This window comes from Chelmon rostratus, chromosome 10 (genome assembly GCF_017976325.1).
Source record: "Chelmon rostratus isolate fCheRos1 chromosome 10, fCheRos1.pri, whole genome shotgun sequence".
NCBI lineage: Eukaryota > Metazoa > Chordata > Actinopteri > Chaetodontiformes > Chaetodontidae > Chelmon > Chelmon rostratus.
Window position 1 is genome coordinate 15056739 of NC_055667.1, and position 122971 is coordinate 15179709.

General features: G+C 41.7%; 1 protein-coding gene across 1 annotated transcript; it reads right to left on the reverse strand.

Annotated features, from left to right (window-relative positions):
- Positions 1–37334: 37334 nt before the first annotated feature.
- LOC121613151 (chemokine-like protein TAFA-2) lies at positions 37335–74773 on the reverse strand. The gene is made up of 4 exons (XM_041946439.1): positions 74674–74773; positions 45200–45349; positions 41044–41168; positions 37335–37452 (listed from the first exon to the last, which is right to left on the reverse strand). The coding sequence occupies exons 1-4, from the start codon at positions 74771–74773 to the stop codon at positions 37441–37443; spliced, it is 387 nt and encodes a 128-aa protein (XP_041802373.1). The 3' UTR covers positions 37335–37440.
- Positions 74774–122971: the final 48198 nt, after the last annotated feature.

Consider the following 122971-nt stretch of genomic DNA (forward strand, 5'->3'; position numbering starts at 1 on the left):
ATGAATATAATGCATTAACATAATTTGATTTCAAGTGAAAAGCACAAGTTGCACTGTGATTTGTTGGAATATCACATTTTACTTAGCTGAAAATTACTTGAACATCCACATTTTTCATATAGTCTAAATCCTTTTCCCTTATAACCTTGGATAGTCTTTCCAAATCTGTTCACGACTAAAAAAAACACAGACAAAAAGCTCTGGTCCTGAAGCTCTATATTAGATTTTGTCTCCTTTACTGTCAAGAAACATGTTGTGTCTCATGTCACTGGAGACTTTTTCTGTATTAAAACAAAACCATGATCTGTCCTCAACCTCAGGTGCTTTGACTGCCTAAACATAGTTATATAATGCAGGACTCCGAGTAGATCTTGTATTGCAATATTGGAAAACAAATGAAGTACATTGTCATTGAACACTTTATTTAGACTCAATGTTTCACAATTTTTATGACTTGCCAGATAAGTTAATTAACAACATTTCTTCATTGTGTTAAGCTTCCTTCAAAACATATTTGCTTTTACTTTTATGTCAATGTAATTTTAAGGTGACAGGGTTGGACTGAAAAGACAGAGTGATACACTGTATCTTTACATATCATCAGCTTGAAAATGAGCTGCCTCCCCTTTGTTAATCACAGACACTGGATTTGGCCTGTATACAGACTCTAATAATAACATTATAAACAGAGCAGCATCCTCAAGAACCCCCCACCCCACCAGCTTCACTCCAAGGGCTTAGAAAGAGGAGCCCCCGGGACAAATCTGGATTTAGCACTAACACGACTGCCCCAGGAATATTACGAACACAGGAAGTGCACGCTTGTCTCAATCACATTTATATGCAGAAGGATTTATATTTTCATTGAAGATTATGAAAGATTGTCTGAGCGTCTAAATAACAGGGTCTCAACATCAGTAATCTCCTTTGTGGAGGGATAAAAACAGGAGGAGACTGCTCGTGTTTATGGCCAATAGTTTACGGTAAAGCTTGGCATCATGGACCAGATACTCACACTTTGGGCCTTTGTGAATGAGTTCATAAACGCACATAAACTGTGCATTGCAAGTGGATGCACAGCCAGGGTGTGTAGCTCATTTAAGTTTGCATGCACCCGGGCTGCCAACCGTAAATTAATGAATCAAGTTGAAAATGTCAAAGCAGGTCCCAGATCGCTCTGCCATAGCTCAGCTGTAGAGCTCTGTCAGCACCAGGCGACTAACTGATGCTTAGAAGGCTCACTCACAAAGCAACACACACACACACACACACACACACACACACACACACACACACACACACACGTCTGCCAAGTCTTCCATTTCTCTGTTATAAAAAAGGTCATTCTTGTCTCGTCTCCCCTCTCTCGCTTCAGTGGGTGGTCAGATCTGTGTGCTCCAGCCCCACTATTTATCCAAGAGTCATTACTGCATGTGAGTGTTGGTACATTGTTATTATGTACAGTATGTCTTGCTGTTTACTCCTTCTTGCATATGAATATGTTCTCCTCATCCTGCAACCAGATAGACATTCTGATTTCATATTCATTTTTGTTTTACATCCCACTTTTAGATCCGTCATACCCCACAAAAGTTTAGCCTCTTTTCTGTAGATTGTCAGTATAATGTAAAGTGTGATATGGAGAAACTGACCTTTTCTTTGTACTTGTATTTATACATTTTGCACGTATTGGTCAAAATGGTTATTTCTTATGAATATTATGAATAATATGGATATTATATAGAAAGAAAGAAAATACTTTGCAGTGTGATATGTTTTCTTCTCCCCCTTTAACTGTATGTATATGGTGTACCAGTATAATCACATTTATAATTCTTTCCCAATTTCTTTTCTATGACACACAGGGTTTGTGTGTGTATTTGCTTGATTAATATTATAAGACAACTGTCATTTGAATCTCAATTGAGGACTAGATGGACTGACACTGATATGGACTTGTGCTGATCCTTACTTGATGCCCTGTGGGTGTTTCTTTCTATGTCTCTCTTTTTTCCTGGGAAAACTATTGGGACATTAACCCTTAGGACGAAGCTCGCTACTGATAACATATGAGCTGCATTGTATTATCCCAGGTGACCTGTCTGTTCAGTTCTTCCATGCATTTGGGTTCCACAAAAACAAAAATGATAAAAGAATAACAGATAGTCATTATTAATCAGTAGGGGTATGAATTCATGTATGTGTATGGTAAAAAAAAAAAAAAAGGAATCACGCAGCTGCATAAAGGGCAAAAGGGTACTAATCATCTTCACACTCTTCTTTTCATCACCACCTCTTCTTTCTTTGCCTTTCATCACCGACTTCTCCTCTGTGATTGATAAGAAGAGTATAAACAGCATGCCGTGGAGAGCAGCTGATTTCATAAAGAACATCATGTACTGAAATTGTTTGGAGGGTTCACAAAGACACACACATACATGTGCTCAAACCAACACACGACAATCAAAATGTGAAATTGTGTGTGTTCAATAGCATGATATAATTTCCTGCTTCCCACTTTTTGCATTTTCTGACCATGTTTGTGGTAAAATGTGATTCATTAAAGGCATTAAGATCTTACAGGAGCACAGGATATTTTTATTCTCCTAGCAACATCACTGCAACCAGAACAGCTTTCCGGCTCTTTAGTCCATACGGTACTGATGCCATGAACACACATTTCAGAAGTTACTAAAGCACGGGCCAGCGATTTTCTAGTTGCCTTTAAGTGTTTTTTTTTTTTACACATGCTTAGATACAAAATCCCTCCTTAAATGTTCCAGACATGTATCGTATATGGTTGGATTCTCACTTAGATGCACAGACTCATGCACATCTGTCAGTGGTGATGTAGCTAATGAAGCTTGCAGCAGTTCGTCATTTAGACACACAAGCCACACTCAATTATCTCCAAGACATCTTTCAGAACTGATGCACGGTATATCACTCTTTTCACAGTTTCTCCTATCTCTCTGCATTTGTTTCTTCCCTGTAACCTACCTTCACACAGTCTACAAACACACAAACAAAGTATATAGAAATTTGAAAAATCTACAAAGCGTTGGAGTCCCTTTTTAAAACATCCACAGTGTTGCTTTAATACAGTTCCTAAACACAGTTTATTTACTGGACCATTTTTCATGACCAAAAACTTTTACTGACTTTAGGGAAAGAAGAAAGTGAAGGTGAAAATATTGTACATTATAATTGTCATCCCATAAATTTCCAGTATTTACATGTGGTGAATTTTGAGCCCACCAAAGACATTTCACTTCATGCTAGTATTCATGAGTCAGTCTTCAATTACTAACACTGTGTATAGAGATATGTATGTTAGCTTTGAGTACGGGGGCAATATGTGGGTGGACTATTTGCTCTGCACAGGGTCTCTCTCCCAGTGCAATAGCCTCATATTCCTTGTCTGTAGTTTTTTGACCATACAGAGCAATCAGTGGATGGAATGACTCCCAGTAGATTGAAGTCCATTATATTACAGGAACCAACACCATGATTGGCAACTGATATAGATCATGTTGCTGTCTATTAGTAAGAGATCCAGCTTTCATCTTCTTCATTCCAGTGGTTCCCAGTCTTGGAGCCGTAACCCTCACCAGAGGTTGCTACTGTAGATGAATCTAAGGGTTGCAAACTGATCACTGAGGTTTAAAATGAGGAAAAAAGTAATTTCTGCTACAGAAGACCATGTTTATTTTCAGACTTTTCTCCAGTCACTCTTTGACTGGACTGCTCACAACTTCCAGACATGCAACCTGCAATGAGGGGTCGCAAAGAGATATTTGTTTGATTTTAAACTCAAACAAATACTCAAACTCAATAAAAGGTCGGAAACTGCTGCCTCATGCTATCTGTGTGTTTACTAGATGCGTATGTCAGATCTGCAGTAACATTTTTTATTATTAAGTTATTTGATTACTTTTAAAGCTTTGTTTATGCTATTTTCGCTTCCAATGTAATTTGATAATTGACTGTTGTTTTGAAACCAATTGCTGCCACGATAATGCTAGAAATCCTGAAGATGTTATACAAATTTTGCAGACTGTCTAATCCATTTCCTTTTGCTATGTGTGGAAGGGTGCAGTATGTGCTGCATTTGTCTGAACCGATGTAAGAAACTGGCAAAACCATTACAAGTATCAAGTCAGTTCTCCCACATATAACTGATGTGGAGGGCAAGTGAACAGTATGTTTTGTCACCTTTCTTCGCTGCCGACCTCAGGGCCAGATGCTGTTTGAATACTTCCTGTCAAGTGTGGTCTGTCTGTCATGCACATACTGTACATATTCTAGCTTCTGCTTTACTTCGTATGCGTCCCAGGGCTATGACTCAGCAGTGTGTAACCCAGTGCCTGACAGTGGGGGAATTCAGTATGACTGTACACTGTGCCAGAAGCTTCAGTTTATCATTTTCCTCTTCACTAGTCCCTATAGAATCCACATCAAGCCTAAAGCCACGCTGATAATATTTCAAACTTGAAAAAGTACACAGAGCACAATACAATCTGTGTAGTTAGTGTACCATGGTCGAGGCTTCAGTTACCGCACCGTATCTCCTCTGTCTCTTCAAGTGAAATCAAGCATACATCAAATAAATCAAATAAATTACAATCGAGCAACATTTCCGAAAAGAAAACATGAGTAGACCAAAAACAAGCAGGACTTGTTTTGACAGTTTGATTGAAAGGAGGCATGACTGGGTTGGCACGCAGTTTGAACTTCTCTAAGCCTGAAGGAGATGGGATCATCAGGTACAGGAGCATCCAAACAGATGGCTGACATGTGCATAGGAGCAATGTCGTGTTCACCTGCTCCTGACTGTTGACATCATCTGTTATTGATCAGATAAATGAAAATGGGACCAAATTCTCTCTGGTTTCTGCATCTAATATTGTTGTTCCGTGTTTCATTACTTATTGTTGAATTAGTGGGAAAATACCTGAAGATGTTACTAACTTATTTTGGAATACTGACTTGACTGAGTGTTGCTGGTTCACTCCTAATTTACACTGTCAGCATTTTGGTTCTCTCCACAGAAGATAGCATTCATGTTGTTTGTCTTAATGACTAAGCATATTTGCAGAGGTGGCAATGGTTCCTTTAATTTTAAGGAAGAAGGAAGCCTGATGCATTTCCTTAAATACATCTTTTTAACGGTGAAACAGACCTTTTAAAATCCTTTCAGACTTCTGGCTGATAACAGGGCGCTTAGAGGCTGACCCAATAAAGAATTAGTTATCTAAGGCCAGCAGATGACTTGCAGTAACAATGCTGATGACTGGGAGAAACAATTACACACACATACAGTACATACACGCACACTTGCACACAGCAGGGTCTAAAGAAAATACTGTGGTTGTACTCTGTGTTAGAAAAGAAGTTCTCAAAACACATTAACGTTTTACATTTTGGGCATTTAGCTGGGGCTGCTATCATGACTCACTTGAGACAAACACAGAGACTAGAAGCTGTGTGCTGGATGAACTTGGGTCGTGCAGCTTGATTTAGCACCATTATGCTGAACCAAAATGTTGTTAGTTTTTTCACCTTGTCCTCTAAACCCCTGCCTTTAATGATCTCATAAGTCATGCAATAGATTTTTACTGTAGTATCTTTTATGTACGTATGTTTGCATGGGTGTGTGTGTGTGTGTGTGTATGTTTCCACCACCATGCTGATGTCCACTGCTCTTATGAGGCTTTTGAGTTACACCCTTTAATAAGAAGGCGTTGTGGGAATTTTTGGTGTCTTGGCTCCTCTCCAGAATTATAAGCCCATCTCAGAGGTTGTGCAGTGATAAAGATGTCAGCTGAATATTACCCACCCACGGAGAATTTACTCCATTTTATAAGTGTGTGTGTGTGTGTGTGTGTGTGTGTGTGTGTGTGTGTCTGTTTGTGTTTGCTCAGCCCTCTGGCTCGGTCATGACATTTACGTTGGGTATATTATTGCCACATGAAGGCTTGTTGACTGACAGACGTTAATTGCACCAACATTTTTTTAACCTTCTCTCTGGTTTACAGCATTCGAGAGATGTCTGTGCTCAGCTAATACACAGGAGTTTTTCTCCCAATGCAGGCACATCTGAACAGGCACAGATGCACTAATGCGCCCTCAGTGACCCACATTCTTACCCCACATTTTTGCCATTCTGCTTCAGAGACTTCATCTCTCAGTTGGGAGAAATTCCAGGTTTAACACCCTTGTTCCTCCTCGATGTCTGGACTGTTCAATATTGGTAAAACTGTCAATGATGGATGCTCACCACATAAAAGCGGCGTGTGTTTGTGTGTGGTCCCAGAGATGAAGTCTTTTATGGGCAGCATAGTAGGGTGGTATATGTAGTTTGTTAACTGCAGACTGAGTCTCTCCACTGCATGTGGATCAGACTAGCAGTTACACTAATAGCATGTGGTAGATGAATATGCAATTAACAGTCTTGAAAGAGTGGACATACATTTAGAGTTATCTTTTATTCATTTAGTTATTGTTGCAGAAGTTCTTAAGGCCAACTTGGGTGTATAGTGCCTCTCCTCTCCTCCGTGGTTTTCAAACTTTTTCTGCCATGGCCCCCTTCTGAAGTTGAAAAAAAAGACAACTGCTTTAACCCCCCCTCCCCAAGCCCAGATGAGGACAAAATATCACTAGGAGTTTTGTTTGGTCTCCTCTCCACTATAGCACTCTGTGTACTGTGACTTGCACTTTACCAGTCAAAAGGAAAAATAGGAACAATCGTCATTGCAATTTAACACAGACACGTGTTGCCTGTGATAGATTTTGCACGCTGCCAGTCCACAGCTGTCTGGGGTTGGGCTATGCTCCATGTGGCTGACCCTCCTCTGAATACAGATTCCTAATGGGAGAGAAAGAGACAAATAGAAAGAAAGTAAAGGAGAGAAGTCTTCCTCGTCTTCCCCTGAGAAACTCCACTCATACACTGTTCTCCTTGGAATGCCTTGGGGGACGCTGGGAGCTGGAGGCACTTGAGTTGCTTGACTGTAGTTCTTTAGCTAAATTGAGCTTCAGCTGAATTCCCCGTGGATTAGCCCGAAACAGCAGCCAGCCTGACTGGCAGCTCACAATCGTCCGCCCGCTGTCACTTCAATGCCCACAGTATAATATAGCAAAGTCCACCATAGCTTTCACTGCAGCAGTGAGACATTAATAATGGGTCATCAGCCTTCTAACACCTAATAGTGTTGACATGAAGATGGACTTTGACCAAAATCTTTCCTGACAGCGTGTCTAAATATGTGAGAGATGGTACGAGAGAGAGAGAGAGAGAGAGAGAGGGAGGGAAGAGGGCGATGCTATTAAATTGTTTCACAGACCTTTTTACTGAGAGAAAAGGTGGAAGATCAGGCTGTTTTTTTAGAGTGAGCTCAGAGGCTTTGCTTATTGCAGGGGTGTGCAATTTGATGTATCATACAGAGGATCGATTGTCATTTTCTGTATGGCTGTATAAGCTTCTTTTCTTATCAAATAGTTCTGAAGCACACAAATACCCATGCATAAACCTGAACATATTCTACATATTCTAAAAATCCCTCTCTTTGACACATTGAAGACTGAAACTTTTCATCTACATCTAATTTTGGACAAAGTTTACTCTGCAGTTGATGAAGTAAGACAACAGCTGGAAGACAACAGGGAAATCAGGTTACCATGACATCACAATCTGTTTAGTGCCTTGTGCCATAGCATCTTATAAACTGTTGTTATAAATTAGTAGACAACTGAAGCAAAAAATTATGCATTGTCACAACAGCAGCATTGGAGGATGTCTTGACATCTAACAAATACTTAACTTATTCACCAATTTTAATTATATTCTAACCATATTTAGTAGGCTTGATATTTTAATTGTCACTGTGGACTCCTGTCATTAGAGAGACAACAGCAGCGTAGAAATGCATACTGTTGACGTATGTCACCTGTCATATATGCCTCCCACTTCACAAAGTTGGATCCCTCTCCCGCAATATTCCAAGTTTGCACCAATCCATGGGCAAGTCCCTAACTACATGCTAATATATGCTAATCCACTCCGAATTTACATGCTACTTTTAGCCAATGAGCTCAGCTAGAACAAAAGGCTGGAGGTAACCTTTCTGTTGTCAGCCAGCCACTGCAGCACAGGATAAAATTCTCTTCAGAGAAGAAGATGTGCACACATTCAGCCTTCAAACAGCTCCCACTGTGCGTGCTTGATTTTCCACCACACCCTCAACACGTAGAAAAGTGAGAAAATCCTCAGTGAGACTTCAGAGCAGGCAAAGATTGAGTAGTATCCGGTTTTAATCTCTGTGCTTTTCAATGGCACTTAAGCTAATGAAACAATCCGCAATTTCTCTTTTCTGGGAATCTCCCAAAGAGGGACTGTTTTCCCCTCCACATTGAATATGGTCATATTCACCAAAGCATGTGTTCTTGCACCACTGGAGTTTTCTTTTCCCCCTGTCTTTGAGTGGAAGGCTGAGTGTGAAAAGCCTGGTTAACCTCAGTCAGGGCCTTGGGGGATACTCGAGTGCTGTATGCTACATGTCAGAGGCTTAATGATGGCTCACAGTCAACTCCAGCTCAGCTCAGCCTCCACAGTGTGAATGTGCACGGACTGCATGTGCACGTGGGCTCACACGTGTTTGTGTGTGTGTGTGATCTGAATGTGCCTCTCTGTGTGTTTCTAAGATCAAGGGTTAACTACATAGGCCATAATGTCAAAGGCAGGTCTTTGGTAGGTGAAAACACTGCCAGCTCCACTCAGCAGTTACCATGGAGACAGCACTGCTAATTCCTGACTGCCACTGACTTTGTTATCAATGTTATCTACATTGATTTGGTCCCCTTTGCAAATTGCTCATCAATTGAAAGGCATTTTAAATTTAAAGGCATCACACATATCAGTTCTGATCTTCAGCCTTATAACACAACAGAGAATCATTTGGATCAGTTCAAAGTTTCAGATTCAAGCTTACATTTAAAATCTGAATTACTTCTTATTGCCACCAGCACTTGGTTAACATTCTTAGTAGCGACTGGTACTGGTACAGTTATAGTGAGGGTTAACTGGTATGGCAAATATTGACAAGCGTCTTTCACACAGGCAGGTACACTTTTTATTATTCTTGTTTTGTGATTGCTGATAGAGCAGAAAAACAATAACAGTGCATAACTTACTCTGATAAGTAAGATAAAATAAAAATATAACTATACTAGTATGCAAGTTAATGTTCCTGTGCGTACACACACATATGCATGCACAAAGCCCTGAGGAAAGTTTCAGATAGAGAAAGGGCATGGCTAATATTTTAGATTCTTTTTCTCTCATACCAAAAGTACTGAGATTCTTACAAATACTAGACAAGAAACTCATTAAAAGTGGACATTGAAAGTGGCAAGCTTTTAAATTGAGCAGACCAGAAAAGCTATCAAAACCACCAAAATATTTTCTTATCTAAATTGAAGCACTCAAAGCTCAGCAAGACATACTTTTAGATATTTGAGCTGTGAAATGACAAACTCAGCATCTTTCATCTGATATTTAATTTGATTTGTAAGCTGTTTCTTTACTCAGATCTCTAATTTCTATCAAAGGACAAGAACTGAATAAAAGGGATACTTCTGATGCTTTGAGGACACATCTCTTCTGTAGAGAAAATCTTTGGATGGTTTTGCAGGCTTTGTGCTGTTTGTACAATTGCCTTGTCATATCACACTGACAGGCAGTAGCAAGTACTTTGTTAATGATGGCAAGTGGCTAAATACTTCTCAGTTAATAAACTGATTAGAGACAGTTTCTAGCATGCCACATGTATTTGAATGGTAATTAAAAACAGGATGAGTCATCAGACATCATAAGTGCATTGTAACTGCCTTGACTGTTGATGTTGCAGTATAGCAAATATATTTTGACAGAAAAGTAATGCCTGTAACAAATGATCTGTTTTCATCAATGCAATGTCTGCATTTGTATGGTTGAGTGAGCATTCTCAGCACTTGGTTAAGGTTAGGGAAAGATTGGGATCCTCTTTGAATACTGAGAAATGATGTGTTTGCTTTATTACGTGTTACCAAAATCAAGATCTCTCCCTAACTGTCACCTAGGAGCACACAGTGTGAGGAAGAGGGACATGTAAAGAATGGGAAGCTGTGCAAAAGTCGACCCGAACACATGCAGTGATTGGCTCTATGAGATAATGGAATGCGTGGTAAGAGGAGAGGTATTGCAAGTATTTGGTCATAAACCAAAGTACCGCATCAGGATTCTAATGTCATTGCAATGCATTCAGCAGTTGTCCAGAAATTTAACTAAAGACCAATATCAACTTGCTGGTGGTGCAAAAGGAAAGATCATTGGATCACCAAAGTCAGTAGGCTTCATCCACTGGGGACCGTAACTGTCTTAAAAAAATTAATGGCAGTTCAGATTGTATAATTGTTGCTAATATTTTCAGCCTTTACCAAAGTGGAACCAACAGCCCGACAGGCTGTCAGACTGACAGACCGACATTCCCTCCCTAGAGCCATGCTGCTGTAAAGGCTACTTAAAATGTATTAATGAAAGGCAGCTTAGGAGTTAACTTGAGATTTATTCAGTAGATCCCTGAAGTTCAGGCTGTTTTATGTCCAGTAAAGTGGAGCAATGGCACTGCCTGCAGTTAACACAGACCTGAAAGACTTGACTAATGGGCACAAAGAAGTGTTCATATGTATTTGTGGGTATGAGTGGATGTGTATATCAGCCTGGCAGTGGTTTTCTACGGCAAGAATCTCCAGGGCCAAATATCTGTAAAACTCTCTGGGGCCCCACCATTGCATTGAGAAACGCACTCTCAAACACGCACACAACCATTACACAACAGCCAACAAACAATTCTATTTGCCTTCCCCCAGACACAGCTTCCTTCGCTGCAGCATTAAAGGGGAGAGATTATTTCCTCTATTTCCAGGGAAATGGATTTTATATCAGTTGTGTGTTTGTAAATCAGACCTCCATTTCCAAGAAAGCAGGGGGTATTACTCTTATCTCCTTGACTGTATTTGTAAAAGCTCAACAATATAGGTTACAACTTCTCAGATTTCCTACCTGCCTGCCTTGGGAACATGCTTTTCCTGTTACAGCTGGTATATCTCCAATGGAATGAATCAATTAAAGTGCAAAGGCAGAATAAAGAAACATGAACATGCCATGTTTCCTGCTACTTTTGAAAATAGATATTTTTTTTAACGTTGTTCGAGGATCTATCATGATTGGTTATCATTCTCTTTGAATCCAATCTTCCAACAGTCAGTAAGGAATACAGTATATCATTTGCATTTAGACAGATACTTGCAGATGGACAGATACAGTTACTGGAGGAAATTCAGATCAATCTGTTGACTGCTCTTACTGAATTAAGTTCAATTTTGCATGCCTTCACATGTCGCAGAAAGTTTCAAAATGCTGATGCCACTTTGCTGATAATATGGAAGCTGTGGACCGCTCAACTTGTACTTATCCCGATTCCTACCCACGCACACCCAATGGGGCACAGTAAAGTCGGACCCAACCACCCTTAAGTTTTTTTCTTGGTTCGCCATAGATTTGTAAGATACCGCACTGACAAGAGGGGAGAGGAAAATGCAGAGAGAGAGCAATTGCAGATGGAAATCAATGAAGATGATGAAGACTGAGGTAGTCTGATTGAAATCTGCAGGGCTTAAGTCATTTATGAGATCTGCAAAACCAAATATGATTACCCATACCTCCTTGGACCTCTTTCCCCACCCCTCCTACTTCTTCTCTCTTTTCATTCTTCACTGGATCTGTCACTCAGCCCTGAAATATTCATGCCCGGCTCTGAAAAATGAATGCATCTGCCGAAAAGAGCAGAAGTTGAAGAGAGAGAAGTTAGTCGTTTCGCAAGATACTCTCTCATGATGAAAGTGACAGAAGGCTTTGAGTCAGGCCGTTGCTTCAGGAAATGTGGATGACGTGACGGTTCTTGGTGGCAGCGGTGTGTGAATGTGTGTGTATGTTTGCGTGTCTGAGCGCTCGCTGAATGTACATGCAAACGTGTCACGTTTGCATGTGATGATGTGAGAAAAACATCATTATGCGTTGTTAAGTGAAGTAGACTCAAAGAACATTTAAGTCAATAGGGAGAATCACAGCTTTCTCCTAAGAAAGTGAATGGATGGATGGATGATTTCAGAAGATTTGCTGAGTTTGTGTAACTACCACATAAATAATGGAGAGATTAGTCCTGCCATATTTGACCTAAGGATTCAACTGGTTGATGAGACTGACAAGTTCAGTACACACATGATACACACACGACAAGAGGGTGGACAGGGTGAATTCAGATGGATCAGTGCATTGTACATAGTAAAAATGGACCTTCATCAGGGTCTCTCTACTACTAATACTACTACTATTTCTCTCTCTCTCTCTCTCTCTCTCTCTCTCTCTCTCCCTGATCTTTCTATTTAATTGGCTGCAGAGTTTCTCGGCTCTCAGTCTCCACAAAGTACATTTTGTATTGATCCTCTTTCCTTGGCTTCACAGACTCTGCTTCCCATAGTTATCCCATCTACTGCTGGTGTCTCTATCAGTTGGCCTCACACACACACACACACACACACACACACACACACACCATGGAGAACACAAACACTTAAATAGCGCCTTTTTATGAAGTCTTATGTTAAAGCTTTGGGAAATTAAATTGAGCAGAATGTGTCACAGACAATCCTGTTGGTCTTTTCTTTTAGTCTTTGGGTTTTCTGAATCAATCAGCTTTGCAATTATGAAATCCATTGTATAATCAAATGTTAAAATAAACAAAAATCGCACATTCACTTCTTTTTTCATTTCTGAAACAGACACAAACTAAATCCACAGAGTTCATCCAATCTTTAAGTTTCATTTTATTGTATAATTTAGCGAGTTGGTGTACAACTAGTGTCACCCCTTACTATAAATTTTAGCAGGCAAATAAATGGAATGGCACCCCACTAGTCTGGCCTACAAGCTCATCAGTCACCATCAACAGACAGGTAACATGACTACGACAGGTGCATGTTATGAAAACAAATTGAAAATGACTTTCCCAATTAATACAAGGTAATTCAATTTGAAATCAAAGAAAACCTCAATGCTGTGAAGTTAAACATAAAAAAGACTTCTACTCCACAAAACTACTGTTTTATTTAAAGGTAACTTTTGTTCGTGGTTCTTGGAGACATAAAAAAAATTGGTGAAAAATGTAGCCTATCTGCTCCCAAAAAATTCTGTGTATTTCTTACTGAAAATTGAACATCGAGCTTTGAAAGTGGGGTGTGATGTACATGTATAGGTTTGACTCAAAGCTTTCCAAACCACTTCACTACCCCTGATCTCCCTTGTTCTTGGAGCTGCAACTGAACGCCATGAAAATGCAATTTCAGCCCCTTTTATATAATCCATAATACAATTGTCTGAAAATTACATTTCTGAGGCTAGACTTTAAAAGAATTGATAGATTTTGGCACCATCAGTGTAGTATCCCAGAGTAGTACAACCAGGTGACAGACCTAAATTTAGTGAATTAGTGAAGAAAGTGGTTATCCAGTGACCTCAGCAGGAAATATAACAGACTGCTATTCACTGAAGGACCCCTGCTAACGCGGTAACAGTGTTATAAAAAGCATTCGCTACAGCTAGTCTCTTACCATCCCAAATCACTTAACCCTGGATGCCCACTGACATCAGACGTGATAAGCACACCGGAGCAAAGCTTTGATGCTCTTTGGTTTTCCTAGAGGTTTGTCAGTCCTGTCAGAGTCACATAACTGGGTGGGGTTACTCATGAATAATACACACCAGCAAGGTTGTACACAGCACACAGTTGTACTGACACATAGCAGACTTGTGTACCAACATAGTTACAACATCAACACGTCTGGAACAAGATGTCAGGGTTGATATTCATGCTGTTTCACGCACATACACTGAAACACACATGCAGTTGCACAAGGTGTCCCACAGGTAGCTAATGCAGAATAACATTGTTTCCAGCACGCTGGGCTATTAATCATGGATGAACTCCTGCATCACTGACAAATCAGCCTAATCTCACAGGGGAGGGTGTGAGTGTACTGTATATACACAGGCACATGCACATACACACCTAGACACACACACACAGATACACAGGAGTGTGCGCAGACAGGCACACGCTCATACACACATGCATTTTATCAGTCTAATCTCGTAGGAAAGAGCATGCTCTGACTGGCAAACAGAGACTTAATGCAGAGCAGGGGGCCCTCCTCCCCTCTCCCTCCTCCTGTCTCAATCTTAACTTATCTGTCTCTCTCATGTCCTTCTCCTCCCCTCCCGTCTTCTCTCTCTCCTTTTCTCTCTTGTATCTTTTTGTGGAAAACAAGAAAACAACATCTGCACACAGTCTGCAGACAGGCTGGTGAACCACAGCCAGAAGATTGATGGTCTCAGCGACAATCCCTGGATTTTTCCTGACTTTTTATCAAATAGCACACATTTCTCGCACCTAGTGTAATAACTATCAAAAAAACATGTGCTTCTTCATTCAGCACACACACATGAACACGCACAAATGCACTGACATTTAATGACTAAGCAGACTAATGGCCTGAGGAACACGCTGGAGGAGAGGCTACACTGCAGCAGAGCAGTGAAATATCCACTATGCAGGTGTCTGACTATGCAGTTTGAGTATGTGTTTATGAGCGTGTGCATGGTCAAGAGAAGGAGAACAAATGAGAGAGAGAAGCCTGCACAGAGAAGACATGTTTCGCTAAATAAATAAAATGGTGCAGGCTGAACAAGTCAAATTCAGAATGAAGGGGGAGCGGGTGTGAAAAGTTAGGCTGAAAGGGTTGATGCAAAGTGCTCAAGGGCAAAATTATTTGCATTCATGTTAGCTGTGCGCAATAATATGTGGACATATTGCACACTGGTGTGGATGGAAACACTTGTACATGTGTACCTACATAATGGCATTCATGAATCACAAACAGCCCTTTGACTTCCAAAGCCTCCTTCAGCTGTGTCTCAAACACGTGCATATCTCACAGCCCTGTTGGAGCACACAATGACATCCTGTCCCTTAACGCCCACCTCTGTTTCATTCCCTTTTCCCTTGGCCCTCTGACTGGCTGCTTTGTACCCCGACAGATATACAGCTCCTGGCTGCCCTACAGGCCTCTGGGGAAATGAGATACAAATGCCACAGAATCTGCGGTATCACTGCTCAAAACCAGTGCTGTAGCCTCTGGCAAAAACACAGCAGCCAGGACAGCGACACCGCAATGGTTGGGATAAAACAACAAACCAAGATGATTTGAAGCACACAGCAGAGTTGAATGTCATACATGTAGTCTAGCTCTCTCATTTAACCTGGTACAACGTATTTAACTTCCTCTGGCCTCGAGACTAATCTGCATGTTTATTTCTTGGGTGCAATTAAGGGGTTAAGCTTCAAAGCGTTGTACCAGTCATTATGAATGCAGGGCATGTATTCTTTTCACTGCTTGTCATGTAGTGTAAATAGGCTTTTAATCTCTGATCCAAACATGGAGTACACATGAATGTTCTTACATCACTGTATATCTAGCACAGTGTATCTATGTGTCCTTTAATTTGCCTGGCTAATGCAGCACTCTAGCATAGTGATAAGAGAGTGTAATCTTCTTAGGTGTGGCGAAAGCTTAATCAATATTAACATATTCCTCAGCTCCCTCACCATTGAATAATTGATATCCCCACACAGTCTTGCTGAGAATGAAATAAGATGTAGGAGTATTAAAATAACTTCCCCGAGATAAAAGAAAATTGATTAAAAAAAGATGGCTGAAAATTAAAGAGAAGGAAAGGGAGCCTAAGGGATTCGACTTTGCATACAAATGAAGAAGAGGGGTTGGGGGGGTGGAGAAAAAAGGAACTTTAGGGAAGTTATGAGTCCATTTATCTAACTCTAGTCATTGCACACTCGGCCGGCTGGGTTTTTACCGAACCAATCAAAGCGGTTAATCTGAGGGATCCACTGTAGCCTCACCAATCCCTGACCTCCTTGTAAAACATGTAGTTATTAATCAATGGTTGCTCATCTGTAATTTCCGCATGATTACCTCTTCATTAAAACTTGCAGCAGCGACATCTCCGAGTTCACCTGACAGGCTGCCTCTCTGTTCCCAACTCTAACATCCTAAGCATTCATCAGGCCTAACAGACCGCGCCTGCAGGCTCAGGCCGACCTGGGCAGTCGTTTTCCCAGCAAGAATGATAATTAGAATGAATTGAAGTTTTTAAAACTTATTTCCACAAGGTCCTCTAGTTCAACTGCTGTATTTAAAGATTAAAGTTATGCCAGCTAGCCACAAATTGCCAAATTACTTAAAAGTAAAAGAAAAAAAAAATAACAATGCATTTAAGTCCCTGGCCCCGGGGACTATAAGCTCATCCTCCTACTGCTGCAGGGATGACACAGGGAGGGATTTTCAGCATGGATGCAGTTAGAGGATCAGGGTTAAGAGGAATCATGCATTTGGACCACCTCAGTGCTATCAGATCTCTGCTGACTCCTCACCTACCACTCCCAGGGCTTTAGCACAGATCACAAGTTGCGAGGGAAAAGGCAGAAAGATGCTTGTAAGTTTGTGTTTGTGTGTGCCTGTGTCTGTGTTTCTGTGCAAGTTTGTGTGAGAGGCAGAAAGAAGGACAGGAACTTGTGCAGCTGTCAGTAGACAGGGACAAATCCAGCCCATCTCAAGGTTGCTGCACACACATAGACGACATATGAAGGATAAATGTTTGTGAAGTGTTGAGCGGCACGTCTGACAGCTGTGTTCAATCAGTGAGAGAAGAACTGATGGGTGAAAATGAGATGTCAACAAGATGAGGATGAGGCCAATATGAGACAAAGATAAAGGCAGCAAGCACACATGTATACAGTACTATGTAATATGAATACACAAGAAGTAAACAGGACTTTCCTGTGTCTTCTCTATAGAAAATAATTATATGTCGGATATGATTGATTTGAGATTGAAATTAAATGAGTAGGTGCGGATAGTATAAGAGTTGGTTGTCTGTCTCTTGAGCATGTATGTTTGTGCGTGTGTGTGAAAGTGGTCTTTCATTCATTCAGCACTGTATCAGATACCCTCCATCTCCATTGACAGGCAGCTGACGTGCAGTGAGGTGAGATAGCTGCTCCGATCAATGTCTTCGATCTACACACACACTGACAGTTACTAGCACACTCCTAGACCTATCCTTCATGATTAACTTTTTTTTTAACACACAAATGAAAAATTACAATTAAACTCGTACTGTCGATCCTCGTCCCATCATCTTAAACTGAATCAACCACCTGTCACAATTAATGTTTGGAGGATTCACTCTAATCACATCCTTTTGTTGTTGAAAAAGCTATGGCAGGTAGCCATAATGATAACTTATGACAATGCAATTAAAAAGGACTAAAAACCTTTCCACAGCCTGTTTTATTGTTATTCTTTTAATAGCAGGCATTAAGATGTTGAATTCATGGGGAGAAAATGGCAAACTGCAGCCGTTTGTGCCTCCATCTCATGCTTCTGACTAATCAAACTGGAGCCCGTTAACTGTCTGTTCTAATTACACTGCATCGATGCACAGACTGGCTTTACTATCTGCCTGTCTGAGGGTCTGGTTGTGCTATGTTATGAGGAGAGGGCTACGATATGGAATGGACTGACAATTTTTGTCAGCCTCCCTTTGTGTGAATTATGGGTAAATGTGTGAATTTTGTGTCTGACGTGAGCAAAATCTCCCCGTCCCTTTCTCACTCCCTCTCTGTCCTGTCCCTTTTCACTTTCTGTTCTATTTCCTTTCTCTTTTTTTCGCTCTGCCTCTGTGCCCTGGGCCCCTGTCAGCTGAAACAAATAGCTGTGTCTCAAACAACCAGGGCGCTGGGCAGGTGTCAGTCAGGCTGCAGAGCGCGGAGATTGATCATGGTTGGGTACAAAGTCAATACAAACTAAAATAACATGCTCTCTCAACCAGTACTATATGTGCATGTAATGTTCATGCAGTGCATTGGTTGTATGCTTTTCTATCCATTGGCTTTTTTGTCCACTATTACAGTCACTTTGGATTCTGCAATGACATTTTGCAGTGATTGATTCTGAATGGAAGTATCCACACTCTATAAACTATATATATTGCATCTCATCCCAGTTCATTAAAGGCATAGTGTGTCCACCAATGATTCTACCACGTTTTCTTGATCATGTCCTGTGCATGATCAAGAACCTTGTCTATTACCTGCATTTTGAGTGGATGGAGGTACACATTTTACATTTTGTAATATAAAGCCAACCTAGATAAAGTACCAATGGAATAGGTTTTTGATTTATAATTCAGGGTCTGATTTTTCCTGTTGATGTTGAAGCTGCAACACCAGATGATGTAGTGTACATGATAACGGCATATCATGCTAGTAGCGTTACACTTCTATAACACTGTCGGACTCACAATGAATATCAATTGAACAGAACAAGAGATATTCTCTTTCTTGTCTATTTCATGCATTCTTCTTTCTTTTCAAAGTCTGCCACTCATATTACCCACAATGCAACTCAACTGCAGACAGGTGGGAAGGTTCACCTTGTTTCATCACTGAAAAGTCAGTTCAAACTTTATTAACCATGCACAAAAGCACAAATCACAATTTGCCTTAGAGGGCTTTACAAACTGCACTGGGTACAACTACCTCTGTCCTTGATTTAGCTCAGAAAAAACACCCAAAAAAAATACCTTTAACATGGGATAAAATGGAAGAAAGTCCACTGGAAGAGCCACAGACGAGGGATCGCTGTGGGGACAGACGTGTAATAGTTCTCGCATGTGCAGAACAGACCTACAAAATCAAAGTATATGCCAATTATCATGACAAAAAAGAAAGACAGAAAGAAATAGAGACTCAACTTAAAGAAAGAAGAAGAGAAATTCACACAGCTTGGAGGATAGTGAAAACAGAATCAAAACAGAGGGTTATTAGATGTGACATGTACAGAATAGATCAGCAAAAAAAAAACACAATACGTACGTAAGTTTTGGTGACAAAAATACAGATTTATTTAGATATTTAGATACAATTTGGAGAGAGGAAGGAAAAGGAGAAGTTGTATCTCCTGGAGGATGATTAGCCATGGCAAAACATCTGGATGAAACACAGACAGAACGGGACTGAAAGAAGTTCCCAAACTGCCAACGGTCCAGCAGACAGAAGCCTGAGTGAAAAAAGACGAAGAGGAGAAAACTAGAAGGAGTCATGTAGCCTGGCAGCTTGTGAGAAGCAGGAACAAAAACAACAGAAGTTAGATAAATGCAGCGTTTATCAGAAGTTTGTTTCTTGATTTCTTGTTGACAGGACAAACATGGACTATAAATACGAGGGTTAAGAGATTCATTGAGACTGGAGCCGACCCAGCGAAAGGATCGAGGCGAGGCCTGAACTAATGGATAAGAATAAGCGCTAATTGAAAGTTATGGAGAAGAAATGAGTTTTACCTTTGGATTTAAATGCCTCAACCGAGCCAGATTGTCTGATGCCAGCAGGGAGCTTATTTCAGAGGAAGGGGGCACGATAGGAAAAGACCCTGCAGCCAGCTGACTTCTTCTCAACTCTGGGGACAGACAGGAGCCCTGTATTCTGAGAGCGTAATGCATGAGATTGGATATAAGGTTTAATGAGGTCAGACAGGTTTGAAGGGGTGAGCCCATTTACAATTTTGTAAGTCATCAGCAGCACCATAAAGTCTGATCTGACATGAACAGGGAGCCAGTGAAGTGAAGCTAAAATTGGTGTTAAACCATCAAATTTTCTGGTTTTAGTGACGAGTCTAGCTGCAGCATTCTGAACCATTTGAATACATTTAGTGCTAACACACTGCAGACCGCAAAACATGAACATAATACGCAATAATCATGTCTGGATGAAACAAAGGCATGAATTAAGATCTCTGTATGAGCTATGGACAGGGAGTACCTAATTTTAGCTATGTCATATAGGTTAAAAAAAAGGTGATCTAGGTGATTTCTTTACCGCGCTGATCGTAGGAAAGGGTAAGATCAAAATTCTTAGCTGTTAAACAAGCAAACTGGGCCAAACAGATATGTGAGTTTCCTTGGAAACTTCCGAAAACTTCCCCTCATGAGGTTCCTATGGCTACAGCCCACAAGAATGGTGTCAGCTAATGTTGTTCCTGTCAATGTGTGAATCAGACCCCGTTTACAGCCAAACGCTGGTCTGATTCGCTCTGCCTTCTGGCCTCACAACTAGAGCAGCATTCGGTCAGCCATCTTTACTCTCACAGTTTCACGTTCTCACTATCTCGTAGTCCTCTGTGTTTTGTGCAGCTTGACTGAAGCATACAGCATTGACGATGGGAGACTTCTGATCACTACAGTATGATTTAATCTTAAACCACAAGTTATTTTTTTCAGTTAATCAATCAGTTAATTGTTTCTTTGTAAAGTGTTCCAGATCAAAACTCTTTCATTCCAGATGATTAAAAAAAAAAAATGCACACACTGCAGGATAGACCTTAACTCGGGACATCACTGTTTCACTGTGTGCCTAATGTTGAGATTTCCTGCACATGGCAAGCAAAACTTTCACTTACGTTATAAGGCGCATGTACACACTCCCACATGTAGACACACATATAAAATGTCAAAAATTGTGAATAATGAGCATGAGCTCTATAGATCTAACATAATCTGTACAGAAAAAAGATTGTAATATTTATTTTACATATCACCCAGCCCTGTATACACGATGTTACTCCCTGCCTCACAAGTCACTAAACGAGGCCAACTTATCTCTCACCAACAGTTGTTTACACACCACATACACATACACATACACACTCACACAAAAACATACACGCACACAAGGTGAGTGAAAATGTTAAAGAGAAAACAGCACAGGAATGCTGGATGTTGCAGGTCCTCTCTTGCTTACAGATGTCCAGCCCACGTTGCAGCTATTTTCGACTGCCTGTCTTCTGCTCTTTTTAGTTGACATGCATTGGAGCTGACTTCTTCCATTTACATTCAGGAAAACATGGAAAGAGAACCTCATCTGGCCCATCTGAGTGAGCGAGAGAGGCAGACAGGAAGACAGACAGAGCAGGAAATGTTTGAAAGCACAGGAAACACCACTGAAAACTATTTCCATCGTTAGACCCCACACCATCATCTCCAGCGTCACTCACTGCCCTCCCCACGCACACACTAAAACATTTATACTGCCATGCCTGTCTGCTGATGGTTCTGCCTGTGAATTATTTACTAGTGGAAATGTAGGAACAATCTAAATGAAGAGAAGGGAACTCTATTGGAGAGGAAATTGTGCTTTTTTTCGTATGAGATAAATGCTTTTCAGTTGATGCGGTCAGATTCTGTTGTTCTGTTGTGTTGTCATCTGTTTCGTTTGGTATTGTATTCTCAAAGCTCGCTGTCTGCAGCTGTCTGCAATTACCACAATGTTAATGACTTCTCCTCTGTGAGTAACATATCGAAATCCTATCTTTAAATTTGTAGCTTCAGTAAGTATGTGTCTGCTTCATGTGCTGTTTGTATCACTAACACAGTCTGAGGCAATACGAGGCAAATGTTGTCTGTTAACTGTTAACATCTGGCCAATTAACACTGGTGTACATTAAAAAAGTAAGAGATGTATAGATTTTCACACCTCAGTAGATGACTTTTAAGTCTTGTTATTTGATTTTAGAGCAAGAGAACTGCCAGAAATATTTCAAACAAAGCCTGTCCTTGTTATTATGAAAGATGGTATAGCGAAAATGTACTTTTCTTGAAGGAAAGAAGCCTAAATATCACAGGAAGGTTTACACAGTTAGCTGTTGGGGGAAAGTTGTTTATCAGTCAAAATAAGATGCAGAGAAAGGCAAATCTAAACACAGTGTTTGAATTGATAATAACATAGTGGGAGCCTGATGTTCTTCTTATATTATTCACCATAGTACTGCAAGATCCCTTTCTACCCCATGTGAGAGCCCAAATAATAAAATCATGGCAATAGTGTTAGACAAACACGAAGCGGAAAGCCTTTGGAGTAAAAAAACTTACTTAAATTCTACATTAGGTAGGATGCAGCATAGGTACAGGCGATTGGTTACATTTAGTAATTCGATTGGTACTTAACTTGAAATTTGCAATCGGTGAAATTTTTGGATGGAGATATATACTGTACCTATAGGAAAACATCCTTGCAAGACATCGCACTTTTGAGGCAAAAGCCAAGTTGCTTACTGCACATTCCAGATGAAGAAAAAAGAAAAAACAGTTTGCTCACACTGCAAGATAAATATTGGCTGGGGACATCACTGTTGTGTGCCTGATGATGAGATTCCCTGCACATAGCAAAAAAAAAAAAAAAAATCTCTCACACTGTATTGCAGGTGTGCACACTCCCACAGTAACACACACACACACACGCAGCTCTCCATCCTTTGAAGTGCTGCATCACTAGACTGTAATGGAATTCTATAGCTGACTGCTGACTGGAGGCTTTGGAGGGGGATGGATGGAGAAATGGATGGATGTAGAGAGAAATGAAAGGAGAGGTGGGTGGAAAGGTGGGAAAAATTGATTGAAGGAAAAATGGTGGACTGTTTTTGTGTTCATGCGTTTGAAGAATTGCGCCCCTGCTTGCACAGGGTTTTGCATGCCTGTGTGTGTGTGTGTGTGTGTGTGTACTCCAAGGATAGTCTCATAGCCAGACCTTTGTTTTAGAGACGTTCTGGAAATTTCATTTGGTATAGGGAAAAAACACTCTGGCTTGTTTGTATTTCTTTAACCAATCACAATTGTCTTGGGCGAGTGCATTGACCCTTGCAAGGTAGTGTTATAGGGGTATTTGTTTTGGTGGAACATTTGCACATGGGCAGTAAGCCCTGGTTTTAAAATGGCTAAATCCCAGCAAAAGAACCAAGCAGGGCTACTTTATTGCACAATCCAAATCTTCCAAAATGGCCATTTTCAGGGTGTCTAGCGCGGAGGTTGTTGTTGTTATTGTTTCATGTATCGATGCCTACTTTGAACAATAACACCAAGATAGTGGAAAGGAAGCTACCTACTTCCCAAGAATCAGACTGCTCCTAGGATGATGCATTAGATATTATGTGTGACACGCCGAGGTACAAAGGTTCATTTTCTTCTAATGCCTGTTTTAAAAACCCCACCTCGCTCACAGCTTCAAAAAGGCTCCCCGGGGTGAGGATGTAAGTGTATGCAACACCTCCCACCCATCCTTTCCTTCCTCCTTTTCAACCTGCATTTTAGCAGGGGACAAGAGGGTACTGTAAATTACCTTTTGATTCATCCCCTTTAATTATGCAAATCGACTTCATTATCTGCAGTGACTCTAAAGTGTTGTGGAATGTATTCATTAGTCTTCGTGTACAGCTGTGAGAGTGTTCATTGAGGGGTACTCAAGTGTGTACAATTTTGCATGCTCCCTTTTTTACAGGTGCAAGTGCACGATATATTCAACATGGTGTGTGTGGATGTGTTTGTGTGCACCTGTCTGTGTACAATGTCAACTTTCTTGCTCAGACTTAACTCTTTAAGTCACAGTAAAACAAAAGTAATAATGTTTTTAGGTTCCCTATTGTGACGTATTTATGAGTTTAAATGAATCTTGTGGGTGGGGTGTTATTACAGTGCAATACAGAGCTGTAGCGATCATTGAGCTAGCAGTCCACCCACACATCCCTGCTTGATAGTACAGTAGGAGGAGGTTGGAAACTGAGTAGATTTGACCTCAACCACATTTTTCGGAAATGTAAACAAAGTTTCAACTGAGATCCAAACACAAGCTTCTGACCCATGCTATTGCCCGTATGTAACTACACCATCATTCAACATTAGAAAGGAGAAAACACAAGGCGTCCAAGCTGGTCATTCACAGATGTTGCGGCCTCTGCAGTGTCTCTGCTGCTGTTACTCTTTTGTGCATGTTGGCCTTGGTGTAACCTACAACATAAACCGGCCATGTGTGTAAGCAGCGACGCAATGCAGAACCTCCATTCTATCTGTGTCCTTTCTTATTTCACTCCATGAATGTGGTGCGTTCGCTCAGTCACAAACACAGACCTGTTCTTTGGTTGAGCATATGTTTAGAACAGAAACTCTCCAGAGTTTTGGTTTCAGCACAGACTGTATGTGACTGTAATAATGCAAAAGAGGTCATTAACTTAATAAACAGTGTCTGTAAACAACAGCACAAAGATGCAGTTTCCCTCCTCCTTTTCTTCTCTCTCTCTCTCTCTCTCTCTCTCAGTTCACTCTGTCTGTCTCTCTAGCTGTTACATCTCTCCCTTTATCCCTCTCCAAATTTAACACAGGGGTCTTTCAGTTTTGGTGATGAGCATTTGAATTTGAGAGAAGTGTCTGAAGTCGAGAGAAGAAAACATCCGCACTATCTCAATAGCTGAATAAACAGCTGATGGCACAGCAAGGGAGCTGAATGGGTTTAATGAGTAGACTATTGCAGTGTGACCCAGATCTAGTTTCTAGACTGTCACTAAGCTGCCTACAAAAACCAAACTGACAATAACAATCATCAACAACAATTCTCATTAATTACAGTGGCGACACTCATGGTCTCCATTCTCAAAATCGACCCAAGCGAACTCCCCTGTGTCTGCTGTGTGTGTGTGTGTGTGACAGAGAGCGCTATCTCTCTCAATCGGCCTCCCTGTCTCCCCATAATCTCCTCTACTTCTCCTCATCCTCCTATCTCTTCCATGTTCTGTAATGCTCTTATTTAACTTGGCATCATCCCACCCTCACATCCTCAGTGCTCTGTTCTAAATGTCAACAACTGAATATTCATCACAACGCTGACACCCCTCCCCTCTGTCTCTCTAAATCTCATCCCAGACAGAGGATTTTTTGTCTCTCTCCCCCCACAGACTGATTAGCAACAGATTTGAATATTACCAATTACCAATATTAGAATAGTAATTTCCTGCAATATTCTGCTTCTCCACCCTCCTAGAATTATTCAAAGAGCTTAGAGCTTTTCCTCCTTGTTCACCTAATTTCAAGGCGTATGGCATATTTTCTCTAACACTATTTTATAATTGCTTGGTCTCAGTTGTTGCAAAGTGTAAAACTACATCTACATTCTCACAATAGATTTAAACACAAAAGACATGCAAAGTGCAGAACCGCACTGAAAATTTGCAAAGGGGGTGAAAAAAAGTGAGCGGTAGGAAAATGCCAATCCCACTATAGTAGTAACCTCATAATTTATCATATTAGCTGACAGAGCAAACCACTGCCCAGCGGGGAATTCAGTGGTGAAATGCTGAGCTATCCTGAGGAGTACAGTAAAAGCACCTGTCAGCCAGAGTCCATCAGAGACACAGAAATATGGGTGACCAAACTTTGACAGCTGGCCATCTGTGGCCCGACACCCTTAATGAAATCCTTTGGTTATGGCCCTTGCGTTATTTTAGAACTAAAATACTTTTTTTACTTCTCAACTGCTTTATGAAAGTTTGTATAGTAGGTGTCACTATCACTATAGGATCCTTCTTTTTCCGTTTGCCAAAGACAAATTCCCAAATAAAAGAAATATGCACCGCTTGTTTGCTGTGAATTGGGAATATATCGTCAGACAACATTTTTGAACAAAACACAAGTCCTTTGAGTCCTACAGTGGTGAAGACTGGAGAGGGTCTGCTCAATGCTTATGAGCAGGGCTTACTTTGTAAATCAGGAGGTCCTGCAACAAAGAGAGGGTGCTGTCCAGTGGGCTCTGGGGGAGAGTAAAAGTCACGGACATCAACACATCAAAATCCTACAGCACGTGGAGTACATGGGACAATACCTATAGGTACTAGCTGTTACAACTAAACAAAATTAACTAGAAAGGACATCACAAAAAACAGCATTATTTATTTACATGTATTGATAACAGCATTCACAATAATCCCTCAAATTCAGCAGGGAGATGTGTGAAGAAGGAGCTGTCTATGCTTTGCAGCTGTCTCATTGACAGTCCCTTCACTTCCCTGTCATTTAGTTTCTGTCTGTCTTGGTACAGTCAGTTTTATTTACAACTGCGAGAAGCGTGAGGGCTAAGAAACTGATCTAAGTGACGAGTTCTCTGTGTGTGCCTCTTGATCTCTTCCACTCGGTTTCAGTATTGTGGACAGTGCCACACCTACACAAGCACCTCTTAATTTAGGATACTCATTTCACTATTTCACCGTGTGAGCACCCACTTGCTTGGCTTTGGGGTTAAAACATTACAAAGCATTACACAAAACTTATTTACAGATTTTGATAGTTACAAAGGAGGAGCCAGATCCAATCAAATAGCTGCCGGTCCCGGATTGTGTTCCAGCAGGATCCGGGACAAATTAAAGGATAACTTTCGTTTTTTACAACCTGGACTTTATTTGTAGCATTAAATACGACCATTTAGACGCCCAGACAACTTTGGTGGCATTTGGAGTCGTTTTGAAGAAATTAGCCACAGAAGAGCGGCGCATATATCCGTATAATGCGAGTAATTGGGGCACCCGTGCGTAGCCTCTATAAACGCATAATCTGCGGCGAAACTCGTTCATATTCCAATATTTTGTTATGATATGCTGGCGCTATTCCCCTCTGAGCCCGTGGTGGCATGTTATCAACATCCAGTGTCTCTAGACAACTACTTCTGACGTGGATGACGTCATTTTCGAGCGCCGCGCGCTGCAAGCAACCAGCCACAACACGGCTAACTCTGCGGTGGTCGGCTAGTTTAGCTGTAGTTTGCGACTGTTAATTTTCACAAAATGGATGAATATTTTTCGACTCTGAGGTGGTGGACGATGACTTTGTTTACGATGGACGTCCTTACCGTTTTGAGCCAGAGTACACGGACGAGGAGCTCGTTGAAAGGAGGACGAGGAGGCAGAGAGAGGAACAGCTGGTCAACAACAACAAACGGCTGCGCGTCCACGAGTAGACGGTAACTGGTGGTGTTCTTGTGGACAATGTTCATCGATGACAACAGAGGAGGATATGTTCATCGATGACAACAGAGGAGGAATGCCTCTGTTGCTCAGAGTAGGACTTGCGGCCAGGAGATACGCGTCTGGATGTGTCAATAAATGTCTATACGTGTGTAAGCTACTTACTCAATCGGAAGTTGCCCACTTGGTCCTGCAGGTTTTGGCTGGGTCTTCAAGTTCACTTTAGGGACACAAAAAAACGTCTCCACCACAGCCCGGTTTATCATTGCGCGGAAATCCTCCAGTGTTGTGATACAGACGTTTATTGACACATCCTCCTCTGTTGTCATCGATTAACATATCCTCCTCTGTTGTCATCGATCCACAAGAACACCACCAGTTAACGTCTACTCGTGGACGCGCAGCCGTTTGTTGTTGTTTGACCAGCTGTTCCTCTCTCTGCCTCCGCGTCGTCCTTTCAATGAGCTCCTCGTCCGTGCACTCTGGCTCAAACGGTAAGGACGTCCATCGTAAACAAAGTCATCGTCCACCACCTCAGAGTCGGAAAAATATTCATCCATTTTGTGAAAAATAACAGTCGCAAACTGCAGCTAAACTAGCCGACCGCTGCAGAGTTAGCCGTGTTGTGGCTGGTTGCTTGCAGCGCGCGGCGCTCGAAAATGACGTCATCCATGTCAGAAGTAGTTGTCTAGAGACACTAGATGTTGATAACATGCCACCACGGGCTCAGAGGGGAATAGCGCCAGCATATCATAACAAAATATTGGAATATGAACGAGTTTTGCCGCAGATTATGCGTTTATAGAGGCTACGCACGGGTGCCCCAATTACTCGCATTATACGGATATACGCGCCGCTCTTCTGGGGCTAATTTCTTCAAAACGACTCCAAATGCCACCAAAGTTGTCTGGGCGTCTAAATGGTCGTATTTAATGCTACAAATAAAGTCCAGGTTGTAAAAAACGAAAGTTATCCTTTAAGCCCTGCTTCTGAGTGCTATTAACTGATGAGTGAACGTCACAATACCTCAATTGGTATCAAGCATAAACTGCTCACTCATTACAGAGGGCCCAGGACTATGTTTCCAATCTGGTGTGAAAAGGTTTAAATGGTTATTATCAAGAATGGGTTAATGCAGGTTGTATCATGTAGAACAATTAGTTCACTGTCTGAATCTGATGAGTATGTTTTGGTACTAGCTATTAGTCTAGAATGCGTTCAGCCAGAATCAGTTGAACTCTGCAGGTGGAAGCAAAGCAATCTGAATACCATGCTGTGAATGCTTTGAGCAACTAGTGTGTTTTAACTGAGTGCACAGCTGATTCACCAGCTGCATGGCCTACTTTCATCTCAGTACTATTCAAAAACAGTATTTGTGGATAAAAATCCTCGTGTTGACTAATCCCAATCAAAGCTGTATTCTGCAGGTGTAGATAGAGTTCAAAGCGATGTCTTCATTGTACAGCTCAGGTGACAGTTGCCTTGCTTGACCACAATAAACCAAGTGCGTGGGTTGACTTTGCAGGGCTATGTTTGTGTCTCTGTGGACAGAATGTGTCAACAGCCTGCTAGTAAGTCTAGATGTCATGGAAATGACAAGACCACTCATGCAGATTAGCCGACACACACACACTTTATGCTGCAACTACAGATGAGAGGTCATATTATCTGTTTGAGTCATCAGTACAACCTTAATCACTGTGACTCATATTTAACGCTCATTCAGGAGCGACTCAGGCAATAGAAAGGGAAGCATACACCTCCTTTCATGCTTCCCTTGATGTGAATGGCACATCAGGGTTCAGGTTATCAGCCTTTGTGTGTGTGTGTGTGTGTGTGTGTGGATATCAGGAAGTGTGTTTGAGGAAAGTGACAGGTTCAGACCGCCATGTAAAGAACCCTTTGGGCCTGTGCCGCTTATCAGTCCCACACACACTCTTTCTCTCTTGCATGCAATTCACCTTGCACACACAAAGACACACGCACGCACTCAGCTGAATTATATGTCACGCTGATCTGTTGAGTTCATTTGTAACCTGCTCAGATCTGCTCCGTTCTCAAATTCTCACGACAGAAGCCATATTACTTTTAGGCCATCACTTCGCACTAGCATCACACGACTCCCCCTCTGTTATGTCTGTCTTTCCACTTCCCTGTCTCTTTTCTTGCCATTCTCTCGTGTCTCTATCCATGTGTCAGAATCAGAGGAATCAGACAAGAGAAGGGTTATGGCTGTATGCCTGCATAACACACAAACTGGATGGTGCATTGAATTATAGTGAGTATGAAAAATGTTTCAGGAGTGATATATTTGTTTAAAGGAGACAAGGCATATAGGCTGTGGGACACCTCTTCATTTTCTGGTTTGGGTCTTAATAGGGTTGTCACACCCACAAAGAAAGATGTGTATGCTCACAGAGGAAAAAAATGTACAGCTAAGAGTCACCATTTCTGTCTTTGACAAGCATAGCATAGAGACTATGTTATCGTGCTACGCTTGCCTTTGGTTTGCCAGCGAGTTGTCAATAGCTTTGATTATTTTAGCAGCAGCTTTATGATTTAAAGGTAAAGTGTAGGGTAATGTATTTAGAGATACAGACAATAGCTTTGCTTTGCAGCCTTAGCAGGTACTACATTGGGCAGGTTGCAGCTGTGGCTCAGGAGGATCACTTAAGTGTTGAAGTGTCCTTGGGCAAGGCACTGAATCCTTACCTTGATTGATCCAGATAGTCAGGCCAGTGCCTTGCATGATAGCTCGTCGCCATCTGTATGTGAGTGTGTGTGAATGGGTGAATGAGAAGCAAATTGTAAAACTCTTAATGCATAAATGCAGCGCTGTTTAGTGCCATTGGCATTGACAGCTGTTAGTGTAGCCAAAGTGTTAGTTATAATACTGTAACAGCCACTATCCATCAAGCAAAAACACTCTCTGAAAACATTAAATATTATAGTGGACAGCATTATTTTTTTATTGGAGATGAACAAAATCAACTTTAAAAGTACTCAACAGCCAATTATATATATATATTATTATTTAAATCATTAAAATAAACATCGGTTAGCATAGTTTTTTCCCAGGTACTTGTGTCCCAGTTATGCTCTTTGGTTTCCACAAAAGTTTGGATTCATTGAGTGGCTGTCAAATCCAGAACTCTCTGTGCACATGAACCTAGCCACTGTCACTGGCAATGCCAAGTATGTTAATACTTGCCAACAATGTTTTGCCAAGATCAGCTATGATAGTTAACATTAAGCTAAGCGAACTAAATATCAACTCCAATACTTACTTAAGACATATAATACGTGCTTGATTTCTTTCAACATTGTTAAGAATCCTCAAAGTGGAGATAACGGAAAAAGCAGAGAGGATCATCCTTACAGCTAAAGAAACAGAGAAAATACTGCTTGATTCATGTTGCACAAGGGAACAATTAAGACAGACAGCTGTTGATTTTCTCGTCTGTGTCACCTGGCACTGTGCTGGGTACTGTGAATGGCAACACTGTTGGCACATGATGCATCACACTGGAAATAAATCATCGCGCTTAATATTTATGCTTGTCAACCATGTGAAATTATCAACATATTTATATATAGTAAATGACATGCTTGTCCTTTTAATTGTCTCCAAATGATGCAGATTCTAAGTAATTATAATTAGTAGAACTATAATTATTAAATATTAAATAAAAAAACACAATTATTGTTAATTATAACATAATTTGCCAAGTTATATTTATTTGTGCCAATTAGCTTCATGGACCCATCCCAGCAACACTTCCCAAATCAGCCTCTAAGAAGACACAGAAGAGTTGTGATAAAGATAAGATAAGATTAACTTTATTAGGGTTACAAATTTGGTTAAACCTTTCTGAAGAGAATGCCATACCAGATATAGCACATGGGTAACTAAAAGCATTAATGATAGGTGTGTTTCTTTCAGAGTGCAAGTTAACCAATGCCAGTGAGCCAGTACGTACAATACAAGGGGCCTGGTACTTGTCTGACAGTGTCTGAAGTGAAATACAGCCACCGTTAATGTTATCACAGTATGTTCACCTGTGTTTGACAAGTCAAAATGTCTGCTGTGAGAAAGTTCTATGAATATATATACAAAATTGAACAACAGGATGTGAGGATTAAGTTCAGTATTGATTAATAAATCCAATATAATAAGACAAGTAAATTGAATATACTGTAAGTCAGAGAAAACAGTTGACAATTACTTATAATATATATAATAATAATATTAATCATGTTCTAATAATATTATATTATAATACCATGAGGAGCCAGGGGCCAGAACTAAGATGGACTTGGTGGGGAGTGTGTGGGACTAGGTGGTTGGACAGGGTAGCTCAGACAATGCAGGAAGAAATCTAGAAGAGGCGAGCAACAATGATGTCTGAAAGCACAGGGACCCAAACATGTTTGAAAGGAAGGACCCAGCAGGGCTTCAGTTTCACACAGTTGCATAAATATGATAGGGTGGGTGGTGTCCACCTTATCTTGGGACTAAAAAAAGAAAGGACTTAAGTAGGACATGTACAAATGAGAGCTATAATAGTGAATGTTCCAATGGTGAGAAGACCCCAAGTGCTGAATGTTGTGGCCACTAAGCAAATGTGCTCAACTAAAAACTAGGCAACATAAACCTAGTTAAGAGTGAGCCAAACCTGACCTGGGAAAAGTATGGTCAAATCCGAATCTGTAACATTAGAAATAATGGCTTTTGGGTTAAGAGAAGAAAAATAAAGACCACTCCTGCTAATATCAAAAGAAAGAGTTTACCTCTCTTAACCAACTTCCTGGGAAAAAACTGTTTTTTTCTACGTCTGACAAACGGAAGCTTTGTTTCTGAGAAGCTGAGATGTTCCAGGGCTCGATTTTTAGTTATTAGTGTTGTTACAAATGTCAGATTTTGAATGAGGTTTTCTCACTTCTGGAGCAGAACCTGCAAGTTCTGGTTTCACTTCAGGTCTTCATGAAACATACAGGCATGGCTAAGCATGTCTGTGGATTCAACCCTCGACGTGTCACCTTCCTCTTATCATCATCCGAGTAGTGACGTATCAGCTGCAGCATCTGCTCTTGCATCTGTCATTAGCAGAAACCACTTCATCGTCACCGCTTACCAGAGAGCCTACTGACTAATCTGTGCATCGTCTGGATATTCAGAGTATAATCACAAATGATGAGATTAATGCTTAGCGCCAGTGTTGATCAGAACTGACAGCCAGATAGACTGCACCTGATATGTCACGTCAGCACCACTGTTGAATGTTTTGTTCAACTACGTGAGAATGAGAGCGGGTTGGTATTATGGGAGCTGTGAAAGAATTTCAACAAGCCTCACATGGCTGCCTCATGATTGGATTCACGCACAGCGTGAGAAACACCTTGCAAGCAGTTAACAAGAATACTCAAAAATATTCATCTTCTGATGTCAAAACCCTTTTACACATTTTCTCTCTCTAATTTTAGCAGTCTGTTCCAGCTCAGTTCCTGTTCCTCGCCTCATGTGTATGTGTGAGAATCTGTGTGTGTGTGTTTATTCTCAGTAATCTTTTAATGACATGCACTAACGACGCGTTGAGGCTCAGAAAGAGCCCAGGCCATGAAACACACACACACACACACACACACACACACACACACACACACACACACACACACTTACACACAATGACTGGAGCTCAGTGGAAGGCCACAGCCCCTGAGAGGATCTACTGGGAGATTAGCCAAATCAGAAAAGCGTTTTAGAGAAAGGCAGCTTTAATGCAACACAACACAGATAGTGTGTGTTTGTGTGTGTGTGTGAGTGTCACAGAGTGTACAGATAGCTGTCCACAGCCTCAAACCCAACATTTTGTTTGCAACATCTTCAATCTGAGCCCTTTTGTTTCATCTCCTTCATCATCAGGTTTGCAACAGAGGCGTCCTGCCACAGCGCATCAGCATCAATCACTGGCATTTGCATGCTTACAGTACAGTATGTCTGCTGTTTTGAGTCCATTTACCGCAGCATATTCTGCTTTCAGTGGTTCTATATTTAAACCTACATCAACCTCATCTTACCGTAATGCTTAATATGACAGTGCTTGGCTCTCCTGGGTTCTGACTGAGTAGAATTTCCCATTTACTTGTCAAACTTGATGACTAACACAGGTGGTAGGAATAGGAAATTGAGGAATATGGCAGCCTATATACCCATAACTATACCCATAAGAGAGTAGATATACAATACAATACATAGTGTATTTGACTCAGTTCTTCATAGTGGACACTAATCGTGTTCCTGTCATCACATGTCGAGCTTCCATACTGTTGTCAGTGACTGAGGACTGTTGTACAGTCATGGAATTTGCACCAGATTTCTGTGCATGCTACGTGGTCCAGTTGAAGCGGATGTGAGGAAATTTGTTCTGACAAGGAACCATATTTATTTGATGTAATGTGACCGAGCTGAAGATCTCATGTGGGTGTCTTATTCCATGTCTAGCAGCTACAAAAAAAAAAACGCCTTTTTTTTTTCAAGCCACATGTAGGTACGCGTTACAAACCAAACAATCCTGGGTTTTTAAGGCCAATACAATTTCAATATTTAAAAGTTTGAATAAGTCACGGAAACATATATAAAACTTATCTCCATATTTTTTAAGGATTGTGACCAAGATATGCACTTAGAGGGACATTTTACAGTTGACAATTAAACTTGTCAGTGCTCTCTGGTGGATAAATTATGCAGGATTTCCCACAGAGATTTATAGTGAAAGCGCCCTGCTTTGCGTGAAAGAAAGAGTGCCAGTGTCAGAAGAAATTGTTGCATTTTAATGAAATATAATATAACACTATAATAATATTAGGCTTACCACCTCCGCTGAACCAGTGTCACAGGAGAAGTAATTCCAATACTTTATGAATTACCTCAAAATATCTGCCTGATGTATAGCCTACCTTAATATGATATATAAATGATATGGTTAAAATTGCTGATGATATCAACTGTGCCGATGTATTGGTCAGGTCTGAGTATACAAGTGATGCCCTGTGGAAAGCATCTAAAATTGTATAAAATCTAAACTAATTGTAAACTACATGCCGCCTTGTGTTTGCATCCCTTCATCAACCAGTCAAGTTGCAGCCTACACCCATGTCTGTCTGGACTCATGTAATGTATGTGTTGAGGACTCTGACGACTATATTAACATGTATGATTCCAGTGAATCATTTCCAGTAAGAAACATGCTGTCTTCACTTAGAGACTATTTTTACGGTGTAGAGGAAGCTCAGTATCAGAAAAAATAATGACCTTGTGATGGACTACCAGAGCAATGGGAGGCAGCTTGCCACAGATGTCATCCAGGGAGAGGAAGTGAAGAGGGTGGACTTATACAAATACCTTGGGGTCCAACTCATTAGAAAACTGCACTGGACTAACAATACTGAAGCCCTGTCCGGGAAGGGACAAAGCAGGCTGTTCTTCCTGCGGTTTCTTCCAGTTTGCCCATTGATGTAAACTGTTCCACATCCAAGTCAAGGCTAAGGATAGTCCATGTCACTCGCTGTACAGAAACCCCTTAAGGCAGTTTTTTATTTGACATATAGGAATACGTACATAAATTAAATTGATTGGAGTCGTTTTTGTTAAGCAGTGCCGTTCCTCTGCTATATATTCATTAGTGTGTAAGTTCATTCAGAGAAACCAAAAACAGAGAGAAATCCCTAGTCTGTGTTCACTTGCTTGGCCAATAAAGCAGACTCTGATAGAACACAAAGTTATCCATGACGGTAGACAATGCTTCAAATATAGATGTTGCTGTAAAGAAGCTTCAAATTGTAAAACATGGATGTTTCACATCTTCAAGCCAGCAGCACAGTGTCAAGGTGGACACCCATGATTAGTGTCACCAATTCAGTGTCTGACCAAATGTGAAAAAGGGTCACAATCTTTCAATCTTTTCCTAAGTTATGGTGTTGAATAATGGCCAGAAGAGTGTTTTTGCAGAACATTATGATGCCATAGTGAAGTTGACCTTTGACCTTTTGCCTATAAGATGCCATTTTATCCTATGAGACATTTCTGTGAAAATGTGTCATAATTATGAATTCTTGAGTTATGGTCAAGAATTTGTTTTGTGAGGTCACTTTGACCGTTGACCACAAGATTTCATTCTATTCATCCTTGAGTTCAAGACATTCCCTCGAGATGTTCCTGAGATGTCGTATTCAGGAGAATGGGACCTACGGACGGACGAGCCAAAAACAAAATGCCTCGTGCCCTGGCTGTCGCCGGAGTAGAGGCATAAAAGCAACACAGTTTATCTAAACTGTTGTGTAAGAAAACAGCAACAGGATCGTAAGATTGTTTCTGTTGTATGCCACATAAAAGTCAAACCACCACAGAACAAATGCAGACACAAGGTTGCTGCGGCAACTTGTCACTTTGAGGTTCATTTTATAGGTCACAGAGGAATCCAGTAGTCATAAGATGTGTGCTTGAGGCAGATGAGCTTCAACAACCCAATCTGAAAATACAGCAGAGCAGCGTGGCCATGCACGAAGTATCAGAACACCTGAGATATTAGACCAGTTCATGTGTCACACACCAAATCTTTTCAACACAACAAGGCTCCAAATTGTACATTATTTGAGGCAGAGGCAGGAAGAGAGATGTGTTCACTTAACGATGCCAACAACTGTTTCACATTAGCAGATCAGCCCAAAGCTTCAGCTGTAGCAGTACATTGTATGATGGTAATAGATGTAGCATCACAGCCAATTCACAATCAAGAAAAAAAACCTTTTGATCAAGTGCCACAAAATAGAACCGCAACATCCTGCCTCCAAGATTCAGTAATCTTGTTTTCTGAATCCTGAAATGTACAAATATCCGTTTTCTTCCTAACCTGCTTGGGATTTCTGTGTTGAAAACTCCAACCAAATGTCCAGGTTTCTTCTGAAACATTCTTCATTAGACAGAGGGCAGAAAATGCTACTCTCTGAACTCTAAGCTGCTGATTAATGACCTATGACAGGGGATGAGCGAACGGTATTCCATACTTTTTCTGTCTGTTACAAAACAGTTGTCAGTGTTCAGAGCCGTTTGTTTGAAGCAGAAAATAAATGTGATCAAATCTCAGTTTTAAATTAACAGGAAAGCAATTACTGGTTATTGATGACATTTCTCGGAGCCAACACAATAACACCGGTAGTTACAAATGAATGATTCATGTGCCTTCAAGGTTTCTTGAGAAATGGATTCATACTGATGTTATCAACAATGCTTATAGCTTCATGCATCTACTGTGAAACAATACAGTCATGTGGTTTTATTTTTCATTCCGATTTTCTGTCCCATGTCACTGTGTGGGATGCTGTGAGTGTGTGACCAAATATTAATTTGTAGGGCTGAAACAAAATGCAGAGATTTGTATTTTCTTTTGAAAGGTTTTATTCATTTCATATAATACTGACACATGTACTCAATAGCGGTTAACAGGCGTTTAAAAACACAGATATTAAAACCATTAGAGCGTCAATTTATTTTTAACCCCATTGATTCCATGGACCTTTTTTTTTTACACGTTTACATGTTTCAATATACCGTAACATCTACTTGGTATTAGTCTAACCTCACCCCTGAAAGGATTTTGTTCTTTGTCAAAAAACAAAAGAAAAAAGAAGACTGACAAACTGTCTCCCCATTTTAAAAAATGGCGTGTGGTAAGCCACAAACTATTCAAGGTAAAATATTCTTATGGAGGTAAAATCTGAAAAAAAGAAAAGGTTCGATTTCAGATCTGAGAAACATTTTGACAGCATCAAGTATGTCCTATGTGGCACAGTTAAACTTAAATGTGTCATCCAGACTACATGAGACAGTCATTCTGGATCCACTCCATTTAATTTTTAATTTTTTTTTTTTTTTGTCGTGACGTTTGTAATGAGGGACAGCTGTCTAAAATCCAGACCCCCTTTTATTTCCCGGTATGCGAATGGAACACAACTAAGCCATAGAAGAGAGAAGATGAAGAATACAGATTGTTGTAAAGAAAGTCTTTTTTTGTCATCTAATCCAGTGCTGTTTAGGTCATAGTTCATTTTTTTGAAGTTGCTGTTTGTAGTAGCAGTAAAGGATTGTGGGTGATGCAGTCTTCTGCAGTAAAGGACCAAGGACACTCAGTTGTGTTTAAGGTGATGGAAGACAGTGTCAGAGTCCTGTCTCTTCAGCCACCGTATCCTCAGAATAATGAAACAATTACTGGTTCCTCATAGAAGTCCGTCTGAGTGCGTTTCCTCACCATTGGTAGGTCCATTGTGCCGTGTAAGTAACTCCACCGTCATTTCGTTCTGCTCCTCTTGAGACGGGCAGGACTATCGAGTCACCTGTAACAGGGAGAAAAGAAGTGGGTCACTGAAAATACTTCCTAAAGATGTTAGGATGGAGCATGAAGCAGCGCAAAGCCAGCTCCGGTAGAACATGTCAACAACACAAAGTTTTTAAATGATGCAGCACAGTCCGCTACTTGAAAATAATGGGATGTGATTGTTGTTGGTGGTCCACCGACAAGCATGGTCTCTTCTGGCGAGAGACTAAACAAGACTCAGCTTGAGTCATGGCAGTCAGCCCACAATGCCTCACTCTCAGCGCTTGGCCCACTGCCATGTCATTTCGTCTGTTTGTCGAAACGGCTGCTCTAATCACATGGTCTCTTTATCTCGTCCATCCATCTTTCCATTTTCTTTGCTCGTGGTTTATTTCAAGCTATTAGGAGACATTTTCAACCAGCCAACAACCAGACACAAATTGCTGTATAACTGCCAGCGCTTGGGCATGTAACAGAGCAGACTTTCCAAGACTATTCTTCCTTCACTGCATGCCTTTCTCTGTCATTGTGTTTCCTGGTGGCTTCCCCTCTTACCCCCAACACATAATGTCCCCCCTGTATTTCCTCTTGGGGGAGTCAGTCTTTTGTCAGATCCAGGTGCCAGCTAACAAAGTGTGAAGGCCAGCCATCACCAAGAGAGCTCAGAGGAGCATTTCCTCCAAGCTGGCAGCTGAAACTGTTCTACTGTATCTGCTCTCGATGGCTCCAGGCCACCCTTCCTGGGCCCGCTCCCATTGCCTTCAGGCATCTACTCCTGTGCCTGATCAAAGAGTCTGCAGGCGTTTGTTGTCACGCCAGTTCACTATACAAGCACACCGCTGCATCTCTGAGCCTGCTATGGTTTAAGGTGCTTCAGAGTCCCTTTAGGTGTTCATCCCCCTGCCTGTTTAAATATGCCTGTAGGTGGCAGTTTTTGTGCGCAGTTTGAAAGCGGATTTAGATAGTTAGATCTCGATTTACAAAGAACACAATCAGTGCTCAAGTGTCATCTTTATGGGGCCTTTTTAAGCCCATGCGTGCAACATTTTCTATTGGTTATTCCACAAGCTTTAACTGTCTACACGGGTGGCTGCTCAGATGGCTTCAAGGCAGATGTCCCCTTCACTCCTACATTATACCCACGTTTTATAACACACAGTTCAAATTACGGGAAGTCATTATTTAAATTGTTTGATGTTTGGTTTGTCTTATTCTGTAATAATCTAAAGCGACATCAAATCACATTACTGTGCACAGGCCTTGATTCACTGTTTGTGTTGTTTCTATCAAAGAGAAAAGTGCTTTCAGAATATCTTAGAGAGGTTGATGGTGCTTGCAAACTGCCTCATCTGTTTAGTGTTGATGTAAGGTAGCTATATTGGAAGTGCATTGGTGACACCTTGTCGTTTGTTTGTTAATGAGTGTATGGCAGTCAGCGTGTGCATCTACACAAATGCACAGGCACTTGCCTTGCAGTCTACGACAGCTCAGCAGCTTGGCAGCCCGGCTGTGTCTGTCTGCTCATCCATATGATATTATTTGGCATTGATCGAGCTGTCTTCTATCCCCTCCCTGTCTCCTCCCTCTGCCCTCCTCCTCTCCTCCTTTCCTCTGCTCCCAGCCAGGGATGGATGGAGGCAAGGATGGAGCCAGCCAAACCCTCTTTTGTGTTCCTGCCTGCTCTATGTACCCAGACACAAGCATAAGCTCCTTGTCAGCTGGCCAGTTCCAGTATTCTTGTTTTCAAGTGTTTTCTTTATTCTTTTATCTACCTATCACCTCTGCCTTCAGCCTTTCCTCTCCATTTACCACTTGTTATCTTTTCTTTCTCATCCATCTCCCCTGCCTCTGTCCTTGTTTTTGCTGCTCTCCATGTCTCTCTCTTTCTCTCATCCCCTTTCTCCCTCACTCAATCATCAATTTCAATTTGTGAGCAGGACTTAATGGGACTATAAGAGAACGTTCGATGCCATTGATCTGGATGCCTGTGCATCTTGACCTCGGCGTACCACACCAGAGGAGAAAAAAAATCACTCTTTCATCATCAGGCAAACACATCAGCTAACACGATCACATTTTGTACACACACACAAACTCTCACAAATCATTGATCAAAGACCTGAATGCAAGAGACAGAAAATATTTGCGCACTTTCAAACTACGACAGAGTCAATGATAAAGCGGTCCCTGGCTGAACCTGGTTTGCTTTGATCTCATTCAGGACATTATAAATGTGCACTTTGAGGTTGATAAAACTAAATGCATGAGATCAGATATATGAAGCAACTTCCGAACGGCACTTACATATTCAGAAATTGCATCATCTTCATATCTGATCAACCCTCGCGTGTCTTTCTCTTTAACTGCACCCGTTACATACTCGAAGATCATTCTTTCATTTTCTACACTTCTTTCTTTGGGTCTTTATCTCTCTATGATTCGAGCAGTGAATTTCGAAAGTACAATTACACTTATGAAACCCCAACACAAATCTGGCTTTGGCCAACACAGCAGCGATCTATTTCAGGGTGAGAATAAGAGGAAGGGCTGTTGAGAAGGAAGGAGTGTAACTTGAGGGCGCGAGATCCACTTTGCTAGGTGAGAGGTGAGCAGAGGAAAAAGTAGGGAAGGAATTTTTGATCAGCCCAGCGTATAAGAGACAGTCTCCAAGTGTTTCAGAGAAAGAGAGAGTGGGAAAGAGAGAGGAGACCATGTGTATCTCAAGCTTTTCTCATCCCTCTCTTTTGCCCAAGCAGATGCACTCTCCCTCCTCTGTCCACGCCTTCAATCAATTATTTAGGCAGAAAACAAAAGTCTGCACCCAGCCATGAATAATGGAAGGTGAGAAGGCAGAGAGAAGGATGGAGGTTAGAAACAGAAGCATACAGTGACAAGAGGTGAGTCTCACACAAATTCTCTCCTATGACAGACAGCTAAGAGCCTGCTCAGGTCAAGCCACTGAAGAGAAGCTAACAGGTGCCATTGGGGGCTCAGCAGAAAGATCTATAATATACAGCGCATACACGCACATAAAGATACAGACAAATGGACAGTACATGAGAATCGGGGAAATACCAGGAAAAGAACACATGTACAAACCGCTCATACTGTATTATGGACAAATGGGAGCATAAGAACTATCCAAGGACAGTTACCAGTGTAGTGTATCTGGTGTGGTGAGCTGTTTTTCAATCGAGTCAGATGGCATGCCAGTCAGATGCAGGGAAGCAGGGCAAGTGGGAGTGAAGGGAATTGTGATGTTCTCTCTCCCTCTGTGTGTGTGTGTGTGTGTGTTTTGCCTTGTTCCTGTTGGCCTTGTTTTTCTTCAGAGACTGTTTGATGTTGGATCCAAGACGGGCGTTAGGAGATAGTAAAGAGAGAGAAATTGGGTAAGAAAAAGAGTGATATAGAAGGGAAAAAGAGAAAGATGTAGGGGATAGAGACAAATAAGACAGAAAGGAGAAAGAGAGAGGACAGAGATGTAGCACAATGGAGGTGGAAGTGGGTCACTCGGTGGTGGGTCTGACCGTATGTGCATCTAAGTGCAAAGTTCGTGCGTGAGAGGGGGAACTAGGGCTATTAAAGAGAGATAGATTTTGTGCACACCAACCTTTGTGGTCTTGACTTTGTTGCCTGTGCTGCAGCTCCATCCTGTGAGGTCTGGGAGAACCTTACACTCCTCACCTTCCATGCATGGCTGCATCTGACACCACCACTTCTGGGCTACAATGGAAGCTGGAGGAAGAGACACAAGTACAGCGGATATTTAGTTGGGCAAAGACATGTCTTGATGTTTGTTTGGCGGTGTGTTTTCTTTCAGCGCTTTCATGAGACATGAGTCATGAGACCGTGTATTTGTAAATTTTGACACCGGGCTTTCCCTAGCCAAGTTTCCATCCAAATTTGGTGCAATATTTAAACGAATTTACAGAGAATGTGCAAAAAAAAAAGTGAATTCATGTACGTTTCTACCTGATTTTCATCTGCCTCAGTTTTCATCTCTTCACTGGAGCAAAAGCCTCAGTAGATGCTTAAGTCACATGCTCCATGTACGTCATGATTTATACACGAGGAATCAATGTTTCCATCTCCACCAAGTTTAAACATTTTGTTAATTTTTTTTGTTTGCAATTTCCGGTGCTATGCACAAAACAAAAATGTGCAGAAATGTGGACACAAATGCACTTCCTGAAAGAGTACTTGTCAAAATTAAAGCACGTCAGACAACTCTGCTCTGAAACACCATGCTTCACCAAACATTTTCGGCTACCTTGCCTTAATCAGTGTAGTGTCGGAACTTGTTCCCAGTCTCCTTATATACAGTCCATTAATCGATTACAGAGCACCATAGATACAGAATATAAAAAACAACATTACCCTCATCTTTCTAAAACAGCTTTTACAAAACACAATATTTACTCCTTAGAGGATGCAGACATTTACAGGAGATGTATAAATGATTAGAAATGCAAAAACTGAACCATACCACATCAATTGTTTAACTAAACTTCCCATCCTTCTCCAAAACTTCTTGCTCTTTGACCACAAATATGACGCAATGGGCTCCACATGAGCCTCCAAATGAGGCTTCTTAATAATTTAGAAATCCCAAATTTCTCCCAATGACAGAATAACATTTGACAGTGTGGCAAAAATTTGTTTTTGCCCCATTGTGACACTATACCTATGATTTTCAATATTTTAGTCAACATTGTTACACATTAGTATGAAAATAATTATTGAGATATTGCCAATGTTTCCCACCACTATTGATATTCAGGTGAATATGAAATGGATTTTTTTTCTCTGAAGAAAATAATTTGACAGTCTTTGAACAATAAAGAAAGTCTGCAGAGCATTCTTTTAAATGCAGATTATTACTGTATGTTTGGGGTTCACAGGCAATAAAGTGAATTTGATAAGCACATAAGCGATCATTTACATTTTCCATTCGAGTAGGAAAAAAAGGACATGCACAAGACAGCTGGGATAAGTTGTGATCCTTTAGGATTTAGAGTAGATTTGTTCACAACACACCAAATCAGAAAAGTGAATTGGTGAAGTGCCTTTAGCAAAACACGAAGGAGACGGCTTAGAAAGACCAGCCACATCGAGAACAAGAAGATGATTAAACACCATCTCAAGAAAAAAGTAACAAAAGACTCACCACAGTAAAGTCTATGAAGTGGTTTTATAAATAACCTTCCTGTATTTGTCACTCTAAAGATGTGTTATTTGCCACAGTCATTTACCAGGTATTTAAGTGCTCAACATGTTGGTATTTAAGTAAATGTCACTCCAACGTAGTCACAACATGCTTACTCAAAAAACAGTATTCTACAGCATTATTCCCAGGGGATTACTGAGACTTTTTCTGAGAGAGATACTTTTTCTCTTTAAGGATTTCTTAGTAATCAGATGGTCACCATTTTAGAAAGAGAAATCCCAGTATACAAAGCTTAGGCAGACTTTCATCAAGTCGTGGTTCTGTGGTCCATCAGAAATTGTGTCAGCTCAGTATTGGTGTAATGCCTGCAAGCAGTTCAAGAGTTTTATGGCTAATAAACCTTGTCCAAGTGTCAAATGATAGCCTAATACTACTAATGATAATAATACATGTTAAATAAACACATATTAACCAGAAGATTCAAATTTCTTGTTAATCTTTGACGACCGTTGGTGCCCATACATACTGTTCAACCACCTTGAGTTACAAATGTTGTGGTTTTAGCAATTCAACTGTGAATTCTGAAAGTATGTGAAATAAATTTTTGATTTGTTCACTGTAGATACCAAAGATTTAGGGTTTAAACGTGAACTACAAAGCAAGAAACAAGAGAGCCGCAGAGACTGCAGTTTGTGATTTCATCAAGTGCCACTCTTTATAGCGGCGGGGGGTGCAGTATACTGATTTTGTGAGCATAGGCACAGTAGCCAGAGGGATTTTCTAGGTGTATGGGTACAGCTCAGAATTGTCAGCACTACTGCGAAACAAAAGCTTATTTATGTGTAAATGCCCAAATGGGTCGACAGAATCAGCTTTTTCTTCATTGTCAACAAAGCATCTCCGGAAAGACAACATTTTCTGCAGATTATAGTATTTGCTGTAAAGATTCATGTCAGTAGTGCCTTTATGTTCACATAACATTGACTGAAGAGCTCAATATACAGTAATAGCAGGAGCACCCGAATTCCTCTTCATAGAACATTCTCACCTATTCTGCCTCTCAGTTATGAAGCCATTATGTTATATTACAATTTGTTATATTCCTTTTTTATGTGTATCATTGGAATTATTTGCTTGGTTATGAACCACAGATTGCTTTTACTGTTCAGAATAGTTCAGATTTCTGCTTCTTTTACCTTTACCACTTATTTGGGTAATAGCCAGAGAAGGCATTTCATTATTTTTGAATTGCCTGTGTGCACACTGCAACCTTATGTCGTCCATCATATTTGTAATTCAGCTGAATTCATCACAGAAATATAATTGACAGAGTCAAATTCTAATTTTGTAATTGATCACGCTCCTGAAGTCACCAGCAGGAGATAAAATAATCATGGAGGCTTCGGGTTTGTTCTCATTATGTTCTATGCATTTCTGCGGACACAATGACACCTACAGTATTTTGGTCACCAGAACACAGAATTACTGCGAAGAGGGTATTGACAATTATGTCCTCACTGTCAAATCAAAGTTTACTTTAGACATGCATCAATTTTTGTATAAATTTTCAGAACAGAGCAGAGTGCACATTTAAAATGGGCAGACATGTACAGTATAATGTAATGACACTGTAAATTCATATCTGATTTGTGTATCGAATACGTCTTTACTACATTTTTGAGTGCCACATTTGTGAGGATCACTGTGTCAGGGCCGTCCAGAGAGTCACTTTATTCATTCAGACACTTATTTTGAGAAATTTACTGTTTATAGCAAATGGTTGGACTGTTGGATTTGGATCATCAGCATCAATGTTCATGCTGGGACAACTAAAAACACATCCACCTCCTAAAAACAGATACATGTACACTGGATCTGACTTAAATCAGGAACACCAAGAGATATAGCGCGTAAGAGCGAGGCTAGGGTGGTGGAGAGAGCATATCAAGAGAGAAGTAGTGAAAGGAATTGGGTTATAATGGCCGTGCTGTGCACCTGCATGAATATAATTGGATGTTACTAGTCAGCTGGTAGCCAAACAGCTTAAGACATGAGCAGTGATACATTGGATGACTTTTTAGCCAGCCCCTAGGGACTTTTTTTTACTAAAATGCTGCTGACTGGGTATTGTTTAGCTCACTTCCAGAGTCAGTCATCTCCCATGTGTTTGGTATTTTCAACAACGCTGTGTGGGCACATGTCCTTGCTCGTGAGCCGTCCCCACCACCCACACACAAACACACACACACACTCACACACATGTGAAAGACAACACAATTTGCACACCAATCAGAGAGTAATTTAAGAGCCTGCACTCATATAATCTGGTCGTTACGGTATCTAACCACTGTTCACTTGGTTTAACAGTTTCCATACCAAAATGACTTGATCACAATACTCTTCATCTCTGTTGCTGTTGCAGCGTGTGTTACATGCCAGAAGCGTGACAATTGCCAATCCTGGTTTTGCGATCCAAGACGATGAATCTTTACACTCCTAATAGACACCAGTTCGCTAACGTGAGCTGAACTAATGCTGTGTCATACACAGAAAAAGTATGATCAGCATGAAAACATTGAAAGCAAACAGTGGTACATACCATCAACACAGGAGGGCATGGCTCGGGTGGTGCCAGCAACCTGTCCGGGGAAGCAGGAACATTTGACCGTCTGAGATCTCTCCTCGATCTTGTTCTTGTTGCAGCAGCGATGGGCAGCAATCACCTCACACGTCCCTGCCTTCACATGCACTGTGAAGCAGAGAGACGCAGACAGTGTTGAGTTTATCAGGCTCTCAGTATCAGACATTTTACTCCAACATGTGATCCAATATCAAGCTTTAACAAGTAAGCGAGAAGTGACATTTTAACACATTAAACGTGGTTCCAGACCAATCAATTGCTGCCCAATTCAGTGTTTCAAAACAGTATGGTGTTGTGCTTGCTGACGGCTGAACTCAATCAATCAGAACTTTGTTTGTATCAGGTATGAGGATGTACCTGATACCTGATCCAGAAAAACACCAATATAGGGGGTGGGGGGGGGCTATCCCAGCCGTCTCGGCGAAGGCAGGGGACACCCTGGACAGGTCGCCAGCCTATCACAGGGCTACACATAGAGACAGACAACCAAGCACACCTCTCATTCACACCTAGGGACAATTTAGAGTCATCAATTAACCTCAGCATGTTTTTGTGGGACTGCGGGAGGAAGCCGGAGAACCCAAACTGCACAGGGAGAACATGCAAACTCCACACAGAAAGATCCCAGGCGTCCTTGCCGGGACGCGAACCGGGATCTTCTAGCTGCGAGGCAATGCTGCTACCCAACGAGTCACCGTGCAGCCCCCAACAGAAATAATAACACTTAAATGACAGATCTGTCAAATCACTGCCACAAGACGAGGACAAAATAACCACCAGTTCACTAAATAAAAAAGGGCAACATGAACGTAATGTTAGACTGAATAAAGTGAAATGAAAGGGTAATTCAGTGTGATTTTGAGACTTATCAGATACCATGAGCCAAAAGAGCAGTTACTAATCAGAACTACCAAATTAAGCATTTTAGGAATTCTGATTCCTATTCATGCACCAGTGTGTGCACAAGCACAACCAAGCACACGTGCAAAAATACATACTCGCCTTATAGACACTCTCACATAGAGACTCAAATCTGAAAGTCCCAGCTTTTACTGCATGGCTGCTGAGCCACAGCTGCTCCTTCACTAAGAGGATCTGTATAGAAAATGCACGTTAAGTATCTTGTAGCCCTTCTGCAATACATGGGGAATAAAATGGTAACTCTGTAATTGAAAGAGAGGAAAAACAACCAATGTTTGTATTAGAATACACTGATTTGGTTGTACAGTATAGCGTCCCAAGTGAGTATTAGCTGCAATACTAATGATGGGTGGATGTGGGAAGTCCCTTCAGTTCTGCTATAGCTACCACTTTGTGTGCACATCTATGCACACAAACACACTTCAATCAGCCAGCCGCGTGGTTAATTAACAACAAGTCCACCCTTAGCATAGAAGTCCCTTGAGTCAGCTGACAGAGAGAGGGAACAAAGAAATCACTCCACATTGAAGATTTGTGATGTCAACACATGGTCCTTTCATACCAGCCTTTCATCAAATACATTAAAATGTCAAGGACAAACAATAAGCCTTGTCAGGATCACTGTGTGCAAGAATGTGCGTGCCTGTTTTGACTATCTACGTGTTGTACCTACAGTGTATACTGTTCATGTCTTCAGGTGCATGAGCGCACATGTGCATATACGTATGTATGTGTTGTCGCATGGTTGTGTAAGTCAAAGTGTGTGCGTTTTGGCTTTTCACGCAGTCGTTGGAAGTTTCTGCTATTTCCATTACAAAAGAGTCCGCCCACAATACAACAAAGGGTGCACACTGCATGGCAATGAAAACTAAAGCAGCAAACAATGACTCTGCTCCGTCTAAAGAGTATTTAAAAGTGAGGCAAGCTCAACTGAAAAAGAGAGTATGAATATGTTTAACAGACTAACAGAGATTTGAAAAGTTCTTAATTTGCTCCGTTAATGAGAAAAAGACAAAGCAGCAATCCTGCAAAGCCCAGTCCAATTAATATCTCTGTGAAAAGCACATTCTAATATCTTACCCGCTCTGTGTGTGTCCCTCATCTTTCTTTCATGTCCTCTGGTTTCCCTTTTTGCTTCACTAGCAGTGAGGCCAAAGGATAGTGATGCTGCTTGATTGATCTGTCCATCTGTCTGTCCACCAGTCCAACACTTTGGTCCACAGAAAGATATCTCATCAACAGATTGCCACAAACTCTGCTGTCAATATTTATTGCCCCTAGAGAATGATTCCCAGTTTCGGTGATCCTCTGGCCTTTGGTTTATCATCACCATCAGACAGAGAGTTCCATTTGTATACAAGAAATATCCGCATGTAGTCTGAGCTGTCCTCCACCAGCCTCAGGTCAAATCGTTAGCTAGTCATAGTATTGTATTTCCTGGCTGTAATGCTGCGTGATTAGTTCTGGGCATTAATGCTCCCGAGAGGACGATCTTTTCTCACTCTCCGACTTTGGTGACCCTTCAACCTTTTCTCTACCCCCACTATCAGGCCACGCTTTTATGACTTTTAATCAAACCAGGCCAAAATATCCAGTTTGTACACAAGACATTTAATTGCCAGTTTGCCATGGAGTTTCTTGATTTTTTCCCCCCAGCAGTGGAGAGATTATATTGACTGTGCTGAAACTGTGGCTTCCTTGTGCCAGTCTTAAACCAGAATTTCTACTTGCAGAAAGATATTTGATATTATTATTAAATTAAAGATATTTAATTTAATAGCATTTATGCTTCCCCAGAGGAAGAACCTTTTTGAATTTGGAGATTTCTTGAGTAGGTCACTATATCCGAATCAACTGTGTCATTTATTCCATCCAACACTTTCACACCCTGGGCCAAAATGATTATTGCAGCCTCTGGAGATTGCTGGTGGGCTTTAGAGCTTTAGTTTTGTTTGATACTAACACCTTTCATTTTGCCTCTTGGCCCTTCTCTCCATGCACCACCCTAATTGGCTTGCTTTTTTTTTTTCTTACGGGCTTGACACGCCTGTTGGCACATACACAGCTCAGGAAAATCAACACACACAGTGTAAACACCTTAACCCAACCCCCCACAGACACACACACCTCCTGGCCCATTTTTAGGCTCAGCACCTGCAGTAGTAATTGACTCAGCATTAGTAAGAGCGATGGTGCACTAATCCGAGGATAGAGTAGTAGCAAGGAGGGGGGATGAGGATTTTACTGGAGCAATGTAAAAGTTCATTGAGGCTTGATTACACACATTAACATTAATAGATGGCAGTAAATTTCTTCAACAAAAATAAATAAGAGCAGGAGTCATATGAAGGTGATTATTTTAGCAGTGCTTGATACACAGATGTCTACAACAGGCTGTCTTTTTATTTTACGCATCCTCTAATTTGCAGCTAAACAGTTAATTAAGTTAAGTTAATTTGACAACTTTTAAAACTGCTGTCAGACGGCAGTAATAGTTTTAAAGTCACTGGCTACCAAAAGCACTGTCTATGTGATGTAGTTGCTCAGACAAACAGAAATGAGGCCATGGGAAACCGAGCGCCAGAACCCCACTGACCAGAATAGTTAGACTATTATAATTGCTTTGATTGCTGGTGTTGGTGGTTTTCACAGTGGTGGTCGTCCACTCTGGTTGTGGTTTTAATCCTTCCAAATCAACCTTTGAAAAATTTTGATTTGAGATGGAAAAAGTAAACAGGGTGAAGACAGAAAACAGGGCCCTGATGTTTGCTCGTCTCTTTCGTTGGCAATCACTCACCTCCTCCATCATTCTCACTTACAGAGACAGTGGAAAAAGAAGAAAGCTTTCACCAGCGTCACGCCTTAGTCAGGATGTGACACACAGTATGTCTGAAGTTCTCGCAGTGAGACCCTGCTGATGTTGGTGATACTGTTGTAAAACACCCAAACACATACATGTTGCTGCTGCTATTGCTGCTTAGTTTGGTGGACAGGCTTTATATATGTATATATATATATATATATATATCAGATGATTTTTATATATGCCTCAGAGATTCAGCATATAAAAAATGACTCCATAGAGCAAAACTGGATTTAGGTTTAAAATACATGAAGTACTCACAGAGAAACAGCACTACAAAGGAATATGTGCGTACAGTGCTTAGTGTGCGCTCGAGCCGTGTAATACAGCTCAAGGTGTCAACAGTTTGATGGTGTGTGTGTATGTGTGTGTGTGTGTGTGTGTGTGTGTGTGTGTGATAACATTAAATTACACTAAAAACCTTGGTGAGAACGCAGCCCTCTTTCTGTTTCATAAATGACGCCTACCTTTCTTTGCAATCTCTCTTTCCCACTTCATCTATCCATTTCTGCTGTCCTCCCATCTCCTCCTCTTTCACCTCCTCCTCCTCCTCATCTTCTTCAACTATCTTAACCTGTCCTACTGCTATTTCATAAATGACCCCTCCTTTTCTCAATCTCTCTTAGCCACTCTAGCACCCCATTTTTCTTTTGCTCTCCTTTGCTCTTAGCTTTGCACAGCAAACTCAGCAGGGCAGCAAACCATTATCCTCAATCACGGGCCCTAAATCTGAGAATTTTTTACACTTTCTATAATGTGTTCTCCCTCTCTCACCCTGTCTCTTTCTCTCCCTGTCCATGTCTCTCTCCCTCTTGAAGCCCCTCCCATCTCTCTCCATGGCATGAGGACTTGTTATCCCTGGCTCTCTTAACACAGCAGTGGCTGTTAACCCCATTTAGTAAGGATGACGTGCTACTGACAGACTAACAAATGGACAGATTGCCCTGACTCTGAACAAGCAGGAGCGTATGTGTGTGTGCACGTGCGTGTGTGCTTGCCTATATGCCTGCATGTGTGTGTGTGGTTTTGCAGACACACACAAAGCACTGAGATAGCTCTCTTAGTCCCAGCGGGGTACTTCTTTCAAATGTCATTCCTCTCTCTCTCTCTCTCTCTCTCTCTGTCTCTGTCTCTCTCTCTCTTTCTCTCAGTCTCAGTCTCACACTCACACACACACACACACACACACACACACACAAATACAGTGTATACAGTATTAAGAACCAGCAGAAATACAAAAGTAATAATGCAACAAAAAATGGACCAAATCTACTTTCGGTGACCAGTGTGAATACGTAATTAGTTCAGGGTTCAGGGTCGTTTCACATCTGTCAAATGTCCCAATTGCACCAGCATTTATCACATTGAATTACACAATCAAATCAGGGGGAAACTCACTGAGAGGAAGCAAGTCCATGTAGTGCTAGAGGCAAACTTGTGGATTTGGCCATTTGTGAACCATCTTTAGCGCTAACCTTTGAGGAAGTGGAGTGAACATGGGACATCAGAGATAGTAAGAAATCCAAATACTTTTCTTTTCTTTCTTCTTTTTTTTGTATGTTAGGCCCATAAGAACAGCACTGGGTGATTTTGCCAAGGTGATCTCAATCCATTTATCTATTTGATTCAGTATTCAGCCACAAAGAGTCACATTGAAATGTTGCTTTGTGTGATTCATGTTTATGGCAGGTTAGCCGAAGACATATGAAAATGCCAATGTGTTATGGGTGCGCATTGCAGGAAGGTGGAGAAACTTTCTCATCATATTTGCTACGTGAGCAGCTCTCATTAGAGTAAATGAGCCACCACATTTGTACTTCTCGTCATTTGATTCATTCCCGTGTTGAGTGTAGAAATATATCTGAAATTACTGCTATGGAAACAAAAGCAGCTATTGTGGATGTGGCAGTGTCATTGAATTTTAGATGATGAGTGAAATCCGCACTGATTATATGTCTTGACAGTTTCCAAGGAGTGCAGTTCAAAGTGGCCCTTTTTTAAAAACAGAAACCGTCTCGCTAGACGCATATTCAATGACAAGAGTGTGTGTTGGCAAAGCAGGAGCTGATGGTCCCTCATCAGGTCTGATTGAAACAAAGGCTTGATATATGAATGGAGAGGCTTACCAGTCAGGTAAACACGCCCTCTGGTTTTTGTTTGTTTTTGTTGTGTAGGTGCTGGTTACACAATAATCTGATTACCCATTTGTACTTGTGCAGTAGAGAAATACAAATGTTTTTGACCGCATTTCAAATGTACTAAGTAAATCAGTTTTGTTGTTCAGGTATTTTTAAGTTATACATTACCTTTTTGTTTCCTTGCTTTTTGGATGAGTAGAAATATACAAATATATAAACAAATATAGACATTTTAAAAAGTGACCTGACCTAACCCAAAATAACCGACACAGTTCAAATGATGCTCCAGATTACTAAATGTATCCATGGTGGACATAGATGCACTTTATAAATCACATATTTAGTATCTCTAAATATTGAAGTATTTTCCCAAGGCCCATAGTGTTGTCTTCACAAAGAGCATATTTTTAAATGAAAATGAGCACAGAATGCTTGCCAAGTTAATTAGATTACAATGTACGTTTCTCAGTGCATGAGCGTGTGCCCATCAGTGCATGTACATCCATGCATTTGTGTTAATAATTAGATTACATTGGCCTCTGAGATGGCACCATTCGCTATGAATCGTAAACACAGAGCAAATTAAAATTCTCTTTAAGAGCCTGCCAAGAAAATTAGCATTGAGAGAAAGGGAGGCATGCTTACTCGACCACTACTGTCGTCTCTTTCCTCAACCCTGCTTTCTATTCTCTCCCATGTCTGAATGTTTTGTGCATGATGTCTACAATACCATCTCCCCTCTCTTCTCATCTGCTGCCACGTCATTTCTACCTAATCATTTGAAGGTTAGAAAACGGTACATAACTAGCACAACAGACACTAATTTTTTTGAGAAACAGATAAAGATATGCAAGATAGAAGCAGACGAACTTTTGATTTCTTGTTTCCTCAATGATTTCCTATTGGACATGAACTAATATCACTGTGCTGTCTCTCTCTGCTCATAGTGTGTGTGTATGTGTGTGTGTGTGTGTGTGTGTGTGTGCATGACTAGACTGATCAATGGCAACCCCCTGAGGAGCTTGACTCCCCTCACACACTAATGTCCCTCCCTGTTATCATAACCCTTGAGACCGGCAGGGGAAAAGGAAGAAGGAAGAGCAGCATGAAATTCGTGCAGGGCCATGGCACACGTGTGCAAATTTAAAATCATGGTGTATTCCAAGTACTACAACTAAGAATGGACTGAGCAATATGTTTAAAAATAACACCTTTTTAATCTTGGGAAATATGCAGGTCATTATGTTTTTTGCACTTGGCTTTACAAAAGGAACAATTCAAATAATATTTTTGACTAACTAGCATTTTATAAATATTTTTTTGACAGAATGAAAACTGCAAATTTAGATACAAACTCTATTTTCCACATAGCCCGGAGAACAAGGCAGAATGGTATGAAATCAAGTTCTGGCTTAAATTTTTGCAAACATTTGTACAAGCAAACAGCTTGTACAAACGACCAACAACGGAAGCACTCAAAATTAGAACACAAAGCAGGAGTTGATCTTTGTTCTAAAAATTGTCGTAATGTTCCCTTGTTCCCAACAACAAGCACAAGCACAGCGCAACACAATGCCATTAAAAGTCTGCTGTGCAGCATTTCAAGATTCAAGATTCTTTATTGTCATTGAGCATGACATGTCAATGAAATAGGAAATGGGATATACTGGCAGAAATGGAATATAATAGTAATTATCATGTTTTCATTAGCGTATAATCACCGTAAAATAAGAATCATGTTTTCGTTACCTCAGAATGAGCGCTTTATATACAGAGGAAGCGGGTCTTCTTCCACAGAGTTTACCATGTTGCGCCACCATGTTTCTACAGTAGCTGAGAGCAGACAAACCAAACACCGCCTTTTGCGGTGCAATAAACTGTACGCACTGGACCTTTAACAACCACGAAACAGAGACACAACCGGCAGAGTCCCAGAAACACACCAAAGTTGCATCACATGCATGATCTTCCATGTTTTGTCCAATCAAATAAACACGAAAGCACAACATGTGCTAATAGTGAGCTCAGTTTAGTCAGCCTTTAATTTGTTGTAATGCCAGTGTTGGGTGTACTTGAAGTAAATGTCTTGGTGGTCAGCAGTACTATACTGACTTCCTGTCACAAATAACATTAATCGTCACTCGCAGCTCTGTTTTTGGTCTCAACCAACTTCTGCGGAACGCATCTGTATCTGTACCTGCCCAATGCTCCACCAGTTCGAGTTAAAAAAAGAGTTAAAATAATTGGATTATTGAACAAAATGATTTATTTAGTATCTGCAACAAAACTGTCACAAAGAAGTAAGAACCTGTGCAGATATGTGGATGAAACCTGCAGTAACTAAATAATGTGATATCTACCATTTGTGTGTACTGATAGAATTGAGGAGGTCAATCAAATTAAAACATCCGCAGCAAAACTTGTTGTCGCTTAGAGAAATACCACATTAACGACAGACTGCGGGCTAGGAACGAACGTTCACACACGCCGTCCTGTCACACACCACCCCTCAGTTCAGCATCCCTGAGCGAGTGAGTGAGTGAGTGAGTGAGTGACCACAATTGGAAAGTGTTTGCTCACAGCGGCAGTTCCTGCTCACGATGTGACAAAAATAAAGAGTAAAAGAGAGAGGTAGAAACACTGGGATCTGGCTCATCGAATTTAGTTGTGAAAGGAAAAACAAAATACTGCGGAGGACCACACAGAGGGGATCATCCCTGTCAGAAAATATACCTTGCCAAAAATCTCCCAAACCATTAATACACACTCGTTAGTCTGCACAGAAAACAAAAACAGCCCCATTATCAAATGCTCGTAACATCTCTTCCTGATTGTATTCATGTCTCCCTTCATTTCTGTCGTGCAACTGGCTCTCTTTCATCCTAACAAGGTGACAATTGTGTCATTAAGGATGTGACGAGCTGCCTGCTGAACCTCTCTATCTGTAACATGCCCCCCCCCCACCGCCACCACCACCACCATCTACCCACACACCCGTCCCTGTACTAATCATCCTCACTAATATGAGAACAGCTTGTGCCACATTTTCTCCTGCTTTCCAAAAACCACGCCTCTTTCTCCGTCACTGATCTCCATGCAGTTTTAATGCAGCACAGAGAAGGGAATTATCTCCCCACGCCACCACCACAGTCCTCCTGCTACATCATACAAGATATTAGCTCCTGCGACACGGCTGGCCTGGTGACACATGTCGTGTCCTGACATAGTGGTAGCCCCCGCCACCACCATCGCTACCACCCCACAGCAGACAATTTGTACTAATTTGTGCTTCAGGCGAGATATTAGGGCGGTGGATTGGGTATAAATTGTTAATATGCTCAGATGTATTAACATAGCATTACCACTCAGCCATTAACCTGTGGCGGCACGTGAGTGTGTCTGTGTGGATGCATGAGGCCGTCATGTTTTAAACCCTGTGTTAATTGTTAACTGCTGACTGGAGGTGACTTTTCACAAGCCCCTGGGAAATGTCCAGGTCTCCTTACTCATCTGTATTTCTGCCTCCCTCTTTCCCTCCCTCCTTCCTTCCCCCTCCCACTCTCTCTGAAGTTCGAAACCTATCCAGTGCACGGGAGTATTTGCATCGTTTTTCCCCTCCTACAGCGTTTTCTCATGTGCATTGTTGGGGGGGAGCACAGAGCCATGCCAGCCCCTTTTCATTTCTCTGACTGGTGTCTCTCTCTTTTTGCTTCTCTGCCTCTCTGCCTCTGTCTCTGTGTCATTCTGGCAGACCAGTATAGAGACAGAAACACAATGATTGTGTTCAGTCCAAACACCCCCCTCCTCCACTTTTCTCCTCTGTCAGTCAGTGAACAGAGTGAAGGGGAGAGATCTGTAGCACAGCAGCCATGTTGATGATGATTTTATTCTGTCTGAATTCTCTTCCTGTCAAAGGAGTAAGGGCGGACACTCGTAAACGTCAAACTCTGCCTATTTCACTTGAACAGGTTGCCATGTGTTTGTGTGCACGAGCGTGTGTGTGAGAGAGAGTTATGGTTGTTGTTTATGTCACTCCGTTGTAGTGGTGTCATTTCACAGATCTAGATAAATGGCTTGTCATCGCCCTGTTTTCTCTCTGTGAAAGACTGGACAGTCCCATATGTTACACTACACACCACCAGTCAGCTCGGAGCTCCCGACGCTTCTGTCAGCCTCAGACCTTGTTGGTCTGATGTTAGCTTTTTTGCTTTTTTGGAACTGAAGATTTACTACTGACGAGGACGTTAAAGATTAAGGAGTTCTACATTTTTGAATTGGAAATAGTTTTTAGATGATAATGATTTTAACAGAAAAATTGCATGCATGATGTTTGTACTGTGGCTAATGTATGAAACAATACATGTGAGGCGATTTCTTTGTCTGTGGGCGTGGGCACACAGGATGAAAGATGATGATACACTGGTGCAGACTGTAAAAAAAGGATGACGTCAAAGTCATTTTGTTGCAATCCACCAACATGCAGGCAAATTTCACTGGACATATGCTTGCAGGCCTACAGATGAATAATAATTCATTATGAATAATGAAATGGTCTGCCTCAGCCTCCTGACAACAGATGTAAGTCTTACTGGTCACGGCGTAGTTGTACGCACAGTCTGATCACCATGAGGGCTCCATGTCACAAGCACTTCAAACTGAAACTGTAGAGTTTGTTTTGCACCAGTTGGAAATCTTTATAGTTTTCTTTTTTTTTTTTTTTTTTTTAGTTTGTTTTTGTTTTACTTTTGATGGAATAGAGCATTTCAGAGGAAGGTATCACATTAGGTAGCACCATCCAAATTTCTTGCGATTTTGTCCTGTCCTTATGTTTGGAGCATGTCCACAACTTATTCTACTTAAATAGGAAATAATTTCTGCCACAAGAGGTCTCTCAAAGAAAACAATGAAAATGAAAGACGTAGTTTGATGATGTCATGAAGAGGTGTGGGATCCTGGGAGTTGCTTGCTTCATTGTTAAACAACCATCATTGCCGATGAAAATATTATTTAAAAAATATCGATTTAATATAGGAAAATGTATATTTCTTATAAATAAAGATTTGGTCATGTTTGCTAATTTCCTTCTTCGCTCTCTGAAGTAGGGCCAAACAACAACAGGCTTTTTCAATGTTCTCTTGTCTCTGGGGCACCGCCATCGTCATCCATGAACCAGTGTCATCAAAGGGAAGTACAGGGTATTTCAGCTTGGATTTCTAGTCTCCACCTCTTTGTATCCAGGGGGCGTGCTCTAGATGCTGCTCAAAAACAAATCTTCCTTTCTGTCTCACTTGTTTTGGATATCCACATAAGAAGTGCCAAATTTCTCCTTTAAAAGTGAAATGCTGGAAAAAAACTGGTGGTGCCTGCAGTAAAGGTGCGCTGATGGAAACAGAAGTGGAGTCATTGTACTGCAGAAAATTTTACAGAGGAGAGATTCCTTTGCATGAAGTTGCTGAATCTAATGTTACAAAGGAAGGAGCACAAGCATGTGTTGCACTACAACAAAGCTTTGGGCCACATGGACAGGAGAGTGCTGGAAACATATTTCAGGATACCGAAAATAAACTGGAAAAAACCAACCAAGGCCAGTGGGCCAAAACGGATGCCGGGGCGCAGCGGAAGAGCAATAGCAACTGTATTTTGTGACTAACACAGCAAAATTATGGTAGGAAATCATGCAATAAAACATTTTTATGAGGCCTGTTCAGGACTAGTTTAGCACATACACTGCCCCAGTTTATTATCCAGCGGTGCAGTCAGAGTTTAGCCTAATGTTAGTAGCTCTGAGTGGCTGTAGCAGTTAGAGAAGTTTTCACTTGAGTAACCTAATTCTTTATCTCAGCTGTATGCTTGCAAAACACATAATTTAGTCATTGTCCTAAAAAGAATAATAAACAAGGAAATAATAAACAAGGAAATAATAAACACCCACATTAAATGAAATGTGTCCTGATGCCTCAGGAAAAGCAGCATGATATTCCTTTATTATAGTTTTTCTAATTCACCAGGGATGTTTTACATTGTTCAGTGATTGCATGTCCTTTCAACAGAGACTCTTCTAGACACCCTACATTCATCAAATGTTAGCATTCTTATACATTAGTTAAATCTTTTTGGAGTTTCTTTGGTGTGAAATGTGCTGTATGGTGTAACTAAGCTTGCATTGCAAGTATTGGGTTGATTGTGCAAACAATATTGCCTCACAGCACTATTTTTGTGTGGATCCTACAGTGTGAGACACTTGTCTGGTTTTGCTGGCCTGTGTAATGCAGGTCATTAGAGCATAGTCTCCATCACCTGACACCTGACAGTACCATGGATTCACAGAAACAACAGATGCAGGAGATGAGCTGTGACTTTGAGCTGATTTTACACATTTGTTTACACATTTTTTCAGTTTTTTTTCCAGGAGCAAGATAATTATTCAGCTCACACAATCATTGCAGTGTGCCATAGAAGGATGCTAAATATTTTCCAAAACTTTTGTGAATATATATATATATATATATATATATATATATGTGTGTGTGTGTGTGTGTGTGTTGATTGTAGTTTGTTCTGTTACTGTGAATCTTGAGGAAGGGACGAAACATCATCTGAATAAAAGACAAGCATATGGAGCCAAAGTCTGCAACACCTATTTTCTGTTCTCTGTCACAGTGTCACATTCATCAGCAAGGACATGCTACTGAGTTATCAAAGCAACAGCAAATATTAAGTTTGCGCTTCTTGCTATAGATTCTCTTTGCACACACCTATTGCTGGCATAGATCCATTCTGCACCTGCGGCATTACTTGAACATATTTTGTTATAATAGCTTAGTAATATTAATATAAAAATGTAATATTACATCAGACTACTGTATCACGCTAAGAGGTACTATTTTTTTACTGTAAAATAACTTTTCACACCTCTTACACTCTTTCTCACTAGACATCAGATGTTTGTTTTATGACAGTATCATTATTGCAGTCATTAAAAAAAGTGTACATATTAACACAGAAGTTAGCATCCCAAAAGCACTTAATTTTGTAATCTATCCCTTCTGCTTTTGTTTGCAATAACACTGAAGGAAATTGGCAGTTTAAAAAGCAGACTGGAAATTTGTCAATTAGGATAGTCTAATCTGAATGATTAACAATTATTGCACATTATTGCACTGTCCACCCTCACACCCAGACGTCTGTCTGGCTTTGGAACTGGGTTACTGCAGCTCATTTTGAAGGTTTGGGAAAGTGTTGGCTGGCAGTGCAGGCTAGGGCAGGGCAAGTGATGATGCTGGTGTGATCTGGTCTGGAAACCCTGCTCAAGTCGATCCAGTAGAAGCTCTTCAAAAATATTTGCTCCTTTCCACTGGATAGACAGACCAGTTTTATGACAAGACCATCATTCCGGTGGTGAAAGGACTGATAAACAGTAGTATTGTGCAATGAGGTCCCTTTTCATTTCTGGCCCCAAGACGTTTACACAGTCTCAGAGGACGCTGGCATTAATGCAATTAATTTAGATCTGTCCTTGCACATACACAAGCATCATTGTATGTTCTTAAAACTTTTATTTTTATACCTGTGAGCAGCAACAGAGGAACACAACAAACAACTGAATGCCAATCCTTAATTATGTGGAAACATAGCAATTACTCAGTTTCTTTGACAAAGATGCTTCAAACACCTCCACTGGCCACTGAACATTGATGACTGATCTGATGAGCTCTGTGACTGGTGCGTTAAGCCCATCTCCTCTTAAAGCCTCTCTTCCATCGTGTCAGCACTTTCTCTCTAACTGCATTCATCAGGACAGATCATTACATCCTTCCACTCCCCTCCTTTCTTGCCTCTCTCTGTCTCTCATCCCATCCCTCACAACCAAATAGAAGGGAAACCCTGGTGTGTCTGAGGCTGGCTGGCAGCAGAGCCAGAGGTGGAAAGATGAGAAGAGAGAGGGAGAGGAGAGGAAGGGGAGATGAAGGCAGAGAGAAGGAATGAGAAAAGAGGGAGAGAAAAGGAAAAAAGCACAGCCTGCTCTGACTGTAAATGGTGTAAGAGAAGAGGAGAGTTTGTGCTGGGTGGATGTTTGGTCTCTGTTAGGACTCTGTGGGAAGGAAACTAAAAAACCACCATAACTGGGCTATTAGTACGCAGCAGGATAAAACTTAATCTCGAAGTCTGTCTGCTGCAACTTTCAAAATCACACTGAAAATAGTGAGTCTAGAGAAGCACTTACCGTATGCACACCGCCGTTTTGCACATTTCATTTGTGTATATGTGTTCTGCTTATTGCATGTTCAGCTTTTGATTGAAAAAAAATCTGTGAAGCCCTCTTTTTTTTTTTACATTCAACAGCATACTGTATATTCATTGAGCTGGCCTGGTTACAGTAACATAAGATGTTTTACTGGCTTTATTAGGGGCGCTCTGTCAATTAGTTGTAAGAATTTGAACATTTGGTCCTAATTTTCTTCTTGTTCACATGTTTTGAATGTTAACTTTGTCATCAGTGGTTATGTTGTCGTTACTGTCCAAAAGCATGTGCCTTTCATTACACCCACACAGGTGTTTTCTCTTATTTAGCTTAAATAAACCTCTTCTCAAGGTGCGTCCAGACCAGATTTCGCTCGACGTTCATTTCAGCGACACAGATTTGCTTCTGGTCCCACCACATTCACTTTGCACAGGGTTCAATCTGATTGAACTTTGACACTCAAACTCATGAGGCTCTCAGCCAGTTCAGCCAGTTTGAGAGACTGGGACTGACCTCTCGTTCAAGAAATATTTTTTATTTTCTTAGTTAATGTAACAGCACAGAGATAATACAAGCAGCAGAAAAGGAGAGATGCTGATTGGCTGCAAGGACAGTAACAGTGGTTTATGACAGTAAAACGCTGTATCATCTACAACTTTGTGAAGTGCTGTTGTTAGCCCACTGAAAACACTTTCGTGGGCGTGTGCAGCCTTTAAAAGAGGCAGGACGTGACCCAAGCGGTTTCCCTTTTTGCATATCCCTTTGGCTCTCACAGCCTCACAACACTGGAAGACGGAAGCGTTTTGTTTTTTTGTTAAAGGAAATCACACCAAAGTTGTTGCAGCACAGCCAATATTCTGTATTTGCTTGAGGCAGCTTGTATAATTCACTTCAGACTCACCAGGGGAGATATTAAAGAACTCAGTGGCAGAGTTTCATTTTGAGAAGAGTACAAAAGCTGAAATACAGAAACACTCATTTATTTGTTTCACATTTCACAGTTTCTTAACAACTGAATTTGTATAATTTTTCAGTAAGGTACAATCTGTGAACATTGCCTCAGGAGATCTAAGCAATGCTGTTGGTTGCAATGTGTACATGTTTATCTGTGTGTATGCAAGCAGCTGTTTATCCTCACTTTTCCCCTTGCAACTTCTTTATTTACACATACAAGAGGGTCAGTGTTGTGTTTTTGGTCCTTTGTGAGCTGAACTTAATAGCAAAAATGCTAAACTGTTGCAGGTTTATGATTTCTGTTATAATTTGAAAAGGTGTCTGTAATTTAAATTCCACCACAGAAATTAGTTGATTAATTTTTTTTCCAAATTATCAAGGGGCATTTTCTGATTAATTATGTTACCTTGTATGTGACTGTAATTACATTTTATACACAACTGGCACACAACCCAACTTAAGCCCAAATGTCGCTCAGTAAAGGAGAAATTCATAGTGCTTTAGTATTTCCAGATAGCATTTGTTTGGCTAGCAGAAAAACGATGGAGAATACTTGTTGTTAGAGCTACAGGTTTCTATATGACATGCAGAAAAGGAGATGAGGGAGTTAACTAAAATGCTTTACAATGCAACACAAATTAAAAGACTCAAATTGAGCTATTGAGCTAGAGTCCAAAGGTCATGACTGTTTTGGGAAAAATGCAAACATGAATCATGATCATCTTCCTTGATGATACATCGTACAGTTTAAAGCAGCCCACACAATCCTCAAATGACTGGAATGTACAATATCGTGACCTCTGTGAAAAGAGTAAACACATGCAGGTCATCTCTGAACCATTTCTATGACTGTCTCAAACATGCAAAGTCTTCTATTGATCTCACAGTGAGCGCTGCATGTACTGGCTAAAGCACACTTTGTTGCAAAGATACACAAATGCATGTGCGCACACACATGAAGGCCACACAGAAAATAGCAAAAGTCCAAGAGGAAGCCCAGTTATTTCTGGAACATCTTTCGTGTAGATGAAAAATAAAGGAATTTCTATTAATCTGAGCCAAAATAAGCATAAAACACTCAGTGAGGGATTGAGTGATTTGTGCTTTAATACAGCCCACAGAGTATTTACAGTGGTGTTCTGCTAGGATTAGTTGTGTGAGAGGATTAGTGAAGCTGCATTACTGCTGTTTTATTTAACTCACAACAGCAAAAGACTAAAAATAAAAGCCTCTTACCCACATTTAGGCAACATGAGAGGCCAGGCTGGACAGTTAGACAAACATGTTTGTGTCCTCTTAAAAGTCCTGTGCTGGAAAGTGCTGTGCGTCAACACACACAAACATTTCTCACACGCTCAACTTTCTCGACTTAATCTATAATCTAGTAATCTGCTGAAAGTTGCCATGTGCAGCATATGCTACGTAAGGAAACACTGTGTCATATCTGTTAAGGCGATGATGTCGGTGAGAGTGCAGCATATGCAGATACTGGCAGGATCAACAGAGTGGGAAACTCACAGAGAGAGTAGAGGATTAATGCAAAAAAGACTGGGAGAGCGAGGGAGATGGTGACAGAGAAAGCGAATGAGAGAGAGAGATTTGCAGAGGCAGCACGACCTCTCTCTCTTTCTCTCTCTCTCTCTCCCCCTCTCTCTCTCCCACACTCTCGTTCCTTGCATCAGCATTGATCACAGTACATCAGTAAAGTAAAGAGCACCCCATCCATCAGTGCATGGCTCTGGAGCTGCTGTGAGGAATACTAAAGCTGCTCTCCATAGGGCATGCACACAGAAGCACAATCATATGCGTCCTGTTTACTATATCAACATTAGCATTAGAACAGCCAAAATAGAGGCACTGCTAATCCACTAAAATTGTACTACATTTGAGACCGCACACTGGGGGTGTTCACAATGCTTAACAAAACAGCAAGATTTTCCCCAATCATATGTTTTTTTTGAAGCAATGATGATTGGTGCAAAGTTTACATTGAGCTGTGTGTTTGGTTTTGGTTCTGTTTTACTGTGTTTTTAGCACATGTTCAAACAAGTACTGGTTTATAGAGGATTAATCTTTTCTGTTTCACAAATTTCTCCTGCATTGGTGGCGAGTTGCCAATAATGATGAACCTAATGGAAAACACCGTTGACGGTCTGCTTCTATTGAATGATTTTTTCGGAAAATGGAAACACGATCTTATACAGTATGGCTGCGCACCTTTTCCCTGCCCACATATGAGAAGCTCCTATAGAGGATAAGTATGTTCCATTCATTATTCACATGGCTTCAAGCATGCCAGCTCTACTGGGAAAACTCTGGGAAGAGGCTATTCTACTTCAGATCCAGCCAACAGAAGCCAAGCAACACTTAGGAACCATAAACATGTAACCATAGAAGCTATTGGTAAAGAACATTGTTGCCAGGTTATGATACACAATGTAATGCACTAATCCGTCCAAATCATTCTTGGGTACAAATACACACATGGCTGAGAAAACAAAAGCTTTGGATGGATTTCTGCCTCTCCTGAAAGCCTGTCTCAAATATCTAAATGGTTCAAAAGGTAACATCCAGCCATTTGTTTCCCTGCCAAACATCTGGTCATTTGTAGAATCCCCTGAAACTGCAAATCAGAAACTGTGTACATGCAAAAGGGGAGGGAAACGGGGGCAAGCGGACCCCAAGGAGGCAAAGCAAAATGCTTTGATATGCTTAGAGCTTGACTGTTTGCAAATTGCACAATAACATTCTGGGAGTCATGTATATCAATGGTACTTCTCAACTATACAAACAATAAACTATGACTCACTCAGTGAAATGTATACCTCTACAAATTCTCTTTGTCTTGTGCTCTCTGGTGCTCTGGTTTCCTCTCGCAGTCTGCATTCATTGAGATGAGGTGAATTTGACTATAAAATTGCCTCTAGATGTGAATATATTTACAAAAGGTTACAAAATTAATCAATTTAAGATAAGACATCTTAATGGGGACAGAAGGCAACAACATATCGGTGTCTGACTATTCCAAAGTTCTTCTTTTACTGCATCTAGAGTTTTACTGTCCTGCTCACGTCTCCACATTCAGCAAAGGCTCATACATAGTGAATCTGTTTTTAATCAAAAGAGCTCATTTATTTCACTAGCAATAAAGCTTTGCGGTATTACAACTAGACCAATAAATCAGTCAGGCTGAAATATCGACTGATATCAGGTTAGTGCCGATACATCTGTGTTCATGTCGGCCGGTTTGAAACTAGGATCTAGGTAATTTCCAGTGTCCCCATCACACAGTTTGTCCATCAGGGATCTGTATCGAGGTAGTTTGTTCATGTTTTGTGTTTTTGTGAAAAAAAATTGCTTTTGGCCGTTATATCATTACCAGATTTATTTACACTCCCATGTGTGGATAATATTGGCCTCAAAATCCAGTTTCCAGTATAACCTAGCAGATAACATAGATAATACATAAACAATTTTTACTTTGCTGCTTATTAGAAAGATTTCGGTGTGATCCCTCTCATCTGTATGTTCTTCTGTGGTGGTCAGCTCAGATTGAGCACAACACTGTTGCTTCAATGTATGGTTTTCTGTCTGAGCAGTGTGATTAACCAACAACCTTCAAATCCTAAAGTAAGCTCCTCTGGTCATCCTTGACTCTAATAAAAGGAAATGGTATGTATTGGCCATACATATTTCAGAGCATCTCTCCTCGCTTGCCAAGAGCTTACTTGAAAGAGCGATTCCCATCTCAATGTGACTTTCATGTAAAATAAAGCCAAGAGAATTGCAGACACAAAATTGGAAATTCAAATGCATGTATCCGTAATACTGTGTTTCTATGAATACCAAAGGCGAGTATTGTACAAACACATAAGAACAAAACCACTGCGCCGCCCACCAGGCAAATACTTCTGGAGGACAAATTGGAAATTGAATCATAAACTATAAAGAGCCAAGGTTGAGTTCAGCTGCGGAAGAAAAGACAGACGAGATGGAGGTGGAGAGGAGAAAAGAAAGAACGGCTGCATTAAATAAAAGTTCACTCTTTCTCTCCTGCCCCTGCAGAAATTCACGCTGTGCTACCTGATTGAAATTTCCTGGTTTAATAGCTGTGAAATAAAGTAAAAGTTAGCAAGGGGAGGAAAAGGAGAATATGAAACAGAGGGCAAAAGAGAGGAATGGAGTGGTAGTGGAACAGCGAAGGAGAGGGAGGGAGACTTGAAAACTCAAAGACCAAAAGATACACGGATTTAATGGGAAGTGAATTACTTTATGACTTGTAAAAACTTCAATCAAGGGTAATTAGTCATTACTGCTTTAAATGTGTCTCCCTGTCGTTCTCTTGGCAAAATGCTAATCCACAGGACTGTTTTTACCGTCCTAGTTCCACATAGTGGCTTAGAGTCAATAGAGGCTTTAGTTTTGCTTAAGAAACCATACAGATGCACCAGGCGGGGTCTATGCAGGGTTGGCTGGTGAGCTAACAGGTAACGATTAGCAATAATGAATGCAATGAGAGGGCCCCAATGAGGTAATCTCACCGTGCAGCCAGAGGAATCTTTTCATTTACACCAATTAGTGCAAACACATAGTCAGACGGTGACCACAGAAGCCACGCACATACTGTAAATGCTTTTATTGTTAACTCTGAGGGTTAGACTTTGTGTGTGGGTGCATAGCATGAATCCCTTCCTCCTCATCTTCCTCAGGATCTTTTCTCAGGCTCTCTGTTGTGGTGTTTGTCAATAAAATGTTGTAGTGGCAGGTTTCTGAGTGGGATTCTTTTCTGTACCATTTGACCTATTGGCAGCTTTACAGAAATACCTGTCTCTCAGGACTGTGGTACAGCAGTGCACAAGGACGTCTGTAGGTTACCGTGGTTCACAGTATGGTTTACAGTTTTCCATAAGAGCATTTTGTTCGACAGCAACACATTTTTAGCCATGATATTTGCTCGGCTCCAGGGATGGCTATGTCTGTGAGTCAGCCGAGTGGTCTGATGGTCGGTCCAGCACTGTGGACCAGACTGAAATATAACAACTTCTGTTATTCCTTGACTTTTCCTCTAGTGCCACCATTAGTTTGACATTTTCCTTCTGTAATAAAATGTCTCAACAACTATTAAATGGATTGAAGTGAAGTCTGGTGCAGGCATTCATGTTCCCCTCAGGATGAATTGTAATAAATTGATCCCTTGACTTTTTATCTAGCACCGCCAGAAAATTTCCACTTATCCAATGAAATATCTCAACAGATGGATTGGCATGAAATAAGATTCAGGTTCCCAGATGATGAATTTTTCTAACTCTGTTGATCCTCTGACTTTTCATATAGTGCCATCATCACTTCAAAATACTGACCAAATACCTGCAAAACTAATGACTCTCCCATCAGCCTCAGCCATACTTTGTTTTCGTCAGGAAGGTGGGATTTAAGGGGAATCTAAGGAATCTATGGGAAGAACCCAGATGCAGACTCGTGGGGGCGCTTGGTTCAAAATAAGCGAATTTATTAAACACAAAGATAAAACAAAAACCAAAACTCGGGGAACTATGATAAAGAGTCACACAACTATGAAACAACACAGGGAATGAACACACATGAACAAAAGACACAATGGAGCTGGGGACAAGACTAAGACAACACAATAAACTCTCTCTAACACAAAACGTGGCAGGACTAGCGACAATACAAGGAAACACTCACCGGGAACATGGCACAGACATGAACAAAGACAAACCAAGGGAAAACACTGACATGAAACATAGCACAGACATGAACAAGACAACACAAGGAAAAACACTTACTAAGGGGGCTATGGCCGAGACTAACGCTAGGACTATGACACAGGAACATGGACAACAAGGATTTACAGACCGCAAGGTAGCACAGACATGGACTTGAACAAAGGTAACGCAACAAGAAACACTTACATGAAACACGACAAACACTTACTATGGGGGCTATGGCTAGGACTATGACTGTGACTAACGACAAGGGAATTTACAGACCAGGTAATGCAGACAACGACCCAACAAAGACTGGGGGGAAGACACGGACTTAAATACACAAGGCAGGAACACTAATGACACACAGGTGAAACACATCAGACAATCACACTGGAGGGAAAACACAGGAAGTAAAGCAACACAAAGACACATAACATGAACCTTCAAAATACAACAGGATGTAACAAAAACCAGGCAAAGACAACACACAATGGGAAACTTAACAGAAAACCGACGCGCATGGCACGGGTCATGACAGTTTTTTGTGCTAATAAGCAATGTTAGCATGCTAACACATCAAACTACGGTGAACGAGAGAAACATTTAAGGATGCACGTTATTGGATTTTTGCTGCTATCCGATATGCTGATGTTGTGTAAAGCATTTTGGCCGATTGGCAAAGCCCATACCGATAAATGTATAGATTTTTTTCTACCTAACTGCAGAGAGCATCAAGTCTCTCTTGTAGTGGAATTAACGTAATATTATGCCTACACTTATTGTGATGACCCACTTGTGGATATAAAATACAATGCTTTTTAAAGTGTACACATTCAATGGGCAAAATAAGAAAACTACTGCTGACAGGGTTTTTTTGCTGGTGGCTGTTTCTCTTTGTTCTTCACAAATTTGGCGCAGTTATTGGGATGTCGACTCTTAACACGGCCAATTAAATTTGTATTGTTGAGGGAATGTGATTTGGTTCATCCTGGCATGAGTGACCCTGAGCAATCAATGCAAATAGCAACTTTGCTATGTGTTTTGGACACTTCAAACAAACCTCCACACCACAGTGTCATCTTATCGGCCTGTCATGTCAGGAGGAATGTTCATTTCTAGCTGATACCGATACTTCATTTAAAAACTCTTATCGTCCATACCAGTGATGTGCTACTGTTGTGCATCCCTAAAAATATTGTACATACTGAACTTTAGATGCTGTTGATCATTATCTTTTCTGAAAAAAGAGGGATTCCTGAACAATGAGAAATTTCACATTTCCATTACATGGTGTTACATTCTTAGACTCGTGGACTTGAACGTCAGTATCATCTAGAACCAGTGCCCGTAAACGGTGAAACACACACATGAATGGCAAACCCAGAAGACACATTTACATAGTGAGATATATTCACAGCACACAGCTGGTCCTTAGTAACCCAATCACACCCTCATAGTCCGCTTTTGTTTGTCTGTCGACCTGGTTCTTCAGGCATAGGCCATGAATCACTCTGCCTCCCAGCAGAGTGCATCTCGCTGTCTGGCATCACCTTTCTGCTTTCATAGATATTCATTTTGTGCACTTGGTGGAAAATAACAGCTATAAACACACTTCCCCCCCTGGTCGAAAAGCCATTTTGGTTGCTTTGTGACCCTCTTGTTCAATATTTCAGCAAACAGGCAGTCCACTTGACAGACATTAGAAAATGTATTTCTCATCTCCACATCCCTTGAAAATGCAATGGAATCATGTCTGAGTAGGAATAAACGCAGAAGATTATCCTGTGATAGACTACAAAAGGCCAGAGTGCCTGGAGCCAGTTATCAAATACACTCCTGGCACCTTAATAACTGAATACATCATGGTTAAAACAACACTTGCGTTACCAAGGACACACTGATTGGCGAAGGTTAGAATATGCAAATTTAGTTCCTTGGAATTTGTCAACACCGATTGAAGTGGAGCGAGGGAAAAAAGAAGGGAGAGAGAGCCAGGGGCTATGTAACACCCATAATGATGAACAAATGGACACATCAAAATTAACAGGTATCTTGGTTGCTGTAAGGCAAAGGGATCATGGTGTCCTCAGTGGAAACCAGCATGGCAAAATGTAATTGTAATTTGATAATGTGGAACATTTTGCTAAAGGCACAAAGTTCATTTTTAAGCTTGCTGTGACATGTTCAGACTAAAAAAGGTGTTTAAATTACCTGAAAATGTACCTGTTCTCAATTTCTCATTGAAGGCAATGTCTGTTCATTTTGAACTGCTCTGTTGTGTGTATAGCCATCACTGATGTTGTCATAAGGCAGCAAAAACTCATTTGTAGGGAATAGTAAATGAATATATATTTTTTTTAAATGAGGAATGTTTCCCATATTCACTGCCTTCTGAAGGGCTTCACAGAGTTTATTATACACAAAATGAGATTAAATAGTGTGCAGAACCAGCATGCACAGAGACACTGGGCCTTTTCACACACACACAAACACACACACACACACAGAGCAACATGTGTGCCATCATTCAAATGTCAGAGCCATGAACTGGCAAAAAGCTGAACTTCCCAAAAGAACAGAACAGTTCAAAATGCCTGCAGTTAAAGAGGGAAACACCTCCTACTCAGTACCACAAAAGAGCATATAACAATAATGGTGCCTCTGTATCCCATCCCTATCATCAGACAAGAACACTGATATTCTGCAAACCACCTGTTCATGTTCAGCGTTTCTTTTACATCCTGTGCCAGAGCTTTTACAGTTGTCACTTTCCTCAATATTGTGAAACAGTATCAGGCTACTATTAATAAAAAGGTGAGCATTAATTACGGAAATGCAGTCTCCTGAATCTCAGTGGGACAAGCTACACGCATATCCACCACACTGATTTCTACACCCTTATTTTCCGCTTCACTGCATAAAGAGCAGCTTCCTGCAATAACAGTAAACACTGCATTCATAGTAAATCTTAATGTATAACATGAAAACTATTCTTATTACTATTATTCCCCCAATAATTGGTTAAGATTCAAGATTCAAGAGTCTTTATTGTCATGGAGCATGTCAATGAAATTCATTGCAACCCCCATGCTAGGAACAGATAGTAAGAAAGATAAGAAGATTAGAAAGAATAAAATTAAGATAACTACAATAAAATTAAATAAACATGCAGTAGAAATATTCGTAAAAGCAAATAAAAATATAACAGAATGAAAATATACTAAGGCAATAAAATATACTAAACAATAAACAATAAAATATGGAAGTTTCATTGATTTGGCCTCTCTCTGTCTCTCTCTCTCTCTTCTCTCTCTCTTCCTCTCTCTGTCTCTCTTACATACGAGAACATAAACAAACTCTCACCGTCTCTTGACCAGTGAATCAAAAGTGGTGGGGAACGCTGCAATATTTGTCAGCATGAAAAATTTCACATTTATAATTTCAGCTTGAATTTTTCACAAGCCATATGGAGCTGCATTGCAGACCAAGCATGGAGTGCAGCTTTTGCTGTGGAGCAGCATCTAAGGAGGGCAGACAGCCTGTCTCTGCACATCACATTAAAGAGCCTCTTTGAGTGTGCGTGCATGTAGGTGTGTGTGCATGTGTTTGTGTGTGTCTTTCCCTGTGCATTTACTGCATGCCTGACTTAATGCACATGTCCCTGTGCGCTTGTGTGAGAGTGGTTCGGCTCATGGGTCTTAGCATCCCTGTACATCTTCGCCCTTACGTCCCTGTTTCCCCTTCCTGGCAGACAGAGAGCCTCTCAGGGTAGGTTAAATTCTTCGCAGCCTCTAATCAGTAGCGATGTATTGAGATTGCAGCCTATAGACTGAGAATCAATGACTTGACAGTGTGTGGTGAAGTGATCAGCATAATCACTGTTCCGCTTTACTTCAAAAGCCAAGCCAAGCCATGTCTCCAAGACTATTGGCAAAGCCACTGAGACATTTAACCAAGGCCTAGACTTTGTCTTTAAATAAGATCTCTTCATTGCAGGAGATCATGTAGTCCACTAAGAGTGTTAGAGCTCTGTGGTCTGAGTATAAAGCTTGTAACTTTCACTCAGTTCTGTAGCAATGTGTATAGTAAAGCATGTGAATACGAGAAAAAGACAGGAGGATGGATGGCTTAACAGATGGAGAGGCACCGATGGCAGAGCAGAAGCATCTTTTTCTGTTCTGGCCTGAGAGATAAAAATCTGGAGAATAAAAGGTGAGCAGAAGCTAGGCAGGCAGGCATACACATCCATACACACACATATAAACACACATGCTGAGACTTCCTTTTGCCACCTCTCTGCCCCTTCGACTTTCCTCCTGAGGTTTCCACGGCTGTCTTGTCAGCACATGCATCTTGAGCTAGTGGCAAGAACACGGATACACACATACTCACACAAAAATATGCATTAGGGCTAGGCAAGCCCGTCGACAGGCGGGGGGGGGGCAACCGGGTATGTTGTCCCGGACCTCAGGACCATAGGGGCCCCTGAATGACCCTTAATTTATTTTACTTTACATTCACATATTTCTTTTTAATCAATCATTGCCTGATTAATGAAATATTATTTTCTACTCAACATATACTTACAAACTTTAACATATTAAATATTTCAAATATATATTTTCCTTTTTTCCTTCCTTTTTGCACAACACCCCTATCCCCCGTCTTAGCAGAGAATGGTTTGACCCCGCTCTCTTAAGGCTACGCTACATACGTGCCCTGAAGCGTGAAATTTACGTAAATCTGTCATTGTTATAAACTCTAAACATGGCGAGTCATCATAAATCGGGTGCGCAGAAAAGAATAGAAAATAGAAAAAGAGAGGAAGATCATTGAGGTGAACGAGAAAAAATGATGAAGTTTTTAAAAGGGGGACAAGAAGCCAGAGCATTAGGGCTACAGTTGGCTGTGGACGGTGATGTCGGTAAGTGAACAACAGCCGCTAACACTGAAAGTTTACATTCCCGCGATCACCGTGACCAAAGCCCGATTCAAGTCTGTCACCGGCCGCTTGTAGCCTATTGAGTATGACGAGACATGCTGCAGCAAGTGTGTTGGCAATTTGACCAAAAAATAAAATATTAATTTTTTTTAGGAATTAAAGTGCAACACAATCAAGAAACAACAACAAAAAAAGACATGCACACCTGCAGGATCAAAACATGAAGCAGCTCAACTAAGATGAGCATAGACGTTCCTTTTGATTATCCGTTTCAACACAGACCGAGCATAAAAGTGTGCGCACTAATTAATTTGCTCTTGTTGTTTGTGTTTCTTGACATCATCATGCTGTCTAGCTACTCCCATGGCTTCACCTATTGTAACAACAGATAACACCTGGTCAACAAATACAAACCAAGCTCAGATCTGTCTCTGCTTTCAGTCTATTCCTGTCATTGATTCAGCTGTTGAATGTAGTTGCAGCAACCATCATGCAGAGGGGTAACATGATGACATCAGTCTCTCCCTCAGCCCAGCAATATTACAATCAAATTTTCATACATGCAAGCATGTACGTGTGTGTGCCTGTGTGTCTCTAAAATGTGTGTGCGCAAGAAAAAGAGACAGTGTGTGTGTGTGTGTGTGACGTATGTGTGAGAGCGTCAACCTTGAAGTGACCGAAGGGATTGTATTCAGTAATTATCTGATTACTCGTCTGTTTTTCCCCACTCAGACAACCTGCAACTGGATAACGGTGTAACTCCCTGATTACAACTTACTCCACAATCAATCACCCATTAACAGGAGCACACAGACGGTACACATGCCCACACACACACACACACACTCATACGACCGTGTCAAGCTGCAACACTAGCCCCACCATTACTGCCACTTTTTCAGAGGATAGTATGATAAAATAACTATGACAGAATGTTCAGCAACACAAAGCCGCAACCACTAAACTTGTATCTTATCTTGTGACTTTGCTATTCATCTCTCTCGCCTGCCGTTCTCAGCGTTTCTGTTGCTTTGCGCAGACCTCAGCACTTCACTGAAAGCCCAATGATGCTCGACAATAAGAGAGCATCTGCATCCTTTCTCCATGTCTTTTCAACATCCTTCCATTTATGAAAATGTTTGGCCTTGCCTTGTCAAGAACCGCTGGCAGCCAGAGAAGAGGGGAGTCAATCTTACGCTCTAACAGGAACAACACAAACACACACACAATGCTATGGTCATAGGAACTCGCATTCCTGTAAGGACACACAGAAACATAGTGTACAGACACTTACATTGACACGAAGAGCCCTATAGTTTCCAAGAAGTGATAACATTATGAGAATTTTTCAATTACTACACAGAAGGCCAAAGGACTATTGTACTATAAAGAAGCTGCGTTCCTTTTAAAGAATTAAGGAAAAGACTCCACTATGGAACATCCGTTCGAGGCAGATGTTTGGACATAAAATACACTTACTGCAGTATACGTGAATATCCTCAGCATCAGTGATGTTAGACACGCAGTAACAACAATGACAAACAAAGACAACCAGTTCAGATGAAGGGCAGCTGGTGCACTCCACTTTATCACGGCATGAAAGCCAAAGGCAGTGCTTGACATTTTCAAGCCATCACACCCTATCATATGCAGTCAAACCAAAGACAAAATCCACTATCCATCACTTCATGGTTTTATCCTTGGGTGATTTTGTCATCGTCAATGACTTATTTTGGTCAGATATGTTTTTTAAGATGTTAGTCATATCCCTGATTTGGGCTGCTTTTTGCTCCACAAGTCTGGAGGAGCAGCCTTGAAATAAAATGTGCTGTCTTAATGATCATGTCTGTGATACAGGCACCAACCTTTCAAACTTGCAGAGTGACATCTTGCAAACCCCTGGAGCGCCAAAGATCTTTAAGAAAGATCTTTATTGACGCCACTGATGTGCAGACTTGCAACGTGGTATGTAGTCAACACAACGATTTTTTTTACTAATCAGTACACAGATTGATTTTATCCAGCCCTAATGACATGATATGTGAGGACAGCCTCCATTCCTCCAACCTCATGTTTCCCCCATCCTGGACCATGCACCAGACTGTAGGCTGGCAGGGCCCTCTCCAGAGCCCACCCCTGCCTCTGGGAAGCTGCTCCAATCTCACTGCATTCAAGAAGTATCTTAAAACTCACTTCTTTGTAACAGTCGGTCTGAAAAAGCTCTACAACTATTTGATGGATTGCCATGAAATTTTGTGCAGATATTCATGCTCTCCATGGATTAACTGTAATCACTTTGATGATCCCTTAACTTTCCATCTCTCACTATTATCAGGTCAAAAGCTTAATCTAATAATTTCACTTATGTCAAGTACCTGCAAAGCTAATGCACAGCCAATTTATTAGCTACACCCATAAAGCCCAGTGCAACAACCCTACTATAACATCTGTCTTTACAAAGCCTCTAATGTTGAGTTTTTATTGACATTGTCAGAAATGTGTAAATTCAACTGCATGTTTTTTATTGAGGTCATAGCTAAAGGTGGTGTTGTACTGGAGTGCACTATATTAAGTGTCCTCCCTACTTACATACATGAATGGTGTTAGAAACACCTCTGAATACATACACTTACACTAACTATCACCTCAGTGCTAAAACATATGATTTAATTAACACCGCTGTGATGATGCTAGCAAGAACTGAATATTATAGGCATCATAATAGCAGACTTTATACAGTAGCAGAACAGTTGTACTGTATTGAATTGCTTAAGACTGTACTGGTGTACCTAATAAAGTGGACACTGAGTGTAAGTTTCATGAAGCATGTAGCTACTACAGTCAATAAAATGATTGCTGGATTTCACCTCTCTGACACCTTTTCTAAGAAAATCTAATCATTGAAAGCTTACAAAGATACACAGTGTTCATATTCATTTTTCCACCCCAAGAGTGCATGTAAGTGAACAGCATGACCTCAGGCAAACAAAGGCTCTTCTCTCTTGTATCTCTATTAAAGCTTTTTTTTTTCCTGGAGAAAGGTAATTTTTCCCTGTCACACACAGCTGATCATTGTGCACCACAGAGGCGAAGATACCTAACCTTCACATGAGAAATGAACTGGAAAGTAGTAAGAGGCCTCAGGGCTCAATCATGCTTGTGACTCAGCCACTTGGCCCACATGGGAGGGGTATCACGCATCCAGGGATTTCTAATCCATAAGGCTCACTGCTCGCTGTCTGTGCTGTAACCTACAGGCATTTTGGAGAGTTGCCCCACTGATGGGACCGCAAAGACGTGAAAGCCCCTGAACTGAGAAGACCTTTCTTCTTGGATTACTTGTGTTCCCTTTCCTTTTATTAAAGAACTTTTTGTGCGTTCTTCTTGGCAACCAGCCTCTGTGGTCTTGTATTTCATTGTGAATCCGACCTCTGCATTCCCTCGGGTAGCACGCGGCCTATTCACTCCAACTTTACAACATGTGAAAAGAAATTGGCCGCAGAGGTTGCCTGCAGTGGTAATCCGCAATAGATCCAATCCCGTAAATGCTGTACACAGACGCTGACAGGAATATGTACAGTGCACGCACACACACACACGCATACACACACAGGAATTGACATAAACACATACATCTACCTACCTGTGTGACTCCTGTGTGCATGTGTGAGGGAGGCCAGACAGAGGGACAGCAGTAGACTCCACACACCTACTCCACAAATGCAAGGACCCCGTTCCCGCATTCTGCCAGAAAGAAACAGAAACACATATACTCCATTAGTTAAAATGCACACAAACTAAATGAATGAAATATAATGCACATTGCATGACTTCTTTCAGCAGTTGTAAAGGCAAATATATTCCCCTTTACTGCCCTTTTAGCCATTCTAGCCGCAGAATGGTAATACCCATGTGTCAGTCCACCACTTTGGTCCACACTGAAATATCTCAGCAACTATTAGATCAGATAAACTTACTGATCCCACGCTGGGGAAATTTAGCTGTTACAAAGAGCAAGAACAAAAAGGAGACATAGAAAAAGAGTAGATAGACACTAACAAGGACAAAAATAAAATCCTATGTATTTGTACATTATATACAAAAGGATTGTACAATAATATTACCTTGAGAAGGATAGCTCAGTTTCGCAATAGGAATAAGACATAGATAAAAAAAATATAAATAAAATATGAATAGGTATAACATGCATTTCCCCAGCTTGGGAAAAATAAAGGCTTATCTTATCATGTCCTAAATCTTTATGGTTAACATGGTTATCATTATATCTGCTTAACATCAGCATGTTAGCATTATCATTGTGAGCAGGTTAGCCTTTAGCTAGCGGCCTCACAGAGCTGCTAGCGTGGCTGCAATACCGTAGTCTTGTTAAAAAATATATGCATGAACTTAGACAACTTTGCAAGGTACTGTAAAGCATATAGACAAAGCTGACATTCACACACAACCTACAGGAGCTCATTGCCTTGCCAAAGAAAATGATTTTTTACACAGGGAAATTTATTTTTTACTGTAAAAACATTCAAACAGAAAGGAAGATGAGTGAGAGAGAAAGAGGGATAGAGACGAGGAGAGAGAAACAAAGGGATGAAAGACAGAAGTTCAGGGACTATCGCTGCTTGTTGATTTGGAAAATCACCCTCCATTTAATTCTTATCTTGGCAGCCAACAGGAAAACTATGTACAAAAAAAAAACAGCCAAGAGCCAAGTTCTGTTAAAATAGCCTACATCGTCGCTGTCCACTGATTAAGTCCTGTTTATGTGTTTGTAAGTTTGGTTGCAAATAGATGGCATCTGTTATAGCTGAGTGAAGAGAATTGTAATCCAAACCAAAGCAGTCCAAAGCTTTTACAGCCTACTCAGGTCTGACGAATGTCACAACTCACAAACTCACAAACAAGGCAATAAAACGTTTTAAAAAAACAATCATGAAATTATTCTAATCAGAGCAAAGCTAGCAAAGAAAAATAGTTTAGTAGAAAACAAAAATCAACCAAGAATTGTTTATCAGCAATATATTTTTAATAGTAGTATTTATTTTTTCATGATATTATTCTGGGCAAGACACACACAGCAATGAATAAGCACAAAAAACACACAAAATCTCTTGTGTGTGTGTGTCTCTCTCTCTCACTCTCTCTCTCTCTCTTTCTGTCCAAATGCGAACAGGTGTTTACATTGAAGTAGTGATCGGGGATGCATATGATTACAGTACTTCATATTCTGAGCACTGAGCAACAAGAAAACTTCCACAACAGGCAAACAAACTCTCTTTCTCCACCAGGGAAACTGTGTTTTGTAAGTAGGCCTGTATACATGTGTGTCAGTGTGTGAATAAATAACTGCAGGAGGCAAGCAGAACAAAAGCACCTATAAGACTTAAGACACAACATGAGGAGAAACTTAACAACCCATTTTGCCTTGAACACAACATGTTGACATGAATACACTTAAACTCAGCTCAGTACTACTGCTCTTGTTTGTGCACTCTTGATCTATTTGCAACTCCAAACTCTCCACACCGACAAGAGCTGATTTTTGTCTTCATATTTCTTGGCAGGGGAGCTTTTACTCAGATTGGAGTGAACATGATGTTGCATTGTACTTTGGATTGTCTTGTTGTGGTCTAAAGTGCAGCATTACTCCTTTTACTGGAAAAAGGCAAAGGACTACCATTGCAAAGAGCACTGCGGCCTAGGACCATAGTCATGTCATATCTGTGCCTGTAATTTACTACCTCAAACAGTGGATTTCGTGTTAAGTCACTCTTTAAATACTTTTCATGGAAGTTGATTTACTTTTCTAGTAAACCAGCAAATGCGAAGTGCAGAAAAAAAAAATCAAAGAATCTTGTGAAATACTTTTGAGTAGATATGTGATGATGTAAGTGAAACAAACCAAACTTTCCAGGTTTGTGTGAGAGTCTGTGCAGATTAACTCAGTGCAGATGAGATTATACAGTACACACACACACACCTGGTTGGGTCTGAGTATGTGCTGATGTGTTTATTTGTGCACACATATTCGGGCATATATTTGTGTGCATGTGTGTGAGCTCTTTGCCACGAGGAAGTGTGTGTGCGCGTGTGCGTTAAGCCCTGGCTTGAGTTCTGAGCTGGGTGTGTGAGTCATCTGGCTACGCAGCCAGGCATTTCTAGAGCTGGGAGAAGCTGCAAAGCCAGACAGGCTGAGCCAAGGCTTTCTCTGGTTAGAGGGCATCACGCACACGCACACACACACACACACAAACAGAATCATACACATATAAGATTTATTGTCGCTTTTCGTCTTGTCTCCCATTCATCTCTGGTTGTCTCCTTTAGTCTACCTCCCTCCCTCCCTCCTCTGCTTACTCCCTTCCTCCTGTCCACACCTATGCTCTGCTTGTAGTAAATAATTAGGAAACAAAGCAGAGACGCTGCCCGCTTCCTCTCCAGCTCATTTAGACACACAGCAGTGTTTGTGATGATGCAGTGCCACTTCATTTTGGCTGGTTGTTTGGTCTGTCTGCCGCAGAATGAGTGGGTGTGTAATATAGAAATGGATTCAGAAAGGAGCAGGAAAAGAGAGAGAGAGCGAGAGAAAGGAGGAGGGGGAGGTGTGTGTGCGTGTGTGTGTGCGTGTGTGTGTCTGACTGCTCAGGAACACAGGGCTCTGATCAATAGCATCTAAACAGCTTGACTCTCCATCAGTATCAAACTCAGCAGCCGATAGTGACTCATGTGCACACACACACCCACACACCCACACACACACACAAACACACACACACACACAAACTCACTTATACATGCTCACAGACATGCATTTTAGGCATTGTATGGTTTGAGTTAAAGGCTTTGGGAATTTTCTGATTTTATGCTAAGTGATTAAAACATTTGTGTTTACACTACATCTGCATATTGATCCCATGCATATGTGTTAAGAAAACGTTTCCAGCAGCCCCCTTCAGGTACTGCAGATGTCTGATAGAAATTCCTAATCTCCCCTGATCATATCTGCCGTTATGAATAGCGGGAAGAAAGCAGCATTGGATCCTCTAACCCTGGATGATGTAGCTTTCATTAACCAAACACAGAGGAGCAAAATAGAAAGGAAGAGCGAGAGGAGAAAGAGATGGAGTTGGAGAAAGAGTGTTGGTCTCAGATGAGTTCTGCAGTCTGTTCCATCCCTTTAATTAGTCCCATTGGAATGCCCTCCCCGCTCCACGCGGCTGATCAGCTTCCTCCCTATATCTCCAGTCTGTATTTGTGTGCGTGTACACGTGGGCGCGTGTGTTTGTATGCATCTTAGCTAAAGCCGGACAGACATCTCACGGGCATATGAGCTCTGGTTGATCTCCCAACGGTCGAGGAGAAAAATGTAGTGGAAATACATTAATATTCAAGGAGTTTTCATTCCCTGAGATATCCGCCATTTGGAAAATTGGATGCCTGTACTCTCTACATCAGTTACTGCGGCAATTAACATGAAGTGATTTTGCAGACAGAAGCTATACAATGGCAGCACTAGCTTAATTCTGGTCCAGAAAGGCTGAATTTGTGGCTTTAAATATTGAGAATGGTTTTAATCTGTGTCTGCGCCGCTGCAGGATAAACCGTGTTTAGGGCACTTGCACACTGTCCCTGTTTGGTTCGGTTAAATCAAACTGATGCATTTTTAAGTATAGTGTGGTTTGTCTGGGCTGGTGTGAAAGCTGTCCATCGATCTCAAGTGTGGACTGAACATCCAGACTGAGACCACTTTGAAAAGCAGACTCGAGGTATTGTGTGTTTATGTTCTGAAGCAAACAGAGCAACCACAGTGCATTTTGTGTTAAATCCATCAGCTTATTGTGATCTGTAACCGATCTTAAAAGACCTGTTTAAGCGATATACGGTATACTGTATATACAGTTGGTAACACATATCTGTGTCGGTCAAAATCAGCTAAAACAGCAGTGTGTTGATCTTCTTTCACCTGCTGTACCCACTGTTGCACTTCAAGTCCACTAAAAAGTATGTGATGTAGAGATCCTACAGTAATATCCCTCTGTTATATTAATTCATTTTTTTAGTTAGTTGCCAAAACTGTCCAATCAATGAGTTACTTGTCCGTGAACATGAACTGGACCAAGACTAAAGACAGCTATGTATGTTTTTTTTGCTCTGGTCCAGACCAAATGCACTGAGCTACAGATGTGCAAGCACCCTCAAATGTTCCCAGTGCTACACTGTGTCATATTGTGTTGACTGTAATTTTGTAATTAAATGTGAGAAAAGACTTCTGCACCAATCAGAAATCTGTGATTCCCTACAAGCTTGTTTGTGTACGTTTCTCTGTCTTTGTGCGTGAGGTGTGTGTGTCCGCTCCCTCACAAGAAGTTAACTAGCACTTGTGTGACTATGAATTGGCAACAATAGATAGGGATCTCATTCATCCAGAGAATTTAACAGAGAGATGACAATCTCGGTCTCCTGTGGAGAGGTATCATGCCTGAGGTCGTCAGGGTACTCACAGTAGCTTGCTGTGCCATTCAAAGTCGCTGTATCAAAAGAGAATGGAAGATATTGTCTGATATTGTCAAGGGACAGCAAAGAGGAGCCGAAAGGACAGCGATGATAGAAAGCAAAGATGAAAGGTAAGGAGACGAGTGCATAGAAGCAATGTAAGAGCGAAAGAGAACAATACAAGGATGAAGGCGAGGGAAGAAAACCCATTTACACCTGGTATTAAAACGTGATCTATATCAGGACATGTTGTCCGGATGAGGAAAATGCACGTTAATGCAACGTGATCAGATTACATCTAGAGGTAGTCTGGGTTGCATTGTGTTCAGATCTTAGGTAGGTGTAAAGAATCCGTACAGCACGCTGCATCTGAAGGCTACAGAACATATAGAAATTTGTTTTTAGGTAACATAAAATATTTGTTCAACTTTAGAGAGTGAGCAAGCGAGAAGGCTGAAAGAGACACGCCTCAAATTACTGAGTCTGTTCTGTGCCCCAAAAGCACTGCTTGAAAGTGCTTGAAAAATGAAAATATGGGTGGGAAATGAATGATGTACAGTACGAAATAACTGTGTGTGCGACAGTGTGCATTGCACTGATCTGTGCAGCTGATCTGCTGTTAACAAGACGTAAAATTTATTTAGTCACAGAGTAGCCTGCACGCCTGTACTGCAACACTGGGGATGCCCATCCAAACAATTCCCTGTTTCCTGATAATAAAGGGACAACAGGAAAAATTAACATTTAGAACATCTTGAAATATATATAGAAATATGTAGGCCAACAACTTTCGTAAAACAAATGCAGCAGCTGAGTGTCGGTGTTACAAACTGAAAGCACACATTCAGCAGTATGGCGAAATGCAAAATCTGGGAGCAGCACTGAAGAAAGATGGACGTAATCTCTGAAAGAATCCATCTGAAACCTCACACCAAGTGAGTGGGAGAGCTTTTCAGTCCCCTCCCGATATTTTCACATCTAACTCGGCGAATTGAGGGTTTATTTTGACTAAATCAGAGTTGGTGAACATTGGAACCATGAAAAGACAAGTTTGGGCTTTTCTTCTGTCGGCTTTGAAGTCTACTTTATGATGATAAAATGACTGTTTCTGTAAATGGAGTCTGGTGATAGCAGCTGTTTCTGGTTAAACAAAAAGGCTCTGACTCTTTAACAAAAAGGTCTATCTCTGTAGAAATCCTTTCCATAATGTTGTCAGACACTTAAATGAACAATCTGAGCCTGTTGGTGGCAAAAACAAGCATTTATAGTGGACGTACACTGATGGCGCACAAACGCCCGGAGGGATTGCATTGCAGCACGTTTCGCGGCTGCCTCCTGCAGCGCTCTCGCTCAGTGCTGGACCAATTTCAAAATCTGGCTGTGAAGTCTTAGTCATGTAAGAATGCTGATGCACCAGTTTCTTAATTTGTAAATGTGTTTTAAGCAAACTTGAATCTCTCTTACTACGCCCACTTATCCTTTGCAAGGTCGCAGGTGACTAGATCTTATCCCAGCTCAGACAGGGCGAGTCTTGCACATACACATTGTACAGCATAACCTAGAAATGTTTCTAAGGTCAAAACCTTGGATAATTTGAATCAGAGGACACTATTGCCATAAGAAAATGAGCCATGTAAGGTTGCAGGTGTGCTTAATTTCTACAGGGGCACAATAAATGAGTAGTGGCTAAGTTATCACACAGCAGAAGGTGAATCTGGAATGGCTGGAACACAATAGTATGATGTCGGAGGAAATCTGTGTATTCTTCTGACTTAACTGAAGGGGTTTTTTTGTAGCCAGACTGTGACTCTCCAAACCTAATTGCAACTTCGGGAGATTTCAGCTTGATTAGGCCTCCCTGATTCTGCCAGAAGCATGTGTGCGTGTATATGTGGGTGTGTGTTTCATTAATGAAATCCAAAGTTTGGCCTTTGTGGATAAATTCACTCCATGTGACCTGTGGAGAAAGCCTGCAGGTCCAAATTAAGCCTCCAATTTAGCATTGTGGAAACTCAAATGTGTGTGCGTGTGTGTGTGTGTGTGTGTGTGTGTTGCAGAGAAATATGGGGGGAAATGGAAAGAACGGAGAGAAAATGAGAAGCTTGAAGCTTTCGGCCCATTCCTCCTCCATTCCTCCACCTCTCATCACTCTTTCACTACTTAACTGTATTTTATGACTTCAGCAGAATGCGCATCACAGACTTGACATTCCCATCTTTCAAATCAGCTTTTGCCTGCTGCTGCTACATGTGTGTCCTCAACACATCCCGAAAGCTTCATTCGAGCCAAAGGTGTCACACTCCATCTCTCTCTCTCTCTGTCTGTCTGTCTGTCTGTCTCTCTCTCTCTCTCTCTCTCTGTCTGTCTGTCTGTCTGTCTGTCTGTCTGTCTCTCCCCCTCTCTCTCTCTCTCTGTCTGTCTGTCTCTCTCTCTCTCTCTCTGTCTGTCTGTCTGTCTGTCTGTCTCTCCCTCTCTCTTTCTCTCTTTTGCTCTGTCTCTGTTTGCTGCTCGCTCTGCTAACCTGGAGAGCTCGTTGCACCGCAAGGTACGATCCTGATGTCACTACAAATCCATCGTCCACACAACGACACAGCCACCCCTAAAACATCCCCAGGTCAAACGCAAACAAAGACACGCACGCACACACACACACACACACAAAGACACACACACACAGACAGACAACACAACGCCGCAGAGTGTGTGTCTGCTGACAGTGCAGATCCAGGTGGTAAACGCAGTTATGTTGTCTGAGCCTTTCTATCACCCACAAGTCCAACAGCATCAGACAATGAAAGAAAAAGGGAATTGCCAGCCCTCACCTACAGGCACGGGCTACACCATAGCTATAAGATGGCTTAACACTGCAAAAATAACATCAAAGTCCCTCTCTCCAAAGAATACGCAGCACAACACTTTCATATTTATCTATCACATTTTGACTACACTTCAATTTTCTGCAAGGTTCTTGGGCAATAACAGAAAAAAACACTTTGAACTAAATAAACAAATGCAAAGTGGGGATCTCTTGAAGCTTTGGAATTTAGGAAATATATTAAAGTAAAATGCAAATGGCCTCCGCTGTGCGGCCCCTGAGAGAGGATAGCGTCAGGCATGGGAGAGCACGGCCGAAAAAATAATCCAGGGGGAAGAAATGGCTTCTTTAATTCAATTTCAATCCAGGTTTTAGGGCTTTTGTCGCGTCTTGGTTGGGATTATTTAACTGCTAGATTAGAAAAGTGGAAATCCATCCAACACAATAAACCTTGGTTGACAAATGTAGTGTTTGCTGTGGAGAGAAAGAAAAACAGATAAATGTAAAACACCCAGTTTTATTCCAGAGGACTGACAATGTTGCTGAACAAGCAGCATTAGGAACAGAGGTGGTTCAGTAAGAGTCGCATCAAAGGGTATAAAACAATAAGGAAGTACTGAGCCTCAGATGTTTGAGGATAACCACCTGGACCGTGAAGGGACTGGAGGCTGAAAATATGTGCAGCGCAGTGCAGGAAGAATACACGTTCTACTTTTCCAGCACACTTGAATAGGAGTCTGATTTCATCCGTCCATCTCCCAGACAGACAGGTGAAAGTGACCGGCAGTAAAAGCACTTTCTCTCCACGCTCTTTCTCTGTCTGTCCTCTCCTCTCTAGTGTGCCTCCCAATTTAATTTTTCATCACACTGTGGTTTTCAGAGGACCGGCACTTTTTCTCCTCTCCACCGCCCTCAGCTGGTATATTTAGATTGTGTTTCTTTTCCCTTTTCATCTCTCTTTCTTTCTCTCTCTCTCTCTCTCTCTCTCTCTCTCTCTCTCTCTCTCCTGCTACCACCACTTATTAATGTCTTCCTCACTGACACGAATATTCCCCAATATGTAAGTTATATAAGAGTTGGAAACATTTGTCTATGAGGTGATTTGAAGTCATTTTCCAAACAAAAAAATTCACTGGTTCCAGCTTCACACAGGATTTGCTGTTTATCACTGTTATATGTTGTTTTAAATTTATACTCCTTACATTTCTGAATTCATGGTGGGACATTACCCTGAGCTCTAGAAATTATGGGTGATATGAGATGTTTAGTACCTAAACGCCACAGAAACGATCGTGCCACGAGTCAGTCGTAAATAATAGGTTGCTGAACTATTAACTGCGCTGCTTGTACAGGCTAGTTTTGTAACGAACTGAACGTGACAGCTTAAACCAGCAACAGACCGAACGTACCACTGAACTGAAGACACTCAGAATCAGTGCAGGACGTCACAATGATGTGTTCACTTACCATCATCCCATTGATTGTGCATGTGGAATGATGTACACTTGAAGTAAGATGTCTCCATGCAGTAGGCAATTTGTCCCTATTATGTTTCACAGAGACTCTAACATGAGGCAATGTGATTGTTAATGAAAATGCTTCAATCCGGAAGCAAAGGTTAAACACACACATAAACACGTGGTCTGCTCCTTATGGACCTCTCACCTGCCACAGAGGGAAACACACGCAACATAAAAGCACAGCGGCAGCCTCACAGGCAATATTTAAAATCAAGTCCTGTTGAGCTAAACGAGAAGCTGCTGCCAGTTGGGGAACCTCAAGAATGATCAATGAGTGTGAAAAACTTCATCCAGAACTGGCTTCATCCATGTGTGTCAGTGGAGGGCTGCCAACGCGGCTGGTTATAGTTTATGTAGAAAAAAAAGGTGTCAGAGAGAGAAAAAGCAATGGAGCAGAGTAAAAAATATATTAGGGGAGTCAACAATCCACTTTCCCAGTTGTTTTTCCTTTTTTCATTTTAGAGAGAGTGTGTGGGCCAGAGGAGAGAAAGAGATGACGATCTGTGATGTGCTTAGATGAGAGGCAGAAGGTAACTATTAGTGTCCGAGCTGCCCATAGAAACTTCTGTTTCAGTTTAATGAATACTTAAAGATGAAGAAGAGACGGTAAAAACACATTGATGCATCCTCTCTCCCTTCCTTTCTTTTCTTTTCCCGTCTTTGTCTCTGCTTCTCTGGCATATTAACACACAGGGCAGAAGTTTCTGAAGAACAATGGAGGGATCACAATGGGATGACTCACTGATGGCCTCAGTCCTCTCTGGTCTCATTCTGTAGCCTCCCCTAAACTCCCCTGGTTCAGACCTATTTCTCTGCCCTAAATGCATAATTTTGTAAATGAAGCATCTGCTTGGGTGGTCCCAGTAGGCCCATGTGTATCAGGCTGAGGCTGACACACACAGAGACGAAGCCACACGCACCCTTGCTCAAAAATAGTTTTGCTAACGGTCCCCAAAAATATGTAGCGCCGAGGAAGCATCTTTTAGGGAAATGACAGCTATGTTTTTAAAATTAATGCAGCGTCATATGTTTGTGTTTCAGCGTGTACAATTTTGCTAAATGTTGCTTAATAAGAAGCAGTGGGATATTTGCAAAGGATGTTCGATCAGCTTTGATAACAGATGCTGATTCCTGCATAGACAATGAATCATGACACTGAAAAGGTTGGTTGCAGCTTGAACTGAAACAAAGTCTGGTACTGTAGCCATACAGATAATCCCCACACTGGAAGCTTCAAGGCAAATAAATAGCTGCAAACACTGCAGAGAGAAGTAGTTGTCAATATTTATCTGTAGAAAATCGCTATTAGCGTGAGGTTACTGTTTCTATAGTAACATTAACCTTGATGTATTTGCAGAAATTACATTGAATTTGAAATTGAATAACTGTAATAATTAAAAATGATCTCTATTTAGAGATCTTGCAATGGGATCACAGCAGCCGCAACAACGTGTTGATATTCCGACCCATGAGCACTCAGTGGTCATCATGACATTATTACATCAGTACTCAGTAGTCATGGGTTGGACCACACCCATATACACACCTGCCAAAGTCCTCAAAACTGCCTCTGTGGTGGTTCCCGTGACAAGAGTTGTCTTCAGGATCACATTTTGCCTTGATGACATGCACGCACAGACTCACAAGGTGAAAACAATACCAGCCACGCTGTCGCAGCTTGTAAAAATAGTTGTCGCTATGTAGCGTCATGACTTGGTGATGATATCTGTAATTCAGGTTGTTGGATGCTTGTGTGGATTTTTGCGTGCACATGGATGCCCAAATGCATCTATTTAGGTCTACTGATGGATTATAATTAAGTCTTCCAGGGATGTTCACAACATTTCTTGATAACAAAAAGTAGCGAAGACAATAAAGCAGAGGGTCTCATGCATTAGCCAAACTTCGCCCCTTCTCTTCTCTTTGTCTCTTCTCCCCAGATCACTCCTTGTTGCTTTCCTATTTCACCTCACAGCCTGGTGCACATAACTTATGCATGCTGTTTTCATACAGGCTGCCATGATTTGATGTGTGCCTGTGTGGGTGTGTGGGTGTGCGCATGTGTCGGTGTGTGTTTACCAACCAGCAGCCACAGATAGCGGCAGAGCAATAATGGTGTATAACTCATCCTAATGATGCAACAGTGAAGCAGCAGCTAAGGTCAACGCTCAATGCAAGAGACTGTGGTGGAAGGTGAACTGCGTGGACACACATGCACACATACACATGACACACACACACACACAGACATGGACAGACTCATGAATGAATCAATCCAACAAACACACCTCCAGGCTCATAAACATGTACCCTGCCAATCTCTATATCACTCCTCGTCCACTTTCTCCCGTATTTGCTTGCAGCCCATTATTTTTTCGCCTAACCTTTTTCTTCTCCCCATCCCTCCACCCATGCTTCCCTTTTCCCTCCAGCCTTCATCCCTCATCTTCACCTCTCTCCCTCCATCCCTCCGTCTCACGGTGATATTGTTGGAGGTCAGTCGACGCCCTGAGGAAGGGGGCTGATGAATAGATCCATGATCACTGGCTGTAATTACAGTGTCAAATGAACTGTTAGCTGTCCAGTATGTGCAGGTCGAGTGTGTGTCTGTGCGTGTGTGTTTGTGTGTGTTCTTTCCTAATGTGCTAGTCAGCTCCCCACAGATGCAGTTGCCATATCAGCATACACAACAACAGATGGGCTCCAGTTACACACACGCACACACACACACACACATGCAAATCCAGACAGAGGTATGCAAAACCACTGTCTCACGTATTATTTATCATGGTCTGCATTGACAAAAAATAAAAGTAGCATGTCCAATTAGAATATTTATAACTCTGTGTGTGTGTGTGTGTGTGTGTGTGCAGGGATGGGGAGCACATGCAACATTTCTGCACAGGCTCATATGAGAACAGGCAGGTTAGCATCTAAACATTTAACCACAATACATCCTGTCATTGCACATTTGACTCAGCAGGACCTTCTTTACACTGCCAGTTAGTCTGCCAGATGTGGAGTTTTGGCACACACACACACACAAACACACACCAGAAACTCCCATCACAAGTTATTGCCAGCATGTCAGGGTGAGCTATTGACTTCTACACACAACCCTCCACCAGACATGATAATGAAGAACTGAGGCCACTGGGGCAGGCAGATCAGCAGCTGGTCTGGCAAGAATCAGAGGCAGACAGACGGACAAACAGAGAGTTTAGTTTTCCTGGTGGGTGAAATTATGTCTCTTTCTGTTGCTGTCTCACTCGTGGAGAGGAAAAAGAGAGAAAACAGTCAAACAGGAAGCTCTTGAAACTGGTCCAATCCACTCTCAAGCAGTATTCAAATTAGAATTTATTTACATACCTCAGAGCTTGGGTCTCAGACAAATGTAAGGCTGGATTGAGTGTTTATCTTACATACTGTACCTTTCATGTTGATGGTGAACTTGTTAGGAAACAGTTACCTATTTACACATAGAGTAAACACAGAGCAACATTACCATGCAGTCTTATTTATCACCAACTGGTGTTTTTAATTTCAATGTTATGTCTCTTTTAACTCCAACACCAACTCCGGAGGGAAATATCAGACACTTCAGCTGCTAAATGCTCCACTATGTTCACCAGCTTGTCGGTAACTGTGTCTGTCTGCTGTTCAGTGCTGAGCAGGTCGTGCACAGTGGGTTTCTGGAGCTTTTTTGTTGAAAACAGCTGCCTGCTGTGTCCAAGAATTATGCTATAAAAGCAATGAGAATGAACCAAAACAGTGAAGTTGCGGGACGGACAGCTAAACAAGGAGATGAAACTTCCTATAAAGCTGAGGGTCATCACTACGAGGCAACCCTTTCACATTTCCTTTATACACTATTAAATAATATCAGGCCACTTTAAACTCTGCTCTCCCTCAGTGTGTGTGCATTAGAAGCAGAAATGAGGTGGAAGAGAGAGAGTTCGACTGATTCCGCGCCTGAGAGTGATTTGATTTTCTACATCCTGTTCTATCTGCACAGACATTTTCCTGCACCGTCACTGTAAGTTGAGTAAATCATTTATACTGCTTGCCCTCATGCACCCATGGTGCCTGCAAGACAAACAAACACACACACACACACACACACACACACACAAACACACACTACCACATGCAATCCACTGTTCCCATGGATGCATTATATGCACAGCAAGAAAACATTTACATCGCCAGGCCAAGGCACCTAATCAAATTCAGAGCTACATCTAGAGGAAGAGGAAACATGGATATACATTCCAGCCACGTGTGTGTGTGTGTGTGTGTGTGTGTGTGTGTGTGCGTGTGTGTGTGTGTGTCTAGTTGGTATTCCAGGACAGCTTGTTGTGAGTGTGGTTTCCCACAATTCTTATCAGAGTTGTGATCACAGAAAACTGGTCTCCTCAAATGGAACACATCCCTCCCTCCCTCACACTATCAGGGACACACACACACACACACACACACACACAAAACCCTATGTTTCTCTGTTCTTGATTCCCTTCCTTGAGTCTAATTCAATCTTCAACTTATAACCCGTCGCCGAAACAGGCGCAGCCAAGAACATGAATGCAATTTGGAACAATCTAAGGTGAGTATGCCTGTCTTATGAATATATATAAGAGTTTTTCCTTTGGAAGTCCTGCCCAGAACCAGTAAAGGCATTCTGCCAGGGGATGGATAAAACAATTGCTCGCTTAGAAAAATTGAAAACAAAGTTTCAAAAAAATCCTTCAGCAAATACAAAGTACCTGGAAGAAGAGAACATGTAATATTCAGTGGGAAAAGTATAGGGGTCGACATTTTGAGGATTGGTGCAGGGGGTGGGGGGGATGGGGTGGGAAAAAGCAAATGGCTGCCTGGTTGTACTTGAGTGGGCCCCTCTCACCCCACAGTTTATTCCCTAAGATTGAATCGCTTGAGAAATAGTCTGACTGACAAACCGGCGATGTAGTATTGTAACTCAAAATACATAAGCACTCACATTAAAGCCACACAGCACTTCAGTGGCAGTGAGGTAGATCTGCATGCTGATATGCACAGAGCGGTTCATGCAGAGGTAAAAAAGTGACAAGAAAAATATTGAGATAAAAAAGAATCTTGCTCAAAATCTGGCTTTGCTTCATTCTGGGAAATGTGTCCCAGTTAGCATCCTGCTGCTGCGCACACACGAGCACAGACACGCGAACGCACGCAGCAGCATGCACGCTCACACATACATTACACACACATTCTTGTGCTGCTAATGAACACGCTGCTTTCTCACTTGGGATTTCTCTCCCTATATGTTTCTTTCTCCCCACCTTCACTTCATCCCTCTGTCCCTCCTCCCCTTCCTTCTGTATTCCCATGACAGCTTCTCCTCTCCAGGGTTTAGACGGTTGACATGTGTCACTCATACATAGGCAGACTGGCAAGTTGTGAACCCAAACACACACACACACACACACACGCAAATAATACAAAGCACCTTTCCCCAAAACAAGCCAACTCAAATGTAATGAAATACACTTTGTGCTCTCTCTCTCTCTATCACACACACACACACACACACACACACACACACACACACACACACACACCTGTGATCTGAGGCAGCCTTCAGTCAGTGAATACATTCGCACAAGACAGTATGCCACCTCATGTAAATGACTGTTTTGTCATCTGCAAATTGGCTGAACAAATAAATCTATAATTCTCAAACATCACAGGCTATTTGAAATGCCTTAATCCCCCGATCCGTAATGTGTTCATGTTATTCATCTTCACGCTTGACATACACAACCCCTCCTATTCAAATATTTGTTTTCAAGTCCTTTTAATCAAATTTGCATGGATTGATTTTCAGAATGTTTAAAGCGCTGAGTCCCTTGCCTATAGATAGCGCGGTAATCCGTTTGCGCGATACACTTAACGTTACTCTAGTTTAATATTGTCTTGTGTGATACGTGTGGTAATTGAAGCAACTAGTTATTTCTCAGCTTTTGTTGCAGCTCACAGTTGTGTCTCATCAAAGACTTACAGCTGTGAGCCTCAGTGTCAAACAGCCCCACATTTTGAGGCTGACTTCAAACAGTTCATTTTTAGTCAATCATATAAGCTGTTTTACTCGGAGGCGTTGTTCAAGCCAGGTTGAAAACCTTTGAAAATTATCTGGTGCATGCAGATGTGTGGTACAAAAATAGAGAGAAAGGGAGAGAATGGATCATCATCACTGATGTCAGTTAACACAAAACACAAAGTAAAAACTGGTGCCGGCTCGGCTGTTTAAAACCTCATGTTCAGCGAATCGCTAACATGGGGAGCCTGAGATATATGAATGTGACCTGACTACGAAAAGTCATGTGTATCAGTATATTAGACTCTGATCTTTTAGGTCATTGTGGTCAGTTTCAAAAAGGACGCCGTGTTTTAAAAGTAATCCAAGTACGAGACACCGCAGAGTCTCTCAACCGTCAAAGCAGCCTGGCAGCCCATCAGTGTTGTAAATGCTTATAATCTTTATGTCTAGAATCTAGAAAGTATTGCCAGGTAATTCATTGTGATGTTGCGTCTGTAGCTCCAGAATTTTCTAGGTTTTCAAGTGTTAGGTGTTGCACCTTATAGCAGGCGGAGCTATCAGGATGTGCAGGCTGAGTCGCATAAAGCAATTTATTATTATCATTTATGTTTCATTATCCTTCCACATTGCAGGTAATTATGGAGTGTTTTACTTTACCGACTGTGACTGACACTGACTATTATTTTTCCAGTGTATAAATAAAACTCTACCAGCACTTGGTACTTCAGTGAGTTTGTAACACTGTTAAAGGTTTTAATACGTCAATCACTGGCAGTTTGTTTGGTCGTATGTAAAAGCCAAGTCAGCAGGAGAGGGTGAGAGCTTATTTTTTGTCAGTATTATTGCATTACTATCTGATGATCGATAATAGTCTGTTTGTTTTAGGGGATAGTCTCTTAAAGAGAGAAAACAGCTAAAGAGAGAAATCTAGTTCTTGTTTTTTTTTGTAACACCATATGTGTTGTGTTGTGCCGAAAGCCTCAAGTTAGACAACAGGCACCGAAAGGAATTCCCTGTGGTGCCAATAAATGATAGCGTTGCATTTGCCCCCTCACTGGTTTTACAGTCTAGCAGATGCAGTTAGCTGTAGGGTGCTATTCCACAGACAAGGCTACATCAAAAACACCAGTGGACAAACAATTAAGTGATCGCAGAGATAAGAATTACAAGAGCAGTCTGTTAGACAGCGAGGCAAAAAATGTTTGGATGAAGTTTGGAGGGTGTGGGTGTGTGTGTGTGTGTGTGTGTGTGTGTGTGTGTGTCCATAATTAAAACTTGATTCCCATTGAACTTATACAATAACACACATACAATGCATGCATGCACACCCATACACACCACCACCACCACCTGATTATGCCTGATTACAGACTTCTGTCTGTGTGTGACAGCAATTCAGATGTACAGCTCGGCACACACACCATCCCACTGGAAACACAACAGTTTCTGCACACACACACACACACACACACACACACACATACACACACACAAACACACAGCCAGCGTCCCACCGCCCCTGACAGCATATTGCCAAAATAAACAGCATCAGCCCTGTCAACACAGAAATCTCTCACTGTGTGTAAGAGACTCAGACATACACCTGGTCGTCACACACGCCTACACAAACATACACACACACACACACACACACACACACACACACACACACACACTATAAACACATCTGGCAATCAGAGATGTGCAGAAACACACACAGCAGGGAGAAGAGGATCAGTGGGGTATTGCTATTACAAACACACATGCAGATACCTGCTCTCTCTCCCTCTCTCTCACACACACACAAACACACACGCACACTCCACCCCTGACAGAGATACAGACTGTTACTGACAGGCTGGAGGACAAGTGATTTCCTGGCAGCCATCGTCTCCTTGCCTCTTAATCCAAGCTGTGGGAGGCTGGCAGTGTTGACATCTGAGACCAGTGTATGGGATCCTCTCATATCTGACCTTTAACACAGCCAGACCAGAGCAGGTAAAGGTCTACAGCTCCCCAGTGGCTTGCATAGATGTGATACTGCACACCAGAGCAAAAGCAAGAGAGAGAGAGGGAAGAGACAGAGCAGTGGGACAAATGGAGAGTCCTTGAAAAAAACCTATTAGCTACAAAGAAAAGTAGGTTCCTAGCTCTCTCTTTTCAAGATCACACATTCAGATTCCAATTTTTCTCAATAGAGCTTTGTGCCCATGAGATGATATTAGCAAAAGCTTTAAATGACATTACACTCGCTGAGCATCAGCATATTCACTGTTCTATTTTCTGCACCTCTGGTTTGAATTTAAATTCATAAACACAGAATAAGGTCACCAATGGGCTGAATAGGTTGCTTTACCCTAGCATCATTTTGAAAATAAGCAACCCGGTATCCCTATGAAGTAGGCATACATTCACAGTGGACAATTCTGCAGTGCAAAACATGCGATTTTCAACCAGTGTTGGAGGAGTAACACTTGATACTGCCACCAGTGAAGCTGCAAGCTACTTTTCATAAGAGGTAGTTAAGCTACAGAAACAATAGACATTGGTTGAAAGATAAAATACAAGGTAGATAAAGAAAGAGTGGCCTTGTGATGCTGAAGCTATTTCACATCAAGAAATATCTGCTGTTAAGTACTTTTACAGGAATGAGCAAATGCACTTGCAAATTACATCCAATGCCAATATTAAAGGAATAGTTCAGCATTTTCAGAAATGCGCATATTAACTTTCTTTCGCCGAGTTAGAGGAGAACAGACACCAGATGCCACTCTTGCATCTGTCCTGTAAATGTGAAGCTGATTAGCTTAATGGCTTCCTGTGTTGTCATCACTGTGAGGTTGCCAGGCAACTCTACAAAGCAACTGCATCCAGCCAAGAAGTAGCACATAGCGCTCCACCCCCTGCACCCCCCCCCCACCCCCCCCCCCAAAAAAAAAAAAAAACGACAACTTTACAATTTTGTATTTTTTTACAGATTACACAAATATGACAACTGTGTTTATGAATTTTATAGGCGCTGGAGGTGGATTTTGTTACCTTCAGACAGAGCCAGGCTAGCTGTTTCCCGTTTCCAGTCTTTGTGCCAACTGCCTGCTGGTAGTAGCTACATATTTACCGTATAGATATGAGAGTGGCATCGATCTCCTGATGTAACTCAACGCCGGGGGACAAATGCACATATTTCCCAAAATGTCAGACTATTCCTTCAACCATGCCATTACCACGCTATAGTAGCCATGCATGGATATTGTGTTGCATATTTGCATTCAGTGTCAAAAACATGTGACTGAATGTAATCCAGGATTATGCTGAATTGTCCAATATCTTCCTGTCTAGAAATAGGATTGCAGTAAAGCTTTAGTCTGGGAAAGTTGCTTTGACGTGGCATGGGATTATGGCAAGCGTTAATCATCGGGCCGCATCACCAAACAACCTACTACATCCACAGCTCTCCCCAGCCAGGAGGAGGGAGATGAGGGCAGGCTTTGACCTGCCACCCGTACCCATGACACCTGCTACACGGGTCAATCAGCCAGGGGTGCCACGTCTGTTAGGGCCATGGTGAGCTGGGTAGCTGGTCACCAAGCAGTTTAATCTCTAACAGATTCCCACCACCTGGCTCTACTGGCATCACACCAAGCCCTGCAGACCTCCAATCTGGCAACTCCTACTGTCATTTTGCAGAGGGTTCACCGGGAACTCAGCTGGAAGTGAATGGATGGTTGGATGGATGGATGGATGGATGGATGGATGGATGGATGGATAGATGGATCGATGGATGGATGACATGAGTGCAGGTATGGCATGAGACCTATTTTTGAACCTCCATCTCTTAAAGAAAACTGTTTAAACACATCATCTAGTGTATTCCCCTGATCAGCCCTGCTGTGCGCTTGGTACAGTTGGAGCCATGGGTGGCCCGCAGGCTATACTGCTGCATAAGTGTATGTGAATACGCAAATGTTTGCCTCGGGGGAGGATTTGCTCTTGGGTCTTTGATTACCAGTTTGCAGTCAGGCTTTTCAAAATGACACAATTCTTAGCTTTCCCTTCAGCAATATAGCATGTGGCTTGTAGTTAAATCTCCCATCTGTTGGATGAGGACTTAGCATTTTGGCTTGGCTGTCCACTTCTTTGTTGTAAGTGTTGCTGCAGAATTGTTTTAGGTCTCTGAATGTGGAATGAGGTCAACCATTTATGGCTTAGCTCCAGAAGGAGGCTGATGAAAAGAAAAGAAATGCTTTCTTAGTTTTGTGGAATAATAAAGAGGATCATATTTTGTATCAAACGTATATCTTGCTGCGCTGGATTGCATAACCAACCAGAATCTGTGACAAAATTTGGACACAGCAGCTTCATTTCCCTATCCTCCAAATCCTTTGCTCAGCACATTATCAGCCTTTGTACACACACACACACAAAAAAAAAATAAAGATATGCACACAGACTCACTCTATGCCCTCATTCCCCACCACACACACACATCTCTTTGCAAGAGGCGTAACTAAAGGATGCATCTGTCTTCTGTATTAACTTAGTTATTTCCTGTGTATCTATATCTCTGTATGTAAACCCTTTACATTTATGCTAGTCAACCAGAACGCAGGAAGCAGTGCCACATACACTTACACAAACAGATAACATGAATTCATCAAAGAGTCTACATCTGTTGGGTTTCTGTGGGAACAAGAAAGAGGAATCAAATTAAACTCACGACATCCACTGTCGACACACACAGGGACACACATGCACAAAGGGGTAAAAGCACTTTGACAAGGGCTGCAACTACTGGCTAGTTTCATTATTGACAAATCTTTTAATGAATGAATAAATGATTTTTTTTATCTTAAAATATCTTAATTCTGACCAACAAACAACACCCCAAAGGTATTTGGTTTACAATAACATGAAGCGCATTAACTGGGCAATTAAATGTTGCTATCCTCCACAGTGGGCAGAAAACAGTCATTCCTATACAACTGCTGTTTAAATAATTCGCTTGTCGTATTCAAGTAGTCCTCTTACAGTGCTCAGTTTTGGTCTTTTCATACATGGCAACTTATGGAAAAAGTGAAAAAAAAACTACTCTAATTGTATTGTTTGAAGTTTTTGTTTTGGCTTTCACTCAGGGTAACCCGTCTGCTTCCAGCTGCTACCTGAAGTTAGTAGTAGACATTGGAGTAGCAGCTAAGAATATTAGCTTTGGCATAGCTATCTCCAGACTGCTAAAAGGAGCATTTTGCTTGATTTCCACATAGACAGAGCCTCCGATGTTTGCTGGTTCCATGCCATAGTAAGTAAAAGGGCTACTTAAATCACACAGCTGGCAAGTGAATGTTTTTTGAGGCGGTTCACTTGTTGTGTGCTCCAGCATTCAGACCACACAAGCTTTTAATATCGTCTGCTTCTAGTGATAATATGATAATCGTCTGCTTATAGTGATCAATTTGACCCAGACAGACTTCACTTCAGTTTCCACTGTATTCTTTTATCAATGTACACATTTAAATGACAGGACAGCTTTGCTTTGACTAAAGATACTGTTTAGTTATTGAAGAATGTGATTAAAGGTTTCAGATGGCTCTTAAAATATACACATCATTTTTTCAGATAATTTTTAACCTTATAGATTAAATTGTTGTCAATTTTGATTGTTTGAGTGTTTTCTTTCTATTACACTTGTTGACTTGTCTACATTTAAACTTTTGTTTAAATGAAATTTGTCATTACGAACATCCCTCAATTAAATACTCAGTACATATTGTCTAAAATTGCAATCTTATTTTAAAGCTTGGGAATCACTCTTCATTAACATTCATGCCAATAAATCACAATGAATTGAATTAAACTAGATTGAATTGATTTGAACTGAGATACGTGTGACGCATAAGCAGGAGAGACAGGCACGTCTTTCAGCAACCAGACCCTGCGGGAATAACACAAACTGCACCGTCTGATCCAGTCACACTTCCGTTTTCCCACTCTGTTCTGTTTCCCTCATTTGGGTGACTAATAATAGTCCACACAGCACCATGAATCATGGTTATTAAGTGCAGTAAGAGAAAATATTTTCACCTAAGTCTCCTGGCTACTTATTTTTCACAGTCTCATTGACCAGAGAAAGTAAAGAGCCACAGATACAGAGCGCCCGCTGATGATACCAACAAAACAGCATCTCCATGACTCAACATTATAACACAGTTAAGCAAAGAGCTTATATTTGCGCTGCACTCAACCGCTACTTAAAAACAGGAGGGCAGAGTCAGAGAAATGGAGAACCCAGATTGAAACAGATGAGTGTAAGACAAGAAAAGAGGCTAAAAGGTACCGAGTCATGGAAAACGGAAGAGAGGGGAACGGTTAGTAGGTGGGGACCTTGGAGAGCTTTTGTTCTCTGAACACAGAGGGTTAGTGAGGCAGCGTTTGGCAGTTGGTTCAAAGCAACAAAGTCTAAATCAATCTTTTACAGCTTGTCCAAACAGACTCACACAGACACATACACACAGGCCCAAAAAGGACGTACACACAAAATCAACCACAAACAAGCAAACAATACCAGACAGTTTGTAGTAGGCCTGTGTTGCCCATCCATTCATTATCCATAACTGCTTATCCTTTGCAGGGTTGCGGGGAGCTGGAGCTAATCCCAGCTGACACCGGGTGAGAGGTGGGGTAGACAGGACTGAGACAAGCACTCACATTCACACCGGCAAGCAATTTAAAGTCACCAATTAACCTGCATGTCTTTGGAATGTGGGAGGAAGCCAGACCACCTCGAGGAAACCCATGCACACAGCGGGAGAACACGCAAACTCCACACAAAGAGACCCCAACCAGCGGGTTCAAACCCAGAACCTTCTTGCTGTGAGGCGACAGTGCCTACCACTGCGGCACGACACCACCCTGACCTGTGCTGTGAGAAAGAAAAAAGTTTTCACTTTCGATGCGTGGTATTTTTGCAGTGGGAGAGAGTCTGACTTGATACTGAGACTGTGTGTGTGTGTGTGTATGTGTTTGTGCGTGTGTGTGTTTGTGCGTGTCTGTATGAAAGTGTGTGGTCAATGCTGTGTTTCTTTAATGAGCTCGGTTTACACACTTCGTTAATTGGCTGGCACAGCAAAGGACCGTCCAAGATCTACAGACCAGTTTACACACACACACACACACACACACACACACACACACACACACATATACACACGTACACATCTCCATTTCACTGTGCTTATTTATTCATGTATTAGTTAGTTTGTTCCACTAGGTTCACTTGCAGGCTGCTGTAGTAATTGCCACTATATTCTCTGCATTGATTTCCACTCCGACTGCACCTACACACACACACACACACACACGCATACACCCATGCATACTCAGTCGTCTACTCCCTGGAAGCACCTTTTCTTTGCAAATCTGCCTTTGCAAGAAACAAAGCAAGTGCAAATTGTATTCTCACTCAATTTATCTAGCTATTTATCCATTTACCTGTATCTCCCTAACATGTATTCATTTGTGGTAACAAAGAGACAGGTGAGACAGAAAGAACGGCAGCATTCTAATTAAAGTATCTGGGAGGGGAAGAGAGCTGAGCTTTCTTTCAGCATTTCACACCTGCTGTAAAAATAGCTTCAACCCCACAATCCCGGCCAATGTTCAGTCTGCTTGCAGCTCAGGACTTGTTTTTGGTGAGCAATAGGAGGTACAGTGGAGAGATTTTGCTGTTGCTGCACAACAAATACAGAGCAGCCAGACTCCGCATAGGCATTCTGTTCGAGCTGGATGTGATAGTCCATTCAGTCTGGACTGTGTATGTGTGCGAGAGAGCCATGCTAAACATGATTACAGATGCGAATGGTGTATGTGTGTGGGTCTGTCTAAATGTGTGGGTGTGTGTTTGTGGATATGTGGGCAGGCAGGACAGGAGGTCTGCTGGGAGAGATAACTGCTCAAATCTGTCCTCTCCTTCTCACTCACACCCTTCTGCTCAGACCTCTAAAAGCTTACCCCTAGGCTTACCCTGCACGCACACACAAGCACACAACCAACACATGTACACACACTCGCGGGATCCTCATATCAACCCTATCCCCAACTCCCATTTCGGTCTTCGCAGTTCTCCCAAGTCCAAAGCAGTTGTGGTTGATTTGAGAGAGATGGACGTGGAGAGACGAGGGATGGACAACAAGTGCATTAGCTCAGCTCTGTCCAGCCGTGGTTATCATCTATTAATGAGGTGCATGTTCACACATGCGTGCACATACAGTATATGCACATGTGCACTCACTTGCACTGGCGAGCACACACACATTCACAGAGAGAGAGAAAGTTGGAGTGGGGTCGATTAATATTTAAACAGGATGCTTTAAAGTTGAAATTGGATTAGAATGGCGCAGGAAGACTTGAGCCCCCCTTATAATTACCTGCACGCTGCAGGTAATTATAAAGCATGAAATTTAGCACAATGCTTCCTTCACGAATCTCAATTTTTGGTTTAATCTCCTGCATGTGGTCACCTTCAAGCATTCCTTTTAGTTTTTTGCAGCTGTTCCTCCTTTGCAGTGACCCATTACCCTCCCCTCTCGTCTTTCTCCCCATGAACAAACAACTCCACGTCAGATGGATTTTCTCTTCACCATGCCTCAGTGCATTATCTCCTCTTTTCCCAGCACCTTTGGGGGCGAGCGGGACCAGGCTATGTCAAGGAGATTCTTAAGATCGCCATCTCTCCATGCTCGGAAGCCTCAACTGTGAACAAATCTGTCCTTAAAGCAGCACTGCACCCCCTTACCTCTGTCTCGGACAGGCAACCAGAGGGCAGCACTGTCATGATGTGGGTGGCGCATTCATAGTGAGGAATGATTATGATCTGATGCATCCATGTCATGCATAGCAAGTGGTGTTACAGTGGCCACTCTAAACATCTTTGTTTCCTGGTGTTTCCTTGCTGCACTTCATCCCTGCAGCACCATGGACAGCTCCCTCATTGAATCCTGTGGCACTGGTCCGCACCACGGACAGCTCCATACTGCATTAGGAGCAGCCTGGGTGACACAGGACAGCAATTTACAAAAAGGGGTCCGAGGGCCTTTAGGGACCTCATTAGTGTAGTCACAGGTATGAAGATTGTGCCGAGTATTCCCACTTCTAAGAATTCCCACAGCTCAGTGTGAGAGCAGTTCGTAGGGTGTACAACATGGATGGTGAAGTCTTACCTGATGTCTTTAAACCTCCTCCATAGCCACCATTCCACTTTCAAAAATCCAAGAAAGATTAATGACAGTCTGACAGGATTAAAGTATATAACAAGTACAGTCGTACCATGGCGTATTCATGGTGATGAGAGTCAATGAATAAACACTAAATTCTCATACTGTCAGCTCTGACTGCCTGGCTTATACACTGCTGTAATCTCTCTTATGTAAAACACATATCACAGCCAGGCACATTTTCTCTTGCTCAGTAAAAAAAAGAAACACATCCCATTCAAAAATCACAAAAAGTCAGCCTCATGGTGGCACTAGAGGAAAAGTCAGCGGATTGGCAAAGTCATTAGGATTCATCCTCTGGCAACCATGAATATCTGTACAAAATACATTCCATATATTCCAGTCTGGACCAAAATGGTGAAGCACAGACCAACATTGCCATCTATAGAGCCACTAGCATGGCTAAAAATTGAACTTTGCCTTGTTTTGTCTTATTTACACATGATAATACAGATGAGCTTAATAGGTAAAGGCCAAAGAGTTTCTATGAGAGAGGAAGGCAAAAAACTAGCAGAAAACATATTGACAAAAAATAATTGACAATGTAATTCCTTGTGACCAAAAGCCCTAAAGCCATCGGCATCACAAATTAAGCTCCTCTTTGTGCCCTTCTCTGCCACAGCTGCAGCCTGGGAGAGGACACAAGGCCAGCTCAGCCTCATCTCATAAAGGCAGGCGGAATGCTAATAAAGTTGGATTCAATCAAATTGAAAGCAGTCTTTTGGTAATTCATGGCTTTAAAATTAGAATTCTTGTTCTGCATTCAGAGCCTCTCTCTGTCTCTCCCACACAGCCTGACTCTTCTCCTGGCTCGAACTGAGGGAATGTTGTGTTATCTGCTCACAAGATGTACGTGTGAGGCATTTTCTTTTATTTTAATCACACAAAAACGTAAACATTAAAAAATACGATTCTGAGTAAAATCTCCTTTTGTTATTATTATAACATCTTTGGTGCTGTTGTCTTTGGCTTGTTGCCTGTAGGTACTGACAAATATATTTGTCTCCTCAGCCTTTGGAGCTTTTACCAAGTCCAACTAAGTAACACATTCCTGTAATGAACTACTGTGGCTGCTGCTGGCATAAATATAAAGGCCAATGTTATCTATCCACCAAATGGTTTTCTCTAGAAGTGACCAAACCAGAACTGCATATTTAAAATGATCGCTAATGAAAAATCTACATAGATGTTGTGTCAGCCATACATGAAGCATTAAAACAGCTGTTCATTTGTGTGAAAGTGTTGCAGATTAATATCAGGGCTTGTTGCCTGTAGGTACTGACAAATATCTTTTGTCTCCTCAGCCTTGGGAGCTTTTTACCAAGTCCAACTAAGCAACACATTCCTGTAACTACTGTGGCTGCTGCTGGCAAAAATATAAAGGCCATTGTTATCTATCCACCAAATGGAAACAACCAAACCAGAACTGCATATTAAAAGTGATCGCTAATGGAAAAAGCTACATAGATGTTGTGTCAGTCATACATGGAGTATCAAAACAGCTGTTCATTTGTGTGAAAGTGTTGCAGATTAATACTTAAGTCCTACCCAAACGCTACTGTTAGTGTGCATGCACATGTACATGACTATAGTTTTCTCCCTGTGTGTGCCCTTAGAGTGCTGTGGCTAATGGCAGTGTCATAATATTAGTCATATTAGGAGGGGATTAGTCAGAGAAACCGTCTTAAGGATGTGATCCCAGGGAGGGGGTGCCAGATACTGCTTGTATTACTGTCAGCCCTGTCTTGCACACACACTGGGAGCCTAGCAGCCTCGCCTGCTTTCCTCAATAGGATCTGTAGAGGAACATGACACACTGAAGCGCACCACCTACTGTAGCTCATTCCCCTCTTCCACTGTGTGTTTTTTTATCTCATCTATTGAAGTGCTGGTGTGAAACGCGTCTCATAGAAAAACAGAAATGCTCCGGCTGTGTCGGGAGGTTGAAGCGCACGGATTAGGAGAAGGAGTCCTACGCTCTTGAGCTTCTTAACAAGGTGTTCCCTCATACTGGGCAGACTGTGTCATTTATGGTTGAAGCCAAAGTGACAAACTTTCCAGTGACTAAAGTGTGTGACTTACGTTAGAGTATGTTTCTGAAAATGCAGTGTTGATACAAGTGTCAGCCAGCCCACGGAGGAGTGCATGCAGCAGCCACAACAAGCTTAATTCGGTGTCAGCAAGCTTAATGAATTATTTTTAAACACTTGGAATGAGCAAATAAATTAGTTTTTACTTTTATGTTTGACTTTACTTCAAGTGATGATATACAGTATGAAATTAACTGCTTTGCATGATGAAATATTTTATATTTCTATATTTTATATTTCTAATTCAACACTAACTTCCTCCTAATCCATGATCTAATTCAAGTAAATGGGTGTAAGAAGGCTGTAGAAGACAGCACCCTAAACCAATAAAATAATAGAATTCATGAGTGACTGACTGAGTAGCCAATCACGACTTTTAGCCACTGTTTTCCACTCTTTCAAGAAATAAAGCATTCAATTAGGTCTGTGAAGGTGAGAAAAGAGGCTAGATAAAGTAAGTAGCCAAGCAGAGCTGCTGAAGGGAGTGTGTACTCACACACACCACAACCACCCACAAAACTCCACTAATTACTGCTGTGTGTGCCCCAGCTCAAATATACCAATCTACAGTATATAAAGCTTCATACTGAATTCATAATTGCATAATTAGATATAATTGCATTTGCTGTGGGCTTGCCTGACAACCTAATGAGGCAGCCATAAAATAGCTAGTGGTCCCACTTATAAGAACATAATCAAAGACTACAAGATAAAAGGGCATACACAGACAAACACAGCCAGTGGCATCGGCCCAGAGCTACACACGCCCAAAAAAAGAGGAGAAATTATTAAAGGAAGACAAGAGTGAGTGAGTGAGTTTACTCGCCTTATTATGCTCTGTCAACAGTGCCTCAGTTCCTCAGTGACTCTGTGCCTGTGTGGTTTACATGTCACAGCCTTTGGAACGTCATTTTGCTCCCTTTCCTCGCTCTTCGTCATAGCCGAAGGAATGACCAAAGCAAGACTCGTACAAACATGCCTCAGGAGAGCAGAGATGTAAGACAAGCGCGCTCACAAGGCTGGGCCTAATTATGCCGGCCTAATGACCACAGTGATTGCCGTCTAGCTGTTGTTGATGAAGCAAGATGCCGGAGCCGGAGGGTTGTATGTGTGGTGTAGCTCTGACTTCTGGCGAACAGCTCCTCTTCGCCATCAGCCGTAATGAGTCAGCCCTGACACCGCCAAGGCTACAGTGTCTGTGTTGGTCCGTTTATAACTGCTGCTGAAAGTGATACCACATCCCAGCCCACACACTGGTGGGCAGTCCTGTCACTGCAGACTCATTAGCAGGAGCTATAGCCACGGCAAAATCAACAAAGCAAACTGCTTTCTTAACAAGTTGGAACATGGCACCGCAAGTTAGCAGCTATAATAGCACCCGTAGTTGTAGTTAACCTGCACCATAAACATAGCTAAGGTACTGCAGCATCCACCACAATCTAATGTTTTTGAAATATTGTCAGTTTATACCTCAACAAGCCTGAAGGTTAACCCCCCCCCACCCCACTCATCTACACACACACACAGTCCCAGTCACAAACACAGTCCATGAGCACTGCTGTTTCTGAAAATGTATTTTATGTATTCTCACTGTGTGAAGGCAAATTTCCATTTCATGTAATGTAATGGACAATAAAGTTTTCCTCTCTTATCTTATTTACTGACGTAAGTCAAACAACTTCTTACAAGGCAAATTCTTTGCCTTGCAGTAAATAAAACGTGGCTTTAACACAGAACAGTATTAATATTTAGGAGATTTAAGGTAAGGGATTTGAGGTAACATTTTTTAAAAAGCATGAGAGTCCAGGCAGGCAGAAGAGGTAAAAACAACCACGTTGACACCCAGCCTGCATCAGTATGTAGCGAGTGCACATAGTGTGCACCAACCTGCTCTCATTCCCAGAGCATCAAATACCAACACTTTGTCATGTCCCTCAGCGTCTGTATTGGACACACGAGGTACCAGTCAGCATCTGTTTGAGATGCACTTAGCCTTTCAGCTAACGCCAATGTAAACCTATACATGGTAATACTGGACGCCCAGAGCAACTGCTCCGACCACCCAAACCATTTCATCTCAGTGACACACCTTCCTGCCTCCCTACTTTGTTTGGTATTGGCAATGGCAATGGTATCGTTCACTTTTGGTTTCTAACGTGACACAAATGCCGGGCTCCTGGGTGTAGGGTCGTGTGTATGACTCACCACTCTACCTCCACCCATCTGAGGACTTTTTTATTATACTACATCACCTCGCTCTGAGCGTCTTATATTGCCGACAATGGGTTTCCAGGTGAGATAGCCGAAAGCCCGTCCGTCTCACAGACACTAGAGTACTTTGTGCATCTGTATGAGATGCCGAGGGGCATAACAAAGCATTGGTATTTGATGCTCTGGGAATGAGACCGGGCTCGTTTACAGATAGCATCTGTCCTGAAGATTCGGAGGTGTACACAGGATACGCAGCATCACCATAACATGTAAACATGTAGTTCTCCATCTCTCAGTGTGTCTGTGCGTGTGAAAGAGAGAGCCAGTGACATAAAAAGGAGTCCAGTACAATTTATGGTTGTCACTATCACATTACATTCAATTAAAGCTGGAGAAACATGCAAGAGTCAGCTGGATTTTAAAAATATATGACCAAAGTATCCCACCCCCTCCCTTCATGCCTCCATCCAAAGACACTGCTGGAGGACGAGTCCACCAGAGAGCACTGAGGAGAGGAGCAGTGATGAGAAGACCAGTGCTTTCAATAAATACATAAATAAACAACTCTGTTAAATGTCACAATCATATCAACAAGTTGATCAGCCTTGAATCGGCTCCCCGGCCCGACATCTGCTGCTCACTGCTGTGTGCTTTGTCCAACTGGATTAGCTGCTGAACGAGAGTCTGTCAGCTCAGGGGGTGTGTGCTGAAGCGCAGCGCGTCGTTGTCACCACTAGCCATATCCAACAACCTCATTCGTCTCGTTCACATGTTACATTATCATAATGAATGTACACAACGATCATGGTTATTGTTAGTACTCGTAGCTGTCAAGCTAGCATGTTAGTATTGGGAAATTGTGCCTGCACCTTCTCTGCCATTGTTATGCGACTAGCTTACTAAACATTATCAAAATATCTGCCTGGCCTGGTGAGGCCTGGCCATGCGCAATGAGTGCACAAGTGGGCAGAGTGTGCACAGGTACGTTGGCAGACAGGCAGGTAAATGTGTTAAATGTGTGATACTAGATTGTCTTCTGTTTTTGTCAGAGCCCTACATATCATCTTTGTTTTTAATTTTTAATAGATTGTTTTTAATGATTAGTTTTTCCTTTATTATATTACATAATGCAGTAATGTGCAAACCACTTGTTGTCTTTTCCCTCACTTTTCTGAGAAATTCACTCACATCATAAACCTTCCGTTCAAGGTACAACCTGCTTCAGCTGTATTGTACTAGATTATAGTCATGGCAATATGGTAAACTTAAAAACAGAGGCACAACATACATGGGAAAGAAATCTTTCATACCAAATTTTCAAAGTGAACTGACTATACCTGAGTCACCGCTGTCACTGAACGAATCAGTAGCTTTTAGGAGTGGAGCTCCTGAGAGCACCAGGGTCAGCTCAGACGTACTTCCTGGTTAAAAGCACTTTATAAGAATGTGAAAGCCACATGAAAAGCCATATGTAAAATGACTGCTGCGATACTAATCTTACAAATAGTCCTTGAACAAACCTGTTTTTAATCTGAGCTGAATGTAACAGCTTGAACCAGCAACATACTGCTGAAATGAAGACAGCCGGAGCCAGTGCAGAGCATCACGGCTTAATGAACTGATGCACATGCTGAGGTGCAGTTGATTGCTTAGCCTAGGGAAGAAAGTGAACGAGCTACACAGTCAGTGACCACGAATGTTTGAACTGTGCATATCAAATGTCCACCTCTGCTTTAAAATGAAAATTTGAACAGCAGAGTGAGAGGCTCACAATGACAGCACAGCAGAGAGTTTGGTCAAGAGAGATGGCCATTAACAGTGCAAATGAAGGGAAACATGTAATGACAGGACCCCAGAGTCACTGATGAGGGTGATGGATGGCTTCCCACTCAAATACATGGCAGTTCATCACTCACTTCAGACATAAACACACATTATTACGGTGCATTTTCACACACAGAGCCACTCACTCACTCATGCTCTCTCTCATCCTCTCCCTTATTAACCTTCTGCACATCCACTTAGGCATTACAATGCTATCCAGCATTGTATTTCTGGCACTGCAATCACATATATAGCCTGGGAAAACACTCATGTATACACACGCAGAGCACCACTCACCGCCGCTCGAGCACATTATCACTCTATCACTCATTAGTCCAAGGAGGAGAGCACTGCCACACATCTCTGCCTTCTCTGTCTGTCTCTGCCGCAAACGATTATCATTATTTATTATGTATCGCTTATTATTTTCAGTTAATTAATATTTCTGCATGGAAAATGTCAAAAATAATGACAAATAGCGATAGCAGAAAAATAGAGTTCAGTGGGATGTCTTAAAATTGCTTATGTTGTCTGACCAACAGTCAAACAAATCCAAAACAAATTAATACAATATGGATGTAACTAACTTTTACTTGATACAGTAAATTTACCTGATAAATTACTTGCAACTAGTTATTTTTATTAATGATTAATCTTTGGATGATTTTTGCTAAGTGCAGCCTTCCTAAATTGGTTCATCATTTCGTCTACAGCAAGTCTTAAATTTGCTTGTTTTGTCTAATTCATAATGATATTCAAAACAAAACTGGCAGGAAATCCTCATATTCAAGAAGCTGTAACAAGATTTGTTTCTGCCATTTTTGCTCCATAAATGACCTGACCAATTAGTTTAGATTAATACAATATGACATTAACCAGCAGAGGTTTGTTATTTCTACTTGTTGAATAACATAGGCAGTTCATTTAGGGCTGCAACAATTTTTTTTATTGATTAAGCATTTACTTCACAAAATGTCTTAAAATTGCTTGTTTTTTGCAACAAATGGTCAAAACACAAAGATATTAAATTAGCTGCGATATTTTAAGCATTATTTGTTTATAAATGACTTATGAATTTTACATTATTGCACTTTGCACTGTTGTTATTTTGTCTTGGCACCTTATGTTGATTTACTTGTTCGCCCATCAGACCCAGAGAAACTTAATTTCATCCGTCCTGCATACATGTATATGTTGACAATTAAGCTCTCCTGTGTCTAAATGATCACTTTGCTTTCAAAATTGTTGTCATTAATTTTCTGATGATTGAACTGAATTGATTAGAATGAATTTTCTCTCATTTGACTACAGAATTAAGCAACTAATTGCTTTAGCAGCGCCCTGACTGTAACAAAGACTCGCTGAAAGATAAGAACATGTTCGGTGCAACTTCTCTCCACTCCCTCTGGTCTTCACCTCTTCCTTGCTCTGTAGTCAAGGGACACAGTGTGTGGGCCACAGAGGTCCTGGGTAAACAGTGGTTCTGCAAAGTGCTTTTTCCTGGGCTGTGTATACCTGGGTAATAGAGGCAGTAATGGAGTTTGTTCAGGCTAAGGTAATCCTGGAGCTGTGAGCGCAGCATCTGCTGCTGTTTCCCTCTGACGCTCTTCTGTTCCACAGCAGGTACTGATGTTGTTGTAGCTGTCACCGTTACTGTCCCGCACAAGCCATTTGGAGAGCAAAGCAATGTGTGTATGTTTGTATGAGTGTGAAAAAAGGTGTGTGTCGAAAAAAAAAGCGTGTTTATGTCTTTGTGCATCACGAGAAGAGATTGCATTCAGAGAAGGTGAGATTGTGCTGAAAGATGCGTGTCTGTGGGGGAGGGAAGGTGTCTGGATGTGTGTGTGTTTGGTGGAAAAGGCTGGGTCTTTGTCTTTGCGTCTTTGTGTGTGTGTGTGTGCGTGTGTGTGTGTGTGTGTGTGTGTGTGTGTGTGTGTGTAGAGAAGGAATCTAAAAAATATATGTGTTTGGATGTTATAGCTCACCTTTGGGAGGTGGGATAAGAACTGGGCTGGCGGCTAGGAATGAATTTACGGGGCCAGATCTCCCAGAAACAATTTCTTTATGTGGGTTACACACATTTAGAGTGGCTACTCGTCCCCCCTGGGCCTCAGCACACCACACACAGCTGCTGGAGATGGCCAATGAAATACAGAACACCTTTTATAGGACACATGCTTTTTATTTATTATTATTTATCCCCTACAGCTTTCTTTCTTTTTCCTCTGTCTCTCTCTTTCTCCTCTATGTCTCTGTCCGGTTTCTCATTCTTGTTCTTTCTGTTTTCATTCTCTGACATTCTCCTCTCATCACGCACAGCTACAGGAGGTGGGAAATGAAAAAGAGATCACCTTTTATAGGACACATGCTGTACTTTTTATTTCTTTCTGGTCGCTCTCTTTGTCTTTGTCTGTCTCTCTCACTCCTGTCTCTCTTTTTCTGTCTCTCACACTCTCTCTGCCTCTCTGGACAGAAGCTTTGACATTATTCCCATGGCCCAAAGGGCTTATTGGTAGAATAGAAGGATAAAGGAAGTGAGTAAGAGAAATGCAGGAAGAGGGAGTGTGTGTTAGAGCTGCACAGGGAGACATAAAGAAGTTGTGGCATATGGAGACATGAAAGAGCAAAGCAAATTTTGAAATGTAGAGACTAACATTACAATTGGAAAACAATTGTGAAAGGGTCATATGAGCACTCTGCTGGTTTGCAAAGCAGTGCATTATCCCCTGCATTGCTTTTCATACACAGCAAACATACACTGGGGTGTCCTTGTGGCATTAGTATTAAGACACCGACCATGGTCGTTGTTGCATCTCTCCCTCTCTGCCCTGTTTCCTGTCATCGCTCCTCAATCGCTACGTAATAAAGCCACAAAACGGCAAAATAAATTAAAGAAGATAGAAGATACACATTTATCTTCACATACATGCACACACTCACACTATCTCCAGGTGAAAACTGAGTCTTAACCTAAAGTAAATAGTCATCCTAGGGGCCAGTCCCCTCAACGTAACAGAACATTTGCATCCCGGCTGCAATATTAATTAATAATACGCCTTTATACTTTTACACTTGTGAGGACCCTATTTGACAAAATGCAGCCTTATCTAATCTAACATAAAACCTACCTTTCAACTCTCTCCAAAAAATACCCTCAATCCAAAAGTCTAAAACCTCCCAAAGATAGAAGTGCAGGAACACACACAAATCTGTCTTTTCTACCATGTCATCCTCTCGAGCTCTTATGTTATTTCAGTTAAATTGTTTGCCTCGTCTTGGAGGAAATATGATGTGTTTCAGCCAACATGGCAATTCATATTTAAGCAATAAGAGGAAAGCATACTGCTGTGTTTTATGTACTGGAGCGGGCCTGTCGCAGGAGGGAGGCTGCGGTTGCTAAATGTTTCCTAAACAACATGGCACCAAAGTAGATTTGTAATTAAATGCATCCAGATTTTCAAAGCTTTTTACCCTCCACCTCCTCTGTGTACCTGTGGTTCTTAATGTGAGCAAAAAACCAAAAGTGTTTATTGAATAAACTTGTGATGTTATAACATTTCATGATGGTATTCATCAGCCTGTGGCCATATTAAAAATGCATTTGAGAGCCAGCAACTAATCAGTGACCGCACATTTGTCTCCTCTAATGCGTTCCTGTATCTCCCCATAAACCCCAACATCCAGTCTTCCTCCCTGCTCCACTCGCCATCTCCTCGCGTTTTTTTCTCCTGTCAATCATGTCTCACTGTCAGTGCTCTTCCTCCTCATTTTTTTTTCGAACTCCTTCACTCCGCTTCTCTGCCTCGTCCCTTCTGTGTTCCTCACAGAGGCTCGTGGAAACAGAGGGAGAGTACGAGACAGATGGAGCAGGGGCATGTCAAAAACATATTCACAGCTGGGATGACCATCTTTGTTTAAAGCAAACCAGCATGTATGCACGCACCAGGATTTATAAACAACTGAAGGTTACGAAAAAGCCAGATCAGACATGAAATGACATAAGCAGGAGACACAGAAAAAAGTAGCCACTATAACACCTTCAGCACCTCACAGCATCTCTGCTACCACACTGATGCTCTACTGCCACCAATAAAGGTCATCTTATTCATCAACATCTCGAGTACATCAAGTGATCCATGGTGCTGCAGAAGACGCCCACCACTGGTTTCAGGGTGATGACTTTCCCTACATGCTCCTCACATATGTGCACATTTTTCATAGGTAAAAGCAGCCCACATTACGCTCCTGTGATGTAAAGACAATGCAAACCACTGTTGGTTGCAACTACTGTCAAATTGAAGACAAGTATTAGTGCGACGGATCTGATCTTTCTCCGTAAAATATGGCGGCAACATACTCATCATTTAGCACCTCTGGACATACCACAGCTCAGAAAATCAATCAGCAAGAAGTAAGACCGCTGTTTGCAACCGCTAAACACCAGCTCTGCCTAAAATAGCGCACTGAACCCGGCGCCATATGCCCATATACGCACAGCGAAGACCTGCGTGCCCCGGTGTGTGTGTGTGTGTGTGTGTGTGTCTGAGAGCGAGACAGAGGGAGAGAGGCGAGCCCATATCGGCTGTGCAACACCTGAAACAACCGCAATCATTTGTCTTTGCTCTAAAATCACAACCATGATAATAAAGCTGACACCCTACCAGAGCAGGCGGGTGGGGTTTAGCCATGAGCGACCTTTTTTTTTAATATACCTCTCATGCTTTCATAAAATCAAATCATTGTCTATTCTCTAAAATGGTAAAGATGATAATCCATTCTGTGCGTAAATGGTTTTCAAAGGCGAGATAACGGCTGGACTGTCACACAATCACAATCACGCGTGGCAGGTGTGCCGCTGATTTACTTTTTATCACGCAAACTTTGCGTTAACACAAAAAACGCATTAAAAGCTCTGGAGGCGCCGGGCTGTTCTGTGCAGGTGTGAGGGCTGTCCGGTGATCCGTACCTGTTGGTGCAGTGTGCTCTTGTTCTGTTAGCCTAGCAGGTGAACCTCTCTCCTCATAGCCGCTCCGCTATCCGAGACGGAGGAGAGGTTCGCATCCCGTCTCCGGCACCATGAAACGGCTCCTCTCTCACACCGGCCGCTCGGGTTCGACTGGAGCGGGAAAGTTATACCATACCATCCACCTCCGCAGCCGGGCTACAGAGAGACGGAGCCGCTGGCAGATGTGACCTCCTGGGTTAAAAACACCGCGTTGCCCCCGCGGTTACTCCGGTGCAAGTAACGGTCCCCTCAAAGTTCCGCTCCTCCTCTCCTCCTTTGCTCAGCTGGTGCGACAGGGAACTTAGTTATTAAGACATACCCAGCACGGATCCAACTTAAATCTCCCCAGTTAGGCGTTTGCTTTGCACCGAGAATCCCCTCTTTATCCTCTTGAAAGGAAGGGATGAGAAAGTAGCCCAGTGTGGCGGGACAGAGGTGCGATGCGGTCGGGGAGTCAGGCAGACTGTTGTTGCGCTCCTGTCTGTCCGCCTGGAAGATGGAGAGCGCGGCTTGACTGTCAGCTGTGAAGTGGAGCAGCGCTCCCTGGCGGCCTCAGGAGGGAACAGCTGACTAGACGGGCGCATGCAATGAACGTAAATGATACTGTACAGTAATGTGAAGAAGGCCATATGGGCTGCGCCAAGACCTGTTGGATATATGATATTAGTCCTCTCTTGTCAGCATAGACTGGCAGACAAACAGAAAGAAGCGCAGACTAATATATCAGCACAACAAAACACACACACATTTGTACTTCTATTCTTGTGAGGACACTCATTGACATAAATGCACTAGCCCCTTACCCTAACTTTAATCATCACAACTAAATGCCTTGACCCTCAAACAGCCCTCTGAAGGATTGTCCAACAGTGAGGACTGCCCAAAATGTCCTCACTTTCCAAAACATGCCCTCATTCCCAAGGTCTGAAACTCAAATTGGTTCTCACAAAGATAGCTGTAGAAATACACACATGCACGCAGTCACACAACTCCAGATGCGTCAGCAATGCCTCTCAGGGGGCTGGACGCTGGACGCCAGGAAGGTCTGAAATCTATGTGTCACTTCAAGAAGGGCAAAACATTATTGGCTCTCACACTCCCTCCCTCCTCATCCCTCTCTGTCTCTCTCACATCTCTCCTTCTGTGTGTGTGTGTGTGTGTGTGTGTGTGTGTGTGTGTCCCTCTCTCTCTGTCTCTTTCTTTCTCAGCTGTGTGAAGTTCAAATTAAATTGAACTCACTTTAGCTGAGCTATGGGCATTTCCCAGTAGACTACACCAACAGGAGTAGAGGGGTGATCGACACCTTGCCCAACCAAACTGACCTGTGTGTGTGTGTGTGTGTGTGTGTGTGTCAGTCAGTCTCTTCCAGTGCCTGAAACGACCTGAGCTGCCCAAAGAAGTTTACTCACAACAAATGACTTTGTCCAGCCTCAGTCACTCTGACCAGTGCAGTTCATTTGAGGAAGCAGCCACTGGCTCTGGGGTGTAACTGTGTGTGACCGTGCATGTATGTGTGTGCGTGTTGGGCGGGGTGTGCAGTTTCTCCCCTGGCCGCAAGAGAGACAGATCGACAGTAATAGGTATTAAGGCCACAGAATTCAGGGAGTGGAGAAACTTGCTCGTAAACCACTAGACACGCAAACACAGCCTACTCAATGAAACAAAGTGCATCTGAAGTTCTAGCAGTGTGTGTGTACTATATACAGGAGTCAGCATGCGAGTGCCAGAGTCTGTGTGTGTGTGAGATGTAATCGAGGTGATGATGTATGGTTGCACACATGGATGACAGGGTAATTGATCCATAGTGGGGGTGTGATTGTGCATGTGTGCATGTGAGGAGGCCCGGTGCCAGTCATATATCATTTCACCCAGTGAGCTAATCTGTTACTCTGACAAAGAGTTCAGATTACTGATCTCTGCTCCTTTCCGTCCTCCTTCTCGAGCCCTCAACGCTCTCCTCTTTTACACTTTCCTTCTCTTTTTTCAGTTTTTTCCACCCCTCTGAGTTTCATTTCTCATTCTTCGATCCCTCCATATTATCTTCTTAATATACCAAAGCATTCTCCTTCTCTCTGTCTCTCCATTGCTCTCTCTCCAGTAACACGGGTGTATCATGGATAACCTAACCATGAGATTTGTCTTCTGCACCATACACTGGCAGCACAGTTAAACTCAGCATGTGGACCACAAGATAACAAATAGAGGCACACATGCTTGCAAGATCCCAGGGCTGCTTGGAAGCCCTCAAAAATCAGCCTAATTCCTTTGGGATCTGTGGCATTTGCACACATACATCCTCACCCACACACATATTCAAACAGATATAAAGACACACACTCCAGCTGTTGGCCTCTCAGTGACACAGAGAGGGATTAAACATGTGCCAATCAAAGACACTGGTGCATTTCTGTCACAGAATAGTCAATTCCCATAGAGAGAAGCTGTACAGACCACATTACAGCCGTGGAAAGGCATCTGTGTACATGGAGAAGTACATGGTAGCACACACACACATACCCGGACATACACAAACACAGCTGTGTGGCTGCATTAATAGAGCAGCTCAAAATCGTCTAATCACATTTATTTGTCACACATTTTCTTCAGTCACTGAAGTGAATGCAGCTCAACAGAACGGCTGAAATGGTCCTGCATATACACGTAATAATCAGACCAGTTAATGAGTGTTGACAGTGTACCACTGGGCAACTGTCAAATGCAAAACTTCATAGAGAAAAGGGGGGGTTGTTTTAAAGGATATATGGTTAATATTCTATTTTTTGTGCACAAATCCCATGAAAAGACCAAACCCATCAATGCGTTGTTTCATCTCTCAGTGCTTTAAAATTCCTCAGCCTGTCTGTGGTTCTCAGCCCAGTCCCTGCTGAAGAGGTAAATCTTTAAAGCAGCTATAATCAGTACTTTTATAATAACATTTAATTTTAATCATTATCATTTAAAATTTCAGCTCATTGTTTAGCTGTCCAGACTGCTGCTGTCCTACTGTTTTGGTCCATTCACTGCTCTCATAGCATTGTTTGCTTTCAGTGAAAAAGCTGAAACAACCCACTGTACACTATACCTGCTCAGGACCGACAAGCACAGTTAGTGAGTGGCTGGTCAACATGGTGGGACCTTTAGCAAAAACAGAACCAGATATTTCCCTTAGGAGTTAGTATAGACCAAAAACAGAGCTAAAAGAGGGTATATATAGGGGACATTGGACTTAGACTCACCAGACGAACAGAAACACGACTCCAGATGAATGATGACGTTGCTTCAGAACAACTTGGTGTGGAAATTAGCAGCTGTTTGCTTACAAGTTTGCATTATCAAAAAGAAAAAAAAGAAAATAAGGCTTAGTTATTGCGGTTTTAAAAGGGTTGCATTAAAAAAAAGGTTAAATAATTTTCTTAAACAACAGGGCACTGTGAAATTTTAGGAAATGTCAAACCAACAGATTTGGTGGACGGGTGAGTATTCATGGCAGTGAACAGTGTATGTGGGGCTGAGTTGAAATAAACTACAGTGCTGATGTTCATTGTAATGAAGGAACATGTCACCCAGTGCAAAGTGGCTGATTTAAGTTAGTTTAAAAATATATAGTCTTTGGACAACACTGAAGGTCAAAGGAATAAGTTTCAGTATCAGGCTTTGGCTCCACAGGCAATACTTAGTAGAGTCAGTTAATTGTTGAGTTTGGTCTTTTCATGGGATTTGTCACCATCTGTCACAATATATAAGTGGCCTCACTAAACGTGCCCAGTACAACACAGAAAAACATTAAATTTTCTTGTAAAAACATCAAAGTAAAGATGAAAGCTTCATACAAAGTATTATGTGTGCACATGTGCATGTGTTTCGAAGCCTTGCCAGATGACTCTTATTACCAATACCGTGTGGCACAGAGTGCTGAGTGCATCACTTCATTTGGAATAAACACTTGCAAGCACACAAAAAGACACACAATGTCTTCTGTGTTGCGTTGGCAGGCGGTAATACCGGCATTAGCATATGAAAGACAGCAGCTGGAAGGTGTAGCTGTCACTGTTGTTGCTGCTTGTTGCTTGTTGTGTTATCCATTTGGATGGCAGCTCCTCTGTTCTCGCTAACCCTCGCCTTACTAACGTTCGCTGTTGCGCTCCCCGCTGCCTTTCTGTGCGTCTGCTTCTGTCTGTCAGTCATGCTCATGCTTTTTTTTTTTTTTTGTCCTAGGACTCACAGATGACTAATCACATCCCTCAGGGAATGAGAAGGGCATGGAGTACATGTGGGTGTGTAAGCATGGACACTCAGACAGCTCTGACAAAAACGGCGCAAACATGCGTTATCGTATTCTGCGTCATTTTTCTTGACATATACTGACTTTCAGGAAATCCTAAAAGTTATTTCCTGAAAGTTCCCCACTAATCTGGAAATCTCTGCACTCATTTATAAAATTGAAAAAGCTGAAGACGCCCTTTTTTTTTAACCTGAGCCATGCTTCTCAGAACTCAGAATAACGCACGTTAGGGTGTAAAAAAAAAAAAGTTTCAGCAGATCACTTATCACAGGCTGTAAGTTGAGTTGAAAGACAGAGCTGCCCTCGGCAAAGAACACTTTATCTCAGATAGCAGCAGGGTGCAACCTACCAACTCAGCTCTCTCCCCTCTTGTCTGTTTCTCTCTTTCTCTCACCCAAAGATGTAAATGTTCAAACGGACTAATTCCTTCAGAGCTGCGATGAGCATGAAAGACCTCATTGCTAATTGATGGCCTTGCATCGCAGCATGAAAGCTAGATGAGCCTTGCTTGAGACTCTCATTAGCAGTAACTACACTACAGTTAGCTCCATTAAAATTACATTACAGACATCCTAGACACACCTTATACACTGATCTCCTTTCAGTCTAGTTCTTTCACATTAAATGTCACTTACAGTACATGGAAGTGAAATGAATGATGTCATTTCACTAAAAGAAGAAGGATGACCCCACTGTTACTCACATGGTCGGACTAATTCTGTATTTACGTGATAAAAATTGATACAAGAATGTTGTACGTTGCCATATTTTGGCTTTATCCACTTATCGGAGAAATCTGCTGTGATCATGATGTTGTGTTGAAAAGAAGATAACACTCTTCCACACCTGTCCTTTGTAGATGCAGGCATTTGCACCAAGCCCCACCTTTAATGTAACTGGCCAAACCACAAGAACATGCTTCTTTTTCAGACTGGGCCTCTTTCCCTGGGGAAAGCCAGTATACACTAGCATGTGCCCATAGACAGTTGTTGAACTTCAGACTGAAGATCAAGATGACAGGGTGACTGACAATATTTTCCAGCTGGTATGGCAGCACCTGGAGATCCTCCAGGGAGAGCTGGAGGACGCTGCTTCAGAAAAGAACATCCATGATGCTCTGCTTGCCCTGTTCTGCAGCGTGCAGGTGAAGTTGCATTATTTTTAAGTTTTTTTTTATTTTATTTTATTTTATTTATTTGTGGATTTTTTTTTTCTTAAACAATTATTCAAGAATGCAAACATACAAGTCCACTCTCCCCCCGCTCACCCCAGGGTCATAGAGAGAAGAGGAAAATAAGTGAAATCAGAATTTAATCAAAGCAATGAAAATATGGAAAATAGATTTTAAAAAGTACATGTACAGGTTTGTAGCATTTTATAGTTTTGATAAAATAACTTTGGTTAAATGCTGCATTCGTTCATTTTTTTGGCCACTTGGGGGCAGCAGTGCAAGCTCTACTACATATACTATATAAAGACATTTTGCAAACATTTGTGAACATATTCTGCAGACACAAAGCAACGTTAGCATTCATTTGGAGAATTGTGTTTCTGGAAAATGTAAGTCCAATATTTGCTCTCTTTTTAGCTCTGTTTTGCTCTCCACTAGCACCTGATTGAAACTCTACAGCGTCTGCATGTTCCTCTGTGTTCACCAGCTAGTGGCTAAATTTGTTTGTCTGCCATTTGATGCTGGGCAGGAAGTGTACACTAAATTTTTAGCTCTTTCACTAAAAAAACTGCTGCCTGCTGTGGTTCTCCCGTGTGAAGAGGGCCCACATAGATAGAAGAAGGACTAGCTGTGGATGCGTGTGGGGGCCTGTAGAGAATGCTGACATTCAGGGTCCAGAATTTTTGCTACGCCCATGGTTGTGGGCTGTAAAAACAAAACAACGACCTGAAAGACACACCTTGGATCACCACTGTATGTCTCTGCTGTGGCTTTTGAGTTCTTTGGTACATAATTACTTTCCTTATCTTCCCCTGTTATCCACACCTGTGATGTCAACGGACTAAATCCTCTTTTCAAAAACATAAGCTCAGTGGTCCAGTGCTCACACACGAAGGCTTGGGGACATTCGTGACAGCAGCGCCCTCACATCCAGTCGACTTTGATAAACACAGCAAGGAGGAAACGAAGAGAGTTGTGTCACTCTTTGATGTTCTGTTCTCAAAATGTCACTTCCTTACATTTTGTCAGGCTGTACACAAATGTAGACACGACAGGAGAGCAACAGGGACACCTCTGCATGAGAAAAAATTCTTTCTTCGGTCCTGATATGCTGTTCGACCAATCAAACCTGGGACTATCAAGTGTTTTCAAAGAATTTGACGATTGATACTGATCTTAGTCAGCCTTGCTTTCCTTTTCCCATGATGGCGGTCTAATATAACCAAACTTAATCATACATTAGCCATAGAAGTAAGCAGAGAAGAAAAAGCTCACGTATTGTGTAGGAATGCATGAGACACCTATTTGGTCACACACAAGCTGCTCTGGAACAAGAAGAGGACCCAGAGTGATGATCCTTTAAGTTATCAGATATCCATGTGTGATGGGTGTCAGTTATCCCATACATGGAGGATGACATGCACACCAGCTGGAGAGCTCTCTCAGTGCAACAAGAGAAGGTGCAGGAGACGTGTTTCCATGGCTTTTTAAAATATTCAGTGGTAACGATGAAGGCACAGGTTCACGAGACGTTCTGGCTTGAAAACTGCAAATAAAAGCTCTATTTTTTGAGAGTTTACAGGGGAGTTTAAGGGTAATGGAAAAGATGTCAGTGAGGACATTTTTTGTTTTCCCTAGAAAAACTCACCTTCCCCTCTGCTCTCATTCTCTCTCTTGATCTCTCTCCTTCGGTCTTGACCTCTCAGTGCTGCTCATCTGAGCAGCAGGACCGTGGGGTCATGTTTATAATCTCCTGAGCACAGTGAGATACAGGCATTATAATGCAACAGCCACTCATAATCCAAAATCTTTTCAGGAAAAACAACGGCCAAAAAAATCCGGGATTATGTTGTTCCACTCTCGCAGTTCAGGGACAGGAATATCTGTCGCTCCTTCTGTCTTTCTTTTTTAAATCCTCTCTCACTCTCAGTTTTTTCTGTCTTTCCCTCTTACAGCCTTCCCCCCTCTCTCTCTTTCCTTCCCTAAATCTCGTAAACAGCTTTAGTTCTTATCAGGATGGGATCAGAAAGAAAAGGCTCTATTTGGAGGCTGAAGAAAAAAGTTTGCTGCAAGTGCATTTGTCAGGTTTATATTGCCTATGGTACAGTTAAGAGAGAGGGGCAGAGAGCATATAATTTCTTAAGGTTTAGAGACTGTTCTTCCCCTTGCATTGAAAAGTATTAGCAGATACTGTGCCCTTACATCCAACACCCTGCTACACAAGGCTCCGTGTGCATAACATGGATTAGAGGGTGTGACACAAGCGCAAGCACGGATGTACGCCTTTAGCTTTACATATTTGAGCAGCACAGCTGGATATTTGGCCCAAGTGAAATGGGATTAAACTTTTACTGTCTCCTCAATTCCTGGATTTTATGTTTGCGTAGGCTGGCTCATCCCTGTAAAGCCTTACAAGAGGGAGGCAATTGTTTTTAAACTCCTTGTGAACATGGTCTGCTAAACAAAAGTCTGTCCAGTCTGGCTTCACATTCATACAGGTTTAAATTGCCTGATAGTCAGAAAGCATCCCATCCATACAGATGTGTGTCTATAACCCCATAGAGGCATCACTGTGCAACGCACAGCCACTGAAAGCAATTCAGTCCGTTTGTATACGCTGCCAGTGGGACTACACTGCATTGATTCATCCATCTCACCCCTCCCTCGCCCTTCCTTTCCCACCTGCTTCCCCCTTTCCCCTCACTTCTTTCCTCTGACCTCCTCATTTTCCCCTGTTGACAACACCTACATGTGATTAATGATAATCCATGCCGGCCATTGGCTGCGATTTGGGAGCATTTTATATGAGAGGCAGCAGGGGGAATTTTCACTCACTCGTTCTCTGTTCCCGGCAGTGTCTTTTACTCAACTGACTCCAGCTTACTGAGGAAAAAGACACCAGAGGGAGCCAAGATAAAAGACACTTTGGAGGGAAGAAAACCAGTGAGCCCACATTCTCTGCTACTAATAGCACTATTTTGAAGAAAAATCAGCTCCGAGCATGAGTAGGAGGAGGCAGACAAGGTCTGTGGTTATAAATGTCATCTTGTGGAGAATTGTGGTTCTTTTTATTTGGTTTTGGCCTAGTTTAACAATCCTAAACTTATCTTCTGACGGGGTGAATGAGTGGTTCACGGGATACTACTGCCAGTAAAAATAGTTTCTCAAAACACCTTATATAAAGAAAATGAAGTATTATGCAATCATAAAGAAAGAAGAGCATGCAGAGGAGTGGTAGTGTTAAAATATGTATGATGTTAAGGCCCTCTAGTGGCCGGGTCTGCATGCACTTGATTTTTTACCAAGGGAAAAAAACTTAAAACTTAGGTGAAGAATGTGGATCCAGGAGGACGCTGAACAGCTTTGGGTGTCTCCAACCAGGTAGAACCTGAGTCTCACAACCTCCTTTCAACCATGGAGACCTGAAAGCCAGACAAGCCACACCAACACAGAAGAGGCAGCACAGCATTCTCACCGATTAACATGCAGCACACATACAAACTGGTAGGGAGGAGAGAAGAGAGCTCCTGGTCCTGGAGGACAGTTATCCACATCAAAATGTCAGGATGAGGCACAGACAGCCAGGACAGAAAGAGGTTCCTGGACCGGCCCAGCAGAGAAAAGCCTGAGTAAAAGGGAAGAGAAGGAGGTTATGGTTTGTTGTTGATTTCTCATAGGAAGGACCATAAATACTAGGGTTAAGAGATTCTTTGAGACTGAGACCGACCCACCGAAAGGATAATGGTAACAGGTGCGAGGCCTGAACTAATGGAAAAATAAGCACTAATTGAAAGTTATGGCTAAGAAATTAGTTTTAACTTTGGATTTAAATGCCTCAGCCGAGCCAGGTTGTCCGATGCCAGCGGGGAGGTTCAGAGGAAGGGGGCATGATAGGAAAAGACCCTGCAGCCAGCTAGCTTCTTTTCTACATCTGGGGACAGACAGAAGCCCTGTATTCTGTTCATGAGATTGGATATAAGGTTTAATCAGGTCAGACAGGTTTGAAGGGGTGAGCCCATTTACAATTTTATAAGTCATCAGCAGCATCTTAAAGTCTGATATGACATGAACAGGGAGCCAGTGAAGTGAAGCTAAAACTGCTGTAAAATTCAGTGCTGACTGTTTGTCTTCTGTCTTTTCTATCACGATTCTTACAAGCTCACCTTGCACAGTGATGTGCATGAGGGTTGTACTACATGTGTGTCACCACTAAGTGTCACTGTCTCCTCACATTTCAGCTGCGTTGGTGGTGTAAGGGTGAAGTGAGGACATGTGGTCCGCCTCCACTCTCATGAGTAAACTTCCTCTGGGACATGATGTGTGACTCAGAAGTTCACCGCAGTCTGAATCCAATACGCTCAATGTATGTAGAACCTCTCAAAGTGATAAATGTGTATTTTACTCAAAAAAGAAATACAAAAGCTAATTTCTTGAATCTGCTTTGATAGCACTTCATCTCTTATCATCAGGTTAGCATTAATTTACCATTTCTCACATCTACTTTGATTACATACAGTACAGTATCTTACAGCCTCTTACATTCCTGTGTTTAAAATATTTGCTTGAAAGAACAATAGTGCTGCAAATCACAAAACAACACCATGGCACCATGCAAATATAATACAAAGCTTTCATACTTTATTTGTATAAGTCTTCAATGAAAGTAGGCCACATAACCTACAAAAGGAAACCATGCACATTGAAAAATACTCGTCAAACAGTTGAACAGGTTGAACTGAGGTCCTGCCTCTCACTGGTCAGATTGCCAGGTATTCTTTCGGATAGTGGGGGCACTTGAGGTGGCCATCCCAGGCCACTCCCTGGACATGACCCTGGTCCATGGTATAGTTTTGGTCAGTCTTCAAGGATGTAAAGGCAGACATCTGCACACGATTTAGCCTATAAAAATAACAATTAAGACTGTGCTCATAGGGTGCCAATTATCGTTGAATCGCCATCCAGAGGGATCAAGTGGATGGTGATGCAACTATCTCCAACAATAACATAAAAAAATGAAAAATTTTTAAAAGAGATTTAATTAAGATTTTTTTATTTCTTTACAGGCAAATCCACTGAGTGCTGCAGTTCCATTGAAATAACTGGGCTCTAAGACTCAGAACAAGGAGAAACTGAAACGATGGATTCATTTAGACTCAGAACAGACTTGGTGTGCCCTGATTCAAGTAAATATTTGAAGTTCATGTCTCCAAACAATCAAGCCATCTAAATGTACAGATTCGGCTGATGCACCACCTGGCATAGTGTTAAAATAAGAGTTTTCAGTGGGACAGAGAATGATGAGAGTACAGAGGTCCATGCGAGAGGTGAAAGGTGGAATAAGTGATTCTGGGGGAAAGGACTTCACAGCCAAACAAATACATCCCTCCTTTCAGTGCTCCTTCAGAAGCTACACCCCCAAATTTCATGCATGACCAAGGCATCGAAGCTAACAAAAGAGGTAGCTGACCAAAAGAGAAATATGGTGGAATCCAGAGTGTCCTCTGCCTGAGGATAACGTCAATAAATAACATCACACAGGAATAACACACCGGTGTAACTCCATGCTACTTTGTTTTCCCATGGTCAGAGCCAGGGCTGCGTATAAACACCAGATTTTTTTCAGCACACACGCAGAACGGACAGCGAGTGGACAATCAGTGGACAATCAGTGGAGGAGAAGTTTGCTTAACCTGACAAGAAGTGTATTGGATTAGAATCGGTGACTGCACCTTTAAGTTTTCTCTGAACTGTAACTGCAAACACTCATCTTTCTCCAGTCAACGCATATCAGCCAGCAGCTCCCCTCTCCCAGACAGCTTACAGAAATAGCATCAGTAATCTATGGGACTGGGAGGTGCCACTGTGCACCATTTTATCTGAAACTACAGTGTGTGGGTATTACCATGGAAACTGCAGAGAACTGTCTAAATTACTGTTGGAGAGCCAGGATACAGGGAAGTATAATACACCCAGTTTGTTGTGAAAGCTTGTGGTTCCAGCTTCTTAACAACTAAGTCTTTGTTTTGACTCTTTTTTCCCCCTTGAGAAGCGAAACCAATGCATTTGAAACTGGCCGCCAGATGTTTTTCTTTGGGTACCATAAAACTTCCTTATTTGACTTTAAAGAACTGTTTCTCGATAAGAGCTGCCTAATAATATGCCTACTGTAGGTCTGGAGCTGCAGCACTCTAGGGTGAATGAACTTACGACCTCTGAGAGAGTGGCATGCTAAAAAGCTCAAATCCCTGTTGTGTGATTTCCTGTTGCACTGTGGGAGAAAAGCACTTTGGGTCAAAGTCCGTTTCCTTACACAAGGAGGAATATTAATACTTATAATGATAACAATGATGGTAAGATTTTGCAAAACACTGAATAACACTGTAACGTTGCTTGTAAGAGAACAGAAAACCCAACTTATGCTGACGATTTAAGTGACAGATCTTTATAAATAAATGATGTCATTATTCTCTAACCGTAAAGGGGATGGGACCTTGTAACGGTTAAATCCCCTCAACCAATAGCGTGCAGGCGCTGGAATGTCAAACATTATGATACATTCAGGTGCAGTTGGGAAGTTTTGCAATCACGAGTTAAGTGCTCTGATGGACGGATGTAACATGTAGCTGACCCTCTGTTCTGTTCCAAATGTATCACAGCATACTCTTAATACTAATTCTGTGTGTTTCAATAGCTGTGATGCATTCATGACACATAGTCCCTCAATTAGTTTAGTGTGGAGTATGGAGAATTGTTTTTTTTTGTTTCATCCTCTGGTCCCTTTTTGGAAATATATTGTAACCCTATCCTACACTTTAAGGAAATATAAGAAATATGCCAAACATGGCATGTGTGTGTCAGTAGAAATCTAATGTGACATGGTGTGACATTTTTGAGGGGAGAATGGCAGAGAGCATGCAGGCTCGGGCAAAAATTAGGGAAAACAATGTGATAGTGCACAAACAAACAAACAAACAAACAAACAAAAATTAAATGTGCTTTTTCCTCATAATGATGCTAAGAAAAATGTCGAGATGTTGTCCCAGATTGTTGTTAAATCTTCAAGTTAGTTTTATAGTGGTTCCTATGAGAGCTGAAACGAGGAATTCAGTTCAGTCAATCAATCAACAGAAAATTAACCAGCAACTGTTTTGATAATTAATAATCCGTCATTTCTGA

What these genes read in the sequence shown, in the direction of transcription:
- LOC121613151 (XM_041946439.1), bottom strand. Translation starts at nt 74,773, where the DNA reads ATGCGGGAACGGGGTCCTTGCATTTGTGGAGTAGGTGTGTGGAGTCTA. An exon ending in TGCACACAGGAGTCACACAG is followed by an intron (nt 45,350 to 74,673) that starts GTAGGTAGATGT and finishes TCTGCTTCACAG; the next exon opens with TGCATGTGAAGGCAGGGACG. An exon ending in CATGCCCTCCTGTGTTGATG is followed by an intron (nt 41,169 to 45,199) that starts GTATGTACCACT and finishes CTCTTCCTCCAG; the next exon opens with CTTCCATTGTAGCCCAGAAG.